General features: G+C 42.0%; 4 protein-coding genes and 1 non-coding gene across 8 annotated transcripts; 2 read left to right on the forward strand and 3 right to left on the reverse strand.

The window, feature by feature from the left end:
- Positions 1-14384: 14384 nt before the first annotated feature.
- On the reverse strand, positions 14385-22176 carry TMEM230 (transmembrane protein 230). 3 transcript variants are annotated; one of them, XM_043480462.1, is made up of 5 exons: positions 21749-22176; positions 20033-20146; positions 19602-19680; positions 18610-18732; positions 14385-15455 (listed from the first exon to the last, which is right to left on the reverse strand). In XM_043480462.1, the coding sequence occupies exons 2-5, from the start codon at positions 20053-20055 to the stop codon at positions 15315-15317; spliced, it is 366 nt and encodes a 121-aa protein (XP_043336397.1). In that variant the 5' UTR covers positions 20056-20146; positions 21749-22176; the 3' UTR covers positions 14385-15314. The 3 variants fall into 3 exon arrangements, with proteins under 3 accessions (XP_043336397.1, XP_043336399.1, XP_043336398.1); XM_043480464.1 differs by lacking the exon at positions 19602-19680 and having other exon boundaries at positions 21926-22171; XM_043480463.1 differs by lacking the exon at positions 19602-19680 and having other exon boundaries at positions 21749-22166.
- Positions 22177-23517: 1341 nt separating this feature from the next.
- Positions 23518-28503, reverse strand: PCNA (proliferating cell nuclear antigen). Its single transcript, XM_043480461.1, has 6 exons — positions 28086-28503; positions 26850-26947; positions 26644-26711; positions 25757-25951; positions 24003-24126; positions 23518-23912 (listed from the first exon to the last, which is right to left on the reverse strand). The coding sequence occupies exons 1-6, from the start codon at positions 28304-28306 to the stop codon at positions 23833-23835; spliced, it is 786 nt and encodes a 261-aa protein (XP_043336396.1). The 5' UTR covers positions 28307-28503; the 3' UTR covers positions 23518-23832.
- Positions 28504-34335: 5832 nt separating this feature from the next.
- Positions 34336-94413, forward strand: CDS2 (CDP-diacylglycerol synthase 2). Of its 2 annotated transcripts, XM_043480459.1 has the most exons (13): positions 34336-34638; positions 76740-76876; positions 78196-78292; positions 79049-79146; positions 81160-81299; positions 83102-83160; positions 83795-83877; positions 87778-87865; positions 88362-88430; positions 89320-89472; positions 90976-91095; positions 91529-91632; positions 91874-94413. In XM_043480459.1, the coding sequence occupies exons 1-13, from the start codon at positions 34582-34584 to the stop codon at positions 92004-92006; spliced, it is 1338 nt and encodes a 445-aa protein (XP_043336394.1). In that variant the 5' UTR covers positions 34336-34581; the 3' UTR covers positions 92007-94413. The 2 variants fall into 2 exon arrangements, with proteins under 2 accessions (XP_043336394.1, XP_043336395.1); XM_043480460.1 differs by lacking the exon at positions 76740-76876.
- LOC122449051 lies at positions 82681-82786 on the forward strand. Its single transcript, XR_006271868.1, has one exon. It is a non-coding gene; the product is annotated as a small nucleolar RNA U6-53/MBII-28 (small nucleolar RNA).
- A 31115-nt stretch (positions 94414-125528) lies between the features above and the next one.
- LOC122448443 (axin interactor, dorsalization-associated protein-like) lies at positions 125529-128346 on the reverse strand. Its single transcript, XM_043479744.1, is given in 1 exon segment — positions 125529-128346. A coding segment is annotated over 1 exon segment (921 nt). The 5' UTR covers positions 128193-128346; the 3' UTR covers positions 125529-127271.
- Positions 128347-142892: the final 14546 nt, after the last annotated feature.

Consider the following 142892-nt stretch of genomic DNA (forward strand, 5'->3'; position numbering starts at 1 on the left):
ATCAAATAGTGAGAACTCACACAAAGGAAACCACATGAATACATCACCCAACCATCAATAGCACCCTATGCAGGATGCCTCATCTAAAAATCAAACAAAACAAAATACAAATCACCAGCAGACAGGATAACCACCTCACTCAGCCTTTCCCATCAGAGGAAAAACAAACAAATAAACAAAAAATCACCACAAATCTCACCCTATATGAAGCTTACACAAACTACTGGATGAACCTTAGGAGGGCAGAAACCAAAAGGAAGAAAGAATTCAACCTTCTTCAAGGAAACAATTCAACTTTCCTTGAAGTCTGGGAAAAGGAGACCTCAAACAAAATAAGTTAAAAAAAAAAAAAAAAATGAAAAGGCAGAGAAATACTGCACAAATGAAGGAACAAACTAGAAACACAGAAGTCCAAATAAATGAAGAGGAAATAGGAAAATTACCTGAGAAAGAATTCATAATAATGATAGTAAAGATGATCAAAACCCTGAAAACAAAATGGAGAAAATGCCAGAATCAATAAACTAAGACTTAGAGGAATTAAAGAATAAACATACAGAGACAAACAACACGATTACTGAAATTAAAAATACCCTAGAAGGAATTAGTAGCAGAATATCTGAAACAGAAGAATGAATCAGTGAGCTGGAAGGTAAAATGGTGGAAATAAGTTGTGAAGAGCAGAATAAAGTAAGAAAAATGAAAAGAGCTGAGGACGGTCTCAGAGACCTCTGGGACCATATCAAATGTACCAACATTTGAATTATAGGGGTCCCAGAAGAAGAAGAGAAAAAGAAAGGGTATGAGAAAATTTTTGAAGAGATTATAGTTGAAAATTACCCCATCATGGAAAAGGAAATAGCCAATCAAGTCCAAGAGGCACAGAGTCCCATACAGAGTAAACCCAAGGAGAAACACACCAAGACACATACTAATTAAACTAACAAAGACTAAACACTAGGAAAGAATATTAAAATCAGCAAGGGAGAAGCAACAAGTAACATACAAGGGAAATGCCATGCTCTTAACAGCTGACCCTTCAGCAGAAAGTCTGCAGGCTAGAAGGGAATGGCAGGATATATTTAAAGTACTGAACGCAGCGACTTAGACCGCTCGGCCATCCTGACGGCGATATTTAAAGTACTGAAAGGGGAAAATCTACAGCCAAGATTACTGTATGCAGCAAGGATCTCATTCAAAATTGATGGAGAAATAAAAAGCGTTTCAGACAAGCAAAAGTTAAGAGAATGCGGTACCACCAAACCACCTTTACAACAAATGTTAAATGGACTTCTATAGTCAAGAAATACAACAGAAGAAAAAAGATCTAAAAAATCAACCCCAAACAATTAGAAAGGGCAATAGGAACATATAGATCAATAATTACTTTAAATGTAAATAGATTAAATGCTCGAGCCAAAAGACACAGATTGGCTCAGTTCAGTTCAGTCGCTCAGTCGTGTCCGACTCTTTGCGACCCCATGAATCGCAGCACACCAGGCCTCCCTGTCCATCACAAACTCCCGGAGTTTACTCAAACACATGTCCATCGAGTCAGTGATGCCATCCAACCACCTCATCCTCTGTCAACCCCTTCTCCTCCTGCCCCCAATCCCTCCCAGCATCAGGGTCTTTTCCAATGAGTCAATACTTCCCATGGCCAAGGTATTAGAGTTTCAGCTTCAGCATCAGTCCTTCCAGTGTACACCCAGGACTGATCTCCTTTAGGATGGACTGGTTGGATCTCCTTGCAGTCCAAGGGACTCTCAAGAGTCTTCTCCAACACCACAGTTCAAAAGCATCAATTTTTTGGCACTCAGCTTTCTTCACAGTCCAACTCTCACCTCCATACATGACCACTGGAAAAACCATAACCTTGACTAGACGGACCTTTGTTGGCAAAGTAATGTCTCTGCTATTTAATGTGCTATCTAGGTTGGTCATCACTTTCCTTCCAAGGAGTAGGAGTCTTTTAATTTCATGGCTGCAATCACCATCTGCAGTGATTTTGGAGCCCCCCAAAATAAAGTCTGACAGTGTTTCCACTGTTTCGCCATCTATTTGCCATGAAGTGATGGGAACAGATGCCATGATCTTAGTTTTCTGAATGTTGAGCTTTAAGCCAACTTTTTCACTCTCCTCTTTCACTTTCATCAAGAGGCCTTTTAGTTCTTCTTTGCTTTCTGCCATAAGTGTCATCTGCATATCTGAGGTTATTGATATTTCTCCCAGCAATCTTGATTCCAGCTTGTGCTTCTTCCAGCCCAGAGTTTCTCATGATATACTCTGCATATAAATTAAATAAACAGGGTGATAATATACAGCCTTAACGTATTCCTTTTCCTATTTGGAACCAGTCTGTTGTTCCATGTCCAGTTCTAACTGTTGCTTCCTGACCTACATATAGGTTTCTCAAGAGGCAGGTCAGGTGGTCTGGTATTCCCATCTCTTTCAGAATTTTCCACAGTTTATTGTGATCCACACAAAGGCTTTCGTATAGTCACAGATTGGCTGAATGGATACAAAAACAAGACCCATATATATGCTGTCTACAAGAAACCCACTTCAGACCTCAAGATATAGACTGAAAGTGAGAGGATGCAAAAATATATTCCATGCAAATGGGAGGCAAAAAAAAAAGCTGGAGTAGCAATCCTCATATCAGACAAAATAGACCTTAAAATAAAGAAGATTACAAGAGACAAGGAAGACACTACATAATTATCAAAGGATCAATCCAAGAGGAAGACATAACAATTATAAATATCTATGCACCCAACAAAGGAGCACCTCAATACATAAGACAAACACTAACAGACATAAAAGGAGAAACTCACAGTAACTCAATAATAGTAGGATACTCTAACACCCCACTCACACCGATGGACAGATCAAAACAGAAAATAAGGAAACACAAGTCTTAAATGATACATTGGATGAGATGGATCTCATTGAAATCTTCAGGACATTCCATCCAAATGCAGAAGAATATACCTTCTTCTCAGGTGCACAGGGAATATTCTCCAGGATAGACCAAATCTTGGGTCACAAATCAAACCTCAGTAAATTTAAGAAAATTGAAATCATATCAAGCATCTTCTCCAGCCACAATGCTATGAGACTTGATATCAATTACAAGAAAAAAAAAAAAAACTGTAAGAAACACAAACACATGGAGATTAAACAACACATTTCTAAATAACCAACAGGTTACTGAAGAAACCAAAAGGGAAATCAAACAATTTCTAAAAACAAATGACAATGAAAACATGACAACTCAAAACCTATGGGATACAGCAAAAGCAGTTCTAAGAGGGAAGTTTATAGCAATACAATCCTACCTCAAGAAACAAGAAAAACATCAAATAGACAACCTAACTTTACACCTAAAGCAACTGGAAGAAGAAGAAAAAAACCCCAAAATTAGTAGAAGGAAAGAAATCATAAAGATCTGAGCAGAAATAAATGAAAAAGAAATGAAAGAAACAATAGTAAAGATTAATAAAACTAAAAGCTGGTTCTTTGAGAAGATAAACAAAATTGACAAACCCTTAGCCAGACTCATCAAGAAAAAAAGAGAGAAGAATCAAATCAACAAAAGTAGAAATGTATATGGAGAAATACATTGGAGAATACATGTATTCTCCAATACATGGAGAATAGACAATGCAGAAATACAAAGGGTTATAAAAGGTTATTATGAACACTATATGGCAATAAAATAGATAACCTGGAATAAATGGACAGATTCTTAGAAAAGTTCAATCTTCCAAGTCTGAGCAGGAAGAAATAGAAATTATGAACAACCCAATTACAAGCACTGAAATTGAAGCTATGATCAAAATCTCCCAAAAAACAAAAGCCCAGGGCCAGATGGCTTCACAGGAGAATTCTATCAAACATTTAGAGAAGAGCTAATGCCTATCCTTCTAAAACTCTTTCAAACAATTGCAGAAGAAGGAACACTTACAAACTCATTCTATGAGGCCATCATCACCCTGATACAAAAACCAGACAAAGAAAACACAAAAGAAGAAAACTACAGGTCAATATCACTGATGAACATAGATGCAAAAATCCTCAACAAAATTTTAGCAAACAGAATTTAGCAACATATCAAAAAGTTTATACACCATGATCAAGTTGGGTTTATTTGAGGGATGGAAGGATTCTTCAATACACAGAAATCAGTCAATGTGATACACTATATTAACAAATTGAAAGATTAAAACCATATGATCATCTCAATAGATGCAAAAAAGCCTTTGACAAAATTCAGCACCTATTTATGATTAAAACTTTTCAAAAAATGGGCATAGAAGGTACCTACCTCAACATGGTAAAGGCCATATATGATAAGCCTACAGCAAATATTATTCTCAATGGTGAAAAACTGAAAGCATTCTCCCTAAGATCAGGAACAAGACAAGGGTGTTCACTTTCACCACTATTATTCAACATAGTTCTGGAAGTCCTAGAGACAGCAATCAGAGAAGAAAAAGAAATAAAAGGAAAGGAAGAAGTAAAGCTCTCACTGTTTGCAGATGACATGATACTGTACATAGAAAACCCTAAAGATAGTTATCAGAAAATTACTAGAGCTAATCAGTGAATTTAGCAAAGCTGCAGGATACAACATCAGTACACAGAAATCACTTGCATTTCTATATACTAACAATAAAAAATCAGAAAGAGCAATTAAGGAATCAATCCTATTCACCACTGCAACAAAAAGAATTAAATATCTAGGAAGAAACTTACCTAAGGAGACAAAAGAACTGTATACAGAAAATTATAAGACACTAATGAAAGAAATCAAGGATGATATAAACAGACCAAATGATATTCCATGTTCCTGGGTAGGAAGAATCAATATTGTGAAAATGACTATACTACCAAAAGCAATCTACAGATTTAATGCAATCTCTATCAAATTACCAATGGCATTTTTCACAGAACTAGAACAAAAAATTTCACAATTCATATGGAAACAAAAAAGACCCTGAATAGCCAAAGCAGTTTTGAGAAAGAAGAATGGAACTGGAGGAATCAAGCTTCCTGACTTCAGATTATACTACAAAGCTACAGTCATCAAGACAGCATGGTACTGGCACAAAAACAGAAACACAGACAGATGAAACAAGATAGAAAGCCCAGAAATAAACCCATGTACCTATGGGTACCTTATTTTTGACAAAGGAGGCAAGAATATACAACAGGGCAAAGACAGCCTCTTCAATAAATGGTGCTGGGAAACTGGACATCTACATGTAAAAGAATGAAATTAGAGCACTTCCTAACACCATACACAAAGATGGATTGTGTAAGGATTAATCCACAAAATGGATTAAAGATCTAAATGTAAGACCAGAAACTATAAAACTCTTAGAGGAAAACATAGGCAGAACACTCGATGATATAAATCAAAGCAAGATCCTCTATGACCCACCTCCTAGAGTAATGGAAATAAAAACAAAAATAAACAAGTGGGACCTGATTAAACTTAAAACCTTTTGCACACCAAAGGACAGTATAAGCAAGGTGAAAAGACAACCCTCAGAATGAGAGAAAATAATAGCAAATGAAACAACTGACAAAGGATTAATTTCCAAAATATAAAGGCAGCTCATACAACTCAATACCAGAAAAACAAACAACCCAATCAAAAAGTGGGAAAAAGACCTAAACAGACATTTCTCCAAAGAAGACATACAGAAGGCTAACAAACACATGAAAAGGTGCTCAACATCGCTCATTAATAGAGCAATGCAAATCAAAACTACAATGAGATATCACCTCATACCAGTCAGAATGGCCCTCATCAAAAAGTCTACAGACAATAAATGCTGGAAAGGGTATGGAGAAAAAGGAACACTCTTGCACCTTTGGTGGGAATGTAAATTGATACAGCCACTATGGAAGACGGTATGGAGATTCCTTAATAAACTAGGAATAAAACCACCAGATGACCCAGCAATCCCACTCCTAGACATATATCCTGAGGAAACCAAAATTGAAAGAGACACATGTATCCCATTGTCATTGCAGCACTATTTACAATATCTAGGACATGGAAGCAACCTAGATGTCCATCGATGGATGAATGGATAAAGAAGTGTGGTATATATACACAATGGAATATTACTCAGCCATTAAAAGGAACGCATTTGAGTCAGTTTTGATGAGGTGGATGAACTTAGAACCTATTATACAGAGTGAAGTGAGTCAGAAAGAGAAAGATAAATACCATATTCTAACACATATATATGGAATCTAGAAAAATGGTACTGAAGAATTTATTTAGAGGGCAGCATGGAGAAACAGACATAGAGAACAGACTTATGAACATGGGGAGGGGGAGGAGAGGGTGAAATATACGAAAGAGTAACATGGAAATTTATATTACCATATGTAAAATAGATAGCCAATGGGAATTTGCTATATGGCTCAAGAAACTCAAACAGGGGCTCTGTATCAACCTAGAGGGATGGGATGGGGAGGGAGATGGGAGGGACTTTCAAAAGGGAGGGGATATATGTATACCGGTGGCTGATTCATGCTGAGGTTTGACAGAAAACAGCAAAACTCTATAAAGCAATTATCCTCCAATAAAAAATAAATTAATTTAAAAAAGAGAAGCAACAGTTAGAACTGGACATGGAACAACAGACTGGTTCTAAATCGGGAGAGGAGTATGTCAAAGCTGTATATTGTCACCCTGCTTATTTAACATCTATGCAGAGTAAATCATGAGAAAAGCTGGGCTGGATGAAGCAGAAGCTGGAATCAAGATTGCTGGGAGAAATATCAATAACCTCAGATATGCAGATGACACCACTGTTATGGCAGAAAGCGAAGAAGAACTAAAGCGCCTCTTGATGAAAGTGAAAGAGGAGAGTGAAAAAGTTGGCTTAAAGCTCAACTTCAGAAGACTAAGATCATGGCATCTGGTCCCATCACTTCACAGCAAATAGATGGGGAAACAGTGGAAACAGTGTCAGACTTTATTTTTTTGGGCTCCAAAATCACTACAGATGGTGACTGCAGCCATGAAATTAAAAGATGCTTGCTCCTTGGAAGAAAAGTTATGACTAACCTAGAGTACATATTAAAAAGCAGAGACATTACTCTGTCAACAAAGGTCCATCTAGTCAGAGATATGGTTTTTCCAGTAGTCATATATATATGTGAGAGTTGGACTATAAAGAAAGCTGAGCACCGAAGAATTGTTGTTTTTGAGCTGTGGTGTTGGAGAAGACTCTTAAGAGTCCCTTGGACTGCAAGGAACTCCAATCAGTCAATCCTAAAGGAAATCAGTCCTGAATATTCATTGGAAGAATTTATTCTCAAGCTGAAACTCTGATACTTTGGCCACCTGATACAAAGAGCTGACTCACTGGAAAAGACCCTGATGCTGGGCAAGACTGAAGGCAGGAGGAGAAGGGGACGACACAGGATGAGATGGTTGGATGACATCACCATGGATATCATGATGGACATGAGTTTGAGTAAGCTCCGGGAGTTGGTGATGGACAGGGAGGCCTGGAGTACTGCAGTCCATGGGTTTGCAAAGAGTTGGATTTGCAAAGAGTTTGCAATCATGACTGAGTGACTGAACTGAACCTAACTGATATGGAAAATTATGCAAACAAACAAAACAAGATGGTTAATTCCATGAAAAGCTCAAAATTGTTTCCTTTTAAAGCCAAAGTCATAAATATCTGTCCTGGCTTATCTGTAAAATAGGGCGTATATATTCTTGGTAATGTCAACATTTAATATTGATCTGATCACAGTGACATAATTTTATGGAGAAAATGGAGGGCCTGGAAGTATGTATCCACTGGAGAAAATCAATTGACTCGGCCTAATACTGAAACACTGTTAAATGGTAATATAAATATTTCATGTGGCGATATTGAAGTCAATATAAAAAGTTAAAGCTAGAAGAACTGAAGGTGAGTGTTTCGGGGGGAGCAAGGGAAAAGGGCTCCTCTTCCCTTGCAGAAGACTACTGATTTTCATGACCAGCCTGACGGGACCACACAACTTTGTCAGATATATACACTGATAATTTTGAGAAAAAGAAAACAAAATTTAAAAAGAAAATTGTCATAGCTCCTCATTCCTTAGCTGGTCACAACCTAGTTCTGTGTCACTCTGGCAACCTTAATCCCCAGCTTTCCCAATGCTCAGCCTGGGTACCCAGACCACAGTACCCATCATCAGTTTGGGACCAGCCCAAATTTCCCTCCCACCCGCCCTTGAGCCTTGTCTCAGCCAGACGTTCTTCAGAGACTGTTGAGCCTCCTTTCTTCTCCGATCTACTTAGAAGAGCAAACATTTTCTAAATTACTCATTAGTAGTACTTATTGCATTTAGCCAGTTCAGGTATGGATCTCTTTCTCCCTCAGTAAGCTGAAAACTTCTGGAGGAAGTGGACATTCTTAGTTTGTCTAGGCAAATGTTAATAGTTCAATTCAGTTCAGTTCAGTCACTCAGTCGTGTCTGACTCTTTGCGACCCCACAAATCACAGCACGCCAGGCCTCCCTGTGTATCACCAACTCTCAGAGTTTACTCAAACCCATGTCCATCGAGTCGGTGATGCCATCCAACCATCTCATCCTCTGTCGTCCCCTTCTCCTCCTGCCCCCAATCCATCCCAGCATCAGTGTCTTTTCCAATGAGTCAGCTCTTTGCATCAGGTGGCCAAAGTACTGGAGTTTCAGCTCCAGCACCCAGAACACCCAGGACTAATCTCCTTTAGGATGGACTAGTTGGATCTCCTTGCAGTCCAAGGGACTCTCAAGAGTCTTCTCCAACACCATAGTTCAAAAGCATCGATTTTTCGGTGCTCAGCTTTCTTCACAGTCCAACTCTCACATCCATACACGACCACTGGAAAAACCATAACCTTGACCAGACGGCCCTTTGTTGGCAAAGTAATGTCTCTGCTTTTTAATATGCTATCTAGGTTGTTAATAGTAGATGTCCCCAAATATTTCATGGATAAACTTAAAATTAGAATTCATGGTGAATTAATAGGCAAATTTAAATCAAAGTCTGGAGATAAAATGAAGGTTAACCCTAACCAATAAGACTCATGGAAGACCTAATTGTATCAAGGTGGACTTGAGAGTTCCCTGGAGGTCCAGTGGTTAAGACTCAGTGCTTTCACTTCCGTGGCCCAGGTTCAATCTCTGGTTGGGGAACTAAGATCCTGTAAGTCACATGGTGCAGCCAAGAAAAAAAAAAAAAAATGACAGATTTGTTTTCAAAGCTTGTGGTCTAACGTTAGAGTTGTTTTAGTAATGACATATTTTGCCTCCAAAGTACTCTTAAGTTTCAAGTTTTGGTGACCTGAGACTTACTTAGTAAATGTGGTTTCACTCTGCTAACACTGTATGTGACTTTCACAGACGTTGTGCCTGCCTTGTTTTTCTAGATTGCAAAATCTATATCTCTGTATTTTGAGGAGTTAACTTCCTTTATTGCCAATTAATGAGATGAAACGAGGAGAAGACTCCCTGGCTCCTTTTTGGAGGCAGGATGCAAACACCCGGGAGAGCAACACAATGGAATACCACCTTGAGTCAGTATTCAGAATGAGCTTGACTTAGTGCCAGCATCATTCCATGGCTCTTTTGGTCTCACTGTGGTTTCACTCTCCATTAGATAGGGAAAATACTTGTCATTTTCTGACATCCCCAACAAGCAAAAACTTAGAGCTCTCAGCTAAAATGTTCAGATCATGGTCCAGGGGCAGGAGCAGGGAACTATGTCCAGAGAGATCTAACTAACCACCAGCTCCACAAGGTCATCCCTCCCACCCACGATGAGTTATTGTCTCAGCTTAGCCAGGCCATAAACCCTCCTAGGCTGTGATGGTGAGTTTGCTGCTGCCATCTTTTCAGTTGTTTGGGGATGGTGGTCCTGTGGGTGGTGATCTCAGAGCAAACTCAGTGGACATCAATCTAAGAGAAAACCCTCTTGAAGGATTAGCATCTTGGCCAAGAACTTTCATCTCCCAGACTGGAGCATTTTCTAGTTGGCTCTTTCCAAGTTAGTGACAGCAATGAAAAGACTGGAGGCATCAGAGACCCAGGGAGACAGGGAGGAAAGCCAGCAACTCAGTGTTCAGGGTAAATTTCTTATTTTGTTTATTTATTCTTTTTTTTCCCCAGGGTAAATTTCTTAACCACCAGGTCAGCCTCCCCCAGACATCAAGACAAAACATCCTGTCTCTAATTAGGTCATAAAGTATATGTTGTCCCGTTTCCTGGCCTTCAGAGCACCAAAGTGTGCTTCCACTCCTGCCATGGACCTTCCCCATCTGTGGGAATTTTTCTGTTTCGATTTCTCACTGCTCACAAAAATGAATCTTCACAAAGCTGTCCTGCATTTTTTCTGTACCACTTCTGTGAAGCTTTCCCAAGACCCTGGGGGTTACTGTTTGGCTAGAGAATAATGGTGGATGGAGGAGGGGCTACCCTCCTGGGTACCCTCTATCCCTAACTATTGGCACTACCAGAGGAGGTCCAGTCCTAAAGGGAGGGAATGGACTGGGGCACGGGACACCCCAGATCAGTGGTCCTCAGGCACTGACAAGGCAATGACTCCCCGGAGGTCTTGTTGGAATGCAGGTTCTGATTTAGAAGTCTGGGGCAGGCCCAAGATTCTTCATACTCAACAAGCTCTAGGACACTGCTGATGCTGCTGGTCCACAGAGCCCACTTGGAATAACAAGGGGGCAAGACTGAGAAGTGAAAGTGCAGGAAGAAACGAGGTCCAACAGGGACCATGGGAGGAAGAGGCCACAGGCTCTAGGGAGAGGTGGTTTGATGGTGCTCTCCAGCCGCATCACCTCAGCTGCACAGCCTTCCTTGCGGGGCCTCTGGCGGTCCGTGTGTTGGTTACAGTGGGATGCCATGGTCCTTCCCTTCCCCTTGTGTTCAACGAGAGCAGGACCAGAGCAGCTATATGTTGGAGAAGGGTGGGGGCTGGAGACCTCCTCACCCTCTCCCACAGGCAGCTGTCAGGGAAGGAGGCAGGACTGCCATACTGGCTTTGCCCCCTGGCTCTGGGTTCACTCCACCACGGAACGGCAGTTTTCCCAGGCTGGCCTCAGGGATAACAGATAGGCTCTCTCCTCTCTGCTTCATTCCCAGCACTACTCCCTGAAGCCAAAGGAGTGAACGTCTTCACTCTCAAACAGCAGCTTCCACTTAGTGGGTGCCAGGCTGTGTGAAACACCCTTCTACATTGTTTTATTTAACCCTCACAATTACCCTGGGCTTCCCTGGTGGTTTGGCGACAAAGAACCCACCTGTCAATGCAGGAGACACGGGTTTGATCCCTGGGTTGGGAAGATCCCATGGAGTAGGAAATGGCAACCCACTCCAGTATTGTCTGGGAAATCCCATGGACAGAAGAGCCTGGCAGGCTACAGTACACGGGGTCACAAAAGAGGTGGACAGGACTTAGCAACTAAACGGCAACACAATTACCCTATGGGGTAGGAACTGGTTTATCCCTACATTATAAGGAAACCCAGGGTCCAGAAGAAACTTGCGCAATACCTTGCGGCAAATGAGACACAGTCTATACCCATCCCACGCTGGCATTCAACCATAACTGAACTACACACCATGAGGCTAGGAGCCTGTGGGACTGAATCCAGGAAAGAAGCCTTAGGATAGGAATTTAGATGACAGAGAAACCAAATAAGCTGAACTGACTCGGTTCATGACCCTCTGAAGGTCAGCAGTCAAAGCCGCTCTTGTCCCTTACCTGCCTCCCTCACTGGACCAGTAATGGAGGCTCCTCTGTGCACAACCTGGAGGCGGCGACTTGGAGGTGGTTGTGAACTGGGCTCACTGGCCTGAGCAGAGGGTGTCAGGCAGACTTGACTCACCAGGTAGTATCAAATCTTGTCTACAGAGCAGCCGGCTTCCCCGGCAGCTGAAGAGGGTCATTTAGGAAATTGAATGAAACAACACCAGCCCATCTGTTTGTACCTCAAAACACTGCACCCTGGTGCAGAAATGCACTGGTTCTTCATTCAATAAACCTAAATGCCCACAAGCACTGTATTAGACTTTGTGAAACTGTGAGATACACTTTTTGCCCTTAATGAAGAAAACTAACAGGTCTGATACAAAAGGAACCAAGCAATGGTGGGGACTGCAGTGAATTGGACAATTCTGCTCAAAGCTGCTTCACTTACTATTTTGCTCCAATTGGTTGTCTCTGAGCAATAAAAATCTATTTTTTTTTTTTTTTTCAAGAAAAGCCCCAAATTAGGTTCAGCTGAACTTTTCCATTTTTAAAACAATTCTGGCCAACCTCTGCTTCTCACTGACTAAGCCTTATCTTTTCCTATAATACTCAGCACCTAAAAATTCTTGGCAGAAAGGAAGCAACCAACATGCTTCTGGCACACAGACCAGGTAAAGCTTATCCAGAGAGAATGGGCCTGAAACTGCCATCATATATATTAACAGAACAGCTGACACAACTGGGGAAGATTTTTAGCCTTGGAAATGACTAATGAGAGGCATAATTGCTGTTGCAAATAAGAAAATCCTTATAAATCTAGGGCACACTTTGCTTAAACATGAGTCCCAAATATTAACTTTTTATCTAAGAATCTTTCTCAATTCAGGGTTTTCCTAAATATTAAAATATAGTAGAAACATGTAATGAAATTGCCTGGCACAACATTTGGCAAAGCGTTCAAGAAACACTGACCATTATTATGGAGGTTTATACGTTTTCTAGAAAGCACAATATACCACTACTGTCATTGCATAGTTACATAAAGTCTGATTTTGGCTTAATGAAAAATACTTCTGTTAACAATTTCAACTACATTATGAGATTATGAACCTGACTGTTCAAATACAATAGCAAAGGCCACTCCTCAGGGGATTGAAGATATGACTACCATTCCAGGAATCTGATTTTTATGGTCTCTGTTCTTAGGACCCTATGACTACATGCACAACTTGGGAAACTATACATATGATGGGCATTAAAAAGAAATGTGGCTAATCTCTGGGATATAGAAAGATACACAAAACTGAGTATGTAGGGAAAAAAGTTATAGAACTATAGAATGTGAGTCAGTTTTTTTTTGAAAAACAGATACAGATAGTGCTTAGAACATTTCTAGAAAGGGATACAAGAAACTTACCTAGACAACCTTGGGAACTGGCTGTTTACTCCCCCCACCATTCCATTTTAATTTTTTCCCCCTTATTAGTAGTTATCATTACCCTTAAAAAATGGCCAAATAATTTAGTCTGGCCAAAGCCTTCTGGTTCTTAGCTTTGCAAACACTGCCAAGGATACTAAGCTTTATATATTTCCTCACCTTTTCACTGTCACAGCCCAGGAACTTTAGACTACTATACTCCCCAACCTATTCTCCCATTACCAAATGCACCTAACCTTGGTGGCTGCCTCAGGTCACCCTCTCCCTGTCCCTCATTTCCTGAGTCTTAGACTAGATATTTTTCCCCATTTGTGCCCACTGTGAGGGTGTAACAGCTTTTAGATACCACCCCAATACTGACTCCCAAATTTGTAACTATAGTTTTGACTTCCTTCCCAAACTCCAAACTACATATTGCAATTGCCTACTCAGTATTTCCACTTGGATGTCAAGTAGACATCTAAATTTAATACATCCGAAGCTGAACTCATCCTCCCCAATAACACCACTCTACCTATAGCCCTTCAAATCTCAGCCAATGGCACTTCCAGCCTTATAATCATCCAAATCCATTCATTCAGTTCAGTCGCTCAGTCGTGTCCCACTCTTTGCGACTCCATGGACTACAGCATGCCAGGCTTCCCTGTCCATCACCAACTCCTGGAGCCTACTCAAACTCATGTCTATCACATTAGTGATGCCATCCAACCAACTCATCCTCTGTCAACCCCTTCTCCTCCCACCTTCAATCTTTCCCAGCATCAGGGTCTTTTCCAATGAGTTGGTTCTTGGCATCAGGTGGCCAAAATACTGGAGTTTCAGCTTCAGCATCAGTCCTTCCAATGAACATTCAGGCTGATTTCCTGTAAGATTGACTGGTTGGATCTCCTTGCAGTCCAAGGGATTCTCAAGAGTCTTCTCCAACACCACAGTTCAAAAACATCAATTCTTCAGTGCTCAGCTTTCTTTACAGTTCAACTCTCACATCCATACATGACTACTGGAAAAACCATAGCTCTGACTTCAGAATAAAACAATGACTAGAAAGCAAAGTAACCACAATGCTAGTTAACCGAAACTGAAGGTTGCCCTGGGGATTGGGATCAAAGACATATAATCATTAAACTGTTTTCTAAAATAGGTTAAAATTAATTTTTAAGTCTAGGATTTAGATTTTGACATTTTAATTTCTTTTGAATACAAGTCATTTTTTGCAAGCTAGGAGGCAGATCAAGCTAAGGCAGTTCAGTCCTCTGAGATCCAGGCCAATTCTTAATATCTTCAGCAGAATGACATTAATACAAAGTGCTAACAGGGTTATAAACTCTAAATAATAACCATTCGTCTACATTTTTTCCTTAGGAAACAACCAAAAGGTATGATATAAGAACTTCTTGATCTACACAGGACAGAATGATCCAAATCATATGCTGGCCAACCTATCAGTGAGCCAGATCAGAGATGGCCAAGGATTGGTGTACAGAGAAAAGTGTTTACATTTTGAAGATTTGCTTTGAGGTTTAAAAAATTTCTGGTTGTTGTTAATAAGAAACCAAGTGAAAAATATAGATGCACCACAATGATATTTGATTGTACCAAGGTCTTCCACTAGAACACAAAGTTAAACAGTATGGGGAGAAGACACTTAAAATATTTTCAAAATAAATTTCTTAGTAATAAGAAATCTGACATATCACATTTTTCCATTTGCCATAAGAACATTCTGACCATGAGGACTATTTAAAAGAATCCTCAACTCTAAAAAGGGTGGTGGCAGAACACTTTCCACTACAGAACAACCTCCCACTTTCCCATACAATTAATACTGTTCTTCTCCCATGATGCATATTCATACAGAAAAACTTTTGTCAGGAGCTTTTTGCCAGGGCCAGAAAATGAAAAATAAGAGAATGCCCGAATGACAGTTACTTGTGAGCTTAGTTAACATCTTTCAGGATGGACCCATAAAATTTGGCCAGTTTTGTTAACATCTGCAAACTGCAGAACTCCTTAGCCCGTAGTCATAGTTTCTGCTCAATGTCTTAAAGCTGGGCTCAGTTCCATCTGTGACTCTTTTCTTCAGGACTGGGGTGGGTGCTAGTCATCAAAGTCTGGAATGTCATCGTAGGAGTATCCCCGGTAGCCTTTGGATGCATAGTAGGCGATGCGCAGGTGGTAAAATCCTGGCAGGAACACCAGGATGCCAATGATCAGGACAGGAACAGCCCGGTCTGCCCCCTGGTGGCAGAAGGAAGCAAACATTACTACATGCAAATTATTAAAATTTAAAATAAAGTCATGGGTCCAATTCATAAATCAGTTATAATATACTTTTCAGAGCTTTGGGAAGTACACTACCAAGAGAAAAGGTTTACATCTCTTTGTCTCTTTAACAATTGCAGAAAAATTGCAAAGTACTAAAATTATAAAGAAATTATTCATGTTCATTCACAGATATTTTGGCTAACTTTTACTCCTTTAAAGTTTTTAGTTGTGAATATACCAAACTCTGTGCCTTGTTTTTTGTCCCTTATTATGACACAATCTGGGTTTCCCTCATAGCTCAGTTGGTAAAGAATCTGCCTGCAATGCAGGAGACCCAGGTTTGATTCCTGGGTTGGGAAGATCCCCTGGAGAAGAAAATGGCAACCCACTCCAGTATTCTTGCCTGGAGAATCCCATGGATTCTGGCAGGCTACTGTCCACTGGGTCACAATAGTCGGACACAACTGAACGACTAAACCACCACAACACAATCTATGAAGATCTGCTTTTAACAGAGCTATACATGCAATGTATTGATATACTGACAGGCTGCTTCATTCAAAACTGAAATAGGATTATTTACCTCACATGGTTATAGTGGAAATTAAATGAGGTGATTGATACATGTAAAGCAAGTAGCCTCAGCTGGCACACAATGACAATAAAAGCAAGCTTAAAACCAAAGGAAGAGAACTTGAAGGGGATTATTTGAACATTAAAAATGATGGTCTACAACTTTCACAACTGACATACTTGGTGCTATTTCTATTATCTTATTTTACATTTTCTACTTTTCTGTTTATTTTTTTCTGGATTTCGACTGTACATCCCTAAGGAGATATATCCTAAGGATTAAAAGAGTTGCTAAGAAAACTTACAGTGCATTCAGCCTTCTTTTACTTAGCATTAAACTGCTGTTACTTTTAAACTGCTGCTGCTGCTGCTAAGTTGCATCCAACTCTGTGCAACCCCACAGACGGCAGCCCATCAGGCTCCTCTGTCCCTGGGATTCTCCAGGCAAGAATACTGGAGTGGGTTGCCATTTCCTTCTCCAATTACTTTTAAACTATTTAATGTCAAATAAGGCATGAAGAAATTATTTCAATATCATTGGGATAGACATACATACCTACAAGCAAAGAAATTAAGTTCAAACTGTAATCTTAAACTTGCATGGGAAATATCTAATACTACAGCTATTATGACATATTGGATTGGCCAAAAAGTTCATTTAGGTTTTTTGTAAGATGTTTTGGAAAAACCCAAAAGAACTTTTTGGTCAGGTCAATGTCTATACAATATTTCCTTGTTTTCTAAAGGGTACTTATTTCCTAATTCTGTCTCTGAAAAAGCCTGGAAAAAATGAAAACTAATAGTAACGGCATCATTAATGCCCAGTTTATGAGTTCTAAATCTACTTCCCATAAAGAAACCAGAGCTCCTTAGTGAAATGGCTGTTTAAAAGTTGTGGGACAGGGAATATACAGATGGGCCTGGGATAATGTACTGAGCCAGAAGGCAAGAAAACTATTAAAGGCTTTGAGAACCCATGTGTAATAGCAAACACACAGCATTCCTATGAAATATTCTTTCTAAAACAAAACTAAAGTAGATCTAAATCTAAGCAAGTTCCTAAATTTATCAGTGGGCAAGAAAAAGGGGACTAGAAAAACAAGGTAAATTGTATTAAGACAATACCCCTAGATTTAGGTAAAAACTGTTAGAGATGCATACTGACGATGCACACTTATAATAATTTACCAGCAAATGTAAATCTGGTATTTGCTTTAGTATACATAGGAAAAAAAGTTGGGGGTATAGATGAAACAAAAGGTCACTAACTGTTGATGTTCAGCTGTGGATATGTACTGTGGGTTCATTATGTTATTTCATCTGCTTCTGTTTTATTTGAAATGTCTGCAATAAGAAGTGAAAAAACCCCAAACCAAACCAAAAACCAAAACAATCTAATAACTGATTTTCTTAGTTAATACCTTTATCTTTACTTATAAAGTAGTCTTTTATAAATCACACAAGGTGTGATCTCACCTCCATTCTCAACTTTTACATCATTAATAAAGTTAACTGAAGGCAGTCCTGAAGTTCAATGTTCAAATTTAGACAGCACTAAGTAAGCCTCTGGTAGCCACATAATACTTTTAAAATAGCTAAAGACAAATTGCTACACAGCTAAAGCAAATTTATATACATCTCAAAAGCCACATGCAGCCATTTTATTGTGACAGTCTACTATTCCTAATTCCAAGATGCCCAGAGTTTTAGCTCTTTGCTGTGTTCCCTATACAAAGCAATATGACCATCATCCCCTGGTCTGGTGTGTGTTGAAGATCAGATGTGAACTATGGTCAATATTAGTTTACATGCTGTGTATAAGCATCTGTCTTGGGCTTCCCTGGTGGTTCAGATGGTAGAGAATCTGCCTACAATGAAGGAAACCCCGGTTCAATCTCTGGGTTGGGAAAATCCCCTGGAGAAATCGCCAGACAGAACAGCCTGGAGGGCTACAGTCCATGAGGTCACAAAGAGTTGGACACGACTGAGTGACTAACACTACCACTACTATACAATCCAAGAGAGAGAATCACCAAAATCCACTTTAGGTTTCTAAGGTATCATACTGAAGCTCAATAGGAACTTCAAATCCAATTTAAGAAAGATCTGGTCCATGAGCCAAAAGTCTTGGCTTGGTCAGTGGCCCCAGACCTATACAAGCCTCACTGCTTTTGCCCAAACACTAACTACAGTTGTATGTCTGTGGCATTGCAAAGTTACAATAATAGCATCCCACTCCAGTTATAAACTTTACCACTCAGGAATCCTCAGTGCTAGACTCAGCTGTACCGTTCCAAACTATGATGGTAGGAAAACTGCCCACATCTCAAAGGGAAAATTTGCCCACCTGCCATACCCACCTCATAGGAACTGTGGGAGAAGTTTGTTGAGGCTCAAAGGAAGAAACATCTTGTTATCTGAGAACAAAATCTTAAAAACAAAACAAAAACAACCTTTTCTTCTTTCTGGTGAAATATGCTGTACTACATACAAGACAACAGAGTGGCTCACATTTTAAACATCTTATGGAAATCCCACAAGCCCCTTAGCTTACCCCTTTGCTGATATAGCCTGCCAGCAGGAGGGAGCCTATGATAATGAGAAAGGCGCCAATCAAAAACAGCACTGTAGCAAGCGCAATGGCCTTATATGGGATCTTAGGAGGGCTTTTCTTAAACTGGAAGAGAAACAAACAAAAAGACAAGGAAGAGCGTTATGAATATACCAGGACTGATACTTTAAGGCAGGGAGGATATGAAGAATCAATCTAAGTGTGTCTTGAATAAGCCCTACCACCCAGTGCAGCTCTGGGAAAGAAAGGAAAAGGACTGCAGGAGATGAAGTTCCAGTTACTGCTCTAACAATAACTCGAGTAAGGAAATCCCAGCAGAATGTTATTTTTTCTAGTTCTAGGCTCATTCCACAGACCACTCATTGTACTGCTAAAAAAATCATTTTCTTACAAAAACAGGACACTTCATGTTACACGTTTTTAATAAACATGCCTTTGCACATGGAAGGCTGTACTAATCTACAGGGATTAAGAGTGAACATTAAGCTCTGGAAAAGTAAGAAAGAAAAAAATGATTTCTGGCATTCAAAGTTAAGTTGGCATCTGGTCAAAGGTTTTAAAAACAATTTTTTCTGAAGCATTAGTTGCTGCCCCACAGAGCAAGTAACCTGCCTTATTAACAAGTTCAACTCAAGGTTAACATTCAAAGACAAATTTCTAAGGTTTGGCTCCTGTTTGTGTATGACCAAACTGACTGGAAGCTTTTCCAACCTGTTTTATAAAAAAAAATCTCTCTCCTTCAAGTGTGGGTCCCAAAAGTACAAAGAATAATTGATTTCTTTATACTGTTACTTATTTAAAAGGATGGGTTCCTGCTACTTCTTTGATCCTAGTTCCACCTAAAATAGTCTAGTCTAAAGGGAAGTGGGCAAAAGGAGATGCTACACCCTTAAGTACTTTATAAACAATGATCAGGAAGGACACACATTTAAAAAATATTCTCTGTTTTACTTACTGTTTGCCACAAAGAATACCTTTAATAAATTGGATCTCATGACATCAGGAAAGAAGGAAGATTCCCACAATCTGCTGGCTTTAGCAGTGAGTTTCTCCCTTAAAAGATGAACTGGTTTTGACTGAAGTGTAAACAAACTGGTAACATAGTCTTTAAAAAATTCTACTTAACAAAAAATAATCTGATTATTTCCAGATAAACTAAATAAAATTTGCAACTATTGGACTCTGGCATCACAACTAAAATTTCTCAGAAATGGACAATATTTATATTGGTTTGAAACTAATCTGCCAAGGTCCCTTTTTCTGCAGGCTATGGCTGAAGAGTCAGCAGTTTCTTTCCTGCCTCTCCCTCTAATCCCTAGGAACAATCAGCAAAACCTGGAAGGTCTCCCTGCTAACTCAGCATCAACAGAGCCAGCTAACGTCATTAGGTTCTTTCTGCATTTACCTGAAGGTCAATGTAGCCATCATCTGTACTAGAGAGTCTTGAGTATTTCACTTTGCTACTGGGAATTCCAGTAGCCAGGTTGGTACGAGACGGCATCATAACACGCTGACACAGCTACAGTATGAAAACAAAGAAAAGTATTATTGTTTGCAGGCTACAACAATGTGTTTGTTATACACACTGGAGTTCTGGGCTGCCATGTTATACTAGCAATTGGCGACTGAAGCTCCATTGCTCTTACAGCCTGATATTCCTTTGACATGAAAACATTCTCATTATGCCTCTCCTCTAGTTTCTCCTGGTAGAATAAGAATCAAGACATTTGCCAAGAACCAGACTTCATATTTATTTTTCCATTAATGTTTCTCTGTTTCCTAGTTTTTTCAAAGTCATAAGAGAGTAGGTGAAACAGTGGTCACTTAGATCCATCTGACTTTTCAACCATTCTGCTACAGTACTGCCTGTCCCCCTGTCCCGGCTTCCAGAAAAAGCAAGAGAAGCATATACTCAAGTGATTCTCTTATTTCACTAGGGCAGAGGAGGGTGGGAAATGAAATACATTCACATCAGCATTTTGCCTATTTCCCTCTGATGGATATCATCCGTTTAACACTAAAGTTCTGTAAAAGTTCTTGTACATTTGGATAAGCTACTGGCTACCAGTATTATACCAGTGTCCTCTGATTTGCCTGTCTCTCTGCTCCACCCCAGAGGGCTTCCCAGTTGGCTCAGTGGTAGAGTCCAATGGAGGAGACCCAGGTTCAGTCCCTGGGTTGGTAAGATTCCCTTGGAAGAGGGCACGCAACCCACTCCAGTATTCTTGCCTGGAGACTCTCATGAACAGAGGAGCCTGGCAGGCTACAGTTCATGGGTTCGCAAAGAGTCCAACAGGACTGAAATGACTGAGCATGAATGCACTGCTTCACCCCAAGCACTGCAAGTAGCAATTTCACTTTCCAGGTTACTTCTTCAGCTACATCAAAAACAAAACAAAAAAACTCTGGTTTTTGTTCAAACTAGTCAAAGTTGACTCCCATAATGAAATCGTGGCTATTACCTCACCAGCTTAAAAGACAGTAGATAAGATTAAATTGAAAAACATTTGTAATTCGTGTACTTTTCCTCCTTAAAATCACAAAGTTATGCGAATGAAACAAGTAAACAAGTAAACCTATTTTGATCATGAAGTTACTTGATTTCTAGAAGTGAAACATATCTAAGCACTTTATATATACTTAATTCTGAATATTAATAAGCTGTTTTAAGTGGCCTGCAGTCAACCTAATTAGCATTATAAAGGAACTGGTGCTAAACGCTCCTGTTCCGTTTTAGTAATTTTGTAATGATGCAGAAATCAAGTACTGAAAAAATAATGAGTGTGCTTTCTTATAAGCTTTTCAAGAATGGTTAGATCAAATTATGTCAAAAATTATGTTTTTAAGTGTTGTGATCCTGATTACACGATAATCTAAATTTAATTCTATAAAACTTTAAGTCCAAACTACCAATAAGTGGGGAGTTTTGAGAGCATTTAATCACCTGTGATTTGTATCAGTCTTTAAAAAAGTTTGCATACTGTCATTAACTATTCATACACTGCATCAAAATATAAAAATGGGCATGGCGTGAGGAACACCAGACGACTGCTTATTGGTAGCTGAGTAAGAATTCTAAAACAGGGAAAAGGAAAAACGTAAAGCAATGTTTTCTGAGTACCTGCCCAACAGGCTTTTTTACAGCCTCACCGGAATCCCAAAATTTCTTCAGCACTTGAATGTTGCAAGAATTTTTAAAGCATCAGAAAAGCACTTAGCACACAGCTTCGCACTACGGGCCTCTCCACACTACCTCCCCGTCCGCTTACAGACCCAGCCAGGAGAAATAAGAACCGACGTGAATTTAGATGGAAAAAATCTGGTTTCAGGAAAGCGGCCAGCCGTGCCCCGGGGAGGGTGAATGCTCCACACCGAGGACTCCAGCCTTGACCGGCGGAGAACGCAGTCTGGGCCGCGCCGCAAGCCTGAGGCGAGCGCTTCCGCTTCCGCTCCCGCCCAGCGAGCACACACGCCTAATCCGAGGCCCGAGCGCCGACAGCTCGCTCACGGTTGGCAGCTGGAGCGCCCGAGGCCTCCCCCAACTGCCACCCCTCCTCGACCGGCTGGACGCCGGAAATGGCGTGTGTTTAGGAGGCTACGGGCCGGATGTGGCGTCAATGGGGCGACGCCTTCTCATTCTACTTGCTCCGGTTTCAAGCCCGCCTTCTTTCCAGCGGCCCGCAGAAGGCGTCGGGTCTTAGGGCTCCGCAAGCGGAGCGCGCCCCGTGCGGTTTTCTAAGGCTCTGCGGTCCGGGCTGGCTGTCCGCCACTTCCGCCGGGGCCGGTGGGTTCCTAGGCAGCGGCGCCGCCTGGGTCACAGTCAGGCCCAGGGCTGCCCGGCCACGTGTTTCTTTCCGGCCGCCCGGGCAGTGTAGAGAGCTCAGTGGCGCTGCGAAACGCGGAAGCCGAGCTGATGAAGCTCCAGAAAGCTGGAGTTGTCAGGTCTCCGTATGCCCAGGGAAGGCCGCCTTACCCGGGGTCTGCGCAGCAGTCTCTGCCGCCGTCTACCTCACCCACTGCTCTCCAGTAGCACCCTGCATTCTCGTGCTTGTTTCCTGCACATCTTCAGGCCATGCTCCATTAAGAGGCCTGCCCACAAGGGACATTTTGCAATACATAAAGCTTAAAATGTCAAGCTTTATTAAAGTATAATTTACATATAATAAAGTACAATTGGGTTAGTTTTTTTGACAAATGCAGTGGAGACATCACCACAGTGTAGATAAAATATTTTTTTCACTCCAAAAACTTCCACGAGGCCCTCTGCTGTCAGTCTCCTTCCCCAACACGCCCGGAAGATAATTTATCTACTGGATACAGTGAGTTCTACCACCGGATAACTAGAATGTAATATGTGACTTTGTAGCACAATTACTGCTGGGCCTTTTTCACTTTCTTGGTTGACTCCCGACACCCATGGAAACTATTTTCATCCTTCAGGGGAATAAGTCCCCCTTGCCCCTCCCAAAAGTCTACTTACACTAGAAAAACTATTTTTGCACAAACATACTTCTTGGGACCTATCACAGATCTGCTAACACTTCCAAGACTCCTGTAGAAGTCTCCCTAGGCTAAAAAAACACTTCCCTACCACAATGCTGTAAGTGGCCTTATAAAGGCCACTGAACTTTACAAACATTAAGCTTCTGTAAAGTGTTAGTTTCTGCTAATACTAAGTATTATATGTGTTCTACTCTCTTTTCATTTCTTGAGCTCAAGTCAGAATACCAAAGTTAGTTTGGCAAATGAATCACCCCAAAATACTCGCTGTATTCGGAATACTTTAGACTGAAAAAATAGAGCTGTTACATGAAAGAGTTGCTTGAATTGTAACTTGTTTAGGATACCTGCAATCATTGTAGTCCAAATGAAGGCACTGTCCTGTGATGCTTAAATTTAAATGACTTTTATTTAAATTGAAAATGATACTTAAAACACATTTAGGATCAAAACTCTTGTTTATAAAAACTATAAGGATTATTCCTAGGTAACGCAGAAGTATTACTCGGTTAACAAGACCAGATTTGACTTTGGACTTTTCTTTAAACAAGTTGTAGATGATGGAGAAAAAAAAATTATTTACAGAAAACAGTATCTACAATATGTATTCAGAGGTACAAAGACAAAAAAGACTTAAGTGTGTGCTGGCATCTTAGAAGCAGTTCTCAAAGAGCTTAGTTTTATTTCTTTGAATTTTAAGAATGTCTAAGATCCTTCTTCATCCTCGATCTTGGGAGCCAAATAGTACTTTAAATGTCCCATATCAGCAATTTTATACTCTACAACTGAAAGAAAACAGGAGAACATAGTTAATTATTGAGAAGTACCACATACACCACCTACAAAACCAAGATTCAACAAGTTTATTATCTTACCAAGGGGTACATCTGCAGACATACTGAGTGTTACTGTAGGAGAGAGTGGAGTGGCTTTTGTAAAGAAGTTCAGGTACCTCAGTGCAAAAGTTAGCTGAACTGGTTCATTCATCTCTATGGCAACCTTAGGGAGAAAACACAAGATTCATTATACTGAACGACATTAAGAAAACTGCAATCCATTCATTTATAGTATACATTAACAAATAATCAGCTAATAAATAAAGAAATAAAATATATTAATATATTACAATTCTGCAAACCCTAATGACTTAATGATTATAGACAAAATTTACTATGGCTGATAAATCACAAAGATATCCAAATACCTCATGTCTCCTATAGAGGGACACACCACTATCTATAAAATATTCTCCTTCTCCCACCTCCAAACACAACACCTTGAAAATCATCAAGCCCCTAGAGCTGTATCTATCAGAAAAAGGATCTGAAAAACATATTAACTGACATAAGGAACTCAGTGAGCAAAATCCAGACTTTGGGAAATTTGACAACAAATGACTTAGTTTCTTCAACAAATGAAATTATAATGGAGAAAGGGAAACAAACTGGATTAACAATGGATTAAAAAAAACCTGAAGAGCACATCCCAGTGAACTGTAATGTATGGACCGTATTAAAAATCTTGATTCAAATAAACTGAAATAACAAGGGAAGCAGGAACACTGAAAAATTCCTTAACATTAATTTTCTTAGATGTCATAAAATGTTTATACTATAGTAACAGTAAGATATTCATGTGTGAACTTTTTAAATTTCTGGCTGTGCCTCACAGCTTGCAAGATCTTAGTTCCCAGACCAGGGATTGAACACATACCCTCATCAGTGAAAACATGGAGTCCTAACTACTGAACTATTGAGAGAAAAAGAAAAATCAAGATTGGCAAGGAAATGAGATGTAATTTAGAATAAAAGAATTAGCTCCTGGAATTTTGTTACTAATACATATTTATTACATATATATATTTAAACTCTTTATTTAAAAGTTAATATATAAGGATTACTTAAGAGCTAGATTTTCCTTTTATTGATCCTTTTATTGAGTTGCTCAATTATTTGGTAAAAACATAGTAAATACCCGCAGAAAGTCAAAGGTAGCCTTCCAATCATATTCTTAAGAGTATGTGTGGGACTGATACACAAACACATTGTTCTGTAGTTTATAAAGGCTGCACTGAATTTGCATTCCCTTCTCACAAATTTAAGTAAGATGGCATTTATAGATCAGTTGCAGATTTCAAAAGTGTCTTTTAATTCTCACAAATCAGTTACTTGAAAATGCAAATTGTAAAAAAAAAAAAAAAGAAAATGAAATTGTTTTTCTTTAGAGCTTTCTTTAATCTTAGCAATTACCTTGCTATGGACTGAATGTTTGTGTCCACCCCACATCAAATTCACATTAAAACCAAATTTCCAGTACGATGGTATTGGAGAGGACTTTGGGAGATGCTTAGGTTAGGAAGGTAGAGCCCTCATGAATGGGATTAGTGCCATTTAGAGACCCCAGAGAACTTCCCTACCCCTTTCACCAGGTAAGGAGGCTGCTGATTTCTTAAACCAAGAAGCAGGCCCTAGTCAGACACCAAATCTGCCAGCTTCAGAACTGTGAATAATAAACTTTTGTTGTTTATAAGCCACTCAGTCTATGGTATTTTGTTATAGTAGCCTTAGCAGACCAGGACATAATCTAGTTTAATTCTTCAAAGTATTTTATTTACTTAAAAACTACTTACAGCTTCCTCCTCTTTATCAACATTACTTGTCTGTGACAACTTAATATTTCCATTTCCAAGTTCTCCACTTGCAGAAAATTTCACTCCATCTTTTGCACAGGAAATTACAACAGCATCTCCAATATGACTGAGATCTCGGCATATACGTGCAAATTCACCAGAAGGCATCTTTACTACACAGCTATACTCCTGTTCCTATAAAACAAAGAAATGTAAAGGTCATGGAAATGAAAGATTTGGCACCCTCACTTCCTGAAGATTCAACATCTAACCAAGAACTCAGAATTCAAGATTTTCTGATTACTCTGAAATATCACTCATTGTGCAATTTCTTAACATTCTACTAAAAAAAATGCAGATATAAAAAAGTATAAGAATAATCACACTAAGAAACCAATTAGAACTTAAAACTTTTAAAAGTAAATGCACTATCCAGGGAACAAGAGCCTCCACCTATCACTCTATAGGAGGTCTAAATCAAGAAGACATTAGGATATGGCATACAAATGCTAACAGCGCAAATAGGTTTGCTTTCCAAAACAAGAGCATGTTAGGCATTGTAAACATCTGAACACATCTTTTGATGTTGATAAATCTCCTCTCAATAAAAATCAAGCACTCTAGGAATAATTTTTTTTAAAAGATGCAGGGGTTAATGCAAATATGTCCTTGGCAGCAATGAATTCAAAGCAATGAGCCACTGTAGAATACCATAATTTAATAAAATGACAAATATGTCAGTCTAAATACCCTATTCTGGAATATTCATGAGCAGATATATAGAAAAGTTCTGTTAGGAAGTAGGCTTTAAGTTATTATATAGATATATGTTATATAACTATCATGACTGTGTACAGCATGCTCAATCAGAAACTTCTGATACTCACTGGAATTCCAAGTTGTTCAACATCTAAATCCATTAACTTCATTTCATAGTCTGAAACCTTTTCCTGATCTACCAAAAGAAAGCAAATTTGAAGAAAAACATGTAAGTTTAAAACTAAGAGGTATATTTTACAATCATCAGACTTGGGAAATACTGACACTGCATTTTAGTTTCCTCTACCATAACTCAGTAGAAGGGTAAACTTACTTGGAGCTTCAAATACTAGTGCCAAGGTGTCTGCATTATCTTCAGCCCGTAAGGTAATGATGTCTTCATTGCCAGCACATTTTAGTATTTTGGACATGCTAGAACAGAGAAGACAAAGGGTTTTAAATCAACACCAGCTTCTCAAGATCGTTAGTTTTCTAATGGAATTAAAATCAGGAGTTACCATTTTTAACCATTTAGCTGCTGTAGTTTAGACCTCAAGTGGTGTTCGACCCTTTTGCAACCTCCTGGATTGTATCCTATCAAGTTCCTCTGTCCATGAGATTTCCCAGGCAAGAATACTGGAGTGGGTTGCCATTTCTTTCTCCAGGGGATCTTCTCTACCCAGGGAACGAACCCTCATCTCCTGCATTGGCAAAGGGATGCTTTACCAGTAAGCCACCAGGGAAACCCTTAACCAGTACGCCATCTGTCAGACTGGGGAGTTAGGAAAACGTACTGCACGGGGGATATGCAAGCCGGTCCAGGCATTTTGGAATGCAATCTGGCAGTATTTATATCCCAAAGGCCCACAACATACCAAGAGCAATTTCACTTCTGGATATAAATAAAAGAACAATATTTTATGAATTTCAAATCCCTTACGGTGGGTGAAGTAAATTATCGGGCCAACTATCTTTAAAAATGACCTAATACACCTATTAAAGTACACTGCATGTACTATGGGTATTTATCATATGCTTTAAGCTGTCAACATGGTATTTATCATAAGCTTTAAGGTTTAAATATGTGTATTTCAAAAGTTGAACGCCACTGCCCTGGAAAAAGTTATCAAGTCCAGGATCTTAGGGTGCTCACCGCAACTTTGCAGTAAAAACAGAAATACTCTGGTCCCTAGATAGGGTGACAGAACTAGGATACACTATAAAGTCAACCAGGACCAAGGTTTCTCGTCCAAGTCGCCTGCACTTAATGACCAAAGCGTTCTGCAACAGTCTTTTCCTGGCACCGCAAAGTCCATCATTTTCCCGCCACCACCCGCTTTGTGACTTTGGCGCGGAAAACAGCCGGTTCGCTGTTCGCGCTGCAGCCAGCGCGGGCTTTGCAAACCGCGCGCTCTGCTGGGTCCCGCCACCACCCTCACTCCGCAGCAGGCCAATGAGAAGACGCAGATGGCCCACGCCAGCCAATGAGGGCCCGGCTCGTAGGAGCTCCCGCCAAGAGCCAGACGTAGGAGTGGACCAAGGCCCGGATGCCCGAAGCTTTGGAGCTCACCTGGTGAGGTTCACGCCCATGGCCAAGTTGCGGTCGCAGCGGTAAGTGTCGAAGCCCTCGGAGCGAAGGGTTAGCTGCACCAAGGAGACATGAGACGAGTCCATGCTCTGCAGGTTCACGCCACTTGAGCTGATGTCCCAGCAGGCCTCGTTGATGAGATCCTTAAGCGCTTCCAGCACCTTCTTCAAGATGGAGCCCTGGACCAGGCGCGCCTCGAACATGGTGGCGGAGTCGCAATGACACGGCTACAGGTAGAAGGAGTGAGGAAGGTGTAGCCGGCTTAGGCTTCACAGGATGAGAGCGAGAGGCGGAACACGACTACGAGTGCCTAAGACGAAGGAAGCCACTAACAACTCGCCGCGCCTGCAGCCGTTTAATACTGCCGCGTCTGCTAGCGCGCGCTACGCCCCCGCGCCCCTTGTTGATACGTCATCACGCTGCCCTCCCGCTGCCTGGGCGGAGAGACTGTAGAGCCAGTCCTGTCCCTGCACTGCACGAAACCCGCCCCACCCCGAACATCCATTGGAGGATGCGGGTGTGGGGGCGGGGCAGGGGCGGAGCGTTTCGGAGGCCCCGCAGATAGGCGTGCGCTGGAGTCCTGGCCTTTTTGTCTTGTTACGGCACCCGTTAGAGGAGTCCCTGTGAGTGTGAAAATCAGTCCTAGACTTGGCGGGAATGGTCGATGAGCGGCGACTCTGGTGCCTCCTCAGCCTCCCGCTTGAGGGGTAGAAAATTTACAGCCGTGAGTGAAACGTAAATCCAGCCTGTGTGCTCAGTCTTATCAGTTTGTCCGACTCTTTAGGAAGAAAAGCCACCTTGTAGCCTGAAGAGTGTAGGTGCTTTAAGGGAGGTACAGTTAATGATTAAAAAAACCGACAGTTAGCTCCTCACCACCAGCTCTTAAACCTCTTCCGCCACCTACACACAAATTGATATCATTTATTGTATGTAACTTTCTAAGTTTTTTTTCCTCTACAAGTTTATATATTTAAAAAAACAAAAATGAGTTCATGCCATAAAGAATAGAGCAAAGTGCTTACTAAAGTATGTTTAATTTTATGCTAGGTTCATGTTTTGTTTATCAGCACCTCTTAAAAAGATGGCATCATATCCTACAAATGTAACCTAACCTAACTGCCAATCTCTTGTAATTCGGGCAACTCCTTGAAGTAGTATTGCTGGATAGAGGAGCATACGCATTAAATTTTTGATAAATGTTCACTAAGTTGACTTCTAAAAGATTGTAAATTACATTCCAGCCAAGACTATGAGCATGCTCCTTGCCCCTAATTTTTCTAACTTTAGTTATTAGCAATCTAATTTTTAAATCTGGGCTCATTTGTGTGGAAATTTCAATTTGCATATTAAAAGACTGGCGCAAATTGGATATCTTTCATACAATTCTTGACCATTACATGTTTATATTTTTTCTATTAAACTTTTTTTATTGATTAAAAGCATTTCATATATTAATCATCTCCCTATTATAAATATTCCCTTTGTTTTTTCCTTTGTTTACAGCATTTCTTTTTAGTTGCTTCTTATGTTTTACCTTGGTCTGTAGAATTCTTTAGTCTTTCTACCATGTATGGTGTGGATTTGGTTTTATTTATCCTGTTCATGGAATTTTTGTATTCCTCAGCCAAAAGATTCACGCATTTCATCAAGTCTAGAATATTGTCAACCATTATGGTTTCAAAAATTGCCTTTCCCTACTCAATGCTCTCCCTCTAGTATTTCTATTAGATGTGTCTTTAATTGAATTTAAGATACCTTCAATTGTAAGCTGTAGCACAAGAAAATAAAATATGAGACTATCCTGATTTATCATTTAGATTTTCTGTTTTGTTATTATCATAGAACTTTGACTTTTCCAAACATTTGTATCATATATCACTCTTGTGCATGTGATGCACACATATATAAAAGCTCTCGTAATATATCTTAACATTCAGTTTCTCAGTCAGTTGCTGATAACTGCTGTTTTTCCATATATCACTGTTGTCAAGGCTGTGAATGATGCAGCATTCTTAAGAGTGATACTGGGCTTCTCTGGTGGCTCAGTGATGCAGTCACCTACTGGTGTAGGACCTCTGGGTTCGAGCCTAATCCTGGAAGATCCCACATGCCTTGGAACAATGATCTATGCACTACAACTATTGAGCCTGTGCTCTAGAGCCAGGGAGCCGCAACTACTGAAGCCTGACTGCCCTATATCCCATGCTCCAAAACAAGAGAAGCTATCACAGTGAGAAGCCAGCTGCACTGAGACTGAAGCCAAGAGTAGCCCCTACTAGCTGCACTGAGAGAAAGTAACAAAGTGCACAAAGTAACAAAGATCCAGCATGGCCACAAATAAATAAATAAAATGATGTTAAAAAGAGTGCTACTTGGTTGTTTCTGGAATTTATTCCAAGACTCAGTCACGCATTTGTACATTTTGATGCTAGCACTAACTTCCTTTATGTATGATCAACTATCCTTTTGCATATATCTTTATATCAAAACACAACAGTTTCATCTTTTGTGGGTATTTTTCTTTCTAGGTCATTTTGGTGTCTGAGTTCCTTTGCAAAGTGTGGAATGCATTTATTCTTCCAGTGAGAAATATTTGCTTCACTAATAACATGTATACTCTGTTACTGTTCCTGTGCTTTCTGCTTACATAATCGCATTTTGGTTTAATGCCAAATCAAAGTGTTATTAATTTGAAGGTATTTTAAATGGCAATTAAACTCCACTCATGATTTAAGAATGGCTATGAACTGTGGTCAGAGAAGGCAATGGCAACCCACTCCAGTACTCTTGCCGGGAAAATCCCATGGATGGAGGAGCCTGGTAGGCTGCAGTCCATGGGGTCGTGAAGAGTCGGACCCGACTGAGCAACTTCACTTTCACTTTTCACTTTCATGCATTGGAGAGGGAAATGGCAACCCACTCCAGTGTTCTTGCCTGGAGAATCCCAGGGATGGCGGAGCCTGGTGGGCTGCCGTCTATGCGGTCACACAGAGTCAGACACGACTGAAGTGACTTAGCAGCAGCAGCAGCAGCATGAACTGTGGTCAGATATGGCCTTTCTGAGTAGTTAGCATTTTACCAGAGAAACTAGCTGTTTGGAGAGTGGGAGAAAGAGTATTGTTGGCTAAAAAAATAACATGTTTAAAAGGTCAGCATGCTTAGAAGGTGTTCAGATAGTAGTTTGTTTTAAAATTCAAAGCTTTTTGGACTTCCCTAGTGGCACAGTGGATAAGAATTCACTGCCAATGCAGGGGATTCGGGTTTGATCTGTGGTTCAGGAAGGAAGATTCCACATGCCATGAGCAACTACGCCCATGTGCCACAACTACTGAGCCCATACTCTAGAGCCCACGAGCTGCAGCTACTGAGCCTGAGCACCTAAAGCCTGTGCTGGGCAATAAGGGAAGCCACCACATTGAGAAGCCTGTACACTGCAAGAGAGGCCACCACAATGAAAAGCCTATACCCTGCAATGGACAGTAGCCCCTGCTCACTGCAACTAGAGAAAGCCCAAGAAAAGCAATGAAGACCCAGTGCAGCCAAAAATAAGTAAATAAATTTGAAAAACTTCAAAGCCTTTTAATAAATATTTCCCCCCAGTTTTATTGAGATATAATTGACATATAGGCTTCCCTAGTGGTAAAGAATCAGCCTGCCAATGCAGGAGATACGGGTTTGATCCCTGGTCTGGGAAGATTCCCTGGAGAAGGAAATGGCACCCACTCCAGTATTCTCGCCAGGAAAAATCCCATCAAAAAATCTCTGTGTAAAAGCCTACAGAGGATCCTGCTGGACTGTGGTTCATGGGGTTGCAAAGGTTTGGACGAGACTTAGGGACTGAACAACAACAATTGACATGATAGAACTCAAAGATTGATATGTCTGGAGCACACTGAACAGAGGAGAGAGAAGTTGCAAAGAGAGGCAGGGCTGAGATCTTACAGCACTTTGCAAGCCTTCTATAAGTGAAAAAGTTATCAAAGAGAGCTTTGACATGAGACTTCTATTTTAAGAGGATTACTTTAACATCTAGTAAAGGTGCTATTCCAAACAGTGAGAAAAATGAATTAAATTATGATAAAAAATGCATTAAACTTTTAGGAAAGAATAAAGCTATAGACTCTTCCTAATTGTTTATTGAAATAAATTTGACGATTAATTAAAATTCAAATACGTGTAAACTCAAGAAATGGAAAAATATATTGGTAAATATTTAACAAAGCTTGCTGTGGACTTCTAAGCATAAAAGGAAAAAATACTCCATAAAACATAAGGAATGACTACATAAGTTTCAAAACTTCCATATGTCTAAAAACTTGTGTTGGTTAATATATTTGAAGTTTCCACAATAGAGAAACCCAATTCAATGTATCTGAACAAAAATCAAAGGTCTCTGGCTTTCAGTGTCTAAGGTCCAGTCTTCGTAAATGTATGAAAAATGGTTTGCATTCTGAAACTGTGTGCACTGGTTCTCCAGTTAGGCTGGGTTTCAAAGCAAACGGCTGAGCTTCCAGGAGGACTGATGTATTGCTTACTTGGATGTGACCTCTCACATGTTTCCCAAAGGTGAGAATCTAGTTACTAACACTTCCACTTGTCTTAAAGGATGAACTTGTGGCTCTCTGTTGACATCCTTTTACATCCTATAGCTAATAAACCTTGTATAATTTGTCCAAGAAGTGTCTAGTCTTCAGTTGAAGAGGTGATCACTAACAGTCAAAATAGTGGTCACACAGCCCCCAACAGATTAAAAGAGTTTAAAAATTACAATCAGTGTGTTATTTACTTTTATAAATAAGATTAAGACAAAATAAAACACAAAAGCAAGGCTTTCTCTAAATACATAATGGCCTGAATGGAGTGGTCTGTTTCTCTCAAAAAACAAAACCAAGTATTTGTGCAATGTTGTTAATAGGGAGCAAAGCATACCCTGAATTCAGTGTTCCTCCACACCTATTTTGGGCTTCCCTGGTGGCTCATCAGTAAAGAATCCGCCTGCAATGCAGGGGGGAGACGTGGGTTCTATCCCTGGGTCAGGAAGATCCCCTGGAAGAGGGCATGGCAACCCACTCCAGTATTCTTACTTGGAGAATCCGGTGGACAGAGGAGCCTGGCGGGCTACAGTCCACTGGGTCGCAAAGAGTTGGATACCACTGAGGCGACCTAGCACGGATGTCATGTCTACTTTACTGTAGACTGTAAGCAGTGTTACAGGCATTTGGGGATCTAGTTTCACAGAAATCAAGAAAATAAAACATCCTTTTCAGAATTCTCACTATTTTCCCCAAACCTCACAGTTCAGGTCAAAATTGCTAACACAAAATTGCATCTCCTATGTGTGCAAATTTCTCTCGTTAAATTACAAGATGCTAAGGGAAGGGGCCCCATTTTATACTTGTTTTACATCACTTACAAGGCAGCGAACAGGAACTGCTGAAGGCAATGCTGAGTAACACAGATATTAACAATGAATTTAAGAAGGCCGGGAGTATGTTAGAGCAGGCACTGGTGGCAAACAGATTTATGTTCTAATTCTTAGTGGGCACTTTTTAGCCTTGAGACCTTGGCTAAATCATTTTCTTTTAGGAGAAACTTCATTCATTAGGGACTTGGGATGTGTCAGGTACAGAGGGGATACAGCTGCGAACAAAGTAGGCAGCATTCCTCCCCACCTAAAAGGTCTTCCAGTAGTTCAGAAGGCAGAAAAGAAATCTGAATAATCGTGGAAAACCCTACGTGTAAAATGAAAGTCATATCCACTTCCAAGTGTTGTGCAGTTTAAATGAGAGAAATTAGATTACATAGTTCAGTGACCAGCACAAAAAGCAGACGATACAGACTGAAGTTTGACTTTCACTTCCTTATCAGTAATCTCCTTTACACAGGTGGGCCCCCCAGGCCTTTCCGCTCAGGGCCTACTAAGCGAATACTTATCCGTGTGAGGGAAAGTACTGACTAGGTAGGCTGGAGACTGGGGAAGTAGTCTATTATCTCCAGCAAATTGTTAAACCTCTAAGACCCTGGGCGCCAGTGCTCGAGTTCCCATTGGCTAGTCTCCTTCCGAAACGCACGCCGTTTCCCGACCCCCTCACGCTACTAGCTAATAATACACGCCTCCCCTTTAGGTTTCACTTGCCCCGCCTCCGCCCCGCCTCCCTAACGGGTTCGCGCCATTGGTGGATCTCCCGGGCCGTGATGGCGGTGGTGCGCCTGCGCCCTCCCTCCTGGCCTTTACCAGAAAAGGAGCTAGCAGGCAGAGGCTGGAGAAGGCTGGTCAAGCTCCGCCCGGGTGAAAGGGCGGCGGCTGCGCCGGGCGGGGCTGAGTTCCAGGGTTGGCGGCTAGGCTGCGGTGGGGCTAGCGAGGCGCTGCGTAGTTGCGCCCTGCTTTGGCGACTCGGGGCTGGCCAAGCAGAGTCCGCGCGCCGGCCCCGGCGTCTGCGCTACGCGGCAGCGGCGACTAAGCGCTGGTGTCTCCAGCATGACGGAGCTGAGGCAGAGGGTGGCCCGCGAGCCGGAAGCTCCGCCTGAGGACAAGGTAGCGGCGGCACCGGGTGGGCGCGGCTGCGGAAGCGGCGTTCTCCAGAAGTCCATGGGGGGCGCGCACAGAGGGGTCGTCTCGCCATTGGACTCTGGCGCAGTCGCCGGCAGCATCGGGCCTGACTAGGGCAGAGGGTCCTTGGGTGCGGGGTCCCGCCGAGCTCGCGGCAGGGTTCAGCAGGTCGAGGTCCCGAGGACACGGCTCTGGGGTCCGGTTGAGGTTGGTGTCTCCGCGGCGCAGGAAGGAAAGCGCGGGAGGTTGCCCACGTCCGCCAGCCTCGCAGGGCTGATTGGGGCGGGGGGCGAGGGGCTGTCCTACTTCAGTCCACCTCCCCAGTCGTTCCCGGGTGTGAAGACGTCGAGACCCAGCAAAGATTCCTCAGAGCGTGACTTAGCCTTTCCGATCTCCCGTTATTTGTTGAGGGGTGAAGGTGTATCAAGACAAGGCCATGAGATTTGCCTGTTAGGAGATTTAAACCCCTTCTCGAAAGATAAATCTGTTGGCTTTAAGCAGAGAAGTCATGCAATCATTAGGTGTTGAAAGGTATAGTCCCCAAAGATGGACTTGTTTCCTGCTTCAGATGTGGGCTTTGTTGGGGTAGAGAGGAGGGTAGAACAGAGGCCATCTTGAGGGGGTGAGGGATGAGGTGAGTAGACTTATTTGGTTGAAGTGAAAGGTCTGTGTAGGAAAGTTGAGGAAGGTGATGAGTGGCCTTGTTACTGTGGACGCTAAATGACAGCGCAAACTTCGTGGTAGTATTTCAAGCCTGGAGTTAGTCGTGGTCAGGAGCAGTGTTATTTGGTGGATTGATGACAGTGATGTGTAAACTGGACTGAGGGAGCCTGGACCAGAATGAAAGAGTGTCTGACTCGCGGGTTGCCAACTGGTGACCTGCAGTTGTTTTCTTTGGTCCCTGTGTTGCTTTAAGAAACCAGAATGTTTCTCCCAGCCATTTGAATTTATTACCTATTTTGGATCATTGGAAGATCTGCCATCATATTCCCAGCTGATTAATGTTTGGCTGGAACTGAGGAACAGCTGCTCTCACCGATCCCTGTTGCCCCTACACCAGGCCCTCAATACCCATTTATGTAGCTTTCCATTTTAGAAAACTGGAGGAAAGGAACGTTAGGGAGATATCAGGAAGGAAGGAAGCCAAGATTTGGTGTCAACAGCAGTTACACTAGAAGGGTGAAAGATAATGAAATTTGATTTCTAGAATATGTTTTGGAGAAAAATTTGGTTGCAAGTTGAGGAGTCGCTTACAGAGACAAGGTACTTTGAAGTTTCTAATCTTCACATTAAATACCCTAGTTTGGCCTGGAAGAGCTCTGTTGCCACCATGCATTTGCCTGTTGGGAAGTTACCAGATGTTTTGAGGCTGTATAGCCCTGTATAGGGTGAGAGATCAGTCTTGATGTTAATGGGACTTTGTGGTTTTAGGTGCGAAAAGAGCAGTCAAAAAAGAAAGCATGATGCCTAGTGGTCTGTATGTTAAAAAGCTACTTGTAAGAATTAGACTTAATGGTAAAAACAAGCAAACCCCCATACCCCAAAACCATAAGGTTATGAGGTAAAACAAAATTTCTACCCTTCCCATCCAACTGCTTGGATCCATTTCCCAGACAAAAGTACCAGCTGATTATTAAGTACTTTCCCATCCCCTGTTTTAGGTAGGGAGGGTATGAAGAACTAGTCAGCTAAAGGTACTTACATTTTTTTACAACTTGGCTTAAACTGCTCCTATGATGAGAGAATGCCTGGGGCTTTGAGGTTCACTGAACGCTTGTTGCTCCACAAACACTTAGTCCATTAGCTCAGAACAAGGCAGTTGTTCCGTTGCCAATATTTCTGGATTACCATGCATGGGGTTTTTAATAATAAAGATTCCTTTAAAAAACTGTGAAATTCTTTATTTGTCTTTGATGAATGTATGCTGTGCTTAGTCACTTAGTCATATCTGACTCTTTGCAACCCCATGGACTGTAGCCTGCCAGACTCTACTATCCATGGGGATTCTGCAGGCAAGAATACTGGAGTGGGTTGCCATGCCCTCCTCCAAGGGATCTTCCCAACCAAGGGATCAAACCGGGGTCTCCCGCCTTGCAGGTGGATTCACCGCCATCTGAGCTATCACATGAATGTATATAAAGTATTAAAATTAGGTTTATTTTATTTCATGGTTCATAAAACTTACTCCCATGATTCTGACTTTGCTGATATTCTTGGGTTAAAATTTAAGAAAATAAATAGTAAAACAAGGGTATCTTTTAAGGGAAATAAATGGCTAAATTCCAGCTTTCTTATTTTGTAGTAGAATTCAGAAAACAGTGTCAGGTCAATTCATCAAAAGAACTGAAACAAATTAGAAAGATTTAGGAAAAGGTGCTACAGTTGCCTAACTGGTGTGACAAAATTTAAATAGTCATTTCAAAATAATCTGGGGAATGTGTTTATTATTATAAAAGTCAGAATGTATTATATTTAGCATCCTAGAATGGAATTGTCAAACCAGTTGCTAATAAAGGAAATTTTTCCTCTGGGAACCGTGCTCAAAATTTTAAAGTCCCAAAGCACAGTATTGTTGCCAAAGCAAGAAACTTGGAGTTTAAGGTTTGGAAATGATCTTCCTCCCATAGTTGCATGTTTTTCCATTGGAGCTTAGGAAAGGAGAGAATGGAACTTGGGCCAAAACATTGGCATCTTAAAATTTATGATTGGGTTGGCATTTCAGGAGACTTTGTTTTGGAGGTTAGAAGGAAGGATGTGGAGTTGTCTACTGTCCTTAGGTGCTAGAGTGCTGTTTAAACTAGAGTTTTACTCATTCAAGGCTTTCTTTCTACATCAATGAAACCAGCATAACGATGAAATAAAGGCATCATTTAGAAAGAGGAGTTTAGATTTTAACTGAAGATGGTGGTTTTAAGAGCAGGGGCATAACAGTCAGCTAGAGCTATCATCACCCTGGACAGTACACTTACTAGCGCTGTGTGTGTGTGTGTGTGTGTGTGTGTGTGTGTGTGTGTGTGTGTGATGTCACTCAGTCCATGGTGTGTGTGTGTGTGTGTGTGTGATGTCACTCAGTCCATGGTGTGTGTATGTGTGTGTGTGTGATGTCACTCAGTCCATGGTGTGTGTGTGTGTGTGTGTGTGTGATGTCACTCAGTCCATGGTGTGTGTGTGTGTGTGGGGCATAACAGTCAGCTAGAGCTATCATCACCCTGGACAGTACACTTACTAGCGCTGTGTGTGTGTGTGTGTGTGTGTGTGTGTGTGTGATGTCACTCAGTCCATGGTGTGTGTGTGTGTGTGTGTGTGATGTCACTCAGTCCATGGTGTGTGTGTGTGTGTGGGGCATAACAGTCAGCTAGAGCTATCATCACCCTGGACAGTACACTTACTAGCGCTCTGTGTGTGTGTGTGTGTGTGTGTGTGTGTGTGTGTGATGTCACTCAGTCCATGGTGTGTGTGTGTGTGTGTGTGTGATGTCACTCAGTCCATGTTGCTCGGTCATGTCCAACTCTTTGCCACCCACTTACTAGCTGTGTGTGTGTGTGTGTGATGTCACTCAGTCCATGTTGCTCGGTCATGTCCAACTCTTTGCCACCCCATGGACTGTAGCCTGCAAGGCTCCTCTGTCCGTGGAATTTTCCAGGCAAGAATACTGGAGTGGGTTGCCATTTTCCTACTCCATACCAGCTGTGTAACTTTGAGCAAATCACTTGCATAAAAGCCTCAGCTTGTCCATCTCTGTAAGAGGGGTGATAAAAAGTAGCATGTGCTTCAGAGGATATTCATGTGGATTAAATGAGTATGCATGTTACATATGTAGAGCAGAAGTTGTCACATTGTACTGTGTTAAGCAATTGTTTCTGGTTGAAATGTAGTTTTACAGGAAAAAACTAACATTCACCTTCTATTCTTGGAAGATGATTCAATCTTCAAGTTATAAGTGTTCAGAGTAGTCTTTTCCTATTTATCACCTTTTAAAGAAAATTTTACAGACAGAGCTTGGCCTTCTATGACCCACCTTTTCAGTTCATTTTCTTACTGAATTTTTCATTGCTCAGAATCACAGTCAAACTTCAGCTGTAGAAGGAATATTGCTTCATGCAATTGTCTTTCCCTAATAGCTTTTTCAGACCTCCCTCGTGGCTCAGCTGGTAAAGAATATGCCTGCAATTTGGGAGACCTGGGTTCGATCCCTGGGTTGGGAATATCTCCTGGAGAAGGGAAAGGCTACCCACTCCAGTATTCTGGCCTGGAGAATTTCATGGACTGTATAATCCATGGGGTCGCAAAGAGCTGGACATGACTGAAAGACTTTCACTTTCATAGCATAGTTTAGAATAGTGGTAAATAATTAAACAGTTTTCTGCTAGACTTCAAAAGTGAACTACTGAAATAATAAAATCTTATTTTCGGATCTCTGACTACTTCAGATGCAGGAGAAATGCTTTATTCTTTCAGTCTATTTTTTTTTTTTTTACATTGAGAAATAATTTAGGTTTTGAATAATCAGTAAACCTTAACTATGGCTCCCAGACTTAAATAGAAAGAGAAGATGAAAGATTAGTTTTTCATATAACCCAGTATTTTAAGTTGCTGATCAAACAGTATAATTTTATTTTAAAAACTCAGTTATGTTCCAACTTACGGCTACTTAAAATTAGTTTTTTCCAAAAAACATTTTGTTTAAAATGTTTTGTGTACATTTATGTGATATTTCATTAGCCTTTAACATTTTAAAAAATATTAAATTGCTCTTATCAGATGTTAGAACTAGAAGGGATTTTAGGGTTAGTTATTTTATAGCAGAGTAGCCCAGAGAGCTTGTTACTTGCTCAGTGTCTCACAGCTGGTTAGATGCAATAATAGTGTGAAGGTTTTCTGATTCCTTTTTACTCATTATGTTGCATAATGTTGCCTTTTAGGATACAGACTTAATTTATAGACTTTAAAAGTTTCTGCATTGATTGACTTTGATTAAAAAAAAGCCCCAGTATCTCCTGTTGTTTCACGAAAATAGCAAAATCTTTCAAAATGCCAAATATATATATATGTATATAAACGTATGTATGTGTTCCTGAGTGAACGTTGAAACTCTGAGAAAACTTTTTTTTTTTTTGGTAGAAAAAGTTGATTAGGTCCTGTTTTCCTGGTTATTAGAAAAATGGTGATTTATATATTTTAAGTTCACCCCTGGGAGCACCCACTCCGGTATCCTTGAAAGGAACTCCTAGCAGGTTGTCAGCTCCTCACTCTGAGCTTCATGGGAACCTACTCAGAATAAATGCTTTCTGGTTGGTGGCTCTTAGTATTAGAACTATTTGTCCTAGCAACAATGTCATTCAGTATTTACACATTTTCTTTTAGAATGTTCACTGAACCCAAGGTCTGCTATTATACAGTCTCACTAGCTCTGAGAGAGGGCTGGTGTCTGTGCTCCTGGGGAAAACATCCAGGATTTTATATCACTTTTGGCTCCAAATAATCCATTCTTTCTCTACTGATTTCAAGAAGTTATAATTTTGAATGTATCTGGGAAGCTTTTGAAATGACTCTCCTAATTTCACAGTGCACATAATCACCCTTTAAGCTGTTTGAAAAAAATAGCGCGTCATTATTTCTGATTTGTGCACTCTGCTATCTTTTCTAAGGTCCACACAGATGGAGTGTGTTGAACTTGTTAGTGTGGCGGAGGGCTTGTCAAGCATCTCTCCTGCACACAGGATTTTAGCGTGCTGTCTGTGCTTTGCCTTCCTGCCTGGTGCTGGAGGCTGTGGGGGTAACAAAACACAGCTTTCCACTTAACAGACTGTGTCTGGTTTGGAAAAGAGACTCTTGACTGTTAATTTTGCCAGCCTCTCCTTGGAAGAATGCTGATTTGTTCCTAGGGTTGGGTTGAGTTCCTGCCTTCCAAGCCTTGCTGCGCAGTAGTGGCCTGGTTGGGGCGGTGGTGCGGCGCCAGCCAGGGCAGACCTGGCCCCCTTTAGACAGTTCACCCTTCCACTGCCTAGTCTTTGTTCTTCTGCTCAAGTTTGCCCCAGCAGTGGGGATGGCATAGGGCCCATTCAGTTAAGTGACCTTTTATTTATTTATTTAGAGTGACCTTTTAAGGAAGGTTAAACTTTGTTATTTTGACTAGACAGTGTGTGCATGTCTCAGAATTTGAAAGGTGATGGTGTACACTGGGAGTGCCTCCCTCCTACCTCCCTGATTCTCTTCCCCAGCAGCAGCCTACCCCTGCCAGGAAGTAGTGCTTATGAGCCCCTGCTGCTGGCCTGGAAGGACCCGAACTGTCCTTTGAATTTGTTGCTCTTTGGCAGCAGCTCTTTTGTATTAGAGTAACCCCAGGACCAGCCTGGGACTTCTCTGTGAAGACCTTGCTGCATTTTTGAAAGAGCCCTTGAGATTTGAGATTTACTGGCGGCATTCTCTGCTCTTGGGTCTCTGACATTGAGAGGATATGTGTCACTGACCTGAATCCCTCAGTGGGTGACTCTCAAAGCCTTGTACCCACAGTCTGTGTCCTGCTAGTCCTGTGATTATAGTGATCTGCATGAAATTCCTAGGTATATGTATACCTCAGTCAGCACAAACTTACTTTGTCTCAAATCTGATTTTTTCCTTTTAGACATAGAACTTCCTTCTCCTGTCTGCTCTGCTCCAGCTGGGAGTCCATTAGTCCCCATGTCTCTGCTCCCTCATCTAGTCCAGGCCAGATGTTCACATCAGATGATACCTGGGTTCCTTATCTATTGCTTTTGCATATTCAAGGTAGTTCAGGACTTGATACCTGAACTAGTCGTAAATCTTTCTAATTGAGTTTCCTTCCTTCAGGATTTACTGTCAGCCCCTTCTAGTCCTCCTGACCTTTCTTTGCACAGCTCTGAAACTACTCTGTGAGTTACAGAAGGGAAGAAAAAAATTCTGACCCTCTTTTCAGATCTCTTAAATTTGGTCCTTTATGACCCTGTCTCTTAACCAACCTCCTTCCTGCTTGGGGCCTCTCTGACATGGATCTTGCCTCTTGATATTTCTAACCCTAGGAAATAAGCTTGTTTTCTGTCACCCCTCTTTCCACCTCTACCTGGTGAAGTCCTGTTTTCTCAAAATCCATTTAAGATCTTCCCTCATCTCAGTATGCTCCTTGCTAGTCTCTGGAACTGCATTCAGATGGGTTTGTCTTTCCTTTTCTCCTTTGCCTTTTGCTTCTCTTCTTTCTCAAACTAGGCTTCAACAGTATGTGAACCAAGAACTTTTGGATGTACTAGATGGATTTAGAAGAGGCATAGGAAACATTGAATTGCCAGCATGGGTTGGATCATAGAAAACGCTAAAGAATTCCAGAAAAACCTCTACTTCTGCCTCATTGACTGTGCTAAAGCCTTTGACTATGTAGATCACAACAAACTGTGGAAAATTCTTGAAGAGATGGGAATATCAGACCACCTTACCTGCATCCTGTGAAACCTGTATGCAGGTCCAGAAGCAACAGTTAGAACTGAACATGGAACAACTGACGTTCAAAATTGGGAAAGGAGTACGTCAAGGCTGTATATTATCACCCTGCTTATTTAACTTCTATGCAGAGTACATCATGCGAAATGTCGGGCTGGATGAACCACGAGTTGGAATCAAGATGGCTGGGAGAAATATCAATAACCTCATATGTACAGATAACACCACCCTTATGGCAGAAAGCGAAGGGAAATTAAAGAGCCTCTTGATGAAAGTGAAAAAGCTGGCTTAAAACTCAACTTCCAAAAAACTAAGATCATGGCATCTGATCCCATCACTTCATGACAAGTGGATGGGGAAACAATGGAAACAGTGACAGATTTTATTTCCTTGGGCTCCAAAATCACTATGGATTGTGACTGCAGCCATGAAATTAAAAGACACTCCGTGGAAGAAAATTGGTGACAAACCTAGACAGCATATTAAAAAGCAGGGACATTAGTTTGCCGACATGGAGAAGGAAATAGCAACCCATTCCCGTATTCTTGCCTGGAGAGTCCCATGGACAGAGGAGCCTGGAGGGCTACAGTCCATGGGGTCGCAAAGAGTCAGACATGACTGAAGTGACTTAACATGCATGCATGCATAGTTTGCCAACAAACGTTCAAATAGTCAAAGCTATAGTTTTTCCCATAGTCATGTATGGATGTGAGAGCTGGACAGTAAAAAAGGCTGAGTTCTGAAGAATTGATGCCTTCAAATTGTGGTGTTGGAGAAGACTCCTTAGAGTCCCTTGGACAGCAAACCAAACCAGTCAATCCTAAAGGATATCAAACAAGTCAATACTAAAGGAAATCAACCTTGAGTGTTTATTGGAAGGACTGATGCTGAAGATGAAGCTCTAACACTTTGGCCAACTGTTGCAAAGTGCTAACTCATTGGAAGAGACCCTGCTGCTGGGAAAGATTGAAGGCAGGAGGCGAAGGGGATGACAGAGAATGAAATGGTTGGATGGCATCACTGACTCAATGGACATGAGTTTGAGCAAACTCGAGGAGATGGTGAAGGACAGGGAAGCCTGGCATGCTGCAGTCCATGGGGTCACAGAATTGAACATGACTAAGTGACTGAACAACATCTCAATACTTCATCAGGCATGTATGTATTATAGAAATCACAGGAATGTATGCAAATGAGGATGAAATCCACCTATAATCTCATCGTGCAGGAAAGCAACCATTGTTCAAATGCCTTTTCCTCCTGTGCATATTGCTACACGTGACTGTAATGCTGCCACTCATGGTCTGGTCGCTTGTCCTTTTTTTTTTTTTCTTTTAATACAAATGTAGTTGAGTTGGGAAGATCCCCTGAAGGAGGTTGTGGCAACCCACTCCAGTATTCTTGCCTGGAGAATTCTATGGACAGAGGAACTTGGCAGTCTCTTGCAGTCCATAGGGTCGCTCAGAGTTGGACACAACTGAAGCGACTTAGCATGCATGTAGTTCATTTATAATGTGTCCGTTTTAGGTGTACAGGAGTGATTCAGTTTTATATATATATATATACACATATATAATATGCTTTTTAAGATTCTTTTCCATTATAGGTTATTACAAGATATGTCATAGAGTTCCCTGTGCTGTATCAGTCCAGTTCAGCTGCTCAGTCGTGTCCCACTCTTTGCGACCCTGTGAACTGCAGCACGCCAGGCCTCCCTGTCCATCACCAACTCCCGGAGTTTACCCAAACTCATGTCCATTGAGTCAGTGTTGCCATCCGACCATCTCATTCTCTATCATCCCCTTCTCCTCCTGCCCTCAATCTTTCCCGGCATCAGGGTCTTTTCAAATGAGTCAGTTTTTCGCATCAGGTGGCCAAAGTGTTGGAGTTTCAGTTTCAACATCAGTCCTTCCAATGAATATTCAGGACTGATTTCCTTTAGGATGGACTGGTTGGATCTCCTTGCAGTCCAAAAAGCTCTCAAGAGTCTTCTCCATCACCACAGTTCAAAAGTATCAATTCTTCTGCACTCTGCTTTCTTTATAGTCCAACTCTCACATCCATACATGACTACTGGAAAAACTATAGCCTTGACTAGACAGACCTGTGTTGACAAAGTAATGTCTCTGTTTTTTAATTTGCTGTCTAGGAATTGATGGGACCGGATGCCATGATCTTAGTTTTCTGAATGTTTAGCTTTAAGCCAACTTTTTCACTCTCCTCTTTCACTTTCATCAAAAGGTTCTTTAGTTCTTCTTTGCTTTCTGCCATAACAGTGGTGTCATCTGCACATCTGAGCTTATTGATACTTCTCCCAGCAGTCTTGATTCCAGCTTGTGCTTCATCCAGCCTGGCATTTTGCATTATGTACTCTGCATAGAAGTTAAATAAGCAGGGTGACAATATACAGCCTTGATGTACTCCTTTCCCGATTTGGAACCAGTCTGTTGTTCCATGTCTAGTTCTAACTGTTGCTTCTTGAAACCCGCATACAGGTTTCTCAAGCAGCAGGTCAGGTGGTCTGGTATTCCCATCTCTTTAAGAATTTTCCACAGTTTGTGGTGATCCACACAGTCAAAGGCTTGAGATTGTCAACAAAGCAGAAAGACATATTTTTCTGGAACTCTCGCTTTTTTTATGATCCAATGGATGTTGGCAATTTGATCTCTAGCTCCTCTGTGTTTTCTAAATCCAGCTTGAACATCTGGGAGTTCATGGTTCATGTACTGTTGAAGCCTGGTTTGGAGGATTTTGAGCATTACTTTGCTAGAGTGTGAGATGCGTGCAATTGTGTGGTAGTTTGAGCATTCTTTGGCATTGCTCTTCTTTGGGATTGGGATGAAAACTGACCTTTTCCAGTCCTGTGGCCACTGCTGAGTTTTCCATATTTGCTGGTATATTGAGTGCAGCACTTTCTTTTAGGATTTTAGGATTTCTTTTAGGATTAGCACATCTTTTAGGATTTGAAATAGCTCAACTGGAATTCCATCACTTCCACTAGCTCTGTTCATAGAGATGCTTCCTAAGGCCCACTTGCCTTCACATTCCAGGATGTCTGGCTCTAGGTGAGTGTGAGTGATCACACCATCCTGCTTATCTGGGTTGTGAAGATCTTTTTTGTATAGTTCTTCTGTGTATTCTTGCCATCTCTTCTTAATACCTTCTGCTTCTGTTAGGTCCATACCATTTCTGTCCTTTATTGAGCCCATCTTTGCATGAAATGTTCCCTTGGTGTCTAATTTTCTTGAAGAGATTTCTAGTCTTTCCCATTCTATTGTTCTCCTCTATTTCTTTGCATTGATCACTGAGGAAGGCTTTCTTATCTCTCCTTGCTATTCTTTGGAACTCTGCATTCAGATGGGTATATCTTTCCTTTTCTCCTTTGCCTTTAGCTTCTCTTCTTTTCTCAGCTATTTGTAAGGCCTCCTCAGACAACCCTTTTGCCTTTTTGCATTTCTTTTTCTTGGGGATGGTCATGATCACTGCTTCCTGCAGTGTCACGAACCTCCATCCATAGTTCTTCAGGCACTCTATCAAATCTAATCCCTTGAATCTATTTATCACTTCCATTGTATAATCATAAGGGATTTGATATCTGTTATAACAGTGTATATCTGTTAATCCTCAGTTCCTAATTTATCCCTCTTCCCTCCTCCTCCCCTTTGGTAACCATAAGTTTATTTTCTATATCTGTGAGTCTGTTCTGTTTTAAATAGAATAGTTTTTGCTTTAAATAGCCTGTTTCTGCTATAAATAAATTCGTTTATATCATTTTTTTTGGATATAAAAAAATGAGCCACTGATTGGTTTATTTATTTGGCTGCGTCAGGTCTTAGTTGCGGCACTCAGGATCTCTGTGTCATGTGGGATCTTTCACTGTGGTGCAAGGACTCTCTGGTTGTGGCACATGGGCCTAGTTGCTCCAAGGCATGTGAGATCTTAGCTCCCTGACAAGGGATTGAACCCCTGCATTGCATGACAGAGTTTCAACAACTGCACTATTTTTAGACTTTTTGATGATGGCCATTCTGACTGGTGTGAGGTAATACCTTATTGTAGTTTGATTTCCTTTTCTTTTATAATTAGCAGTGTTAAGCATTTTTTTTCATGTGCCTGTTGGTCATCTGTTTGTGTTCTTTGGAAAAATGTCTATTTAGGTCTTCTGTTCATTTTTTGACTGAGCTGTTTGTGTTTTGATATCGAGCTGATATTTTTGATATTGCCATTTTTTGAGATTGAGTATTTTGGAAATTAAGCCCTTGTCAGTTGTATTGTTTGCAAATATTTTCTCTCATTCTGTAGGTTGTCTTTTTGTTTATGGTTTTCTTTGTTGTGCAAAAACTTTTAAGTTTGATTTGTTTATTTTTGCTTTTATTTCTTTTACCTTGGGAGACTGATTTAAGAAAGTATTTCTGTGATTTGTGTCAGAGAATTTTTGCCTATGTTCTCCATCAAATTACCCATGACATTTTTCACAGAAGTAGGCCCAAATAATCATAAAATTTGTGTGGAAACATAAAAGACCTGGAATTGCTGAAGCAATCCTGGAGAAAAAGAACAAAGTTGGAGGCATAACCATCCCAGACTTTAGACTACAAAGCCACTGTAATGCAACAGCACGAATTAGCACAAAAACAGACACATAAATCAGTGGAACAGAATCAAGAGCTCAGAAATAAACCCACACACCTGTAGTCAGTTAACCTTCAAGGAAAGAGGCAAGGATTTACAATGGAGAAAAGACAGTCTCTTCAGCAAGTGGTATAAAATTAGAACACTCTCTCACACCATAGGGCTTCCCTCATAGCTCAGTCAGTAGAGAGTCTGCCTGCAATGCAAGAGACCTGGGTTTAATTGCTGCATGGGGAAGATCCCCTGGAGAAGGAAATGGCAATCTACTCCAGTATTCTTGCATGGAGAATCCCATGGACGGAGGAGCCTGGCAGTCTATGGTCTATGGGATCGCAAGAGTCGGACACAATTGAGCGACAAAGCAAACACACACACACATACTCACACCATAAACAAAAATAAACTCAAAATGGCTTAAAGACTTAAATATAAGACATGACACCTAAAATGATACTCCTAGATGGTAACCTTATGCTGTCAGGAGCATTTTCCCACATTGTTAAGGTTTATAAAAGTTTTTTGTAAGTAGTATTTCAAACTTTTAAAAAAAATTATGACATAGATGAAAATAAAATATATTCATTTTAAAAGCACGAAAAAGAAATCACCTTAATCCTGCTACTTAGAGATAACCGTTTTTAATATTTCTTTTTATACACATTGCACATTCCTGCATTATGTGTACTATTGTAACTTAACAGTGTACAATTATAACTTACAACGTAACTTACAATGTATTATTGTAACTTATAAGAATATGCTCTAGGAACTTTCCTGGTGGTCCAGTGGTTAAGAATCCTCCTGCCATGCAGGGGACACAGGTTCCATCCCTTGTCCAGGAAAATCTTATATGATTCCATCTGTGGTCCTGGAAGATCTTATATGTGGCGGGGCAACTAAGCCTGTACAACACAACTGCTGAGCCCATGCTCTAGAGTCCGTGAGTTGCAACGAGAGAAGCCATCGCAATGAGAAGCTGTGTACTGCAAGAAGAGTAGCTCCTGTGTGCATTAAAAATAAATATAAGTAAATAAGTGAAGAATATGCCCTAAACATTGTTCGGGTCTAAACTTTTTAACCCATTATCATTTTTAGTGGCTGTGTGTGATTTTATTGAGGCCATGGTGTTGTTCTGAGGCATTATCATGCCTTTCTTACATGCACTGTACCTTAGAGTAACCAAATAGTTGACTGGAAGTTTCTCTGTATAGAATAATTGAGAAAGGAGTGATAGAATATTAATATTTTTACAACCATTGGGTTAACTAGAACGAAGCAATGACCATCAGGGCTACTACCATCACACAACCAGATATTGTGTATTTCTTGATAAAAGTATATTGTACAGTACTACTGATGGAGAAATCTTCTCAAAAAAAAATCATACCTGAGACTATTCAAGACTCTAGGCTAACTTCTAGTTTACAGGAAATCCAAGGAATAGTGAGAAACAGCGCTGGACAAGTGCCCTGGTTGCTTTAGAAAATAAGTGGCAAGGAGAGCCACCTCCCCCACTTAAAAAAAAAATCAAGAGGAAAGCAATGGAGATAGATATATGGAGGATTAAACCTATGAATTAAAAGACTTAAGACATATTAATGATTTCTGGACCTTATTTGGATCCTGATTCAATCAAACTGCTATTAAGAAAAAAATGAAATTATTGGGTAAGTTTGAATATTGGATATTTAAAGGATTTGTTAATTTTTCAGATGTGATATAATGTTAGTAATGTCTAAACGTCCCTGTGAAAAACCACTCACTATGAAGGAAACAGTTGACAAATTGAGCTACATTAAAATTAAGAAATTCTGATAATTGAGCTGTTAAGAGAATAGAAAGGAAGCCCACAATGAGAAGATACTTATAAAAAACACTTCTGATATAGGACTTATTAAGAATCTATAAGTAATTCCTACAAAACAAATATAAAAAAGATAACTTAGTAGGAAAATGGGTACTTCAGATGGTCAGCGAGGGTTGAAGCAGTCGTTGTTGATAGGTGTGGATGAGTTGGGTGATGAAAAGGGTGAGACACTCTTTTTGCTCTCAAGTGTCTCAGTTTGGAGGATACATTAGGTCATCCTAATGATGGGGTTCACATCAAGTGAATTATCAGGTTCAGGAATCAAGTATCTTGTTTTTGTGCTGCTGTAAATCTTGCTGAACTGCTTTCATCTTCCTGTGGACTATGTTGGACCATGCTTTACGATGGAAAAACTGCAGAATGAAATTGTGTTATATTCTTGGTAGTTAGATTAAATTTTTCTTTGTGTGGTGCTATATGATATGTGTCAGGCCATTTTTTAAAAGAAGCTTCTTGGGAATTCCCTAGAATTGCCATGGTTAGGACTCCACATTCTCACTGCTGAGGGCCTGGGGAACTAAGATCCTGCAAACTCTGCTTGGGGAACTCAATCCCTGCCTGGGGAACTAAGATCCTGCAAACTCTGCTTGGGGAACTCAATCCCTGCTTGGGGAACTAAGATCCTGCAAACTCTGTGGCATGGTCACAAAAAATAAAAGGAAACTTCTCATTATAATATCTTCACAAGGCATGTGTTGACAATATGACTCTCAAAAGTATCTTTGGAGACCACACATCTTTAGAAATTTAATATACTATTTAAAAATTCTAATGTTCTCCCAGTACTATTTGAAATGTAACTCAAAAATTCCTCCCCTTGGATTTCCCTGGTGATCCTGTGGTTAAGAACCCACCTACTAGTGCAGGGGACACAGGGTCGATCCCTGGTGCTGGAAGATGCCACATGCCATGGGGCAGCTAAGCTGTGCAGTGCAGCTACTGAGTCCTCACACCCTGGAGCCTGTGCTCCACAAGAAGAGAAGCCCCCACAGGGAGAAGCCCATGCACTGCAACTGGAGAGTAGCCCCTGCTTGCTGCAACTAGAGAAAAGTCCATGCCCAACAACGCAGAGTCAGCGCATCTCCCTCCTCCCCACACCTCCCCCCCCCCGCCCCCGCAAAAAAAATGTTCTCCAATTCATTGTCCTGTTAAAAATGCTGAATGGATCTTTGGGACATAAGATATTTGGGGACATTTTTTCCTTCTATAAACATTGGAAACATCATGTTGAGGATCATGTGCATTCTATGAAGTGTGTATTACTCCTCATATGTCTTTAGAAGAAAGCATTAGCTGGGGAGGGATGGCAGTGTGTGTTGCTTGATCTGGGCGTCTCTTCTGGCTTGCAGAACTCATCGCCTCCTCCCAAGGCAGACAACACAAAGCTCCGTCTAGTCACCAGTCATGTGTGACTGATAGTCCGCATCACACTTTGATGTCCAGTGGTGGTCTCACTGGGTCTGACAACTTACATATGAAAGAGTTATTATCTGTCATCTCTTGCCCCTTCAAGTACAGTTGTGAAAAAGGGACAGGATGAAGGTGGGCAGGACAGACCCCATTCTGACATGGAAAGAATGGGGTAGACACATAGCAGTGTCTTGGTTCATCTCTGTTGTGAGTTGGAATTGGCCTGACTTCTATGTGGTTAGATGGAGTCTTTTGCCTGAAAGGCTTCATTTTAGGTTGAGTGGTTAGGGAGCACAGCCTCCTAAATCTCATCTGCTATCTCATATATCAGATCTCAGTCCAGAGCTCTTCCAGGGTTTCAGAGGGCAGAGGGCTCCTACTTTTCCTGGAACCTTTCTTCTATATATATTCTTGGTTGTGTATGTGTTTTTTTTTTTTTCTTTCCCTGTTTTATTCCATCCATCTTAGCTCTTCAGTCTACTTTGTCATCCAGAAATTTGTTGAAATCTCATCCACTGATGATTTCTGTCCCCTCGTTTTTCTGTCTGAGGTCATGGTTTTATTACTTATTGTACCCATTGGCATTTCAGAGGGATACTGAGGTTAAAGGGAATGGGCCCTGTCTGCACTTTTCAGTAGTTTTGAGTTTTGAGAGACCGAGCTCATCTTACAACATGAGAAGCAGGTAGTTGCAACACTGTTCTTGTTCCTGTTTGATGTGTGTAGTGAAAATAAAAATGGTTCCTCTTGACTGGTGAAAACTGAATTTTGGGCTTCTGCTTTTGACACGCAAGAAGGACAGAGAGCTAATGACTGACCCTGGGAAGTTTGGTCGGAGTTTTCTGATGGAGGAGAGGAGACAGGGTAGAGGCCAGTGAAGGAGAATGTGATGTGCTGCCAGCATCTGAGAGAACAAGTTTTTGAGAAGAAAGAAAAGGTCAGTGTCAGGTGCCTTGGAGATGTCAAGTAGAATAAGAAGTGAAACATGGTTTATCTTCTGCCCCTATATTTTCCCGGAATGACCCCCAAATCAACTTACGGAAGATGCTATCTCAGAAGGTAATGGGACCTAAGTTTTTTTGAACAGTAACTCTTTATACACACATTTGCCATTTTATGGATTTTGCTAAGCTCTTTTGGTGATATTTTTTTAGCCCTTATATAGCTTTTCAAAACAACTAGCAATGTATATTTATAACCTATTTCTTTAAACATAGCAAAATCTCAGGCTTCTTTGCCAAAAAGTAGCCCTTGCCCTGTTTAACTCCAAGTGACTGAAAACCAAAAATGATAGAGGATTAAACACAATGGAAATGTATTTCCCTTACATAAAGGAAGGTTAGAGGTCAGTGGACCAGCTGCTTCATAATGTCAAGGATTCAGTTTCCTACTCTTGCTCTTCAGCCATCCTGAGTATGTGACTTCTGCCTCTAGTAAAGGATGGCTGCTGCAGTTCCAACCATTGCATCCATATTTCAGAAGGAAGAAGGGCAGAAGAGGGCTGCTGCTTTCCTGTAAGGCCATTTCCTTGAAAATGCTCACTGTTTCTTTGTTTCCTTGAAAAACTCATTGTTTCTTTGAAAATGGTTACTGTTTCTAAAACTTACTGTTTCTGCTTACAGCTTATTGGCCAGACTTTGTCACATGTCTTCCTTTGGTTGTAAGAGAAGCTGGGAAATGGCCATGCACTTGGCTAAGCATTGGGGTTCTATTACAATGGGGAAAAAATGAGAATAGATGTTGGGGCAACTAGTGATCTCTAAGCACTTCCAGAGGCCTGAAAATGCCTGTTAAAAATGGGCAGAAGATCTGCTAAGCAAAGAAAAAGAAAAGGTGGGGGAAGATGAGGGCAGAGCATAGAAGAGATTCCTGATGGCTGAGGGTCTTCTCCAGTGGTGGCAGGCAGCTGATTTCATGGACAGTGAGGCAGCAAAGAAAGGGGGACTGTTTTGCAGGTTTGGGGATGGGAAGGAAGGGGCTGAAAGAAGGCAGCTGAGAGCTGCCTGCTCCTCAGTGGGAGAGCTATTGAGGCACAGGCCTTTGAGCATCTCTTGGATGGTGCAGTAGATAAATGTTTGGCAAACAAAGGAATAACATGTAGAAAAGTTCCTGCATCCTTGAATCTCCCAAGATGGATGTCTAGTACCGCTTTGTTAAAAATAGAGGAAAATCCAGGCCCTCAGTTCCTGTCCATCATCATCTAATTTATATCTTTTGATCTCTCCATAGGATGGAGCAGTAATTGTTGTTTTAAATGATGTGCTTAAATTCTCACAAATTGGTGTGGTGGAAATAACCAGAAATGGTGCGGCTTTAATAAGATGACTTTGGATAGAGGTTATTGCCCATGTACCCCCTTCCCACTATTGCAGCAGAAATGTGTATTTCCTAGATGTTGGAATAGTAACTTGCTAGACAGGGCTACTGGCAGGGCTGCCATTGAAACCCAGCTGTCCTGTTGCCTGAAGAGCCTAACAACGATGTGCAATGTGGCAGTTATCTTTGAGGAAACAAATCAGTTTTTAATAAGTACAGTCTTCAAAATAATATTAGAATGTGTTCAAAGTGAGAAGTCCTTGGTGGAAAAATAACTAAAGGATGAGATTAAGAAATAGTCTTATATTGCATATGAAGACTGGCTGGCTCAAGTTCTCATTGCCTCTGGCCTTTTTTTTTTTTTTTTTGCCATGGGCTTAACACTTTCTCTTTTCCCTTCAGTTGCAGGTTTATAGTGTCTCATCCTGCTTTGAGGTGAAGGTGTTTTTAGAAGCTCCTTCCTTCATTGCCGATCTTTGGCTACTTTGAATAGAATCTCCCACCATGGTCCTGTCTGTGCTGTTTGGGCCCAGGTCTGTGCCTTCCTGTAGTTTTGGGAGAGCAAATCCCACATGAGTTTTATCTTCTCATGAGGTTGTCAGTCAAACAACCTGTTCAGTTTCTCTTGAACAGTTGCTATTACTAACTCTTGTTTGTTCCGCAGATTTCTTTGTCCAGAGACTTTTCAGTTTGCACATAGTGGTCTAGGGAAAAGGAGCCCCCGGGGGGATAGCAGTTTTGAGAACTTCTGACAAAAGAACCATTTCTTCCTCAGGTATAGGCTCTTCTAGGAACTTTTCATCAGACAAGTGACACCTGATATTTTTGTAGGGTCCTGCTTGAGCCCTAGGAGCTTTGGTTAGACATCTTGTTTCCTAGATCTCAGGGAAGAATTATCCTGATTATTTAGTTTGGTGTTCTAACATAGCTGTTACATTTCTTATTGGTCTTAGGATATCCAAAACACTAGAATGAACCACCACTTGAAATTGAAAAAACAGATTTTAATTGTCCCAGCAATCAAACAGGGCATAGAAAGCCAGGATGGTTTGAGATTTTTCAGGGAAATTGGCCTAGCATTTCCAGTGTTTGTTGTCCACTAATATCTCTTGACTTTGACGAGTTGGGCACAAGTAATGTGGTTGTGGAAGCTGATCTTAGGACTGATTCTTCTGATTGCTTCAAAGATTCTCTTATTGCCTCATGTGTTCATCTGTGTGTGATTCCGGGGATCATTCAACATTCTGAGGTGTTTAGCACCGTCTGGTCAGGGGCAGAGGAAAGACCTTGTTACAGGGTTACATTTGCTCTGCAGGAGCAGGAATGAGTCAGGGGTCCCAAAGTACAACGGGGAGGCCTTGAGTGCCCTGCCATAGAGCCTAGGGAAAGGCAGTAAAGGTGTCAGCACAGAGGAGTGAGAGGCTCAGATATATTCATTTTGTACTTTTAATTTTTATTTATTTTGTTTTTTTGGCTGTGGTGACTCTTTGTTGCTATACATGGGCTTTTCTCTAGTTGTGGTGAGCAGGGGCTACTCTGTTGCGATGTGTGTGGGCTCCTCTTTGCGGTGGCTTCTCTTGTTGCCCAGCATGGGCTCTAAGGCATGTCGGCTTCAGTAGCTGCAGCGATGGGCTCAGAAGTTGCGGTGCACAGGCTTAGTTGCTCCACAGCACGTGGGATCTTCATGGACCAGGGATTGAGCCAGTGTCTCTTGCATTGCAAGGCAGATTTTTAACCACTGGCCCACTAGGGAAGCCCTATAATTTTTAAATTATGGAAGCAATACTTGTGGCAAATGTGGAGGTGACAGGAAACTATAACTGTGTGTAAACTACCCAGAATATAACTGCTGTTAACATTCTCATCTTGTCCTGTTAATCTTTTCCCCGTGGTTTTAAAATGGCTGTTTGGCATTCTTTCCTATCTTTGTTAAACAGGTAACGGCAGAATCTTCTATTGTTGGACATATAGCTTATTTCTTTCTATAATTAATGCTATGATGAACATCCTCATAAATTGGATCTCTCTGGATATTCACTTAGGATAGTGTCTTAATATGGAATGACTAGATCAGAGATGTGAACCTTTAAAAGGCTGTTTGTACATATTTCCAAATTGCCTTTCAGAAAGGTGGTACTGATATACATTTCCAGGAGTACTGAATGAGTGTACTGTTTTTTGCCAACCTTGGTCTATAGTGAATATTCTTTTTATCTATTCGTTCAGTCTGATGTGAGAAAAATGTTTTTTTGTGGCCATTTTATTTATGTCATTTATAAATACAGGTTATTTGTATTTAACAAATTGTCTTTCTCTTTTGCTGATTTTTCCATTGGTATATTCACATTTTTCTTACTGATTATAAGGTTTTTTTTGTTTGTTTTTTTTAAGTAAGGAAGTTGAAAGATCTAAACTGTGGTATTGTTCTTAAAGGATTTTTGGAAATGATTATCCATTTTTCACAGACATGCCACTAGGATAGTCTAGAGGAGATTTGGGGCAGTGGGGTGTTCAGTAGGGCTGTGATATTATTACATGGCCTGTCATGCCATGACCAGCTGGTGACTTGTATATTAGAGGTGTGCTTACTGGATTATCAGAAGCTTTGGCTCCTATTTTATAGGGATGAGCAAAAAGGCCTAAAATTCAAGTTATAGCCTGAACTGTGCAGGGCTAAATGTTAGTTTCTCTGTCTTTGCCTTAGCCTTCTGTCCCCTGGGCCTCTTGGTTTCCCCAGTCATTTTTCTTCCATCGTGTGTCCAGAGAATCCCTAACACAGGAGGACCTATGAGGATCTCAGGGTTTGCCAGCGGGCCCAGGGGAAGGCAGTGGGGGAGCCTGGGCCTCACTCTGCACCAGTCTGTGAGAGAGGAGCTGGTGACAGTGGCCGTTGAGTTCCTTGGGGCCTGCAGACTGGAAGCAGGGACACCTCAGCCAGCACAGGCCCTGCAGACTGCAAGCAGACTGGAGGCTACACTGGTATGAGGCCTGTGAGGCATGGAGCCCTCGTCCCCTGAGGCCCAGCTCTGCCCCAGTCTCCTCTGTGGAACGCTTTTGACTACTACACCCTATTTCTTCATTCTCCTCCCTTCTCCAGTCTTCTGTGGAAATTGTCCAAATCCTGGTTAGGTCCTATCTCCTCAGCAGATGAAATCTTTGGAGTTGGGCTCCTTGTCTTGGATTTCTGCAGTTCCTATGAGCTCGGTCAAGGCAGGTTGATCCACCATGGGTGTTCCTGGTGAGTCTGAAGGCACAGCTTTCCTTTATGTCTTGGTCGTAAACTCCCAGTTGCTATTGGACTTGGCTGTTCGTGGACCTAAAGTGATTGGGAGGTGGAGTGGTGCTGAGTCAGCTGTGAAGTTTAGCAACTGGCTGAGCAGTCTGAACCAGGCCTCTGGTTTCAGGAGGAATTTGTTGAGCTTAGTGATTAGGGTTGTGGAACAAAAAGAAAACATTGGCAGATGAGTGTTTATTTTTAGTATTGAAGTACCATGCTGCATTAACATACGATATGCTTAGTATCAATCCCAATGTTTGTTGAAAAGTGTTTGGAATTTTTAAAGTTAAAAAATAGTAAAACTAAACGGTTCACATGCACAAAATTTGGACTTGCCACAGAATATAAAGTACAATTTAAATGCATAAAAAGGCTAAACTAAAAATTATTGTTGGGGAGGAGGAAATTTTCCCCTCTACTCCTCTTAAATTCTGATGGCTGCACTAATAATAAAATTGATGGAGGACAGATTAACAGGAGAAAAAGAAGCATTTTAACTCAAGCGCATGGAGCCCCCATAGGAATGGGACCTAAAAAGTAGCCACAGCAGGTAGCTTTATGCTTTTCAGACTATTTATGAAGAATTGACAGGATGAAGAAACTTAGGTTTTGGATGCCCAGTTAGTGAAGAATCTAAATGGAGCTTGGCCGTGGCGTAGTAAATTAAAGAAGTGATAAGGTTAGTTTATGTAGGCTTCTTGGATAAATTCCCTGTCTCTTGGATATAAGGGTGTTCTCTTAAAGCTCCGGATGCAGGGAGTACATCTTTCACATGAGAGATTTATTTCTTACTTTCAGGGAGACAGAAAAAAGGGTTGGAGTGTCCCTTTTCCATTGGCCGTTTCTTAAATAACTAATTCAAAATAATTAGTATATTGTTGTGGCATATTTTAGGGTGGCCTGCCTGAGTCTCAGTAATGGCATGCAGGTGTGACAAATGGCTTAGACTGAACACAGCTTCATTCTCACTATGCAGCAGAACTCTGTGGTGATTTTCCTCCCTGCCTAAGGAAGCCTGTGGATGGATTTCTTCCCTTCCCATGTCTTTCTCAGGCTCTGAAATACCTACCTGTAAGGCCTGAATACTGAGCTGTCTTATCATTGGCCAAGCCTTTCTGGTTAAGAGATTGTTGCTCCCAGCCAGGACCTCTCAGAATAAATGCTCTGGAATAGCTGGAACTGATGTCCAAGTCTATGCCCAGAAGTTCTTGATTGGGCACCGAGCCTGAGGGCTCTCTCAGGCTGTAAAAGTTTACTGGCTCTGTCCATTCTTAGCTCAGGCCCAGTTCTAAGAGCCTTGGATAGAGGCTCCACCCATGATTGAGTTCTCCGGAAGAGATGCAGCTTGAAAATGATCTCAAGGCAAGAACTGATTGGTAGGGAGGATGAACTCTAGGATTCAAGTTCAGTTCAGTTCAGTCGCTCAGTCGTGTCTGACTCTTTGCGACCCCATGGACTGCAGGGGTCCAGGCCTCACTGTCCATTACCAACTCCCAGAGTTTATTCAAACTCATGTCCATTGAGTCGGTGATGCCATCTAATCATCTCATCCTCTGTCATCCCCTTCTCCTCCAGCCTTCAATACTTCCCAGCATCAGGGTCTTTTCAAACGAGTCAGTACTTCGCATCAGATGGCCAAAGTATTGGAGTTTTCAGCTTCAACATCAGTCCTTCCAATGAATACTCAGGACTGATTTCCTTTAGGATGGACTGAGTCTTCTCCAACATCATAGTTCAAAAGCATCAATTCTACTGCGCTTAGCTTTCTTTATAGTCCAATTCTCACATCCATACATGACTACTGGAAAAACAATAGCCTTGACTAGATGGACCTTTGTTGGCAAAGTAATGTCTCTACTTTTTAATATGATTTCTAGGGTGGTCATAACTTTTATTCCAAGGAGTAAGCATCTTTTAATTTCATGGCTGCAATCACCATCTGCAGTGATTTTGTAGTCCCCCAAAATAAAGTCTGTCACTGTTCCCATTGTTTCCCCATCTATGTGCCATGAAGTGATGGGACCAGATGCTATGATCTTAGTTTTCTGAATGTTGAGCTTTGAGCCAACTTTTTCACTCTCCCCTTTCACTTTCATCAAGAGGCTCTTTAGTTCTTCACTTTCTGCCATAAGGGTGGTGTCATCTGCGTATCTGAGGTTATTGATTCTCCTGACAATCCTGATTCCAACTTGTGCTTCCTCCAGCCCAGTGTTTCTCATGATGTACTCTGCATGTAAGTTAAATAGGCAGAGTGACAATTTACAGCCTTGACGTATTCTTTTTCCTATTTGGAACCAGTCTGTTGTTTCATGTCCAGTTCTAACTGTTGCTTCCTGACCTACACAGGATTCTTAAGAGGCGGGTCAGGTGGTCTGGTATTCCCATCTCTTTAAGAATTTTCCACAGTTTGTGGTGATCCATACAGTTTAACCTTGGCTTTGGCATAGTCAATAAAGCAGAAATAGATGTTTTTCTGGAACTCTCTTGCTTTTTCTATGACCCAATGGATTTTGGCAATTTTATCTCTGGTCCTGTGCCTTTTCTAAAAGCAGCTTGAACATCTGGAAGTTCACGGTTCACGTACTGTTGAAGCCTGGCTTGGAGAATTTTGAGCATTACTTTACTAGCGTGTGAGATGAATGCAATTGTGTGGTAGTTTGAGCATTCTTTGGCATTGCCTTTCTTTGGGATTGGAATGAAAACTGACCTTTTCCAGTTCCGTGGCCACTGCTGAGTTTTCCAAATTTGCTGACTTATTGAGTGCAGCAGTTTCATAGCATCATCTTTTAGGATTTGAAATAGCTCAACTGGAATTTCATCACCTGTATTAGCTTTGTAGTAATGCTTCCTAAGGCCCACTTGACTTCACATTCCATCATGTCTGGCTCCCGGTGAGTGATCATGCCATCTTGATTATCTGGGTTATAAAAATCTTTTTTGTATAGTTCTTCTGTGTATTCTTGCCACCTCTTCTTTTAATACCTTCTGTTTCTGTTAGGTCCATACCATTTCTGTCCTTTATTGAACCCATCTTTGCATGAAATGTTTCCTTGGTATCTCTACTTTTCTTGAAGAGATCTCTAGTCTTTCCCATTCTGTTGTTTTCCTCTATTTGCACTAATCACTGAGAAAGCCTTTCTTATCTCTCCTTGCTATTCTTTGGAATGCTGCATTCAAATGGGTATATCTTTCCTTTTCTCCTTTGCTTTTTGCTTCTCTTCTTTTCTCAGCTATTTGTAAGGCCTCTTCAGACAGCCATTTTGCTTTTTTGCATTTATTTTTCTTGGGGATGGTCTTGATCCCTGTCTCCTCTACAATGTCATGAATCTCTGTCCATAGTTCATCAGGCACTCTGTCAGATCTAGTCCCTTGAATCTATTTCTTACTTCCACTGTATAATCATAAGGGATTTGATTTAGGTCGTAGCTGAGTGGTCTAGTGGTTTTCCCTACTTCCTTCAATTTAAGTCAGAATTTGGCAATAAGGAGTTCATGATCTGAGCCACAGTCTGCTCCCAGTCTTGTTTTTGCTGACCGTATAGAGCTTTTCCATCTTTGGCTGCAAAGAATATAATCAGTCTCATTTCACTGTTGACCATCTGGTGATGTCCACGTGTAGAGTCATCTCTTGTGTTGTTGGAAGAGGGTGTTTGCTATGACCAATGTGTTCTCTTGGCAAAACTCTATTAGCCTTTGCCCTGCTTCATTCTGTACTCCAAGGCCAAATTTGCCTGTTAATCCAGGTGTTTCTTGAATTCCTACTTTTGCATTCCAGTCCCCTATAATGAAAAGACATCTTTTTTGGGCGTTAGTTCTAGAAGGTCTTGTAGGTCTTCATTAGAACCGTTCAACTTCAGCTTCTTCAGCATTACTGATCAGGGCATAGACTTGGATTACCGTGATATTGAATGGTTTGCCTTGGAAACGAACAGAGATCATTCTGTCGTTTTTGAGATTGCATCCAAGTACTGCAGTTTGGACTCTTTTGTTGACTATGAGGGCTACTCCATTTCTTCTAATGGATTCCTGCCCACAGTAGTAGATATGATGGTCATCTGAGTTAAATTCATCCATTCCAGTCCATTTTAGTTCGCTGATTCCTAGAATGTCGACATTCACTCTTGCCATCTCCTGTTTGACCACTTCCAATTTGCCTTGATTTATGGACCTGACATTCCAGGTTCCTATGCAATATTGCTCTTTACAGTAGTGGACTTTACTTCTGTCACCAGTCACATCCACACCTGGGTGTTGTTTTTGCTTTGGCTCCCTCTCTTCATTCTTTCTGGAGTTATTTCTCCATTGATCTCCAGTAGCATATTGGGTACCTACCAACCTGGGGAGTTCATCTTTCAGTGTCCTATCTTTTTGCCTTTTCATACTGTTCATGGGGTTCTCAAGGCAAGAATACTGAAGTGGTTTGCCATTCCCTTCTCTAGTGGACCACATTAACCTGAGCATAAAAGCACAGGGTCTGTATTATTGGGGAAGATAGCCTCTCTTCATTCATTAGCTCCTGAGGTCTGCACAGGTGGAAAAGCAGTGGAGATTCAAGGTGTTAAAAACAAGACAACAGGCCCCAAATGGAGTCACTTATTCTAAGTTCCACATCACCAAACCAAGACTTAGTTACTCTTCCAGAAACTGAATCTTAGAGCACTCACTCAGGAGTCACCTAATCAGCACTACTTAGGGTAATCTGCCTGATGGACTCCTGCCATTCCCTGAAGGAAAGTAACATTTCAATCACCAATCTACTTGTTTCTTTTTTTTTTTGCCATACCGTGTGTAGCATGCAGGGTCTTCGTTCTGGAACAGGGATTGAACCCATGCCCCCTACAGTAGAAGCGCAGAGTCCTAACCACTGGACTACCAGGGCATTCTCCCAGTCTACTTTTTTGCTAGTATAATTTCCTTGTTCCTACTCCTTTCTGTGTATCAAAGTCTTTCATTTTGTGCAACTCCTGGAACTCATTTCTTTCTGCTAGGTTAGATGTTGCCTGATCATGATTGAAACCCCCAAAAATCTTTAAAGTATACTTTAGTTGAGTTTTTTTTTTTAATAAGGGAAATGTAGAATAATTATCAGGTTAAGCATCTGTGTTGTGAAGTGCGTAATCATTTTTGGGTAGATGTGCTTTTAAATGGCTTTAAAAGAAGGCTATTTTTTTAATTGATCAAACAGGTATATTTTTTTATCTAGAAATTTCACTGTGGACTAGCAGATCTTTCCTTAATACCAGGTAACAGAAATGTTAGTTTATTCTGTTCATCAACCTCAGTCCTCAGTTGAGTTGGAGTTGGGTAGAGGTGATAGCCAGACTGTTCAGTGTGGAGATGGAGTGGCCAACACTATTGCCTATGTTGTTACAGTGGTGAGTAATTTCTTTTTTGGTTGATGCATCTGTCTGTCTGTGCTTAGAGCAGAAACTAGCTTGGAGAGTTCAACTTCTGGAAGCCCAAGCTGCAGGAGGCAGGTATTTTCTTTTTGCAAGAATACGTGGAGGGGAAAACAGTAAGCAGCTGTTTAAAATTGTCTTCTCGGTTTTTCCACACGCCTCTGTTCTCTTGTTTGATAGCTCATCCTTATGACATTCTCAAGAATTTCACATTCCTTCCACATAGAATCTGCAAATCTATGTAAATACACTGAGATGGGGATATTTTGTGCAAAGTGGTTGACTGTTGCAGGGTGATGTTTATGCCTGCCATTTTAACCTACAGACTCAGAAGTGGATAATTTCTTAGTCATTCCTTAAACTGTCTTCTTTCTTCCCTTCCTCCCTTTGTACAGAGACATTTATGGAGGACCTTCTGCCAGGCAGTATTGTAGACCAAGGGGATATAGCAGTAAATAAACAAAGTCCCTTCCACATGGAGTTCATGTTCTAGTGGAGGAGACAGACAAATGTGTAATAATTTCAGGTGGTAATGATTTTACAAAGAAGAATAAAGCAGGTGTTTCTTAATATGAAGTAGCATTTCAGAGTTTGAGCATTCAAAGGGACCTTCCAGTATGCAGTCTAGTTGGCTTAAAGGATAGATGTGTTCTGATTCTGCCTGGAATATTTCCTGTCATTCAAGGGAAATGAGTGGAAATGTACACAGACCTATACATTCTTTGGGGCAGCATTGAAACATTTTGAGTCTAAAAGGTTTCACTTTGCCAACTTATTCTTTATTCCTTGGCAACACATTAGTTGCTGTCCAGAATACAGCTCATTATCACTTGAGTTTTATCAGTGTCCCTCCCCAAATAGTTTTAATCTTTGGGAAGGGCTGAAAATGTAGTCCTTTTTGTCATTAGTTACAATTGTGTAACTATAGTTCTAGAGTTATCTTTCCTACCCAAATGGTGGTAGCCATTATTCTCGATTTTGTAGATAAAGGTTGATGAATTTGATTAAAATTTAGTAATTTTAAAAACACTCATTGAGCTTTTACCAGATTCTAGGCAAGGAGCACTCAAGGTAAAGAAAGATGAATAGGGCAGTCCTTGCTTTTGATGAGCTTGAAATCTAAATTAGATTATGGAAAGTGCCTCTTAACATAACTACAAAGTGCAGTGAAGAGTAGGAGGAGGGATGCATAATGTGCTGTGGGAACTTTATTGGAAAAGAAAACTGGTGAGAAGCGTGGGGTGTTAGTTTCCTGGAACTGTTCTAACAAATTGCCATAAACCCAGAGGCTTAAAACAATGGGAAATTTTTCTCTCACAATTTTTGGAGACTGGAAGGCTGAAGTCAAGGTATTGGCAGGACCATACCATTCAGAGGACCATTCCTTTCAGAGGCTCTAGGGGAGAATCCATTCTAGGCCCCTTTCCAGCTTCTGGGTGACTCTTGGCATCTCTTGGCTTGTGGCCACATTTCTCTCTCTAGCCTGTCTTCATGTTGTCTTCTCTTTTGTTTCTGCATCATATCTCCCTCTGTTTCTCTCTTGTTTTTAAAAAAATATTTATTTTATTTATTTGGCTGTGCTGGATCTTATCTGCGGCATGTGGGATCTAAGGAGCTGAACCCAGGCCCCCTGCATTGGGAACTTGAGTCTTAGCCACTGGACCACCAGGGAAGTCCCTGCCGCTCTCTTATAGGTACATGTGATTACACTTAGGGCCCAACTGGATAATCAGGATAAACACCCCCTTTCAAGATCCTTAACACATTTTTGCCATGTCAGGTAATATTTACTCTTTTGCCATGTAATATTCACAGATTTCTAGGAAGTCAATTTATTTTGGAGAGGCGTGTTTGTTTGTTTTTTTTTTTCCTGTTTACTGTAGATGGAAATCAGAGACGACATTCCTTAAGGAGTCTTAGTGCTCCTAAGATGGGACTTGATGAACGAGCAGGAAGGAAAAATGGCTGGGAACAAAGTGGGAGAAGAGAGCAAGGGGGGAGGTCATCAGGGTCAATGAGCAGCTATGCTTAGTTGGAGCATGAGGTTTGTGCAGGGTGTAGAGGACAAATATTGGAGGACCTGAAGTGGGAGGCTATTTGTCATTAATACACTGGGTGAACAGAGAAGGCAACGGCACCCCACTCCAGTACTCTTGCCTGGAAAAGCCCATGGACGGAGGAGCCTGGTAGGCTGCAGTCCATGGGGTCGCTAAGAGTCGGACACGACTGAGCGACTTCACTTTCACTTTTCACTTTCATGCATTGGAGAAGGAAATGGCAACCCACTCCAGTGTTCTTGCCTTGGAGAATCCCAGGGACGGGGGAGCCTGGTGGGCTGCTGTCTATGGGGTCACACAGAGTTGGGCTCAACTGAAGTGACTTAGCAGCAGCAGCAGCAGACTAGGTGAAAATGAGTGGAAGAGGGGTGTCATCAGAGCTGTGCTTTATGAAGATTAATCTGGGGAATATGTTTGAAAAGGGAGAGATTAGTGGAGAAATCAGTTGGGAGGCCAGTATAGTAGAGAAGTGTTGACATGCAGACACTACCAAGTATACCGGGGGTGAGAATGGAATAAGGAGAGACCCTGGAATGTTAGTATCATACAGTTTGAGTACTGATGAGGGGGATTTGGAGATGGTGATGAGGTCAGTGTTCCCTGTGGAGCACATCTCAGGTAGCTTGGGTTCTTGTTGGAAAACAGAAGAGCTAGTGTGGGTGGTAAAGGGGTTGATTCATTTTGGACATACTGAGTTTTGAAATGCTAGTTAGACATGGAGGTATCTTGTTGGCAGGTTGAAATGTAGAGCTGTAGCTAGGGAGAGAGGGTATAACTAGTGTGATGGAAGGGAGGTCCACAGAAGAAAGACTAGTGGTTAAACTCTTGTGTTAACTGCTAATTTTATATTTGTCTACTTAGCTCATCTTTCTAGCGCTTTGATTTTTTTGTTTTTAATAGTTACTTTTAGTTTATTTTTGTTTGCACTGAGTCTTCATTGCAGTTCATGGGCACTTCGGTGCTACATGCAGTTTTTTTTGTAGTTGGGCAAGCAGGAGCTACTCTCTAGTTGTGGTGCCCGGGCTTCTCGTTGCAGTGGTGTCTCTTGTTGCAAAGCACAGGCTCTAGAGCACTCGGCCTCAGTAGTTGTGGCGCATGGGCTTTAGTTGCCCCACAGCACGTGGGATCTTTCCGGACCGGGGATCAACTGATACTTGTGTCCCCTGCATTGGCAAGTGGATTCTTAACCACTGGACTACCAGGGAAGTCCCACATTGATATTTTTAAGTGTTTATCTGTCTTTCTGAGCTTTGTGTCACTTGCATGTTTTATCAGTCTACCATCAGTGGTTTTATTTAAGTCATTAATGACAGAGGTGACTAGGAAGCAAAACAGAAATTGGGTGTTCAGGATGATTACAGCTATTATCCTCCCCACAATACATGTATTTATAGAAAAAGACTAGTGTGAAATATATCACTGCATTTTGGTAATCTGGGCATTCTAAAGGTGTGTATCCCAGTTATCTTTAAGGAATATATATTATTTCAGGAAAAATGTTTTATTAAGGGTTGAAGTGGTACATATCCCTAGTGCCTACAAAGTTGATATTGATAATAAATATCAGGCATTGGTAAGTGCTATAAAGAAAAGAAAGCATTCTGGGTCTTCTTGGCGGTCCAGTGGTTAAAACTCTGTGCTTCCATTGCAGGGGGTACAGGTTTGACCCCTGGTCCAGAAGCTAGGATCCTGCATGCCATATGACCAAAATAAAAATAAAAATAATTTTTTTTTTTTTTAAAGAAAGCATTCTAAGGAGATAGAGAATGATGGAGATGGAGATGGAGGTGGGCCATTTTTTTAAGTAGGGTGGTCAGGAAAGCCCTCTTTGAGGACATTAAATGAAAATTGAGTAAGGGATGATTGAGCAATGAGAACATTACAGAGTTAATGTGAAGGCTCTGAATCAGGAATTAGTTCAGTGTACAGAGGGACAGCAGAAAGGCTGTGAGTTTGTCCTCCCTGGAAATCACTGGTATAGGAAAGAAATATGAGAGGTACGCTGGGAAGTTATGCTAAGGTAGTGAGAGGTCATTAAAGGATTTTAAATGGGGGAATTGAATGCACTGATACATATTTTAGGAAGATCACTGGTTATTTGTGAGGAGAATGGATGGTGAAAGGAGCAATTAGGAGACCATTGCAGGCGAGAAATGATGGGGGCTGGGATGAGCCTGTGTGCGTGCATGTGTGTGTGCTCAGTTGTGTCCAACTCTTTGTGACCCTATGGATTGTAGTCCGCCAGGCTCCTCTGTCCGTGGGATTTCCCAGGCAAGAATACTGGAGTTGGTTACCATTTCATCCTCCAGGGGATCTTCCCAAGGCAGGAATCGAACCCACGTCTCCTGCTTTGGCAGGCAGCTTCTTTACCACTGCACCACCTGGGAAGCCTGGTATGAGCCTAGTGACTGTGAAGATAGAAAGGATAGATTTGAGATATATTTTTGGTAATAGAACCAACAAAACTTGAATTGTTTTTCAACTATGGATCATTTGCAGTTTGATTTACTGCAAATCAAAGTAAATTTACTGCAAATTCATTTTGTATGAATGAATGAATTCATGCAATTCATTGGCTTTAAAACCATCCTCTGTCCTCACGCTGCTGCGCCTTTCAGGTGTTGGCATCATCCGAAGACTCCCATGAAGATGCAGGCCAGTGCCTTAGCAGCTGGGGCTCTGCCTCTCCACCTGTTCCCTTTTTCCTCAGGCTGTTGGGGGAAAGAGAGCTCAAGTGTCTTGTCCCACAATCATATAATTGGATTCTAGAGTTCTAATTTGCCATCTTGGGCCAAGTACTTACTCCAGAAGAGTTATGCGGCCCCCCACCCACCCCGCCACATTGAGTTATACTGGGGTTAAAATGCCTGTTCATGAACTTGTCATTGTGGGAAAGGGCATGGGAGTAGATTTTAGAGGGGAGTCAGCTGCATGTCCAGTACTTGGGGAAAGATGAGAGAGGAATTAAGCAAATTAAGCATGACTCCTGGGTTTCCTGGGTGGTGCTCGTGGTAAAGAACCTGCCTGCCAATGCAGGAGACGTAAGAGATGCAAGTTCGATCCCTGGGTCAGGGAGATCCCCTGGAGGAGGGATGACAATCCACTCCAGTATTCTTGCCTGGAGAATCCCATGGGCAGAGGAGCCTGGCGGGCTATGGTCCATAGGGTTGGACAAAGAGTTGGACAGGACTGAAGCGGCTGAGTGCACACAGCACCCAGGTTTCTGATTTATGCTGGATACAGATTGTGGTGCCATCAACTGGCTAGCTAGGCACTTGAGGATCAAGAGTTTTGTGGGCAATGTCAGTAGTTCTGTTTAGATATGTTTGAGATGTCTGCGAGAACTTTCTGGTGGAGATGTCAGTAAGCAGTTAGAAATATAGTGTTTAGGTCTGGAACTGGAGGAGAGGTTGGGGTTGGTGATATAATCATCAGAGTCATTGGCATGGAATTGGTAATTAAAGCCAAGGTGCTGGATGGTAATACTTAAGGGAGTGAGTGTAGTGGGTCCAGAATTGAGCCTAAAGCCAGTCCAACATTTAGAGGACAGGTAGAGGGAAGATAGCACAGGAACTAAAAGCAGCTAGTCAGGTAGAATGAGAACCTGGAAAGTATATATCATGCAAGCCAAGAGAACAGTGTTTCAGGAAAGACGTGTTCAACTAGATCTGATATTGCCACGAGGTACCATAAGATGAAGACTGGAACATGCATTTGGTTTTGTGTCTTCGAGGCTGTTTTGTTTACTTCGTGTTAAGAAATTTTAAGTTCATTTTTGTGCTCAGAGCCTGGGACATCAGACTGAGGCCCCAGTGGTTTTTCTCTGCTGAGGTTCGGGGTATCTGAAAGTCACATGCATTTCAGCTGACCAGGCACTCTTTTTTTTTTTTTTAAACCTTTGTATTAAAGGAACTTTTCAAACACAAAAGAGAATAGGTTAGTCAGTTTGTTTGTACCCATTGTACAGAAAGTGAAAGTTGCTCAGTTGTGTCCGACTCTTTGCAACCCCATGGACTATACAGTCCATGGAATTCTCCAGGCCAGAGTACTGGAGTGGGTAGCCTTTCCCTTCTCCAGGGGATCTTCCCAACCCAGGGATTGAACCCAGGTCTCCCACATTATAGACGGATTCTTTACTCAGCTGAGCCACAAGGGGTGTGAAAAACACATTTTTCCTTTTTTTAAAAAAATACTTTTTTGGCTGTTGGGTCTTACTTGTGTCACGTAGAACCTTTGATTGTGGTACACAGACTCCCTAGTTGTGGCACACTGGCTTAGTTGCCCCAAGACATGTGGGATCTTAGTTCCCTAACCAGGGATGGAATCCGTGGTCCCTGCATTGCAAAAGCAGATTCTTAACCACTTACTTTGTCTAGTAATCTTTGTAGTAGGAGCTGTTGGAGATGTGTGACACTGAGGCAAGTACTGGATATTGATTTATGATTTAGGGGCTCATCGGATGAATCTAGTAGCTCGTCCTGGTTCCATTTTCTTCCTAAGGTCCAGGGAGTACATTTGAGCCCAGTTTTGAGATTGCAAATATATTTCTTATCTTATTAACTCTTTTTATTTCTTACTTATTATTTTTTTATTTTTTATTAACTTATTTCCCATCTTATTAACTCTTGGTAATATTTGATAAACTTTCTTCTTTGCATGAGCCTTGTTCTAATAATGAAGAAACTTAAAATTACTTTGTCCCCCAGTGAGGATGGACTCATTTTTTTTCTTAAATACTAATAGAGATGCCTGACAATCTGATGATAAGAGTACCTATTGGATTCTAGCAGGGCTTCTGATTTTTGGTGTTTGACTCTGAAGGACAGTAGAAAACAAGTGGTATCATTAGAACAGAACTGTGGGCAGAGCCTCCCAAGAAACAGGTGATTTTTTGAGCTCTGGGAGTCTCTGTCCTGAATTAAATAATGTCTTCTGATGATGACTGGTACTAGATTAGACTTGTATGCTTGTTCTTTTAGTAAACAGATGTGTTTACTCCAGAGGGAGGCTTTAACAGGGAAGGTGAAGAAAGGATAATACCTGTTTGCTCTGTGTCATCCAAACTCTTGGTTTAATGTATGGGAGTAGCAGTTTTGAGGAGGTTGGGACCTAAACCAACAGTGTCCGTCTGGATTAGAAAGCCTTGTATTCAGGTAGGCTGCTGCTTACTTTTCTGACCTCTTTCTCAGACATACCTGTGGTTTTTTTTTTTTAATCCCCTGTATCACTTATTATTTATTTGGCCACAAATGACAGAAAACCCAGAATAACAGTAGTTTTCCAAGATAGAATTGCCCATATTTCTCATGTAATAAGCAGTCCAGGATCCATACAACTTTGTTCTTGCTACATAGTTGTCCTCTGTAGGTAGTTTTTCCTGATGGTCTCCTCTTCTTATCTGGTTGCTTAGACATTGGTAATAGATGGTTTTCACCTCATAGGCCAAGATGGTTGCTGGAGCTCCAACTAGCCTTTCTACAATTCAGTCGACATGGAGGGAAAAAGGTGCTCACAACACTTCTGCTAATATCTCATTGACCAGATTTGGAAAATGTACTCTTGGTTCTAAGCCCAGCTAAAAATCAGGGCTTCTGTTCTAAGAAAGAAGGGAAGCTCAACAGTGGGGCAATGGACTGCAACCCTATAATGCCTCATATGGTGCTTTTAAGAGTGTGGAAGATGTTGAAATGCTACATGTTGCCCAGCTCTGCAAATCTAGTAAACCCAGGATCCTCTCTGAATGATTGACTGTGGCTACTTAGGCATATGTGATGAAACTTAGTGTCCTTTCTGTACGCACCGTGCCAGATGTTGGGAGGAAGTCGGCATATCTCCCTTTCCCCCACTGAGATTGTGTCTGCAGGAGGAGACCATACAGTGTGGAGTGCATTCTTGAGGGAGGGCGGGGGCCACTGGGACACAGGGCAGCTGGGAAAGGTTTGGAGATCTGTTAGCTGAGATCTGAAGTAAATTATAATTGGCCAGAGGAGAGATGAATTTCTAAAGAGGGCAATCTGCATAGACTGTTCTAGGAAGGAACAGAATGAGCAAAAAGCCTAAAGTAAGAAAGTACAGTCTGTTCTAGGAACTGACTGTAGGTCAGAATGGCGGAGAGACAGGAGGCTGGAAGGGTAGACAGGACTCTGATCCCAAAGGGACTTGTAGATCATTTTAAAAGTCGAGATCTAGCCTTTAGATGGCAAGAGGAGGAAGAATCACCTCTGTTTAGTCTAGGGAGCTCCAGGAGGAGTACTGGACAAGGAGTGATACGGTCAGGTTTTCTTTCCAGAAAGACCTTCCTGGTGCAATGTAAAGAGTAGAGTGGAGGTAGGAACAGACTCAGGGCTGGAGATAAGGTGGCCAGTTGGGCGTTGCAGTTACCTGGAGGGAACAGTGTTGGCTTAGGAGTTCCAGAGGCAGTGGGAACGGGTTCAGTTCAGTTCAGTTGCTCAGTGGTGTCCAAATCTTTGCGACCCCATGGACTGCAGCACGCCAGGTCTCCCTGTCCATCACCAACGCCCAGAGCTTACTCAAATTCATGTCCACTGAGTCAGTGATGCCATCCAACCATCTCATCCTCTGTCATCCCCTTCTCCTCCTGCCTTCAGTCTTCCCAGCAGGGTCTTTTCAAGTGAATCAGTTCTTTGCATCAGGTGGCCAGAGTTTTGGAGTTTCAGCTTCAGCATCAGTCCTTGCAGTGAGTATTCAGGACTGATTTCCTTTAGGATGGACTGGTTGGATCTCCTTGCAGTCCATGGGACTCTCAGGAGTCTGTTTCAGAGGTAGTGATCAGAGACCAGGTGATAGGAGCCGAGGGAGGAAGCACGAAGGCTGATTGACCACCTTTTCACTTGAGTATTCAGGGGAAAGGGAATGAATTTGTTTTTTTTTTTTAGTACCTAGAGAATTTTAGGTATCTGTGGGACATCCAAGGGGGGGACATCAAGTATGATTGGGTATGTGGGTCTGAAGCTCAAGAAGAGGCTGTTGGAGGCATCAGAATGAATGAGATTACTCAGGAGAGTGTGTAGCAGAACAGAAGGAGCACCCAGCACGGAACCTCTCGGAGCCCCTCAATTTAAAGGGCAAGCTGAAGAAGAGGAAGCTGCCAAGGAGAAACTGGCTAAAGAAGGCCTGGCTAGATAGGCAGGTGGGAAACCAGGAGGATGTGCTGCTTGGAAACCAAGAGAGGAGTATTTCTCGCTAATAACATTAAAAGTTGCTGCAAGGCTGTGCTGGCAGCAGAGAACTGGGAATGCCCAGGGATGAAGGTGGCTTGGTGTGGCCTGAGGAATGAAGGTCAGTCAAGGGTGAAGGTCAGTCAAGGGAAAGGGGTGGGGTGTTCAAAACTCTTCCCAAAGGTTCACCTGTGAAGTGGAGAAAAAAGTGCTTTCTTTGGATGAGCCTGCTTAAGTGGTGTAATATGAGGGCCTGGGGTGAGGGGGAGGCTGGAGGACAGAGGGGAGGGAGGGGAGATCAATGGAGCAAGATGCTGAGGAGGGGGCAGGATGGGGGTTGGCTGCATGTGAGCTGTTCCCACTATGGCTCTTCTGGAAACAGTTGTCTTCCCATAGGAACCCTCTCTAGGCCCAAGACTGGCAGTGGTAGATTCTCTGCAAAGAACCCTGTGGCTCCTTGGAAATAGTATTGTCTGGAGGTAAAATGGTTCAGAGGCAGAGCTGGGTTTTAAAACCCGAACCTTTTGCACGGGCATCTTTCCACGTCCTCTCTCTGGAGCTCTTTGGTGTGGAGAGCAGTTACCCATGGAGGTACTTTAAGGAAGCAGTCCATCTGGAGTAATTGAATGCATATTCTGTGGACCACATTATTGATATGAGGCTTTTGAAGGCAGGGTGTGGACATTTGGGGAATGATTCTAAACTTTCAGAGCCAGGCTCCTCCCCTTTGATCCTTTGTTCAGACAACTGAATTTGTCAGATGAGGTGAGCATTAGAAAAAGCTAGAAATATTTTCTTTGCTGTTTCAATCACCATGCACATGCACACGTACACTTTTTTCTCCCTCCAATAGGAACTCAGATGAAAGCTTACTTGGCTTTTTTCAGTGACAGGGACACAGAGGTCTCCTACACTCGTTAGGGATAAACCTGTCTCTGGTAATTTCTTTCATGGAGGTGTGTGTGTAAGTGGGGGAGTTGATTGCCCTGGTATCTGGCCACACGGCTTGGTTAAGAGGATGGCAGGTGGGACTTCCCTGGTGGTCCAGTAGTTAAGAATCTGCCTTCCAGTGCAAGGGACGCAGGTTTGACCGCTGGTTGCGGAACTGAGATCCCACATGCTGTGGAGCAACTAAGCTGGTGTGCTGCAACCAGAGAAGCCCTGTGCTGTACAGTGGAGACCCAGCACATCCAAAAAAAGCAGAAAAGATGGCTGGCATGATACTTAATAGAAAGATTAGGCTCAGCCTGCTGATTTTCCTCCAACACAAGGTTTATAATTTCCATCTAAAGCAGTGGGAAAAATAATTTATGTAAGGTGTGAAGACACTCAGTAAATGAAACTTACAAATTTTAATACAGCTTAGTATGCCCTAAACTGCTAGGGTTCTCTCCTGGGTTTCCTACCTAGATTATAGCAGAGAAAATGAGTCCTACATATGCTATACTGGGCCAAGCCAGGTCACTTCTCAGGCCAGAAAGCCTGTCCTTGAGCACAGGGACCTCCCTCCTCCCCTTATTACTGCTCCCTGGCCCTCCCTCACTGGCATCTCTTGCTTCTGTTGAAGGAAGGCTTCTGTGCTATCTGAGCCCTGGCTCATTGGTGTCTGGGCAGTTGTGGGAGGTAGAAGGGACCTGGAAGGCTGGTAGGGGAAGCTTTTTATGCACGAGTTCCTCTAAAAATGTTAGCAGGTCTTATCTGAACCCTTGGTACACAAGACTCTCCATGTGTCTATCATATCACCTAAGTGTTTCTCCCTTAGAGTCTTAAGTGAACCAGAAGGAAGGAGGCCTCAGAGGTAACTTTTTTTTTCTTCTCCTTTTAAAGCAATGCTCTTATTTCCTGTTTACACCAGCACCACAGCCCACTTGGGAAATGGCTGCAGGACTGTGGGAGGATGGGCGGTGATTGAGATAGAATCTGAGAGATAGGGTCTGCTCTATTCAACCTCTGATCTGGCTCCTTGGTTGAAAAGAAAGGGAGGAGGAGGGGATGCCTGGGAGCTGAGCTGAGCTTGCAGCAGCAAGGCAGCCTTTCCCCGCTACCGTGTGCTGGTCCCAGAGCTCCTGAGCTGGATCCTTAGACCCTCAGCTAGCAGAGAGAGGGGATGAGAGTGGGCACTAGTCTGTCTCTGTTACAAGGGTTGCTGCCGAGGCAGGGGCCTATCAGACCTGGCACACGAACAGATCTGAGCTGATTTTGTCATATGCTCAGTGCAGTCCAGACACTGTGGTCCATGGTAGGTTAAGAAGAATTAATTAGCTTATTAGTCCAGTAAATCTTTGGGTTCGTACTGTGTCCCAGGCTCTGCTTAATGTGGTGGGAATCAAGAATTCCAGGGTCACTGACCCACCACTATGTCTGACATGTATGTGATGTTTTTACCACGTTCCCCAGCTGGCACAGCCTCAGTTATATACATATTTTGATAGGTTCCTCATAAAGCAGGCACAGGAAAGAAAAGATGAACGAGGTAAATAGAAGTAAGTTCTAATGTTTCCTTCCACAGCTCAGTGAACTGTGCTGTACACATCCCATGTCAGGGAGTGTTGGTAGGTCTGCTGCCTGTGTTTCAGACTTCCACCTTTATGGGAACTTTGAGAAGTGGATCATTTCTGAGTTGGGGCCACCTGTTGGAATGGAAGACAGGAAAGAGGAAGCAAGGCAGGCAGATGCTGAGTTCACAGAATTGATTAGCACACGGGCCGCAGCAAGACTTGATAAGCACTGTTCTTTCTCACTCCACCGTCCTTGGGAAGGATGCCCAGGTTGCCTGGGATGGGTGTTTAAGGTTCTTGGGCTCCTGTGCTGTGTGCCGTGATCAGCGTACTGGAGAATGGGGATAGGATGGAATTCAGCAGGTCCCTGTTGCTCTTCAGTCCCTTTATAGTTTTAATAGACTTTCACTGTTGTTGCATTTGATCATTCCAGCAACCAAGTGAGGTAGGGGGCACTTTCCTCAGGGGGAAGACCAGGGATGGGAGGCCTGTGCTGAGTGTAATGAACACCAGGGCTGGGAATTGACTGGCTGCCTCTGCCTCCTGCAGAAGGTCTTTCTTGGCATCTGCCTGTCTTTCCATCCCCTGGAGGAGCAAACCAGTGAAACGCTTGACATCTCTGATTCTTGGTCCTCACATGTGCCACTTTCTCCTGGGCAAAGCCTTGGGCTCCAGGTTTTTGACTCCTCCTGGGTTCACAACAGAAGCTGCTGCCAGCATTCACCTCCTCACTGAGGCATAAGCAGCCCAAGTGGAAGGCCCTGCCCCCACAGAGGGAGTAGCCAGAAGAGCGCAGGGTTTCCAGGTTCTCTGAGGCTTCTGTTCCTTCGTCTGCTCTCTTGGCAGCCACACCTGGAGTCCTGAGAGCTGGCTGACTTACCTCACCCTGATCCATGACTTCCCAGGTTGTGCCCTTTCCTCCTGCACAGGGGTTTGCCCTTCTGCCTTTTTCGACTCTGTTTCAGCTTATGGGAGAGAGGTTATCTGTGTAGGTGTTTGTCTCCTTCTCCAAGGACACCTCCAGTGAAGGGCTCTGAGGATCTTATTCAGTGGCCTGGGCTGAGGCCCAGGACCCTGGCGTTACTTACTTGCTTTTAAAAGTGAAGTCGCTCAGTCGTGTCTGACTCTTTGCGACCCCGTGGACTGTAGCCTACCAGGCTCCTCTTTCCATGGGATTTTCCAGGCAAGGGTGCTGGAGTGGGTTGCCATTTCCTTCTCCAGGGGATCTTCCCAACTAAGGGATTGAACCTGGGTCTCCCACGTTGCAGACAGACGCTTTACCATCTGAGCCACCAGGGAAGCCCTTGCTTAAAGGCAAGTGACAACTGGAAAGTTAATCTCCTTCAGGCTTATTTCTTTAGTTTACTTCATTTCTTAGTTGTTCATCCCAGGCCTTATGTCTTGACAATAACAACAGTCACTGTGTCTTTGTGACATTTCTCTATGTCCTTTTACTGCTTTCTGCTTCAGGATAACTCTCTTCACTGCACCTCTTCCTAGTAAGGAAGGAGAGGAGTCAGATACAGTGTTCTTTGGGCTGACATTTGTAAAAGGGTCTGCAAGGTCCAGAGACTTAGTCCCAAGCCAGAGCTCCCTGCCCCTCCCCTGCATGGGCTCTGCCAGGGCTCCTTCCTGCCCTTCCTAGCTTGGGGAACGCGCAGCCTTTGTGAGTTTCCTTGACAACAAGATGGATAAGTTAAAAATAGCTAGTGCTAGAGCTTCTGTGTATGTGTGTGTGTGTGTGCGCGTGCACACATGGGCACGCATTCGCAAGCATTTGTGCCTACATACATACCGTTTCGCCTGCTGTTGTTAACTCAGTCTCTGTGGCTTCTACATACTCGTGGAGAACATCTGTGGGAGGCCTTGGTGGGGCCCTGTTACTTGCTCTTTGCAATTCTTTGGTTTAGAGGTCAGATCTAGATAATCCCATAGCATCATTACCTCATATCCCTGATGGTCGCTGATGGGAAAAGGATGATAATGTTAGCCTGCAGCATGGAAATCTGTTCTGAATGCCTCCGTCTTCACTAAGTGTGACTGGAGAGAGAGAATCTCAGTTACACTTCGGGGCATTGCTGCATTTCAGAACCTTGAGGGGCAGTGGAATAGGACACAGCTCTGGGTGTGTGTCTGGTTATGTCTTTCCGGAGAACCCTTACACAGATGAGGAGGGTCCTTTCTGGTCTCCTTTTATTAGGTAAGGAAGTGGAATACAGCACTTGGGTGACTTGTCCACTGGCTCAGCCTGGTGGAGGAAGGAGCATTGACCTCATCAGCAGCAGCTGTGGCTCTTTTCCTCAGGTGCTACTGATGCGGACACCTCCATAATGTCGTTTTTTTTGTTTTGTTTTTTTAAATTGAAGTATAGTTGATTTACAGTGTTATGTTAATTTCTACTGTACAGCAGAGTGACTCCCTAAGTTCTTTACCAAAGCCCCCCATTTCTGTATCAGCAATCCTGTAGTAGTTAAGCCTTCTGTTTTGTGGTGTTATCTCAGTTGTAAGTTAATTTAGAAACAGCTGTTTCTTTGAGAGCAGGGCTGCTTTACCATAGCTGGAAAAAATTCCTCTCTTTCTCCACCATCTTCCATGTATTTGTCAGCATCTGTGTGCCAGGCATGAGGATATCTTGTCTTTAGGGGCCTTATGGTCAGTTGGGGCAGCAGACAATTACAAAATCTCCCACCAACTCCCCATTGTGGCCAGTGCTGAGCGAGAGGGAAGAGGTCTGATTGTGGGTGAGAGGAGGACTGAGGTGGGTTGTTAGGGTTTAGAGGAAACTGGGAGGACATGTTAGTGATACAAAGTACTTAAATTTGGGACATATTAAAAAAACTCCTACACATAAAAAAAAGCAAGGAAACCCAGTAGAAAACTGACCAGTGACTTGACAGGCACTTCACAAAAGAAGATGTCAAAATGGCCAAGAAATGTGTGAAATGGTGCTCAATTTCATATATTTATTAGTCACTAAAGAAATTCACATTGTTCAATTTGAAAAAAAAGATACAACGTTTTGTTTTTTCGTGTATGTAATGAAATCTTGGATGATTTGGTGAAACATCCTGCTGCCATTACCAGTTTACTTTGTTCTGAATCACTTAACTGAAGAATAAAATGGATTCTGAGATGCTTAAATATTTTAAAAGGAAATGTAGTGGAATGAACACATTACCGTCAGAGACCTGTTATAGGAGATTTGGGGCCAACTATTGAATTTCTCAGAGCTCCTGTTTCTTCATTTATAAATAGTGATCTTTCTATCTGCCTTTCCTTCCTTCCATAACTGCTCAAATGTTCACAGGTACGGGAAATACTCTCAAAATTCTGAAGGGCTACTCAAATACTATGTAGTATCATGACTTTGATTTCAAGTGATTTGATTTCTCCTGCACCTCTTCTCACGGCATCTATTCTAAATTCCCCTAAGAAATAAAAGCTTGGTACTTTGGATGGAGGACCTGTTGCTGGCATGCTCTGGTCCATTCATACAGGCTGGGGAGCAGGGTGAGTTCCTCCAGGCATTTCCTTATATGACTGTGACCTGGTGGCAACTCTGTGAGTGACATTGAAGTGTCTGCTGACACCCAGGCCTGGTGGCAGGGGGAGGGCAGTGGCACACACCAGTCCTGGTGAAGTGTTGACTAGAGTTAGTGGTCCCATAGGGCTTCCATACCTGACTGGGGCTGGCCTCCTCACGTGGTGGTCTTGTGAAGCCTGGAAGTAACACCATGGGTTTTCGGGAGCTCTGTTGCAGGAGACAGTAGCCTGCACACCCAGCTTCCCCCGAGAGAGCCTGTCCAGAGCTACTAGTTGTCCTGTGGCTCCAAGAGTCCCCAGCTTATTGTGGTTTGTGGCAGAGCAGGAGCTGTTCCCTGTGTGACTTAGGTGTTGGTGGAGAGGCTTTTTCAAAGGCAGATGGGTCCTTTTGGATGTTTACACCCAGTATCCTACTCAGCGCTTTTGATCTTTCCCTCTTCTGTTTCTCTGCTGTGCAGGAGTCAGAGTCAGAAGTGAAGGTAGATGGAGAGACTGCATCGGACAGTGAAAGCAGAGTGGAAGCTGTCTCCCTACCACCCTCTGCAGATGATACCCCAGAGGTTCTCAACAGGGCGCTTTCCAGCTTGTCTTCAAGGTAGCTTGGCTTACTCATGCAAGTGCTTGCTGAGGGCTCTGGGTCTCCAAGTGTCATGGAAGACCTGAAGCCCTTAGAGAGCCCACAGTCTTGTAGCAGGAGCCCACATCTGTTAAAGTGTGAGGCCCAGACCTGCCACTTTCATTGGTTATAGTCTCCCCTGCCTCTGCTTAAGGCTCCACTGAGTGTCATTGAGTACTTAGCAGTGACTACAAGCACAACCTGAGTGGATCTGGCCCTTGAAGGGTACCCTAGGCTAGCTGGGAGGTACTGTCCAAAGAGCAGGAATACATGGACATAGGAGTAGTCACTGATAGAGCACATGAAGATAAATGGTCCTTGGGGTCTGTGACTAATGGGCAGGCTGCTTTCCACTGTGGAGCCTAAATCTCTAGTTCAGAATTCAGTTTTCCTTCTCCCTACACGTCTGTTTTGGACAGTCCTTTGATTCTCCTATAGGAATTAAGAAACATCTCAACTTCGGTGAATTCAGAGTTAAAATTTTGGTCCCTTGAGATTCTGGTCCTTCTGATTCCAGCCAAGTGGGCAAACTCTAAGACCCCAAAACATTATATAAAAGTGTGCCTGGGCATGCCTCCCACACATTTGTCCTTTTGAAAGGCTGTATTGTGCAGTGATTAGGATTACGGGTTCTGGAGCCAGATTGGCTCCCAGGATTCAATTCCCAGCTTAAGCACTTCACAGGGTATCATCTGTACATCCACTTCCTCATCTGTAAAAGCTAGTAGTATTGAGGGTTGAATCAGTTAATACACATGAAAGTCCTTGTAGAAGTGCCAGGTGCATATGTGCCAGGTGTGATAGCTGTTATTACCACTGTGTTTGATACTTCTATTACCATAGTGATGCAGGAGCAGAGAAATGTAGGATTCTGCTGCAGCAAAAATGTTAATAATTTTTTCTCAGAGACACCCATAGAAGCCATCTAAATAGAAACATAAGCGGGGTGCAGGCAGACATTACATTTCCCTTGGGATTTTTGCCTGATTCCTTCATTAAAAAACAAGTTGGGTGTATTTTTATTGCAAGCCTTGAGCACTTGCTGAGTTTAGTGTAGATAAGGTGATGGCTCTGATGAGGTGAGGTGACCTGCTTCTTCCAGCATATAGCTACTGCCTCTGTCAAGATGAAAGACATACTCCTGGAAAGCATTGACCTCAGAGCCCTCTTATCCCAGAAAGATAAGAGTGAAAAAAAAGATAAGAGTGAAAGAGCCCTCTTATCACCCACCTTGAGTTTGTGCTTCAGTTCTTTCGGGCTCCTAACATGTTTTCTCCTTCCCTTCCTCTCTAACTTAGATGGAAGAACTGGTGGGTGAGAGGCATCCTGACCTTGGCGATGATTGCATTTTTCTTCATTATCATTTACTTGGGACCAATGGTTTTAATGATGATTGTAAGTGCCATTTACTTGCTATTTTAGTTTTACCTTCAGTTTTCCCTGCACGTCTAGTCATTTTAAGTGCCAGGTGTTGGGTTGATTCTGGGAATCACTTGGGGTCCTGGCTGCTCAGACCACATCCGCCCTAGAATAGCTATGATTTCTCACCTTCCAGCAGCCAACTGGAGGGTCATTGGCACAGGCCAGTTGTAGGTGATTAAAGATCACTTTAAAATTTGATTTTATTACTTCAGCTCTTTGGTCAAACTGGGAACCTGGCTATGATTTGGTGTGACTCTTGATTTTGTTTCTTGTTTTCCTGGGGCCTCCCTCATAAGTTTGGGACTTTTGATACAAAATTCCAGTCCACAGTACTTTGTTCTGAGTCTTCCCATTGTCATAGACAGCATCAAATGACTATACAACTGACGACTGAGCAGAGCAGTTTGGGACTTTTCAAGTATGTATTTTTATTCAGAGTCAAAAATGGAAGAGATTGAGTCCTGGGGGATTCTACAATAAAAAGTTAATCAGAGTTTCAGAAGCATGTATTTATTGTGAGAAATTGGATCTGCTCTGTGTGACATAAAGGGCCTCCCAACCCTGTTGAGTGATGTGAGAGAAAGGAGGGGAGCAGAAATCACTGGAGGACTGACATTGTTCTTAAATATAATGGTTTTTCTTGAAGGCCTTTGACCTGTTGGTTTCTGTTTCCACAGATGATAAGAACTGAGGAGATAGCAAGTGTTTTAATTCTTTTGTGTCCTGCAGGTGATGTGTGTTCAGATTAAGTGTTTCCATGAGATTATCACTATTGGCTACAATGTGTACCACTCCTATGACCTGCCCTGGTTCAGAACCCTCAGCTGGTAAGCTCTCTAGCCCCACAGAGACCTTTAACTGGTTTGGACAAAGGTTTTGTGGTAGGTAGTTACAGTTGTGGTTGGAGGGAGGGGTTGATGGCCACGGACCTTCATAGCACCTTTGAGACCAAAGTATTGCCTAGGCCAGACTGAGTGGCTGACTTGGAAGGAGTGGTTCTTCCTTAGAAGAATCCAGACCAGCTGCATCTGTGACCATATTTGCATCAATATTTGGATTCCTTAGACTGCACAATGGCCCCTGTTTTCTAAATCAGTACATTTTTTGTGCTCTGGTATCCCAGCATCCCACAATAGTCATCTGGGAGTTGTCAACGCTGGTGTTGCTGTTTCTAGAATTTGGCTTGCTCATCCTTAAAACAGATAGTAGTGACCTAGTCAGTGCTTTTCAACCTGTGGTTTTGGAGTCCTAGTTCCTTGGAGGTTCCTTGGGTGCCAGTGGGCAGGCGTGAGACTGAATGCAAGGGATCTGGGCTCCTCAGAGGAGCTCAGCTTTCTCCTCCTAAGAAAGGGCTTGGATGTCCTTAGGTTTTTTTTTTTTTTTTTGGCTGTGTTATGTGGCATGTAGGATCTTAGTTCCCTGCCTAGGGATTGAACCTGGGCCTGGCCAGTGAGAGCAAGTCCTAACCATTGGGCTGCCAAAGAATTCTGGGCTTGTCTATCTTGAAGCCAAAGCAAAACCTGTAGTGCAGATGATGTCCAAGACACCTTCCTGATCTGAAACCTTTGCTGTATTGACCACACTCTTCCGAGGTGGTGACGTGTGAACAGAGCATTGTGTAGTCCTGAGAAGACTTAGGGCAGATACAGACTCCTCTCACTCTGCTGTGCTGGGTCTTGGGCATTGATTTCATAACTTACCAGGCCAGAGAGTAGTGTTTTGGGCCCCAGCAACTTGGTTATGGCCAAGGGAGCTGACATGCTCATATTTGGGCTGGACACATCCTTCTCAGAGATGCTTCCTTGTCACCCAGCAGCATAAGCTGCCTTGCAGTCACCACAGGGCCTGTGCCTGCCCCCCTGGGTTAAGATGTAGGTTTCTCTTGTGGGTCTCCTATAGCTGGAAAGCAATCTTAGGAATTTTATTAACACATTCAGGATGTTTGACCCCTGACTGTGGTCACTGTTCAAAGGAAGTGTTTTTCATGTAAACAAAGCTTGTTTGGGAGTTCTTGAACTTCCACAATTTAAAAAAAAAAATGGAAGAGATAAGAGAAGCTCTCCCCTTTCTTTGATGTCTGGATATTTATTGAGTGTTTAGAGTTGGGTTGCTCATTCTCATACTCAGAAACACTAGTGAGGCTGCACATGTATATGGACCATGGCTTCTCCCTCCTTGGAGCTCCCTCTAGTTGAGGAGAGGGGTTGTAAACAAGTGATGAGTTAATGCTAGTGAAAGATTTGTGTGTCAGAGCCAGGCATCAGAGAGGAAGACAGTCTGAGATGAAGCATAATTAATTGCTTAGTGAAAAGAGCAAGTATTTCGCACTATAGAAATAAAGGCAGGGGAGGCAGATACCACATTCCATCATGCAGGGTTTTATGAAGACAATGGTATTTGAGCAATGAGTGATAAAGTGGGTAAATGAAGAGGATGTTCCAGGCAGGGAGAAGAAAGGAACCAAGCAGACAGACAGAAAGCCAGAGAAATTTCATTTTGATAAGCATGCAGAGTTCCTATCAGGAAGAGTGGAATGAGGTACTTTTCTGGGGGTTGTCTTACAGATTGAGTGTTGTTAGACCTGGCAGTGCTATAGAAGGGGCATAAACTGGGTCCCAAGTTTGTGATAAATGGAGAGTGAATGAAAGCCACAAATTTCTAGATAAATACCTCACCTACAGGGTCACTAGAGGACAGGGATCTGTGGTCTGCTTGTCCTGCTGTGGGCTGCCTGGGGGGTTCCTAGGGGTTGGGTGGACTGCTGCTCTGGTCCTAACAGCCTTGCTGTAAGGGAGGGGCCACGTGTGCTCCCTTCGGCAGTGATCTGTCTTCTTTAACAGGTACTTTCTGCTGTGTGTAAATTATTTCTTCTATGGCGAAACAGTGACAGATTACTTCTTCACTCTGGTCCAGAGAGAGGAGCCTCTGCGGATTCTCAGTAAATACCACCGGTTCATTTCCTTCACTCTCTATCTAACAGGTATGTGTTAAGCGGCTTGCCAGTTGTTGCATATGTCTTGTTTTTGCATATCTGCTGAGTTGGAGTTGGGACGTTTCTTGGTTCATATAAAGTTTTGATGACTTAACTCTGACCACACAGGGAAGCAGAACTAAGGACTCTGCCTTCCATGAGCTGTAGGAGCTCTTTACTAAAAGAAATGAGGCTGAGGGGCTTGTGTGGTTGCGGGAGCTGTAGTCTGTGCCACCTGTCCATGTGTTTCAGCCTCTGTTGAAGGACCCCATAGCATTGTTGTGTCCTGACTCTCTTGTTGGCAGAGATTCTGCAGGGTGGCCAGAACAAAACCATCCAGAAACTTGTATTTAAAAAAAGACTTTTCATTGACATATACATACTATTGTATATAAAACAGATAACTAATAAGAACTTACTGTCTAGCATAGGGAACTCTGTAATGACCTATAAGGGAAAAGGATCTAAAAGGTGGATGTATGTATATGTATAACTGATTCACTTTGCTGGACACCTGAAACTGACACAGCGTTGTAAATCAAGTATATTCCAATAAAAATTAATTTTAAAAAAGGGACACTATAGTGCATTAGAAATTTTATTGATTTGGATTTAAAAAGACCTGTGACTTCAGAAGAGCCAGGAACTTACTTTGAGTCTCAGTTAGCTCTCCTGTAACCTAGAGCTAAAATGGCAGAGTTACTATGAGGATTTGATAAGCTATATTGAAATTTGGCAAACGGTAAACTGCTCCGTCAATCTAAACTCAGTTGAGACAATACAGGAATTAAAATAATGCTAATGTTCTTCATGGTTACCCTGAAAACCAGTTTGAGGCATATGGGAAATTTGTTCTGACTCTGACCTAAATTTCAATTTGACCTATTTTTTCATCAACTTGATAGTGATACTTGGCTCTCTGAATGATACCTGGCTACTGAATATTAAGTCTGCTGCTGAGAGGTCTGATGTGTTGAGGATAGTCAGAAAGCATGCCTCAGAGCCTGGAAGCAGCCCCACAAAGGGAGGCCAGAGGTCTAGAACAGTGATATGCTCTCTTCTGGGCAGGGCTTTTGAGGGACCCAGCACACTTGTGGGTAAAATCCATTCTCTTGCTAGAGGTTTTAGTCATGTGGGTCAGTAGGAAAGCAATGCAAGATGACCTTAGCCTTATACCATGTGGATCCCCATTCTGCCAGACCTGTTCTTTAGGATAGAGATTGGTTTCTTAAGGTCCAGATAATAATATTACAGGTTTCGGTGGCTATGGAGTCTCTCCTGCAGCTCCTTAGTTCTGCTATTGTAGCACAAAAGAAACCCTGGATAACATGTAAACAAATAGTTATGGCTGTGTTCTCATACGAGTTTGTTTATAAAAACAGGCAGCTAACCTCGATGATGAGTTGCCATGCTAATAACTGAGCTACCAGCTAGGGCAGTGTTGCCGTGCTTTGGGTGCCAGTGAGTTTAACAACAACAACAAAACACTGGCAGCCGGCCTGACCATTATCAGCCCCTGTTCTAGAATCAAAACATTTCTGTCTGGTGAACAGTATCCTAAGTTGAGTGTAATCTGTAAAATTTTAAAATATTGTCTTCCTTTGATTGTCTTGAAGTAGTCATTTTTCCCTTCTGACTGCCTATCTGAATAACTGATTTTATTCCCTAGGACAATGGATTTGTGCCCTGGCTAGCTGTTGCCAGGAAATTAGCAAAGGACCATATGACACAGCTAAAGGAAATGACTAGGACAAAGATAAATGCAGAATGTGATTCATTTTGCCCTTTCTCTTCCTTCCTTCTCAAACTAGGATTCTGCATGTTTGTGCTGAGTCTGGTCAAGAAGCATTATCGATTGCAGTTCTACATGGTAAGGGTAGTGTCAAAATGTGTCAGTGTCAAAACTCTTGATATAAGTGAAATTCTGCGGAAACCCCACAGGCCTATCATCCTTTCGGTGATAAATCAGAACTTTGGAATGTAGTCTGTTCTTGTGCGTCTGAAACCTGGAGGGTGAAAGAGGCATCCCTTGTGAAGTTTGGTGGCTTCTTATCCACCTAGACCTAATCACTGTTATATACCGTAAGCAGTCTCTCCCATCTGGATCTGACTGTGGCCTCTAGGTAAGGCTCTAGGTGACACTTTAGACATAGACCATAGATAGCCTACCTGCTGTATTGCTCCCTCAACTTAAAAACACCCCCTCTCTGAGTGTCCTAATCTCTCAGTAAATGCTAAGAAAACAAGAAGTACCCAGGCTTTTGGAGCATAAAAGGACTAACTAGTGGGCCACGTGCACCCTCCTTTTGTTGGGACCTGTAGCTGGGAAACATAGTTCTTCTCGAGGCCTGTTCTGTAGCTTTTCATTTCCAATAAGACAGATACAGAAGCAGATATCTTTCCTACCTGTTTCTCAACAATTTTCTGTTTGGTATTAGCTATTATTTGAAGTTTCTTTCAAGGTAAACTGATAGGTAACATTTGTCCTTTCTCTTCTTTTGCAGTTTGGCTGGACCCATGTAACATTACTGATTGTTGTAACACAGTCACATCTTGTTATCCACAACCTATTTGAAGGAATGATCTGGTGAGTGATGTTAGTGAGGGGCATTTTTCCTTTTATTTTGTGGGTGTTCTTATGTATAGGAGGACTGACAAACCCCATTTGCTAAGTTGGCAGTTCTCACCTGAGCATATCAGCAGCACCTGCAGGCGTAGTTACAACACAGATTGCTGGGCCCCACTTTTGATTTTCTGCCTCAGTAGCTATGGGGTGAAGCCTGAGAACTCCATTTCTAGTACATTCTCAGGTGATGCTGATGCTGCTGGTCAGGACCTACACTTTGAGAACCTCTGTTCTAAACCAACAGCTATAGGGATATTTAAAGAGTCCAGGACAGTGCAACTGTATGGCAACAAATATGGAAATCAAGAAGGAAAAAATCATTTCCTGGCAAGAGGACACCGAGTAAAAGTCACAAAGAAGAAAACTTGAACAGATCAATAATTATAAAAGAGCTTTGAAAATTCCGTAAGAATCCACACCTGGAAAAAATGAGCAGTGATAGCAACTGAGTATTTATTTATTTACTTTTGACTGTACACAGGCTTTCTCTAGTTTTGGCGAGTCTTATGACCTGCCTCTTGAGAAACTTGTATGCAGGTCAGGAAGCAACAGGTAGAACTGAACATGGAACAACAGACTGGTTCTAAATAGGAAAAGGAGTATGTCAAGGCTATATATTGTCACCCTGCTTATTTAACTTATATGCAGAGTACATCATGAGAAATGCTGGGCTGGAAGAAGGACAAGCTGGAATCAAGATTGCCGGGAGAAATATCAATAACCTCAGATATGCAGATGACACCACCCTTATGGCAGAAAGTTAAGAGGAACTAAAAAGCCTCTTGATGAAAGTGAAAGAGGAGAGTGAAAAAGTTGGCTTAAAGCTTAACATTCAGAAAACTAGGATCATGGCATCTGGTCCCATCACCTCATGGGAAATAGATGGGAAGACAGTGGAAACAGTGTCAGACTTTATTTTTTTGGGCTGCAAAATCACTGCAGATGGTGGACTGCAGCCATGAAATTAAAAGATGCTTGCTCCTTGGAAGGAAAGTTATGACCACCCTAGATAGCATATTAAAAAGTAGAGACATTACTTTGCCAACAAAGGTCTGTCTAGTCAAGGTTCTGGTTTTTCCAGTGGTCATGTATGGATGTGAGAGTTGGACTACAAAGAAAGCTGAGTGCAGATGAATTGATGCTTTTGAACTGTGGTGCTGGAGAAGACTCTTGAGAGTCCCTTGGACTGCAAGGAGATCCAACCAGTCCATCCTAAAGGAGATCAGTCCTGGGTGTTCATTGGAAGGACTGATGCTGAAGCTGAAATTCCAATACTTTGGCCACCTGATGCGAAGAGCTGACTCATTTGAAAAGACCCTGATGCTTGGATGGATTGGGGGCAGGAGGAGAAGGGGACGACAGAGGATGAGATGGTTGGATGGCATCACCAACTCGATGGGCATGAGTTTGAGTAAACTCCGGGAGTTGGTGATGGACAGGGAGGCCTGGCATGCTGCGATTCATGGGGTCGCACACGACTGAGTCGTGTGCACGACTGAGTCGGACATGACTGAGTGACTGAACTGAACTGAACTGAACTGATCTAACCCTTAGTATTAAAGCTGATAAAAACACAGGGAGAAACAAGAATGATAAACTGATTTTTTTTTCATGATTATAGTCTTACCATTCTAAATAAACTATAGCAAATAGAATCTGGCAATGTGTCAAAAGAATAATATACTTAGTAGATTTTATTCCACAAATGCAATGATTTCAGCAAGAAATCTATCACCATTGATAGAAATCAGTAGGTTGACTGAAGAAGCTATGCTTTTAATGAAAATGTGAAGACATATTGTAGTGTGTAGAGCTTCTTGATGAGGGTGAATGAGGAGGGTGAAAAAGCGGGCTTAAAACTCAGTATTCAAAAAACTAAGATCATGGCATCCGGTCTCATCATTTCATGGCAAATAGATGGAGAAAAAATGGGAACAATGACAGACTTTAGTTTTTTGGGCTCCAAAATCACTGCAGACCGTGACTGCAGCCATGAAATTAAAAGACACTTATTTCTTGGAAGAAAAGCTATGACAAACCTAGACAGCATATTAAAAAGCAGAGACATCACTTTGCCAACAAAGGTCTGTCTGATCAAAGCTATAGTTTTTCCAGTAGTCATGTATGGATGTGAGAGTTGGACCATAAAGGCTGAGCACTGAAGAATTGATAACTTTTGAACTGTGGTGCTGGAGAAGACTCTTTTGAGAGTCCCTTGGACAGCAAAGAGATCAAACCAGATTTTCTAAAGGAAATTAACTCTGAGTATTCATTGGAAGGATGATGCTGAAGCTGAAGCTTGATGCTGAAGCTACTTGATGCGAAGAGCCAACTCCTTAAAAAAGACCCTGAGTCTGGGAAAGATTGAGAACAGGAGGAGAAGAAGGTGACAGAGAATGAAATGGTTGGATGGCATCACCGACTCAATGGACAGGAGTTTGAGCAAACTCCAGGAGATAGTGAAGAACAGGGAAGCCTAGCATGTTGCAGTCGCAAAGAGTTGGTCATGACTTAGCCACTGAACAACAACAACAGAGATACTAAAGTACTGTGATTAAGATCCTGGACCATGCCTTTGTTTCCTAATGAAGATGCTGTCATACCTACTGCCTGAGGAATAAATTAGTGAAAATATATAAAGAGCTTAGAATATGTAAAGACTAGCTCATCTAAATGTTAATATTGAGTTTTAAGCCGGTTTTTTCACTCTCCTCCTTCACCCTCATCAAGAGGTTCTTTAGAGCCTTAGGGCATTATCATGTTTAAAACAATGATAATGGCATACTGTGAGGGCATTATTATGTTTAAAACAGTGGGAAGGCATATTCTTCCTCTCTTTCAGAGTGTTTGTTAAATAATTCCAAAGAGAGGCTCATGCTAAGTTCTTATCTTTAGGGCTAGACATAGATTTTGTTCTAGAGTGAATCATATTAAAATCTCTTAATTATTGGTTTTTAGATGGAACCTTCAAGACTTGATTACAGTTGTAGAGCAGAGAATATGTGGAAGCCTCAACAAAGTAAATAATATGGGTGATTGGGTGGATACAGGTGCTTTAAATCTCTCCCTTAACAAACAGGGAGTCAGAAAAATAAAGCCTGTAGTTGAGGGGCTAGGATTTATGTATATTATGTTCAACTATAGAGGAAATTTTAAAAATTTTAAGAAGTGACTGTCAGAGAATAGAGAGTGAGGAGAAGAGAGAGATGGTACAAGTGTGGAAATTGTCCCCCCTCTTTTTTTGTGGTAGAGATGGTCAGACCACTAGCAGAAGGAGGCAGAGGAGAAATCTGGCTATATGCACTTATGTATCAAATCTTGGTCTTGCTGTCTGTGTAGTCCTGGGGGAAAATTGGGCTCATTAGAGCTAGTAATAAACAGTAAAAAAAAAAAAAAAACAAATCAATTATGAAATAGATAATAAATGTAACAGAATAATGGAGGTAACTACTAGAAGAAGAAGAGTCAGAAATGATTAAAAGTAGTTATTTTGGAGAATGGAGATAGGAATAGGGGAAACAAGGACAATTTTTAATTTTTTCTTTTCTGTATACTTAAAAATTTTATATTACTTTGTAGTGAAAAAGAACATGGCATTTTATATAGAATACCACCTCCATTTATTCAGTAGTCATTCAGTAAACATTCGCATGCTGCTGTGTGCAAGGTGAAAGTGAAGTGAAGTCGCTCAGTCTGCTGCCAGGTACTCGGTAGCATTTTTGTTCTTTTAAACTTATTCCTTAATGGGTAATAAGTACTGTTTGGTTATTTTGGTACGGAAATTTATGAATAGCATTGTTTTGTGGACTTTGGAGGTATCATCTTGGTAGAGTTGATTCTTACTTTGGTTTAATTTCCTAGGTTCATTGTCCCCATTTCTTGTGTGATCTGTAATGACATCATGGCCTATATGTTTGGCTTCTTCTTTGGTCGGACCCCACTCATCAAGGTAAAAGGGTCACCCTAACATGGACCATTACCGTGAGGCCGGGGTAGTGCTTTCAAGTAGATCAGCTTGGGAGACAGAAGAGATCTGCATGGTGTGTACATCTTCATGTCGTCCTGGAGAAAGGCTAGTAATAAATTAGATTCAAGAGAAAAGCCAAAGGAAGACTGAACAGTTACTCATGTGTTAAAAAATAAAGAGCTGATAGAGAAAATATTTTATAGACCGTGTAGGTACACTTTTAGAGCCTTGATCTGAATTTGAATGTTGTCATTTAATTAGTTTACTGTTTTATAATTAAATTATTTGACCAATTGAAATAGAAAGGAAACTGAGGGCTGTCAGGCTATACAAGGAAACCAAGAATGGGGTATTTTAGAAAGTGAAGTGGTTAATTGAATGAGATTTTTTTAATAGTAGAAAGACTTTAAATAATCATTATTCCCAAAGCCAGAGTTATCAAAATGCATTTTGTTAAGAACTTGCTCTCTGTCCACAGCTGTCCCCGAAGAAGACTTGGGAAGGCTTCATTGGAGGCTTCTTTGCTACTGTGGTCTTTGGCCTTCTGGTAGGTAGCTGGGTGAGGGTTGGGTAGAGGCCTCCCACCCACCTTCAGAGCCCATCCCGGGTTAATGAGCTTGTCTCCCAAGGCCAAGGACTCCGTTCTGCTGAATGGTAACCTTGCCCTGTAGCAGGGTGTGAACATGGCATGGGCAGCATCAGCTGTCCTCTATCTGCCGGTCTTCAAGCAGGGTCTTGGCGGTAGAGGAGCAGAGGCCATGTACAACTTGCACTCCTCTCATGCTGAGGTCTGGTGACACTCAGGAGATGGCGTTCGTGTCCAGGCTTTTGTTACTTGGCCTGAGATTAAGGGGTGAGGTGGGACATGCCATCCTAACCCAGATTTTCTCCTGCGTGTGCCTTGCCTGGAGGGGAGTGACTTACCACCCCTTTCTAGAGCACCATTCCCTGCCTCTGACCTTCAAGCCAGTCTCTCCCCTTTTCAGAGCTGTCTGGCTATCCTTTAAGACTCACTCCCCTCTTTAGTGGTCTTCTGCTTCTTTCCTCCTGGTTGTCGCCCTCTCACTATACCGCTCCCCTCACTACTTGTCATTTCGAATTAAGAGATCCTGAGAAAAATGAACCATAGGTCCTCCAAATAGGACAAAACTTCTTATAGTTCTTGCCCAGATACCTCTAGGTCTTTCCTGGATTTATTCAGGACCTGGATGTTGGAGCAAGTACATGTGAGGCCTCAGTAGACCATAAGTCTCTTTTTCATTTTTTTCCAGAATTCAGGTAAAATAACACATATGGTGACACATGAACCTCTGATTTATTGCATATTTTGCAGTTAGGGTGCTAGGTACTATGAGGAGCATGGCCTAACCAGGTGCCTACTGCCCAGGCAAGATGGCTGGAACTTGTCTCCTTTGTCTGTCTGTTCTCATCCTCAGCTGTCCTATGTGATGTCCGGGTACAGATGTTTCGTCTGCCCTGTGGAGTACAACAATGATACCAACAGCTTCACTGTGGACTGTGAGCCCTCGGGCCTGTTTCGGCTGCAGGAGTACAACATTCCTGGGGTGATCCAATCGATCATTGGATGGGTATGTGCCGCTCACATGGGGCGAATGACCCTCGGTTGGTTAGTGACTACAAAGAGAGCCCCCTCTCTACCACTGCCTTCCCCCCAAAACCTAGCTTCTTCCCTCCCCAAAGCTGTAAACCCCAGGATGGAAGAGAATTGCTTAAGTGAGTTCAGGGTGAGGACAGGAGGAGATGTTTCCTCCTACCTCAAATTATTAAGACCAGAGTTCTGATAATGTGCTTTTGGTTCCTGGGGCACCCTGAGATGCTTTGAGGGTATCTGTGAGATCACAGTTGTTTTCTTCATAACATAATGAAATCATTTGCTTTTTCATTTTGTCATCATTTGCCATGGTGGTGCAAAAGCAGTGGTGGGCAAGCCTGCTGACACCTTAGCATGAGTGAAGGCAGTGGCACCAAACTGGACTCTCATTGGATTCATTATGCCGCACACTCACAAGAAGACCTGCCCAGCTTATCTTAACAGTGTCTTTGATGAAATAGTAAAATTATTAATTTTATTAAATCTTGACCCTTGACTATACATCTCCTAATACTCTGGTGCCAAAATGGAAAGTATACATGAAATACTTCTGCTGGATGCTGCAGGACAGTGCTTACCTAAAGGAAGAGTTTGTGTGCGCCTGTTTGAGTTCTGAGCTGTACTGGTGGCTTTTTTATGGGGACATAAATTTTAATTGAAAAGAACTGAGAAACTATAGTTTTTCATATATGGGTTTTTGGCAGACATTTTTCTTAAAAAGAAATGAAGTGAGATTTGTCACTTCCAGAAAACAACTGACAGTAATTGTTACCAATGATAAAATTTGGTTTTCAAGTAAAAATTAGAATTTTGGAAAGTATATACCTGCCACGTAAGTTTGATAACTTTGTAATACTTGAAGGCTTTTCTCATGGGATCTGTGGTGATTTTAACATATGACATTTTGACATTGTATGGCAAAATGTGTCTACATATGGCAGATTTATGTAACTCATTGAGCCAGTATTTTTGAAATGGCCAATGCATGGTGTTACACAGTCATACATGGATAAAATGATCTATTCAAAGTGCGATATAGACCAATGGATTTTAATGTGAGAGTACAAAAAAATTATTGATAGGATTTCAGATTTCACATTGCACCAATTTTTTAGAAACCTATCACTTGTCAAGTTTAGGTGTAGTATCAGAAAAGAATCCCTGTAATTATCTGAAAAGACTGCTAAAATAATCTTCCTTTTTTCAACGATGTATCCTTATAGGACTGGATTTTCTTCATATACTTCAAACAAAACATATTGCTATAGTCTGAATGCATAATATATTAATGTTCTCTGTTAAGCAGTGTATTAGAGATTTAGCAGAAACAGAACTCCTAAATCAGTCTTTTTTCTAATTTTGGGGGGGAGATATAATTCATAAAGAGGTGGTTTTTTGTCTTTTTTTTTTTTTTTTAATGGTAACAAGTAATAAGCCTGGGCTTGCAGACGTCTGAACTGATTTCATTTATTCTTTTTAGAAAACAGTCCGGATGTACCCCTTCCAGATTCACAGCATTGCCCTCTCTACTTTTGCCTCGCTCATCGGCCCCTTCGGAGGGTTCTTCGCTAGTGGATTCAAACGAGCCTTTAAAATCAAAGTAGGAAAACGCTTTTTGTTCTCTCGTTGTCTCCCAGCCAGGCCCCTTCTCACCATCTTCTGCCTTCCTCCTCCTGTCTCACCTCATCAACTACCACCCCCTTCAAAATACCAGGCTGTGAACCCTGACTGTTAATGTGTGCTCTTCACCCATGCATGGAATTTAAGTAGGATAAAGGAAGATACATTGTTTCTAAGAAAATTCCGTGGTTGGGTTTCAGTTTTATGATAATCTTTTATGTTAATCTTTCTTCAAAAGAGATATTTATAATTTAATAAGATTGTATACTATAGCTTCAGCACCTGAATCAATACTTTTCACTTTCTGTTGCCCTCAGCCATTGAGTACAGTAGGTGGACACCGAGGTGTGACCATAGACAAGGCTTTGACTTGGATGAAGCCAGGCTTACCAATCCTTTCCTTCCTCTAACAGGACTTTGCCAATACCATTCCTGGCCATGGAGGCATCATGGATCGCTTTGACTGCCAGTATCTGATGGCCACCTTTGTCAATGTGTATATTGCTAGTTTTATCAGGTATAGTACCTTTCCTCTGAACCAAGTTGGGGGATTTTAGAAGTTCATCTACTTCTCAGTTTGAGTGAAAAAAATCCCAAATATGAATGCAGTTTTCAGTTGCTATTAGTTACGGATTCTCTGAGGTCCCCTACCCTCCATTAGTAGAGAATCCAGGAAGGGAACAACCACTAAAATAATCAGGCCCTTGAAGTTGCTTGCCCCCTGCTTTGCTCACTGTTGTTTCTTCATCCTCTTGCAGGGGCCCAAACCCAAGTAAGCTGGTTCAGCAGTTCCTGACCTTGAGGCCAGATCAGCAGCTCCACATCTTCAACACGCTCAAGTCTCACCTGACCGACAAGGGGATGCTGACGGCTGCCACGGAGGACAAGTAGGGGCCACGCAGGGCCAGGAGAGCAGAAACAGGGCTGAGTGAGGGGCAGGGCTCCCAGGCAAGCCTAGCTGGACAAAGACAAGCTTCAGCTCACTTTTTTTTTTAACCAGTATTTCTATTTGTGGATTAAAAAAAAAAATCTGTGTATACAGTCCATATGCTTATGATCCGGGTTGTGAGTAACCTATAGCCTTGAGTTGGAAAGAAGTCAATTTCTGTTTTTAAAACCAAAGCTTTTAACATCCTGGAAGACAGTGTTGCCCAGCTCTGGAGTGCCTGCTTGGGGCTTCTAGCTCCTAAGCTGGAGCTTCCATTTCTGGGCCTGATCAGAGCGGACACTCATCTGTGTTTGTCTAGTTTAGGCCCCCCACCACCAACTGTCTTCGTAGCTGACCCCCAGCAGGGAAGAGGTGCACAGCTTGGATGTCTTTACTACTGGAGTGCTTTTCCTGGACTTCTCAATGATCCCTGCCTTGGAGCTACAGGAGGGTTGCCTTCTGAGGGAAGAAGGATGAAGGCTTATTAATCAGATAAGCATTCTGTTCACGAAATCCTGTGGACTATGAGCTCTGCTTTTTGATATGGATTCACCTCACTTCATCACAGACTGAAGCAGTTTTCAGTTTTAATTTTTTTCAAAAAGCATGAAAAATTATAATAGTCTGGAAAAAAGCCACACTGTTCTATTTCAAGTGTATGCAGTAGGATGTACTGTAACTAGGTCTTTTCCCACAGGGTTTAGGCTCAAGTGGCTCCTACAGGGCAGTCGGCTAACTGGGTCTTTTCAGGGATGATGCTGTTCACATTTGTGCTATAGACTTGTTGCTGCTGAATCCTTTCTGGGGGCTTCCTCATGAGGCAGGGAGCAGAGGGCTTCTCGTTCACACACCCATGCCCTTGACCTGGCTGACCACCCATGTAGCTGCTGTGTTGTATATATTAATATATATATATATATATATATATATAACTCTTATGGCAAGTGTATATCTGTGTGTGTGCTTTAAAAATCACTTATTTCTTACAGTGATTTCAATTGTACCATGACTTCTTCACTGAAACCACAAAGTCCTGCTTACAACTCTGCATAACCCAATCCAGAGGTTTGAAGCTTCTGAAGGTTAAATGCGCACTTGTATAATGTGACCAGTTTAAATGTAGTTTGTATTTTACAGGGGGACCTTTTTCTTTTTAAATTGTGATTTATTTATTTTTTCCTTTTAATTAGAAGAGTGAGGTTGACTTTTGGAATATACATTCTTTGTCAGGATAATAAGCAAGGGGGTAGAGGAGAGACAGCTTGGTGCCCGAATGTGTGTCATTATTCTGTGCCATGGTGGTTCTCATTGCCAAACGGGGGTGTAACAGCTTGTTTCAGCACCTTGGGCTGGAGCTGCTTTTCTTTGTTTGTGTTTATCTCAACCTCACTGTATCTGTGGACGCTCGCAGCCCAGCCCAAATCACTGAAGTGTCCAGCACAGGCCAGACCCCTCTTGATGTCTCTGTTCACAATCACTGTGTGACCTTCTACATATAGCAGCTTCTTTCTTCTGAACTTTTATTTCCATTTCAGTAAATGGCTTTTCTTTTTTAAGTCTAAGGCCCCCTTAAAAACAGAATGTGTTTTCAGTGCTGGCCATGTGACACTGGGCAGAATACACCATTCTGTGGGTTCTCATTTTCTGAGCTGTCTTCTAATTCCCATATTTCATGATTCTGGCTGAGCAAGTATACGTATCAGAGGCTGCTTACAGGTATTGAGTCATGTCCTGGGCATGCAAAAATTAAGTGCTTACAGGCCTTTTCTAAATACTTTTCCTTAAAATGCTTGTCCTCAGCAGTAAATCTTAGAGTGGAGTACAGTAATGAATCTAGTTTTCTGAATGAAGAATGAACTTGGTTCCCCAAACCAAAGATAGAATAGCACTTCATTTGTCTCATAGTGCCCCACTGTGGGCAGATAGGTGGGTCCTTAGGGACAGGAAATCTCAGCTGGGACCTAGCAGCAGAGAGCCACCTTTGAATAGGGCCACCTTGGGGATCAGGGAGCCTGGCACGTACCTGTGGACATGGCTGCTGATGAGGGTCCCAGGAAATGGCAGCTGGAAGCTCAACAGAGCTGCCATCCAGAGAGCCCAAGGGTCAGCTAGGATTTTGTTTTCTTCTGATTTCCCACATGCTTTCTGGTGAAATAGGGGAATTTCGTGGGAAGTAGCCAGGAGACAGACACCACCTTGTGTCTTTATAGCACATTGGTTTTCTTTCTCCCATTTATTGAAAATCTTTCACCAAACAGACAAATTTCCAGAGACTGTTGTAACACACAGCTGTGCACATCTTAATGAGTGGCATAACTTGCTCTAGATCCATTTTTGTGTGTGTGTGAGAAATAAAAGTGACAAATTGTATGCCCTCTCTTGTCATGAATTCAGTTTCTTCCCGGTATGGTTTTATGTTTCCCACTTGATTTTGTGCAGCCCTTATTTAGAGATTTTTGTTTTGTTTTGTTTTCCAGTTTGAATTCAATGCATTCTCACAATAGCCTTCTGAGTTATCTCAGGTGAAAGGCATGAGCACTTTGCTGATGAGGAAGCTGAAGGCTTGGGGGGAATTTGAAATTGGGGGGAGCTTGAAATTAGTAGGTTTGAAATCTAATGTCTCTTTCAGATGGGGCAAAATGTAATTTTTAACCGTATACAGGTAGACTTTGAAACAATTTATAGTATTTTATTTTTTCCCCACTGGGCTTTTTATCCTGTAACTTATATTGTATAAGGAGATTCCAAAAATATATTTGAATAGAGACTAAACAGACCCTTTGATTTGAGTGAACTAGTTACTGAGTTAGCTGGAGACTGGATCCATAAGTTCAGATCCTCAGACTGTCAGCGAGACCCTACCAGGCTCAGGAGCATCCCTGACATTGCCGGGGGTCAGGGTGTGTGACTGACTCAGGGCAAAGAGCGTCATTGCTTAGAAAACTGGAAAGCAGTGGCTTTGCTCCATAAGAAACCTGCCCAAGGTTGGTTTCCAAGGAAGTAGATTTGCATTATTCTAATAGATGTGGCACACCTGAAACTTCTTCTTGGGTCACTGATATCTTAGGCACCATTGCCTTTTGTTTTGGGAGTTACTCAAGTTGTGCCTACCTTTCTTGTGCATTGTGATTATGTGCTGAGGAAAGGGGGGAGTGTGGAGGGGATAGTTTCCCTTAGGCCTAGGGTTCCTATTCTTCCACAGTCAAGGTAGGAAGAAAAGGCTACGAGGAGGATGTCTAGGTGACGTGTATACACATAACAAGACAGCAAACCATGGGCCAACCTACTGTGCTTCTCTGTAGCAGAGGCTCTGAAAGAGTGTCTGGAAAAAACCATCAGCTCTGAAGAGAGAGTCTGACTCTTGGGCACTATTCTGCCCTTGTCTTGGTCAAAACAAACTTCCTTTTCCCTTGATCACTCTCCATGCAGTTACCCAGCTTTTGCTTATGAAAGAGATTACCCACTCCCACCTCCTGGCTTGTTTCCCCTTGTTGGATGGGGGCCTTGTGGCACAACCTACACAGGGTGCTGGACTTGGACCAAGTGGGGATAATGAGCCTAATTTAAGGGCTCATCCAGGCCTGCCTCCTCTTGGTCCTGGACCCTGCTTACCCGTATTCCCTGCAGAAGATGGGCCCATTCTCAGCAAGGAGTGTAGTCCCAGCTGCTGATGGCCTATTTCTATTTGAAGGTGGTTCCATCTTTCTGTTCCTCCCAGCATTATCCCTTAACCCTTTCAGGTTGACCAGCAATGACCTTATTCACCTGCATTCTCAGGTGGGCTAGAGGCTGCTCTTCTTACCTGTGACTGCCTCTTGACAGAGTAAGGCTTTCACCTGTCCACATGTGTCACCATGTTTTCAAAGGCAAAGAGATTTCAGCTGTGAGGGTGGCTTGGGAGGTATACTTTGGGTGCTGAAGTGTTGGTGTTTTAGGACATGTAGATAATTTATGAGAATAGAATGCCAGAATAGGTGAAGTGAATTTCATGGCCAGTGGCTTTCACATCCATTGGCTCTTGAAAAGAAGCCTCTGCTTCCCCTCTTACCAAATGCCTATCTGTTGAGGCTCCTTTTCACTTGAGTCATTAAGTTACTGGCAGTGTGTTTATTAATAATTGCAATAATAGTGCTTAAAAGTGCGAGGCACAGTGCTAACGATACATTATCTCTTTTAATCCAGAAAACACCTTTGATCGGGTATTATCTCCATTTTATACACGAGGAAAATGAGGCATCATGACAGGCTAAGTGCAGTGGTTATGAAGATAGACTTTGGGCTCAAATAGCCCTGGGTTTGGGCAGGTTACTAGGTACAATTCCAGCTCACTTGGCTCTGATCATAGCACCTCCCTTTCTGGATTGTTGTGAGGATTTTGAGATAATGCATGTAAGCATTTAGCACAGTGCCTGGCACATAGTTTTTATTGAATCCTGCTGGTAACTTGAACCCAGAATTGTGTAATTCTGGAGACTGGTTCTCAGGCACTACACTGCCCCTACCCTGTACACAGCCTGAGTGTTCAAAGTCTAGACAGTGATCACATTCTCCTTCAGAGAGAAACAGTCTGACCTTAACACCTGCCAACAGCATCTGAGTGCTTCCCACTTCATTTAGAAAGCCAGCCTGATGAAACGAGGATGTAGACAGGTTCCTGAATTCTCCCTTCCTAGTAGGAATGGTTTGCCTGAGGTCTTGCTCACCTCCTGCTGCCCCTGGTCTGATTTCCATGGGGAAGGAGGCCCTTTCCTCTCGCCCACTGGTGCCGCCCTCGCTGTGACTTGACTCGGTGTTCCCCTCTGCCCTGTGCACACAGCTCAGGAACCTGCAGCACTCCTCTGGGCAAGTAGACGTGGTGGGGGCCAAGAGGAGTGGGAGAAAGACCTTCTCTGTAGCAGATGACAGTAGAGAGGGAAGGCCTAAAAGTTTTCACTTATGTCCTTACATATAACAAGTCAGGGGCTTTGTGTTTCTTGCTTTCTTTAGAGTGATAATAGGGTTAGATGGCAGGTGGCCACTTGGGGATAGATGATGGCGGTTGTTTCTCTTGGATTCTAGGTTAGCAAAGGATCACAGGAGTGATTCATGAATGGAGACTAGGCACTACATTGAATGAAAACTATTTCTTTTAGTTTTCTGAATGCAGACAGAGGAGTGGGGGAGGATATGTGTGAAGTAGACCATTCTTCATTGAAGAAATGGCATTGACAGGAGGGATCCGTGAAGTTCTTGAGCGGATAGAATGATAATGACCTAGAACCACTGGCTTGACTGCCCTGTTTCCTGAGTGTTAGTGTGGAATGAAGACCAGGCCCAAGGGCCCATTGTGTTTAAGTGATAGTCTCTCCCTTTCAGTTAATTGATGAAGTAATGATTATGACAGGAAGCAGGAACATGGTTGTGGAGGGATGGTAAGCAGCTGCTGTGATGGACTTATCCTGGGCCTGCCCTCCCAGTCTTCTGGATGCGTGCTTGCAAGGCCTGGCACTGGCACTTCCTCACTCATTGTTAAGTCTAATGGACCCAGCCAGCTTTTTATCTGTAGAGAAAAAAATGGCTCCAAACTGGGGGCAGTGACCCTCTGGACCTTGGGCTAAAGTTGCTTCTGCTGTGGTCTCCCAGGTATCGGGCAGGGCCGAGCTCTTTGAAACCTCCTGAGCACTTTCTTTATGTAGTGCTCAGAGGCTGTAGTTGGTTTAGCAGCTGCTGAAATCCTTTGCTGACATCACCCATAGTGCAGCCCCTGTCCTCGGCTGCTGGAGTACCCATTTCTTACCTCCATTAAGTTCATGTGCTGGTTTTGCTGGCTTTGTGCCAGGGAGTGCCAGAACAGGAAGGGGGTTGAGAAGGTACATACGTCTTCTTATAAGGATGTCCTTTGTGTGCTATTGCATTTAGATCCACAGACACAGCTCTGTGTGACTGCCTTGTGTCACAATGGCTGGGTATCTGGGATATGATTACAAAGGGAAAGAGCTGAGCAGGCATCAGGGCCAGTATAATCAAAGGACTTGGAGCCAAGAGAAAAAAAGGCAGGGGCAGGGTACAGTGGTTTGTTGTTGTCCAGCCAGAGCACTGTTGAGAAGCCCCAAGGGGTGGGGGCAAGAAAAGCACGGGTAGAGGAGACCAGCCTGGTGTGTCTTGCGGGTGTGGGGACCAGGAACTGTGCTCAGAAGGCCGTCCATGGGGACTCAGTGCTCATGGATTGTGGATTCTCTTCTGGAGTTGATGATGATACCAAGTTTTAATTTTTACTGATGTTGAAAACTTTCTAAAAACAGGAAGGGAAGACAAAAGTGTTAGAAGAGGCCCCTCTACTGAAGATTGTTGGGAAGCCTAGTGGTGTGGGGTGAGTCAGGCACTTTCTCAGTTCTGTTCACTCTGAAGGTCTGTTTAATCAGAAGGTTTCCCCAAACATAGAAATGATCTCCCTGGCCCCACTAGGAAGTGCCTTGTAGTCAAATGAAGCCCACTGCAGTGTCTCAGACAGTAAAGAATCCACCTGCAGTCCATGAGACCTGGATTCAATCCCTGAGTCAAGAAGATCCCCTGGAGAAGGGAATGGTTACCCACTCCAGTATTCTTGCCTGGAGAATTCTATGGACAGAGGAGCCTGTGGGCTACAGTCCGTGGGGTCGCATAAAGTTGGATCTGACTGAGCGACAAACACTTTCACTTTTTTTGGTCCTGGCTCTGCCTCTGGCATTTCACTAAATCTGTGTGTTTTTGCCACAGCTGACCTTTCTTTGTGCACTGTCTGATAGTATTGAACTCATTCTCTTTCAGTGCAGTGTCAGATCATGATAAACTGTACCTTGGAAAGTAATCGTATTTATATATCTGTATCTTCCCACTACACAAATAAACACCTGTTAAATTCTAGATCGTTTGTGGTATCTGTTGGGGGGAGTGCTGAGATATGGGGGTTGTTTGTATGGAACCAGTGTCACTTTCCAGGATGCTGCCAACCAATCCCTGCTTCTAGAGACATCCTCTGCCCTTGACCTTCACCACTTGCTCTCCAGCTTTCTGCCTTTCCTCCTCCTGCCTTGGCTGCTCCTCCTCAGTTGCTTTTCTGGGCATCTCTCCTTCCACCAGTCCTGCCCTGAGATGGTAGATTCTGCCAGAGACTCTCTCCCCAACCCCGCCCCCCACCCCCCACTGAATGCTCTCCTAGGTGTTCTTGCCCACTCTCAGGGCTCTAGTCATCACAGTCGTGCAATTCCCAAGTCTACATCCCTAACCTCATGGGCCTGTGAGATCTCTTCATGTGGACTTTGCATGGCCAAACCTAGGACCTGCCCCAGTCCAGTATTACTTGACCACCATCAGTTCTGTTCTAGGAGTGATCTCGTCAGTGACCAAGGCCTGCCCGTTCTGCCTTCTAAGTATTCTTCGGATTCATCCTGACTGCCAGCTGGCTCCCTGCTGCCTAGTTGCCTTTGCTCATTACATCCTTACACAATAGTGGGGTGAGATTTATCTGTTTGGTGCCTTTCTGTGACCTTAGCTGAGGCTTGCTGCTGAGTCTGCCCCCTCGCCATCTGAACCCATCAGGTCTCGCCTCTCACAGCCACACTCCTGCTGTCCCCTCTTTGTCCCAGTTGCTCTGTCTTCTAGCCTTTGCACATGATGTTTCCCCCGCCTGATTCCTTGTCCCTCCCTCCCTGGCTCCCCTCGGCTGCCTGACTCCTGCTCATCTTACTGTCCCATCAGCAGCAGCGCCTGACCTGGGAGGTCTATGCGCTCCCCACCCCAGGACTGCTTTCCTGGTGGGAGGGTAAGGGCTGTCCTGGGTCTGAAGTCCTGGGGCTAATGCCTTGGGCCAGTAGGACAGGGTTGCTTGCCCTTTGGACAGGGACCTCTGTTTCCTCACCTATATGTACCCTAAATGGTGGGATTTCTGCAATGAATTGATTCCCAGCACACAAGGTTTAAAAGATACAGTGTTTACTTTCCTAAATCCAACTAAAGCTGATTCCAAGCCCCCAGTTTCCATGATTGATGAGAACCCCAGCGTTAGCAGTCTTCCTTTACTATCTTGCTCTCGTGGGCTCTTGTGGTGCTGGAGCCAAGCAGGTCCCTGGTCTTCAGTCCATTGACTGAAGGTTCTCCTCGTCCAGGCCTGTGAGGTCCGTCTACTCACTCCTGAGCCAGTGCTGTCAGCATCCACCTCCCAGGGCACCCTTGTAACTGTCTGCATCTGGTATCCTGCCACCTGAGGGCCCCCACAACCAGATCTTGATGCCCTCCATCATCAACAAACATTGGTGGGGTGCCTTCCCTGTGCTAGACCCTGGCTGGATCTTGGGGAAGCAGCAAAAAATAAAGCCGACACAATCACTGCTCTCATGGGGCTCATTTTAGAGAAGGTGGCGAGCATGTGAAAAAGGCGTGTAGATGGAGAAACTGTAGCTGGGAGAAGGGAACAGGAGATGCTGCTGAGAAGAGGCTGCAGTTGCAAACAGGGCCTTCAGGAAGGGCCTTGCTGTACCATGGTGGTGTTTGGGCAGGTGGACACACGCCTGGGGAGGTGGGGGAGGGTGTCCCAGGCAGGTGCAGGACAAATGCAGACAGTTTCGCCCTCAGGAGCAGCAGTGGTGGATGAAACAGGGTGAGTAGGGAGGGGGTGGTGGCAAGGAATGAGGTCCCAAAGAGTGAGTGAGTATGCAGGGCCAAGGCCACTGGCTTGTACTGTAAGCAACATGAAAAGCTGTTGGAGAGTTAAGAGCCAAAGAATGACTTGATCCGATGTTTGTTTTCAAAGGGTCACTTGACTGCTGTTCTCAGACTAGATTTCAGATGGGCAGGGAGCAGCAGCAATCCGGGCAAGAGAGGATGGTGGCTGAGCTCCGGTGATGCTGTGAGAAATTGTCAGATCCTCAGAATGTGCTGAAGGATTCTACGTGGCTGGAGAGAGTAGAGGGGGAGTCAAGGATGGCTGTGACATTGTTGACCTTGGTAACTTAAAGAATAGAATTACTGTTTTTCTGGGCTGAAGAAGGCTGTGGTGGGAAGACAGAACTGGGGTGTGAGGTGGACCAGAGGGAAGATCAAGATTTTGGTTTTGGATGCAGTAGGTCTGACGTGCCTGTGAAATATCCATTTGGGGATGTCCAGGCCAGGGGCGTGGTCACAGTGTGGATATTATTCTGTAAGAGCTGGGATACTGGATGAAATTGTTGAAGAGTTGAGGTCCACAGCTGAGCCCCCAACCCCCTGCCACCTTTTCTTGACTTGAGGATCCAGTTCTTTGCAGCTTGGGCCACTCCCTCCATCCCCTTAAAGAGATTTTCTTTTCTCAGGAACTCAGACAATCCAGCTCTTAAGCCAGGACATGGACCTGGGTGGAGCTTGTCTTCTGGTGGTTCCAATCCCATCTGACAGCAGACCTGCTACCTCCTGGGGAAGGAGGCTGCAGTTGTAGAGGAGGAAGTATATCATCTTTTTGATTTCTTGCGGGGGAAATTGGGGGTGGGAAAGCAAGAGTGACTTCCGTATTTGGTTATTCAGGGGATAGGCAGTTGGGCTGAAAGCCCCAGAGAATGGACCGATGCGTGGGCTTCTGTCTCTAGTTGCCCCTACCTACCAATGTCATGACTGTCATCCTGAAGAGGAACCAGGGAGGGAGCCCTGTGGATAATAAATTGCAATCTCCTATGAACGATAGGGCTTCCCTTGTGGCGCAGCTGGTAAAGAATCCACCTGCAGTGTGGGAGACCTGGGTTTGATCCCTGGGTTGTGAAGATCCCCTGGAGAAGGGAAAGGCTACCCACTCCACTGGCCTGGAGAATTCCATGGACTGTATAGTCCATGGGGTCACAAAGAGACACGACTGAGCGACTTTCACTTTCATGGACTATATCAGTTATAAGAGAAAGTTCTAGGAACCTAGGGTGCTATGGTGGGTGGCTTCCTGAAGGTACAATTATTTATCTTTTTATTTGAAGTAATTTCATACACAGAAATGTTATAAGACAGTGTAAAGAAATCCCTACATATTTCCCCCAAATTTGCCAAATGTTAACATTTTACTGTGTCTGCTTAATTAGTCTCCTTTCTCTCTCAATGCACACACATGCAGACACTTTTAAAAATCGAAAGTTGTAGACATCATGTGCCTTTACTGTTATGTAACCTTATTCAAGGGCTTTCTGGTGGCTCAAACAGTGAAAAATCCTCCTGCAATGCAGGAGACTGGGTTTGCTTCCTGGGTTGGGAAGATCCCTTGGAGAAGGGAATGGCTACTCACTCCAGTATTCTTGCCTAGAGAATCCCATGAACAAAGGAGTCTGGCAGATTACAGTCCATGGGGTCACAAAGAGTCAGACACAACTGAACCACTAAGAACACATACCTTATTCAAATGTTACCAATTATCCCAATAGTGTTCTTCGTATCAAAATAATACATACAGTTTTGGCTGATGCAATTTGAGGGGCTCTGTAGTGGCTTTGAGAACCAGAACTACCCTTCCTGCTTCCCCCCTCCCCACCCCCAACCTGTCCTTCATTAGATGGAACCTGCTCAGCACACTGTGTGCTGTAGTTAAAACTTGATACCCAGCCCAGCAGGGTACCCAGGCCAAGTGGAGGGCAGCAGTGGGTCACAAGAGGCTCAAGCCTTTGGAGTAAGACACATTTGGGTGGAATCCTGGCTCAGGTGTCACAGACTGTGACCTTGAACAAAGCACTCAGCCTGCCCCTCTCTATCAGTTCAGTTCAGTCGCTCAGTCATGTCTGACTCTTTGCAACCTCATGGACTGCAGCATGCCAGACTTTCCTGTCCATCACCAACTCCCGGAGCTTGCTCAAACTCATGTCCATTGAATCAGTGATGCTATCCAACCATCTCATTCTCTGTCATCCCCTTCACCTCCTGCCCTCAATCTTTCCCAGCATCAGGGGCTCTTCCAATGAGTCAGTTCTTCACATCAGGGGGCCAGAGTATTGGAGTTTCAGCTTCAGCATCAGTCCTTCCAATGAATATTCAGGACTGATTTCCTTTAGGATTCACTGGTTTGACCTTCTTGCAGTACAACAGGAGAGATTCTGCAACATCACAGTTCCAAAGGATCAATTCTTTGGTGCTCAGCTTTCTTTATAGTCCAACTCTCACATCCATACATGACTACTGGAAGAACCATAGCTTTGACTAGACGGACCTTTGTCGGTAAAGTAATGTCTCTGCTTTTTAATATGCTGTCTAGTTTTATATAATGAAGATAATTGAGGAAATATAGAAAGCACTTGACCAGCACCCAGCACATACTAATCACTCATCAGAAATTTTATTTGTAAATTGCTACCTTGGTAAGTGAATTTCTGGGGGATGCAGGGGAAGGAGCTGGCACAAACACTCCAGTGAAGGCAGGGCCGCAGGGAAAGGAAACCTGTTGGGGAGGAAGGGGAGGGAACTGAGTCTAATGACCTCAGCACACCAAGGCCAGTTGGAATGAAAATTAACTCTGTCTAAACATTTCATGGCATTGTCCAGGCTCTCCTGTTGCTGGAACCCCCCTCCACAGCCATTCTCACCAAATCTTAGGAAGGAGGAATGGTTTTTCTTGTTTGCTATCTTGGTTGGGAGAGCACCCAAGTTCAACTCGTGACTATCATTTACTTGTTTGATGTTGTGGCTTTGGGAAAATTATTTTCTGTGCTTTAGTTTCCTCATCTGCAACGTGGGGCTAATAATACTTAACACCCCATGGATTGTGAGGATAAAATGTGTTAGCACTTCTAGAGAGTTAAGATTAGCTTCTGGTACATAGTACATTTTCGTAAGTGTTGGTTATTATTTCAGTGTTCCCTCCCTCTTCCTGATCACTCCTGAGATGGTCCCATTGTGGGTGGGACATTACTCTACGCCTGGAGCTACCTGCCCTGAGCACTTCTGTTATACACAAGCAGCTGCTCAAACTGAACTCTCCAAGGCTACCAGTCTACCTCATAGAATTTTCACCCACCCAAAGGGTCACTACCTGTCCATTATCTATTGCCACAAACATACCAGAGAGCAAGGGAGTTATTGAAAAAGAACAGGTCTGGGAGTTCCCTGGTGGTCTAGTGGTTACTATTCTGGGCTTTCAGTACTGTGACCCAGGTTCAATCCCTGGTCCCCATAAGACCCCGCTGCATGGTCAAAATAATAAATCCCCCACAACAGGGTCATATCAAAATGCCTCAGAGCCAACAAAAAGATATTCCCAAAGATGGGACATTTTGAACATCAATGAGGATAACCACAGTTGATTGAAACACTAATTATGTTTTAAATATGTAAATTCATAACAATACTTTAAAAATGCAGTTGATCACACTGAATGATGCTAATAACCCCAATCTATTTCTAAGAATAGTAAACAAAGAGGAAAAACCAAGCATTTACCCTGCCTTTTAAAACTAAACCATACCACTGGTATCAGGGACCTGCAGCATAAAGATGAAACAACTAGCAACATAGGTAGCAATTTTTAAATTGGTAAATTAAAGACTTAAAATCTGGGAAATAGACTCACACATATATGGTCACTTTATTTATGACAAAGTTACAGTGGGAAAAGGGTGGTTTTTCAATAAATAGGCTACATCAATTGGATATCCATGTGAAAAAATTACCTCACATTACACTGTTCTAGTTGGGTTGTAGATCAGTTACAGATGGTTGTAAGTCTAAATGTGAAGGTAAAATAATAAAACTGTTGAGTAAAACATAGGAGACAGCCTCATGACTTGGAGAGGAAAAGATTTCTTGAACAGAATATGAAAGGGCTAACTATAAAAGAAAAAAAAGAAAAGAAAAGAAAGACTAAAAGACTACTGTGTTAGGTACCTAGAGGGAGGCAATGACAGCAAGACCTAGTTCTAGTCCTACTAAAGTTTATGATTAAGCCCGTCCATAGTTTTTTCTTTCTTCCTTTCTTTCTCCATTCCTTCCCTCTCTCTCTACTTTCTTTCTCCCTTTTTCCTTCCTTTCTCCCTCCCTCTCCCCTTTCTCTTCCTTTCTGTTTCTCCTCCCTCCCTCCTTTCTTTCCTCCTTCCTCCTTTCCTTCTTGCCTTCTTTCCTTCTTTTCTTCCTCTCTCTCTCTCTCTCTCTGTGTCAAGCTCTTCCTGTGTGATGGGCTACCGCCCTCATTTGCCCTGCTAAGTGTTCCCAGAAAACCTGTCTCCTCACTGAGCGATATTTTTCCTTTGTCTTGCCTACGTCACCTGGATTTGGAGAGGTGGTGTGGTGGTTGAGGGATGGGGTTGGAGAGGAAAACAGGTCTCCTCTGCATCACTGACGGCTGATTTCTGTTGTCAAAGTGTTAAGGTTGTGAAATTGGCAATTGGTGATGATTAAGATTCTGATAAGACACTGTGAGGGCAGGTGTGGTAGCTTTCAGAATATAACCAGAGGCATTTAGGGAAATAGAAAATTTGCTGTACAGAGCCTCCATCTGATCATTCACTGGACTCAGAGATATTTCCTTTTCTTTATCCCCCTCCTCTCCCTTCCCTTTTTTTATCCTGTGGGCTCTGGACCTCTAGTACTTAAAGGAGTCAGAGAAAATTCAGTTGCTTGGAATTATCCTTCTATTTATCCACCAAAAAAAATGTGAAAGCAAGTAAATAATTCTCTGCCTTTGTTATTATAAGAGATAGACATTTAAAATGGACCATTACAACACTGGGGGGAGGATTATTAGTAGTTAATCATCAGTGACATTTATGAAAGTTTTCCATGGACCAAACATTGTACCTGGCACTTTCTTTGTACTATTTCATTTAATCCTCATGGTATCCCTGTGAGCTAAATAATATTTTACTTATTTAATAGTTTGTGAGGTTGAGACTCATAAAGCTATAGTAACTTGGTCAAGGGTATTATCAAGGATCCCAGGACAATCCTCTTTACAAGTCCTGGCCCCTCAATCAGATGCTGCTTGGCAACAACTCTTACTTTGTTATCAAACTATCTCCCCAATTATTTGAAAGCTGAGGGAATCACAGATAGATGTGACATTTTTGTTTGTTGATGTGACAGGAGAGATTGCATTTCATGGGCTTCCCTGATGACTCAGTGGTAGAGAATCCACCTGCAATGCAGGAGACCCAGGTTTGATCCCTGGGTCAGGAAGATCCCCTGGAGGAGGGCATGAGAAACCCATGAACAGAGGAGCCTGGCAGGTTACAGTCCATAGCATCAAACACGACGGAAGCGACTAAGCAGCAGCAGTATTCCATTTCTCACCACCTATGAAATGACTGTAAAGACATGAAACTAACACATCCCCCTACCTGAGGCTTGCCATTCTAGCAGATATTTGCAGGAATTAAATGGTCTTTTTACTTTGTTTCCTCACCTCCCCCTATCTCTGATCTGTAAGGGAATCTGACATCCAGGCCCCAACAAGATGGTTATTTTGAGGCACTAGCCTGCCATCTTCTTGGTCAGCTGGCTCCCGAATAAAGTCCCTTCCGCATCCCAACACCTCATCTTGAATTCACTGACTTATCTTCTGGTGAGCAGAGTGAGCTTGGACAGGATGGCATCACCAATTCAATGGACATGAACTTAGGCAGACTTCGGGAAATGGTGAGGGACAGGGAAGCCTGGCATGCTGCAGTCCATGGGGTTGCAAAGAATTGGATATGACTTGCCAATTAGAACAACAACAACAAAGAGGAAAATTTATAATTGTAAATGCCTACATTTAAAAAGGATTCCACCTTAAGATATTAGAAAAACAAGAGCAAACTAAAGCTAAAACAGATAGAAGGAAGGAAATAATAAAGATTAGAGAGGAAATGAGTGAAATAGAGAATAAAAGAACAATGGAGAAAATCAACAAACTCAAGTCAACAAAATTGACAAAACTTTGTCTTGACTGACCAAGAAAAAGAAGAGCCAGATTACTAAAATCAGGAATGAAGAGAAAATATCACTACCAACTTTATAGAAATAAAAAAGACTATAAAGAGAAAATTGTGAATAACTTTATGCTAGCAAATTAAGTAAATAAAATGGACAAATTCCTAGAAAGACAAAAAATACCAAAACTGACTCCTGAGGCAGACGTGGCCAGGTAAGAGGCTAATGCAGTAATTCAAGTGGGAGTGCTGATGGCAACTTGGACTTGGGTGGTAGGACTGGATTGTGGGAGGCATGGGACCCTTGGTATAGATTTTAAAGGTAGGACTACTGGGGTTTGCTGACAAGTTGGATGCAAGGTGGTGAGGGAAAGAGGAATAAGGAATGAGTCTTAGCTGTGAGACCCAATAACAGGTGGTTAGGGTGTTATCGTTGCTCTGTAAGATCTCACTATTTAGTTTAGAACAGAGGTTGTTACGGAGATGGAGAGAAATTTGAGGGAGTGGGACCATAACTGGGTGAAGGTGGTGGAGGATGTTTCAGAGTGCAGACATCTGAAATAGCTCTCACTTTCCCTTTCCCACTTTGGAAATCAGAACTCCTCTTATTCATCTGGGAGTTGCTTACACTAGCGACTTACACTAGCAAATTGCTTTGCAGCATTTGTTTCTGTTACCTTTGTTTTGACGGCATCTCTTTTTCTGGCATTAGGTGGGTGTCAGCATAATTAGTTTTGCCAAAATAACTACTTATTCTGCCCATCGAGTGGAATTGATGTGAATGTCATTTGTGGATGTAAAGTTCTTCTGTGAAAATTACTCCCTAAAAAAAAAAAAAGAAAAATAAAATTACTTCCTATCTGTCTTGGAGTCTGAAGAACTAGACTTGAAGACTTAAAGGAAGAATCAGCTAAACTAATCCATTAAGCTGCTGCTTTAGGTTGGGTTTTCTCCATAAGCAGACCCTGAGACGAGTCTGTCCTGGAAGTGAGCTCAGGACAAACCTCTAGTGGCACAGTGAAGTAAGACAGAAAAGTGTGTATTAATGAGCAGGTTGCTGCTGGGGGCTACTAGTGTTTAATCCAGCTGCAGAAATTTAGGAGATTATGGAAAGCATATTGGTCAGAGTTGTCACTACTAACAGGTGAGGAAGTTCCTCCAACCTGCTTTGTCACTGGCTGAGGAGAGCTTCTGGGAGCACAAATCTTCCATCACATCCTACCGGCTGTGCCAGTGGGCTGTGAACATTCCTAAAGCCAGAGGTAGCTCTCAGGCAAGGAGTCACAATTGCTTACTCTGGGAAGCCATTGTATGCATAGGAATGGTGAAGGCCCGGGAGAGATGGGTGGTGAAATGACATCACCTGCTACAATAGCTTTTAGGGAATATATGGGTTGCTGGATCCAAGGCTTGGGAGGGCATGCAGATGAGTTTTCCAAGCATGACATGAAGGATGCCACTATCACTTGTGGTGATTTCATGGTTTGAGATCTTCACAACAACTTATAAACAGTAGCAAAATAATTTCCATGAGAATTCCATCTCCAAAATATTCCATTAATTCCTGATATTTCATCCAACTATTCTGTCCTTTTAAATGGTCAGTTTGTACCTAGCCCATGCAAGATCTGCAGAAGATATGGGCTGGGGGTGGCAGGTCTTTTCCAGGAGTTCATTGTATAAGTTATTAGGATAATGGACTGGCTTTAATTTATTGATACTGTTGCTGAACCAGCTTGTTTTTCATGATGCACAGCAAGGCAAATCCTTAGATCCTGAGATCTGCAGCAGACTAAGGCAGCCAAGCCTGGAGAAGTCTCAGTTTCACCTCTCTGATAGTGAGAGAGTTGGAGCATTTATGGGATAAACAGGGTGGTCTTAGGGTGGGAAAAGGTGGTTGAAGGTAGCGAAGAGGTGAGGTAATCTGTGCTCTACACAGGCTTATCTGGGCTACATCCTTCTTCATGGGATGCGTATTCAATAATTGAGGCACGTAGCATGATCTAAGGTTAGAGTTTTTGGCCCTCTGATTTCAAAAGGTCATTCATTGGATGCCTGGGCAGGCCCAGTTTTAGGGTCAGTGGTCCCAACCAGTCTTAGCTGGCTTGAGCTGATTTGGAACTGACTCCAAGTTCTAGGGAAAAAACTTATGCCCTTTGTTACTAAAGTAATGTCACGCGAGTGTATGCTCCTCGGTTCTTTGTCTCGTCACAACAAAAATTTGGAGTGACGGACATTGAAGCCCCCTCGGCGGGTCACAGCTCTTGGAGGATAGACTGTGTCATAGGTCTTAAATAAATCAGTGTTACAGCTCTGTTTATTTAGATAATAGCAGGAAAATCCATCTTTGAAGCGTGAGGGCATGTCGATCCAAAGACGCGAAGAGAAGCGCGCCCCATCGCGTGGGAGAGAGAGGGCTTTGGCTCCTCTTTTTATATGTTTCTCTGTCCCTGGGCCTGTCTTATGTAAATTGGGCCTAGGCAGGAGCATTGTTTGTTTTACCTGAGGTTCTCACTCTGGTCCTCGGACCTTCCTTTGTTCTATTTTCACAGGCTTTCCCCTTCCAGGTCTTTTAGCTACCGCCATTTTGGACTCTTTTTCCCTATTCTAACTACCTAACAGTAATCTATACATCAAAGGTATTATCTTTATGGGTGGTTGAGGAGTTTTGTGATATATTACCTAAACTATGTGAAGCTTGGTGTGTATGCAGTTATTTAGTTAAAGGAAAAAAAAAACCAAAACCAAAAACACCCCCTAACCCATCCGCCCCTAGAAAAACTAAAGTGAGCTTAATCAGTAAAGACAGGTTACAAGCAGAGGCTTTTGTTTTTTTAAAAACAAACTGTTCCCGTATCTGCTTTTCTGTGAGATAAACTCAAGGATTTCTGTTAGTCACCAGCTTTTGTTAATCCTGTGGGACACTGTTCCAATACCGGCTCATTTGGGCTCAGTTTGCTAGGTATGGAGCAGATTGCAAACTACTGTGAAATGAAAAACGTTGCCTGCCCTATCAGTGAACAAAGGGTATTGTAACTCTCAAGTCACTGTAGCCATCCCAGACAGTGAGCCCTGGAGGAAACTCAGGATGGAGACAAGGGCTGCCCACTGCCAAGCTCTCAGCCACTGCAGTCACCCCCAACTGTGCACCCCAAGGGAATTCAGGATGGAGAGAAGTAGTATCCTGGCCCCATATAGTCAAGATGCTTATCAAAGGGATGATTTCCATGAGCCCAGACTCTGGCATCTTCCCATACATAGAAAAGAGCTAAGTTCCTTAACTTGAGATGTCTGATTTTCTTTAACAGTGAAGTGAAGTGAAGTCATTCAGTCATGTCTGACTTTTTGCGACCCCATGGACTGTAGCCTATCAGGATCCTCAGTCCATGGGATTTTCCAGGCAAGAATACTGGAGGGGGTTGCCATTTCCTTCTCTTTAACAGTAATCTTTTCAAATTCCGACTGCCTGGCTTTTGTTGCAAAAACTCCTGTATATCCATTATAGGATATATAAAGGCTCCTCCTTTACCTCTTTGAAGCAGTCTTTCAGAGCTAAGAGGCTGTGACAGGCTTAAATCCTCAGTTTTGTCTGCTAAATAAAACATAATTCTCAACTTTTAGGTTGTATGTGTGTTTCTGTCTCCAGCCAACATCACAGGGACTGCAGGGTGATGGGGCCCAACAGGCAGAACAACTTAAAGCTCCTAGTCCTACATTCAGCCAGGAGATGTATCCAATCTGGGTGCATCTGGTTGCGAGGAGTCTACAGCCAGTCTGAAGGATGTATCTTTTTCTAATTTGCACCAAGTTTCCATATCAGTTAATGGAAGCACCAAATAGGAAAAATGAGTTTAGAAAGCAATCATTTATAACCATGGTATGTCTTTAGGGCAACTGTTGCATATATTGAATAATAAAGACATAGCATTAGTGTTCAGTGTGGACATGAAGATGAATCATAATTAGTTCTGGGAGCTGCCATATTTTTTCCCCTATCAGTCCAAATACCCCCTGACCCTTTTGAGAATATTTATCTGTTAACTTGGGAAGGGACTAAGTGGAAAGTCATGTCAGTTGCCTTAAAGAATACCTTCTACTTCAACACATAATATCAGGTACTAAATAACCAGTCACTCCATTCTGCAAATAAAAGCAAAAGGAAACACAGGAGGCTTCTAGAAAGTCTGTCCAGCTTCTGAAGGTGCGTGGAAGCATTAAGATCATACTAACACCAAGCCCCGTGCAATTCAATATCCTGTGACATGAATGATTTGGTGGCCTGAAATAATGCAATAGGAAAGTTACAATCTGAACTCCAACTTTGGGCACTTTAAGGGAATGGACCCTTACATGGATAAAACAGTGAAAATGCATTAGGGTCTTTACAGTGAGAAAAGGAACTAGTAGGAAAGAATTGACACTACTCCTCGACTCTCCAAGCCCACACTTCACATGTAGCCACACGTTCTGGGAAACAAATTCACTCAGAAGGACAATGCAGATAGTGGAGTGCAGTTTATTACACCAGTGGGCCCAAGGCAGAGTTTCCTCTTAGCCAAGGACCCCAACTGACTTTTGTGAAAACCTTATATACCTTAAGTGTATTGCTCAAGCCCACATCCCCAAATTCCTTAAACCTAACCTGGAAAGTGTTAAAGGGAGATACAATCAGGTTACAGCCATGATTCATAATCAGAAGGGTCAGCTGGTTATACTTTGTAGTCTACACCAGTGGTTGCCATAAAGATACAAAGGTGATTGACTACATTGGGGATTACTACAGTCTTGGTGATGGGAAATCTTGGTATGGAATCTGGTGTTTATCAGTCCAGGAGGCCAGTTCGGCTGCAGGTATGTTATGCCCATTGCTACCAGGCACATAGTCAACAGTCACTGAAAGTGCAAGATGGAGTTTCCTTCTTTTTCAAGATGGAGTCAGCTCGGCCTGTTCCCTTCCTCCTTCACACACAGGCAGTGTCCATGGCTGGCTCTCTTTTTGCCAATTATGGTTTTACGGTATGAATAAGAATACCTAGCTTCCCTGGTGGCTCAGACAGTAAAGAACCTGCCTGCAATGTGGGAGACATAGGTTGGATCCCTGGGTTGTGAAGATCCCCTGGAGAAGGGAACGGCTACCCACTCCAGTATTCTGGCCTGGAGAATCCATGGGCAGAGGAGCCTGGCAGGCTACAGTCCATGGGGTCGCAAAGAGTCAGACACGACTGAGACACTTTCACACATCTAAAATATCACTTCTGACACAAATGCACACTTTACTTACACTTTCTCTTAAAAATGATGCATTTTTCATCTGATCTCTTCTTATCTCTTGGTATTACTTTGGAACATGCTCCTCTCATCTCATATCTAGATTAGCCACCCTCCTAACTGGTATCTCTTCTCTGTCCCTATCTTCACTCTATTATTGAGGTAGCTGCCAGTGACCCAGTTCCTTCAGATCCTGTCTCTCTTCTTCTCAGAGCTCTACAGGGACTCTCCATTCACTCCGTAAATGCCAGAGTCCTTATAATGCTTCTGTGACCTGGCTCCATTTCCTTTTCACATTCCCTTCATTCACCATGTGCCCACCAAGCTGGCCCCCAGAATAGCATGCTACTCTGGGCACATCCCACCTCAAGGTCTGCATCTGCTGTTCCCTCTGCTTGGATTCCCCTTACCCCATATATCCACATGACTCACTCTCTCACCTACTTTTGGTCTTCATTCAAATGTCTGCTTACAGTGTTTCATCAAGCTGCCTATCCAACAGTATGCGCTCCTGATTAAATTCTTCCTTAATTCTTGTCACTATCTAACACACTACAAATTTTACTTAATTCTTTGTTTATTGCCCATCTCTCCCTGTGGAAGCTAAGATTGCTGAGAGCAAGGATTTTGCCTGCTTTGCTCACTGTTGTGTCCTCATCACTTAGAGCAGTGCCTGGGCCATAATAAGAGCCCTGAAAATATAGATTAAATATGAAGAATGGGAACCCAGTGGGGCTCATTCTATGAATTTGTCAGCAACCATCCCAAATGGTCACTGAAATCACTTCCCTCATGGATTTCCTGGTGCATGAAAGTTTAACTATTTTGGTTTTCCCTCGCAATCTCTTGCTGTACGTATAATTATCTGGCTATATGGACAAAAGATGTCATGAAAGCCTCTGGGTTGTGGTTTCCTGTAAAATAGTGGTTTTTGAACTGGATGATCTGGGGCTCTTAAATCCTAATCTTCTAAATCTTAATTTTTTTTTCTCTTTCCATTTTTGTTTTCATGTGACCAGTCTTCAATGAGACTGTATTATCAGGGTAAGTAATAACTGAATTCCTTTGGTGAGTCCCAGGCTCAGCTGCTTATAGCAGACACCATCAGTGACCAGCCCAACTTGGCACTCACCATCCCAAGACATGCTGACTGCATTCTACTGCAAGTTGTTGTGCCTTTATGCCCAAAGATCCTCTTTTATTTAAAAAAAATTGAATTATAATTGACATATTAGTTTTAGGAGTACAACATAGAATAACTATTTGTATATATTGCAGAATTATCACAGTGGTAAGTCTAGTTTATTTGCTTGCACTCAGATTCTTGTTTCAGAATCAGCTTCTGAAGGACCCACCTAAGATGCTGCTCTCTGATTTCTGGTCAGTCATTCATTATGCCTGTGACCTCCTGGGAACTGAGTATCTTATGAATTTCCTGCACAGGTCCCTCTTTCTCTGGGATTAATTGCAGTACTGACCCCACCCTCTCACAATCTCCATTCTTTTTTTCCCTCAGACCCCAGTATGCAACTCTTAAAATTATTATGTAGAGTGATTTAGCGTTCCTTATCTTCACCTCTCTCACTTAAGTTGTGCCCTCAGGGATCTTTACCCTCTCTACCAACCTCACCTATCAAGACACCTGGTTAAACAAACTAGATCTCACCCTGCACAGTTTGCTTAGTTTTCTGAATTTGAGTTGTTGTTCAAACTGCAAGCAGTTTAAAAATGTATTTTCCTCATTAAATCTGACACAATGAGCAAAAGTGAGCTCCAGGTGTACTAAGAAGTCTTAAAGTCATAGCTAGAAAGTGCTATTCATTCTTCAGAGCATCTGGGGTAAGACACACTGTATATTTTGGCAATATGAATGATGCCAAGCAGAGATACAGGCAAATTGTACAAGAAACTGATGTTCCTTCTTCCTGGAATTTTTCTAAAAGAGAAAGAATGAGGACTCTCACTCTTATTGTTTTAAAAATTGTCATATAGCCTCTAATTGCCAATCAGCCTCAAGCATAAGCTTGCATTTATAATTTTCCTTGAATATCTAGCATACGAATATTAGTCTCCATGTTCTAATTAATCCCACAGCACAGACAGACTGTGGAAATGCTGAATTGTGTGCTTAGAGACAAAGGCACAATCCCATGCAACCTCATGTTCTATGGACCCGTGAGAGATAATCTTCCACAGTCCCTCTATGCTCCCTTAGCATTTCTAATTAGCTCAAAGACCTTGGGCCCCTGTGAGGGCTCCAGGGAAAAGAAGGTTTGAGGAGGAAGGCACAAGCCACAGAGGTTTTTGCCTTCCTCTCAGTCCTCATCTTCTTTCAGCCACCCCAGACCAACTCTTTGCCTCAAAGATAAGGGAGAGAAATCTCCAAACTCAGCTAACTGCAAGTCTGTGCACCTAAACATCCAACCCTAGGATCAAGCTACATGATCAAGGTGTGACAATATGATTGATGAAGAGTATTGACTTACAGGGTAAATATTCACAATAGATTGCAGACTGCAAAGCAGAATGTTCAGGTGGTCCTGATTTTGTTAGATTTTAAAGGCAGATATAAATTATAAATGCACTTATAAATTATTCCACACACATGACACATGCTTGCAATATACAATTTATACTGTGTGATGTATTTATGGGCTTCCCTTATAGCTCAGTTGGGAAACAATCTGCCTGCAATGCAGGAGACCCGGGTTCAATTCCTGGGTCAGGAAGATCCCCTGGAGAAGGAAATGGCAACCCATTCCAGTATTCTTGGGTTCCCTGGTAGCTCAGACAGTAAAGTGTCTGCCTACAACGTGGGAGACCCAGGTTTGATCCCTGAGTCGGGAAGATCTCCTGGAAAAGGAAATGGCAACCCACTCCAGTATTCTTGCCTGGAAAATCCCATGGACTGAGGATCCTGGTAGGCTACAGTCCATGGGGTTGCAAAGAGTCAGACACGACTGAGTGACTTCACTTCAATGTATTTATAAATCATACATTTATTTAAATATATACATATATTTTTTAAAAACTCACTTTATTTATTTTATTTTTTTACTATACCGTGTGGGATGTAGAATCTTAGTTCCCTGACCAGAGATGGAACCTGTGCCCTGTGCAGTGGAAGAGGGGAGTCTTGACCACTGAATGGCAAAAAAAATCCCTATTTTGGGGGAAATATGCTATTTGTGTGTTTTTACAGTATTTTACATATACTTTTTGTAAGTAGAAAAATATATCAAGAAAAACAATATTGTCTTTCCTCCTATTCCCATGAATATTGACACTAATGTTCTTGTCGTTCAGTTGCCAATCATGTCTGACTCTTCAGGACTCCATAGACTACAGTATGCCAGGTCTCCCTGTTCCTCCCCATCTCCTGGAGTTTGCCCAAGTTCATGTCCATTGCATCAGTGATGCCATCCAACCATCTTCATCCTCTGTCACCCTCTTCTCCTTTTGCCTTCAATCTTTCCCAGCATCAGGGTCTTTTCAAATGAGTCAGCTGTTCACATCAGGTGGCCAAAGTATTGGAGTTTCAGCTTCAGCATCAGTCCTTCTAATGAGTATTCAGGACTGATTTCCTTTAATATTGACTGGCTTGATCTTGCTGTCCAAGGGACTCTCAAAAGTCTTCTCCAGCACCACAGTTTGAAAGTATCAATTTTTCGGCCCTCTGCCGCCTTTATGGTCCAGCTCTCACAATCATATGTGACTACTGAAAAGACCATAGCCAGTGACTTTGGACCCCAAGAAAACAAAGTCTCTCACTGTTTCCATTGTTTCCACATCTATCATTTGCCATAAAGTGATGGGACTATGACTAAGATGCCATGATCATAACTATGACTAAGTTATGAATAACTATGACTAACTATGACATCAAGACTATGATCTAAGACCCAGGCTATGACTAAGATACCATGATTTTAGTTTTTTGAATGTTGAGTTTTAAGCCAGCTTTTTCACTCTCCTCTTTCATCAAGAGGGTCTTTAGTTTCTCTTCACCTTCTGCCATTAGGGTGGTGTAATCTGCATATATGAGGTTATTGATACTTCTCTCAGGAAATTTGATTCCATCTTGTGCTTCATCCAGCCCAGCATTTTGCATGATGTACTCTGCATAGAAATTAAATAAGTAGGGTGACAATATACAGCCTTGATGTACTCTTTTACCAGTTTGGGACCATTCTGTTGTTCCATGTCCACTTTGTTAGACCTGCATATAGGTTTTTCAGGATGGAGGTAAGGTGGTCTGACATTCCCATCTCTTTAAGAATTTTCCACAGTTTGTTGTGATCCCCACAATCAAAAGCTTTAGCATAGTCAATGAAGCAGAAGTAGATTTTTTTTTCTGGAATTCTCTTGCTTTTTCTATGATCCAGTGGATGTTGACAGTTTGATCTCTGTTTCCTCTGCCTTTTCTAAATCCAGTTTGTACCTCTGGAAGTTCTCGGTTCACATACTACTGAAGCCTAGCTTGGTGCATTGAGCATTACCTTGTTAAGCTAATAGATAGCCTAATACCCTGAAATCACAATCTAAAATGGAGTCTAAATGAATATTGCCCTGCAAGATGGCAGAGTAGAAGAATGTGACCTTACCCCTTCTTACAAAAATGTCAAAATAACAACTAACTGTTGGATAACTATTGGCAGAAAAAAAGTTGGACCTACCGAAAAAGGTACCCTACATCCAAAGACAAAGAAGCCACAATGAGATGGTAGGAGGGGTGCAATCATAATAAAATCCATACCTACTAGGTGGGTGACCCACAAACTGGAAAATAATTATACCACAGAAGTTCTCCCACAGGAGTCAAAGTCCTGAGCCCCACATCAGGTTCCCAGCTTGGGGGTCTGGCAATGGGAGAAGCCCCCAGAGAATCTGGCTTTGAAGGCCAGCATGGTTTGATAGCAGGAATTCCACAGGCTAGGGGAAGTAGAAACTCCACTCTTGGGAGGCACACACAAGGTCCTGTGCACACCAGGATCCAGTGGGAAAAGTATTGACCTTCTAGGAGACTGAGCCAGATCTACCTGCCAGCGTTGGAAGGTCTCCTGTGGAGGCAGGGGTGACTGTGTCACACTGTGGTGACAGATTCACCAGCAGTGGAAGCTCTTGTGAGTACTCGTTTTTGTGGGCTCCACCCTGAGAGGCTGCCACTCCTCCCAAGAACTATCCCCACTCAGCAGCCTGTAGACTCCAACGCTGGGATGCCTCAGGTCAAACAACACCAACAGAGTGGGAGCACAGGCCCACCCATCAGCAGACAGGGTGCCTGAAGTCTTCAAGCAAGGCCCTGATCACCAAAGGGCCAAAGCCCAGCTCCACCCACCAGGAAACAGGATTCAGACTTTTCCACCAGGAAACCTGCAAATCTCTTAGATAGCCTCATCCACCAGAGAGGGCAGATAGTAGAAGCAAGAAAAGCTACAATCCTGTGGCCTGTGAAATGGAAACCACAATTGCAGAAAGTCAGACAAAATGAGGTGGCAGATGAAGGAACAAGATAAAACCCCAGAACAAGTAAATGCAGTAGAGATAGTCAATCTACCAGAAAAAGAATTCAGAGAAATGATGGTGAAGATGACTCAATATATCAGAAAAAGAGAAGAATGGAGGCAGAGATTGAGAACATGCAAGAAATGTTTAACAAAGATCTAGAAAAAAACAAAAAAAAAGAAGAGATGAATTACACAATAACTGAAATGAAAAACACATGAGAAGAAATCAATAGCAGAGTAACTGAGAGAGAAGAACGCATAAGCGAGCTGGAAAACAAGATGATGTTAATCATTGCCACGGAAAAGAATAAATAAAAAAACATGAAAAGAAGACAGTCTAAGAGACCTCTGGGACAACATTAAATACATGAAACTTTTGCATTATAGGGGTCCCAGAAAGAGAAGAGAAAGAGAATGGACCTGAGAAAATATTTGAAGACATAATAAATGAAAACTTCCCTAACATGGGAAAGGAAACAGTCACCCAAACCCAGGTAGTGCAGAGTCCCAGCAGGATAAACCCAAGGAAGAACATTCTGAGATCCATAGTAAACAAAATGATAAAAATTAAAGACAAAGAAAAAATATTAAAGGCTGCTGCTGCTGCTAAGTTGCTTCAGTCCTGTCTGACTCTGTGCAACCGCATAGACAGCAGCCCACCAGGCTCCACCGTCCCTGGGATTCTCCAGGCAAGAACACTGGTGTGGGTTGCCATTTCCTTCTCCAATGCATGAAAGTGATAAGTGAAAGTGAAGTCGGTCAGTCGTGCCGACTCTTAGCGACCCCATGGACTGCAGCCTACCAGGCTCCTCCTTCCATGGGATTTTCCAGGCAAGAGTACTGGAGTGGGTTGCCTTCTCTGATATTAAAGGCAACAAGGAAAAAAGCAACAAATAGCATACAAAGAAACTCCCCTAAGATTATCACCTGATTTTTCAGCAAAAATTCTGTGGGCCAGGAGGGAATGGCACAATGTATTTAAAATGATGGAATAAAAGAACCTACAACCAAGAATCTTCTACCCAGAAAAGCTCTCATTCAGATTCAACAGAGAAAATCAAAAGCTTTGCAAACAAGCAAAAGTTAAGATAACTCAGCAACACTAGACCAGCCTTGCAACAAATGCTAACAGAACTTCTTTAAGTGGAAAAGAAAAGACCACTACTAGAAACAAGAAAATTGCAAATGGAGAAGCTCACTGGTAAAGTCAAGCACAGCTTTCTCAGGTGGGACGGTGGTAAAGAATCTACCTGCCAATTCAGAAGACACAGGAGACATGGTTTGATCCCTGGTTGGGAAGATCTTGTGGGAGAGGAAATGGCAACCCACTCAGTATTCTTGCCTGGGAAATCCCATGGACAGAAAAGTCTGGTGGGCTATAGCCCATGGGGTTGCAAAGAGTTGAACACAACTGAGTCCACAGCAAGCACAAAAGGCAAACACAAAGTAAAGGTAGGAAATTATCTGCACACAAATAAGATATCAAAATCAGCAATTGTGAGAAGAGGAGAGCACAAATGCATGATATTATAAGTGGATTTGAAATGAAAAGACCAGCAACTTAAAACAATTGTTTTTGCTATATCAAAACTTCATGGTAATCATAAACTGAAAATCTACAATGGATACACATACATAAGGAAAAAAGAATCCAAACACAACACTAAAGTTAGTCATCAAATCACAAAAGAAGAGAAACAAGTAGGAAGGGAAGAAAAAAGACCTACAAAAACAAATCTAAAACAAATAAGAAAATGGCAACAGGAACATGCATATTGATAATTACCATAAATGTTAATCGATTAAATGCTCCAGTCAAAAGACATAGACTGGTTGCATGGGTACAAAAACAAAAAACATATATATGCTGTCTACAAGAGACCCATTTCAGATTAGGGACACATACAGACTGAAAGTGAGAGGATGGTAAAAGGTCTTCCATGAAAATAGAAATCGAAAGAAAGCTGGAGTAGCAAAACTCATATTAGACAAAATAAGTTCGGTTGCTCAGTCATGTCCAACTCTTTGTGACCCCATGGATTGCAGCACTCCAGGCTTCCCTGACTATCACCAACTCCTGGAGCTTGCTCAAACTTAATCAAGTCGGTGATGCCATCCAAACATCTCATCCTCTGTCATCCCCTTCTCTTCCTGCCCTCAATCTTTCCCAGTATCAGGGTCTTTTCCAGTGAGTCAGTTCTTCACATCAGGTGGCCAAAGTATTGAAGTTTCAGCTTCAGCACCAGTCCTTCCAATGAATATTCAGGACTGATTTCCTTTAGGATGGACTGGTTGGATCTCCTTTCAGTCCCAGGGACTCTCAAGAGTCTTCTCCAACACCAGAGTTCAAAAGCATCAATTTTTCAGTGCTCAGCTTTCTTCACAGTCCAACTCTCACATCCATACATGACCACTGGAAAAACCATAGCGTTGACTAGATGGACTTTAGTTGGCAAAGTAATGTCTCTGTTTTTTAATATGCTATCTAGGTTGGTCATAACTTTCCTTCCAAGGAGTAAGCATCTTTTAATTGCATGGCTGCAATCACCTTCTGCAGTGATTTTGCAGCCCCCAAAAAGAAAGTCTGACACGGTTTTCACTGTTTCCCCATCTATTTGCCATGAAGTGATGGGACCAGATGCCATGATCTTAGTTTTCTGAATGTTGAGCTTTAAGCCAACTTTTTCACTCTCCTCTTTCACTTTCATCAAGAGGCTCTTTAGTTCTTCACTTTCTGCCATAAGGGTGGTGTCATCTGCATATCTGAGGTTATTGATATTTCTCCCGGCAATCTTGATTCCAGCTTGTGCTTCCTCCAGCCCAGTGTTTCTCGTGATGTACTCTGCATATAAGTTAAATAAGCAGGGTGACAATATACAGCCTTGATGTACTCCTTTTCCTATTTGGAACCAGTCTGTTGTTTCAGGTCCAGTTCTAACTGTTGCTTCCTGACCTGCATACAGGATTCTTAAGAGGCAGGTCAGGTGGTCTGGTATTCCCATCTCTTTCAGAATTTTCCACAGTTTATTGTGATCCACACAGTCAAAGGCTTTTGCATAGTCAATAAGGCAGAAATAGATGTTTTTCTGGAACTCTCTTGCTTTTTTGATGATCCAGTGGATGTTGGCAAGTTGATCTCTGGTTCCTCTGCCTTTTCTAAAACCAGCTTGAACATCTGGAAGTTCATGGTTCACATATTGCTGAAGCCTGGCTTGGAGAATTTTGGGCATTACTTTAGTTAACTTCAAGCAGGTTGTTAAGGAGTCCTTAGGGAGGAGGTATACATTCTTTGCCTTAGTCACATAGGCTCCATGATAATTACTAAATAACAAAAATACGTCTATTACTAAATAGCAGTAATATATCTTTCGCACAGACATGTTTTTCCTTAGGCCTTAGGTCATGTAGGCATTGTGAACAAATAGCAACAATATATTTTGCTCAAAAGCATGTTTTGCTGCTCTTGTGCTGATGATTAAATGGCAACAATATATCTTGACCAAAGGCATGTTCTCTCCTCCCTCACAGGAACTTGTACCTTTTGGTCAATCTTGTGCTGATGTTATCTCAAGATGTATACCCTGGGAAAGAGCTTTGGTAAAACTTTTACAGCCTTGAAATGCTTCTTAAACTTATTGTAGTAGCCCACTAGAAGGTATATAAAGCTCTGCTCAAGTTAAGGAAGGGGTATTCTCCTTTACCCTCTTCTGATGTCTATGTCAGAAGCCTTTTCTGTTTCCATTCAATAAACTCTATTTCCTCACTGCAAGACTCAGTGGTTTCTTTTATTTTCCTGGCTCAGTGAATTTTTCTCCTCACAAGACCTGTGAGCTTGGGTACAGCCTACATTGCATGGCTACACCACATCAGAACCAGTTTCATATTGATACTGCACAAAGAAAATCCTAAAGATGCTACCAAAAAACTATTAGACTTCATCAATGAATTTGGTAAATTTGTAGGATACAAAATCAATACACAGAAATCTGTTAGATTTCTATACACTAACAGTAAAAGATCTGTTAGTGTATAGAAAGAAAAAGAATCTCATTTATCATCATATCAAAAAGAACAAAATACCTGGGAAAAATTCTGCCTAAGGAGGCAAAAGACTTGTACTGCAAAAACTATAAGACACTGATGAGCGAAATCAATGATGATACCAACAGAAGAAAAGATATACCATGTTCTTGGATTGGAAGAATCAACATTGTCAAAATACTACACTGCACAAGGCAATCTATAGATTCACTGCAATCCCTTTCAAATTATCAATGGCATTTTTCACAGAAATAGAAAAAAAATCTTACAATTTATATTGAGAAACAAAAAGACCCTTAATAGTCAAAATAATATTGAGAAAAAAAAAATGGAGCTGAAGAAATCAGGCTTCCTGATCTCACACTATACTACAAAGCTACAGTTATCAAAACAGTATGGTACTGACACTAAAACAGATATATAGATCAAAGGAACAGGAACAAATTTATTTCTAGAAAACCAGAAATAAGCCCATGCACCAACGGCCAATTGATCTGTAACAACAAAGTGATCTGACATCAGTTTTCTGACAAAGGTCCGTATAGTCAACACTATGATTTTTCCAGTAGTCATGTATGGATGTGAGAGTTGGACCATAAAGAAGGCTAAGCACAGAAGAATTGATGCTTTTGAACTGTGGTGCTGGAGAAGACTCTTGAGAGTCTCTCGGACAGCAAGGAGATCAAACCAATCAATCCCAAAGGAAATCTAAATACCTTGAATATTCATTGGGAGGACTGAATATTCATTGCTGAAGCTGAAGCTCCAATACTTTGGCCACCTGATGCAAAGCGACAACTCACTGGAAAAGATCTTGATGCTGGGAAAGATTGAGGGCAGGAGGAGACGGCAGTAACAGAGAATAAGATTGTTGGATGGCATTATGACTCAGTGGACATGAGTCTGAGCAAACTTTAAAAGGTAGTGAAGGTCAGGGGAGCCTGGCGTGCTGCAGTCCATGGGGTCCTAAAGAGTTGGACATGACTTAGTGACTGAACAACAACAATCTGTAACAAAGAAGGCAAGACAATCTCTTCAATAAATGTTAGTGAGAAAACTGGATGGCTACATGTAAAAAGGGCTTCTCAGGTGGTGCTAGTGGTCTCTCACATAGAGCCAGACATCCTGGAATGTAAAGTGGGCTTTAGGAAGTATTATTATGAACAAAGCTAGTGGAGGTGATGGAATTCTACATGAGCTATTTCAAACCCTAAAAGAGGATGCTCTTAAAGTGCTGCACTCAATATACCAGCAAATTTGGAAAATTCAGCAATGGCCACATGACTGGAAGAGGTCAATTTTCATTCCAATCCCAGAGAAGTGAAAGTGAAAGTCACTCAGTCGTGTCCGACTCTTTGCGACCCCATAGGCTATACAGTCCATGGAATTCTCCAGGCCAGAATACTGAAGTGGGTAGCCTTTCCCTTCTCCAGGGGATCTTCCCGACCCAGGAATTGAACTGGGGTCTCCTGCATTGCAGGTGGATTCTTTGCCAAATGAGCTATCAGGGAAGCCCAATCCTAGAGAAGGGCAATGCCAAAAAAGGGTCATCAAAATTGGGCTCATTTCACATGGTAGCAAGGTAATGCTCAAAATCCTTCAAGCTAGACTTCAACAGTACATGAACTGAGAAATTCCAGATGTACAAGCTGGACTTCAAAAAAGCAGAGGAACCAGAGATCAAATTGTCAACATCCACTAGATTATAGATAAAGCAAGGGAATCCAGAAAAACATCTACTTCTGCTTTATTGACTACACTAAAGCCTTTGACTGTGTGGATCACAACAAACTGTGAAAAATTCTCAAAGAGATGGGAGTACCAGACTATCTTACCTCCCTCCTAGGAAACAGGTCAAGAAGTAACAGAACTGTACATAGAACAAGGGATTGGTTCAAAATTGGGGAAGGAGTATGTCAAAGCTATATATTGTCACCCTGCTTATTTAACTTCTATGCGTAGTGTATCATGCAAAATGCCAGGCTGGATGAATCACAAGTTGGAATCAAGATTGCTGGGAGAAATATTAGTAACCTCAGATATGCAGATGACACCACCATCATGGCAGAAAGCAAAGAGAAACGAAAGAGCTTCTTGATGAAGGTGAAAGAGTAGACTGAAAAAGTTGGCTTAAAATTTAGCATTCAAAAAAACCAAGATCATGGCATCTGGTCCCATCACTTCATGGCAAATAAATGGGGAAACAATGAAAATAGTGGCAGATTTTATTTTCTTGGACTCCAAAATCACTGTGGACTGTGATTGTGGCCATGAAATTAAAAAAGACTCTTGCTCCTTGGAAGAAAAGCTATGACAAACCTGCTGCTGCTGCTGCTAAGTGGCTTCAGTCATGTCCAACTCTGTGCGACCCCACAGACAGCAGCCCATCAGTCTCCCCTGTCCCTGGGATTCTCCAGGCAAGAGTACTGGAGTGGGTTGCCATTTCCTTCTCCAATGCATGAAAGTGAAAAATGAAAGTGAAGTCGCTCAGTCATGTCTGACTCGTAGCGACCCTATGGACTGCAGCCTACTAGGCTCCTCCATCCATGGGGTTTAGGCAAGAGTACTGGAGTGGGGTGCCATTGCCTTCTCCGATGACAAACCTAGACAGCGTATTAAAAAGCAGAAGCTTTACTTTGCTGACAAAGGTCCATATAGTCAAAACTATGATTTTTTCAGTAGTCATGTATGGATGTGAGAGTTGGACCATAAAGAAGGCTGTTCAGTTCAGTTCAGTGGCTCAGTCATGTCTGACTCTTTGCAGCCCCATGGACTGCAGCACACCAGGCTTCCCTGTCCATCATCTGAGTGCTGAAGAATTAATGCTTTTGAGCTGTGGTGCTGGAGTCCCTAGGACTGCAAGAAGATTGAACCTGTCAATTCTGAAAGAAATCAACACTGAATATTCATTGGAAGGACTGATGCTGAAGCTGAAACTCCAATATTTTGGCTATTTGATGTGAAGAGCAGACTCATCCAAAAAGATCCTGCTGCTGGGAAAGATTGAGGGCAGGAGGAGAAGGGGGCAACAGAGAATGAGATGATTGGATGGCATCACTGACTCAGTGGAGTGAGTTTGAGCAAACTTCAGGAGATAGTGAAGGACATGGAAGACTGGCATGCTGCAGTCCATGGGATTGCAGGGAGTCAGACACAACAACTGAAAAACAATACGTAAAAAAATGAACTTAGAACATTATTTAACACTATAAACAAAAATAAACTCTAAATGGGTTAAAGACCTAGATGTAAGACCAGATACTATAAAACTCTAAGAGGAAAACATAGGTGAGCACTCTTTGACATAAATCACAGCAATATCTTTTCCAACCCATCTCCTAGAGGAATGGAAATAAAAACAAAAATAAATGGGACCTCATTAAACTAAACTTTTTCATGGCAAAGGAAACCATAAACAAAATAAAAAGGACAACTCACAGAATGGGAGAAAATATTTTAAAATGATGTGACCAACAGGGACTAGTCTCCAAAGTTTATGAACAGCTCATGAGACTCCATAGAAAAGAAAAAATCAACCCAACCAGAAAATAAGCAGAAGACCTGAACAAACAATTCTCCAAAGATATACAGATGACTAAGAGGCTCATTAAAAGATGCTCAAAATCTCTAGTTATTAGAGAAATGCAAATAAAAACTACAAAGGGATATCACCTCACACCAGTCATAATTTCCATCATCAAAAAAGCTACAAACAATAAATGCTGGAGAGGGTGTGGAGAAAATAGAGCCCTCCTACACTGTTAGTAGGAATGTAAATTGGTACAGTCAATATGAAGAAAAGTATGGAGGTTTCTTTTTTTTTTTTTTTCAGTTTTGCTACACTTTAATGGTAGATTTTTTTAAGGGATTATTTTTAGGTCTTGTCAGCAACATCAAACAAAAGGTACTGAGTACTCCACAGGGTACAGAGTGCTGCCAAGCACCTTAGGAAACGTACATGACATGGAGAAAACGTGGTTCTTGCCCCCTGAGGAGCTTACACTCTGGTAGGGGTGGGGGTGGGCTGACAACGCACAGTTTATATAAGAGCTGCATGAACAACAAAGTAATTTATTAAGGCAAATTCTTCATCCCCTCAAGATAACTGTCACTGAAATGATTTTGAATTTAATGAAGATGAGAGGCAAGACAATTTTGTTGAGAATTCTTAAATCTATGATAGTAAAGAGAACTGACTCGACAGACAACTGAAAGTGGAGACTAGGTCTTCTGAAGTGTAACAGCCGGAACTGAATTATGGTTACTTATTTTAAAAAGCAAACATACTGAATGGTATGACTAGGCTTGTTACACTAGTTTAAAAATAGGCCAAGTACTGGCACTGCATTTTGCTCATTCTAGTGTTGGTCATTTAAAATAGTGAATTTTAAATATGTGGGCTCCACATCTAACCCACAGAACGCCCACCCCAAATCTTCATGTTCTGTGTATCAAATATCCACTGTGTATGTACTATGAAAGTTTTATTTAGGCCCCATTATTAAGTCAAAAGAATGTAAATAGTCAAATTATAATAAGCTAATGACCTGCATATTTCCATATGGATGAATGTCAATATATCTAAATAGGAAATAAATGGCAATCCTATCTACCTATATAAAAAAAAATAGAGTATCTCCAGATTTGCATACTCATCACTACAGAAGAGGTATGCAGGTTTTAAGGTTTCACAATCAGTTGTCAGAAAAACAGCAGTTATTCCTGCAGTATCTCATTAGCATCTGACTCATTATTTTTAGATTACATGATTTAGAAGACACTATAAACCCACCAAGAATTTGTAATTATTCTGAGATGGTTTCATTAACCCTAGAATCACTATCAGAAAGAGTAACAATGTGATGTAGGAAAAAAGCTAATCAACGTGACTAAAAATATGCTCACTTTCAGAAGAACAATCTGCTCATCTGGAAAAATCCCAGCTACAACCTGCAAACACTCCCATGTGGGAGACTGGCCAAGGCACACGATTTCTAGGGAGGAAAACCATGAGATCGGGATGAACTGAGGCTATCTCTTAAGAAGCAGCCTATAAACTTCCAGACTGACCTTGGGCAGCAAAATTGGTCCCATTTCCTCTAAAGCAGTCTCATGCTCTTCTCCACATCAACCCAAAGTTTGACATTAACTCGGAAAGCTAAAGAGCATATTGGAGCAGAAGTGGACAGGTGTGTAAACTCTAGCACATTCTTATTGCTGTATTACATCTGAAGACGAGCACATCCCACCCACAACAGTGTTGTTCCAGGAAGTAGGGCGGGAGTAGTGGTAAATTAGAAGAGACTATTAATTGCACAATTAATAGGAAAGTGAAAACATTTCAAGATCTACAATAAGCCTGTATCCAAAGAGTCTGTTATGTCAGTGGTGCTGGACTTTGAATTCTGTGCTACAGCTTGTAATGGACTCACTCTGGCCTGCCGGCCTGGGTCCAGGTTGCTTCCTGCCTGTCGATGGCTGCGTGTGCTACACGGAGCAATGACGGGTTCTACGGAGTGGTGAGATTCACAGAAGTTCCAGGATACTCATGTCAGGGTCATTCCTTGTGCAAAGTTTGATGCAGATGAAGATAAAGTGGTTTCTTGGTCAATAACTGCAATTTCTTTCTTTTAAAGTCAGTGGGTTTCTTGTATAATTCTATTACAATGGGCCCAGGTTTAATTTCGTCCATCTCCATGAAAGCAAAACACTTGGTGCTGGTAAACCTTTTTTTAGGCTTGTAGTGTTTGAATTAAAAAAAAATAGCTGCACCTTTGGTTAACTTTTCAACATGCTTCTGGAGCTCAATGTCCACATTGAAATGAACATACGTGTCTTCTTTTCTTGAAGCCACAGGAGTATCTTGCACAGGAGTTAAATCTATGCCATTCAGATCTTTCACACTAACTGTGATATAGGGATCAATGCACTGCCCGGCATCTTTGAGGCCAATTTTCTCAATCCTGATAGTGAGTAACGTCATTCCTGGTTCTGATGGCAACCTTGGTAATAAAGTACCGGGAACTCTGGCAGGAAAGGAATCAGGAGACCCTGCTCCAGCACCACCCTTTTCTTCATCTTCCTCAAATTCCAAATTCTCTTCTTCACCAGGTGCTAAAATTCTTCTTAAAGGGACAGGCTGAACATCAAATGGGAATTCTTTATTATATGTAAGAATATTCTTTAGGATTGGTTCTAGCTTCTTCAGATCTTCCAGTTTAAATTCTTCCTGGGACTGTGTGGACTGTAAAGCTGCACTTCGTAATTCCAAGCATGTTGCAATTTTGCCTATGGTTTTCTTTTGTTCTTCTGTGAATTCAGAATTATTGTGTTGAGCTTGGGCCTCTTTTTGTAGGTGTCTCGCTAATATCTGATACTCGTCTATCGCCTCCACCAGCTGGCCCCAAGAGTCGAAGTCGGCGCCTCTCCTAAAACTGGCGCCCCAGCGCTGCAGCAGACTTCGGGTCACCTCCGACATGGCCGGTCCCCACCCCGTCCCCTCCCGCCCCTACCCCCAGGAAAGGCCGGGCTCTAGGGCGCCATCCTCCCCGGGCCTGGCCCCGACATTAACAGGGCCAGGAGGAACCGCTACGGCCACCGCCGCCACCCGCCAAGGAGCCGCCCAAGCCCATTTGCCCTGGAGGTTTCTTAAGAAACTAAAAATAGAGCTACCATATGATCCTATAATCCCACTCCTAGGCATATATCTAGAGAAAAACATAGTTTGAAAAGATACATGCATTCCAATATTCATTACAGTGTGATTTACGATAGGTAAGACATGGGATCAACCTAAATGTCCATCCGCAGATGAATGGATAAAGAAGATGTAGTACATATACTCTACCATTAAGAAAATGAAATAATGGCATTTGCAGCAAAATGGATGCACCTGGAGGTTATCATACTAAGCAAAGTAAGTCAGAGAGAAAGACAAATATCATATGATATTTCTATATGTGGAATCTAAAAAATGATACAAATTAACTTATTTACAAAACATAAATAGGCTTCAAGAATGAATTTATGGTTATCAGAGGGGACGGGTTATTGGGAGGTATAGATTGGGAGTTTGGGATTGACACGTGCACTGTATTTAAAATATATAACCAACAAGGACCTACTGTATAGTACAGGAAACAATGCTCAATATTATTTTTTTCTTTTGCTGCATTACACAGCATGTGGGATCTTCTCAAATTTCATTTTCTTTTATTGTTTTTTGATTTTTAAGTTTTGCAATGTTGTGTTGGCTTCTGCCATATAACAACATGAATCAGCCACAATTATACATATATCCCCTCCCTCTTGAGCCTCCCACTCTACCTCCAAGCCCCCCTCCAAGGCCATCACAGAGCGCCAAACTGGGCTCCTTGTGTTATATAGCAGCTTCTCACCACCTATCCATTTTACACATGATAGTGTATTATGTGTGTTGATGCTGCTTTCTCCATTCATCTCCCTCCCTTGCTCCCCACTGTATCCATTCTCTACATTGTGTCTCCACTCCTTCCCTGCAAATAGGTTCATCAATACCAATTTCCTAGATTCTCTCTCTCTCTATGTGTGTGTATATATATACACTATATTTGCTTTTCTCTTTCTGACTTACTTCACTTTGTATAACAGACTCTGGGTTTATCCACCTCACTAGAACTTGCTTAAATTCGTTCTCTTTTATGGCACAGTAATATTCCATTGTGTATATGTACCACATCTTTTTTACCCATTCATCTATCAATGGACATCTATGTTGCTTCCATGTCCTGGCTATAATAAATAGTACTGAAATGAAATTGTGTGGCATGTGGGATCTTAATTTCCCAACCAGGAATCAAAACTACACCCCCTGCATTGGAAGTGCAGAATTTTAACCATTGGATTGCCAAGGAAGTCCTTCAATATTCTTCGGTAACATAAATGGGAAAAGAATTTGAAAAAGAATAGGTACATGTATATGCATAACTAAATCTCTTTCTGTACACCTAAGTACACTTAAAACTAACACAACATTATTAATCAAATATGCTCCAATACAAAATAAAAATTTAAAAAAGAAGGGATTAACAGTAAGCTCCTACTGTATAGGACTGGGAATTATATTCAATATCATGTGATAAACCATAGTGGAAAAGAATATCAAAAAGAATGTATATATATGTATAACTGAATCACTTTGTCATGTAGCAGAAATTAACACAACATTGACATGACATCAATCATTGTTCAACAAAAAAATTAAAAAACATATTACAAAGCTACAGTAATCAAAAAAGTGTGGTGCTGGCATAAAGACAGACAAGCAGAATAATGGCATAGAACAGAGAGACCAGAAATAAACCCTTGTGTTCATAGTCATAGGATGTTTACAAAAGCGTCAATACCTCAGGGAAAGAAAAGCTTTTTCAACAAATGATGTTGGAAAAATTGAATATTCATATGCAAAATAGTGAAGTTAGGCCCTTATCTTATACCATATACAAAAATTAACTCAAAATCCTTGAAGATTTAAACTTAACACCTAAAACTATTAAACTCCTAGAAGGAAACATAGAGGAAAACTCATGACATTAGACTTGGCATAGATTTCTTGGATATGATACCAAAATAGAGGCAACAAAAGCAAAAACAGACAAAGGAAACTACATCAAACTTAAGAAAAGAACTTTGTCAATCAAAGGGCACAATCAACAAACTGAAAAAGTAATCTATGGATTGGGAGAAAATATCTGTAAATCATGTAGCTGATAAAGGGTTAATATCCAGCATAGATCAACAATGCTCACAACTCAACAACAAAAATTCAAATGAATTAAAAATGAACAAAGGACTTGAATAGATATTTTTCTAAAGATAGTATAGTAATGGCTGAAAAGCATATTGGAAGATGCTCACTGACCATCAGAGAAATGTAAATCAAAACCACAATGTGATATTACCTCATGCTCATTAGGATGCCAACTATTAAAAACAAGCAAACAAAAACAACAGAAAATAATGATTGTTGATAAGGATGTGGAAAAATTAGAACTCAAATATGCTGTTGGGTGCAACTGGTTCAATTGCTATGGAAAAATGAAATGAAAAAAATTAAAAATAGAATTATCTTATGATTCAGCAATTCCACTTCTGCGTATATATATTCAAAAGAATTGAAATCAGAATCTCAAAGAGATATTTGCACATTCTTGTTCACAGCAGCACTATTCACAGTAACTAAAGACAGAGATAACCCAAATGTCCATCAACAGTTGAATGCGTAAACAAAATGTGGGGTGTATAGACAGTAGAATATCGTTTAGCTTTAGAAAGGAAGAAAATTCCATCATATGTTACAATATGGATAAACCCTGAGGATCTTACATGAGGTATCTAAAGCAGTTAAAATCATAGAAATAGAAAGTAGAACGGTGATTACGAGGGGCAAGATAGAGGGGGAAAGAGGAGTTGTTTAATGGATATAGTTTCAAATGTATAAGATGAAAAGTTCTGAATATACACTCACAAAACATGAATATACATAACAGTAGTAGTTTGTGTATACATACATACACAAACTGTATGTACATTTAAAAATGGTTAAGATGATGTTTTACTTGTGTTTTTTTTTTACCACAATAAAAATGGGGTGGGGAAACAGAAACAGAACCATTGAGCCATTTAAAAGCTTCAAAATGAAGTGTTTTGGTAGGTTTTGTACTGAACCATTTTGCTAAATACGTAAGAATACAGCACCCTTTGGCTAGTCTGCAAGAGCATCAAGGAATATGGTGATTTAATTGCCAAGTGTCAACAAGAATTTTTATCTAATTAGTGGAAATTACACTAATGGAAAAATAAGTATTGCAATTTGGGAGAGTCCATCCAATGATGTCATTACTATATTTACTATTCATGAGAAGTTTTTTCAGCTATGACAAAAATCAAAAGCAAGTGTTGAAAGAAATAGACCTGTATTATCACAAAATGTTAAATCAACATTTTAAAAAGTAGATTAAATTAGTTTTAATTCAAAATACTAACAATAGGCATATTTTAGTGCTATCTTAATCAGAACTATTTATTATAATAAACTATTAATGAATGAATTTATAGAACTATTTATTATATGTTTATTTCATATGCAGTTCTGTTGGGGTCCTTTAATGTACTAGAACCTGGTGGTCCGGAGTCGATGATAAGAAAGTGAAAGAGACAAAGAAGCTAATATTCCCTGGGTTCGGCAGAGAACCAATAAAGCCCTAGGACAGGGCTTGTACCGCTCACAGAGGCACAGGGCGCCCTCTTGAGGAGGACTTGAAAGCCCGGGCAGGTTTCCACGCTCCAGAGAATTAGCCGGAGGGAGAGAGAGAGATAAAGAAAGAGAGAGAAAGAAAGACACGGGGACCCAAGTCTGGTGGAGCAAGGGTGTTTTAATGATCCTTTTGTGAGTATACATAGGCTGTTGTACAAGGAATTTCTTTTGACAGTGATAAAGATCAGAAAACCAAACGTACAGCAACCATTATCAAGGGAACAAGGAATTAACAATGGTCATAATGTCAGAAGACGATCTATATCTCAAGAAAGAGGGTCATGACTAAGCAGTTTTGTCGTAAGGAGAATGTTTCCTGAAGGAAATCCATGTATGTGTCTCATCCTATGACCTCAGTCCTGGGAGCAGCATGCCGTTCCACTCATTCCTGTTACCAGGAACTGATAAGGAACAGAGAATTTATGAGAGACAGAAAACAACACACAGGAATCCTCCTGTTAAACGTTCTCTGACACAGTTCATCCTTTTAAATTTTCCTTTGATTGCAATTCAAGTATTTTTATCGCTGGGGCGCTTTATAAGAAGTTTGGGGTCATTGTTGTAGAATTCAGGGATTTATTTTTAATTTCTTACTTTTTAATTGGAGGATAATTGCTTAGAATGTTGTGTTGGTTTCTGCCATACAACAATGTGAATCAGTCACAACTATCTATATATATCCTCTCCCTCCTCAGCCCTCCCACTCCCATCTCACCCCTCTAGGTCGTCACCCACAAACCTCAGAGAATCTTATCAGAATTCTCCTGTAGGAATTCTGAATCAGATATAAGAAGAGGCTGTTGTAGAAAGGGAGGAGAGAGGGGAGGTGTCAGGGAGGAAAGAGAAAGACTTTTGTTCTAATATGGCTTTCAAGTTTTTCTAATTCTCAAGAACAGCACTGTACAGTAGAAAAGAAAATGTTCTGTAGCTGTGCTGTCTGACATAGTAGCCACTGTGTGTGCACTTAAAATGTGGCTTGTGTAATTAAGGAATGGAATTTTAAATTTTGCTTAATTTAATTATTTAAATAGCCATATGTGACTAGTGGCTACTGTACTAGACAGTGTTAGAAAGAAATCATAGCCAAACATACCTAAAATGTCTAGTGACTGAGGAAAATATGAAATGTGTGAACTAGGCAACATGAACTGCACCTGAAGTGAAGAGAACTGCACATGAAGAAGTAAGTTGGTGCATGGATATAGAGATAGCATGATCTGAACAAGGTAGTTGGCTGAGTTATATCAAAGTGATCTTATATTTTCTTATCTACCTTGATGGAAGATTTATAATTTCTGTTTTGTTGTAGAAGAGAAATGTAACTTATGTTTCACAATTTACATGCCTACAAAAGGTATATGCAATACACTTTGGTAAGTTTGTTATTATATTTCATAGTTTCAAGTTACTTTTCCTTTCAGAAGTTACAGGCAGGAAGATGTGCATACCTCTTTTTGAGTCTTCCTATGAGTATGTGCATCCCATACTCTAGGCTTATTTTTCATCAATACAAGTGGGACAGCCTCAGACTTTTTCTCCTCTGGACTGTACGTGGCCGCTAGATTTCAACTTCTCTCTTCTACCTTGTTAAGTCTTCTCCTCCAAAAAGTATCCTCAAATGCTGACATAAAATTCTTCTAACAGCAAGTGAAGTTGTTTGCTCTCCAGTTAGAGACAAAAGGCTTATAATAGAGATACTACCTCACATAATATAAGAAACTTACACATGCCAAGGAAAGGTCAATCAGTATATTGAGGAGACCCTCATCTCCTTCTTTATGAGGGATAGAATGATAGAAGAAAAGACGACATTGGTTCCATAAAAAGCAGATGCTGGTGGCAAAAGTTCTTTGGAAGTATGTACTGAAGATGAAGAAGAACCATATTTTCAGGTGTTATCATCACTGTGTCTAGTGCTAGATAGGAGGAACAAACTGAAATCAGTGGTTGGAGTGCATGAAGCTCTGAGCTATGGAATTTATGGGAGAAGAAGAGGGTGGAATGATTTGAGAGCATAGCATCAAAACACATACATTACCATATGTAAAATAGATAGCCAGTGGGAGCTTGATGCATGAAGCAGGGCACCAAAAGTCGGTGCTCTGTAACAACCTAGAGGGATGGGTTGGAGAGGGAGGTAGGAGAGGGGTTCAGGAGAGAAGAGACACATGTATGCCTATGGCCAATTCATGCTGATGTATGACAAAAACCATCACAATATTGTAATTATCCTCCAATTTAAATAAAAAACTAAATGACTAGGGTAATTAGTCTCTCTTAGGGGTATTGCTTGGTTATTATTGGGCTTCCCTCATGGCTCAGTTGGTAAAGAATATGCCTTCAATGCAGGAGATCCTGGTTCGATTCCTGGGTCAGGAAGATCTGCTGGAGAAGGGATAGGCTACCCACTCTGGTATTCTTGGGCTTCCCTTATGGCTCAAACAGTAAAGAACCTGCCTGCAATGCCAGAGACCCCCAGGTTCAGTCTCTGGGTTGGGAAGATCCCCTGGATAAGGAAATAGCAACCCACTCCAGTATTCTTGCCTGGGAAATCCCATGGACAGAGGAGCCTGGTGGGCTACAGTCAGTGGGATTGTGAAGAGTTGGCATGACTGAGTGACTAACACACACACATGAAATATTGTTCAGTAATTAAAAGGAGTACATCAGCGTTACAGATGACTTGGATTAATATTTACATATTAAATATATAAATTGTATATTTTAATAAATTTACATATTGGTATATAATATATATCAGATATATATGTGTGTATTTGTTCCCTCTAAGTTACTTCCTTCTAGTTATTATTTTCGTCTCTATAATTGGATTCCCTCAGATGTCTGCTTCTCTGCTCACATTGAATTGCAGGTCACTAATATTGATGGGGATTTCTGTACTCATGAGTGACCTTTGTTGACCTGTGGGTCTTGTAGAGTGCCTGGCTGGGCCATTTTGTTAGAAAAATTCTGTGTCATTATCTTTAGGTCTTTCCCCTTTGGACTGGGCCAGACTTTAGAGGAGAAAACTTCTCTGCCCAGTTCTAGCAGTATTACCTTGGCTGCCAGAATTCAGGTAACTAGAGGAGAAATAGGGTTGGAGTGTCAACACTCAGTATATAGGCAGATTTTTGCCTATTTTCCAGTTTCCAATGTAACACTTCCTGCCCTCACCTGTGCCTGGTGTCTGTACTGTTTTCTCTCCAGGAAAAACAGTCCTCCTGTCTTTGGATGGTACCAAGAAGGAGAATCTGTTTTCTCATGACTACTCTCAACTTCATTCTGTTTTCAGCGTCATCCTCAATCCTGAAATTTTTAGGGCTTCTGTTGAGCAAAGCAGACGGCATTTTGGGTTTTCCCACTGTTGATTTTGGACTCCACTTTCTCACGTCTACCAACTCAATTACCACACATCCTACTGTGACCCAGCTTTCAAAATATGGTGGCTGTCATTTCCTCTCCTGCTGTCTTCATTTTGTTTTGGGTTTATATTATACCTTTAAAAAATCTTCTCGAGATCTATGGATGAATGAAAGATTTACATATAAAATAACATGTGCTGAGAAGGAGCCAAGATGGCGGAGGAGTAGGACGGGGAGACCACTTTCTCTCCTACAAATTCATCAAAAGAATAACTGAACGCAGAGCAAACTTCGCAAAACAACTTCGGATCGCTAGCTGAGGTCACCAGGCGCCCAGAAAAGCAGCCCATTGTCTTCGAAAGGAGGTAGGACAAAATATAAAAGATAAAAAGTGAGACAAAAGAGCTAAGGACGGAGATCCATCCCGGGAGCTCTTAGGCGGCATTGCTTGGGGTAGGGTCCGGCCCGAGTGCCCTGAGGACAATCGGAGGGAACTTCTGTGAGTTTCCAACTTGAACTGTGGGAGACCAAAAGAGAGAGAGTAAATTAACCGGCCCGAACACACTGCCGGCCTTTCGCAGAACAAAGAGACCGAGAGGGTCCAGAGAGGAGCTCGCAGGCTGCGGACCGGCCCAGCCCCGCCGGAGGCAGGAGGCAGGGGGGAGGGGAAGGTCGCGGCGAGACACAGGGCGCAGGCAGCCGACCGGCGCGGGCGGGGACTGGGGCTGGGGACGCGGAGGGCGGAAGGCGCGCGCGCCCGACTGGTGCCAGCGGAAACTGAGACTGGGTCCGCGGAAGGGAGGGGGCGAGCCACACCTGGGGATAGCGCGCCCATCAAGCCCCTGGCTGCCTGGACCGCTCTGACGGGGAAGGCACAGAGAGCAGGCGCAGCTTTTCCTTCCGCGCTTTTGTGGAACACCCGAGGGCTGGAACCTCGCGCAACGCGGGGCGCGCTCCATATAGAACAGCCGGGAGCCTGAGCAGCACAGACGGAGAAAGCAGCGTCAGCCCCTCCCGGCAGTGCCAGCCCATCCCCGCGGCGCAAGCCCGTCCCCATAGCGCCAGCCACTCCCGGCAGCGCAAGCCCCTCCCTGCCCCGCAGAGCGACGGAACTAGCTACCTGAATAAGAGTCCACCTCCGCCCGCCTGTATCAGGGCGGAAATGAGGCTCTGAAGAGACCGACAAACAGAAGCCAAATAAACAAAGGGAACCGCTTCAGAAGGGACTGGTGCAACAGATTAAAATCCCTCTAGGAAACACTGACTACACCGGAGGGGCCTGTAGATATCGAGAAGCGTAAGCTGGAAAGAGGAGCTATCTGAAACTGAGCCGAACCCACACTGACTGCAACAGCTCCAGAGAAACTCCTAGATATAATTTTACTTTTTTCTCTTTTTTTTTTCTTTTTTTCTTTTTTCTTTCTTCTCTTTTATTTTCCTTTAAAATCCCCTATTACTCCCCCATTACTCCTTAACTTTCATTTCCACAGACTTTTACGATTTTTTTAAGTAGGGGGAAAAAAAAATTTTTTTTTTCTTTTTTTTCTTTCCTTTTTCTCTTCTATTTTCTATTTTTCTTTTTCTCTTATTTCTTTTAAAGTCCTCTAGTACTCCTCTACTACTCCTTAATTTTCATTTTCAATACACTATAACCTTACAAAAAAAAAAAAAGAAGAAGAGAAGCCCTATTTTTAAACCCGAAATTCAGTTCCCATTTTTATTCAGGAGTGTGTTGATTATTCTCTCCCAATCTTGACTCTCTGTTTTCTACCTCAGAACACCTCTATTTCCTCCTTTCCCCTTCTCTTCCCAATCCAATTCTGTGAATCCTTGTAGGTGACTGGGCTACGGAGAACACTCTGGGAACAGACAGCTCTCTCCTCTTGAGTCCCCCTTTTTCTCCTCCTGTTCATTTCTATCTCCCTCCTCCCTCTCCTCTTCTTCATGTAACTCTGTGAACCTCTCTGGGTGTCCCTAACAGGGGAGAATCTTTTAGCCATTAACCTAGAAGTTTTCTTATCAGGGCTGTATAGTTGGAGAAGTCCTGAGACTACAGGAGGAAGAAAACTGAAATCCAGAGGCAGGAGACTTAAGCCCAAAACCTGAGAACACCAGAAAACTCCTGACTACATGGAACTTTAAGTAATAAGTGACCGTCCAAAAGCCTCCATACCTACACTGAAACCAACCACCACCCAAGAGCCAATTAGTTTTAGAGCAAGACATACCAAGCAAATTCTCCAGCAACGCAGGAACATAGCCCTGAACATCAACATACAGGCTGCCCAAGGACACACCTAACACATAGACCCATCTCAAAACTCATTACTGGGCACTCCATTGCTCTCCAAAGAGAAGAAATCAAGTTCCACGCACCAGAACACTGACGCAAGCTCCCCTAACCAGGAAATCTTGACAAGCCAATCGTCTAACCCCACCCACTGGGTTAATCCTCCACAATAAAAGGAACCACAGACCTCCAGAATACAGAAAGCCCACTCCAGATACAGCAATCTAAACAAGATGAAAAGGCAAAGAAATACCCAACAGGTAAAGGAACATGAAAAATGCCCACCAAGTCAAACAAAAGAGGAGGAGATAGGGAATCTACCTGAAAAAGAATTTAGAATAATGATAATAAAAATGATCCAAAATCTTGAAAACAAAATGGAGTTACAGATAAATAGCCTGGAAACAAAGATTGAAAAGATTCAAGAACTGTTTAATAAAGACCTAGAAGAAATAAAAAAGAGTCAATTAAAAATGAATAATGCAATGAATGAGATCAAAAACACTTTGGAGGGAACCAAGAGTAGAATAACGGAGGCAGAAGATAGGATAAGTGAGGTAGAAGATAAAATGGTGGAAATAAATGAAGCAGAGAGGAAAAAAGAAAAAAGGATCAAAAGAAATGAGGACAACCTCAGGGACCTCTGGGACAATGTGAAACGCCCCAACATTCGAATCATAGGAGTCCCAGAAGAAGAAGACAAAAAGAAAGGCCATGAGAAAATACTCGAGGAGATAATAGCTGAAAACTTCCCTAAAATGGGGAAGGAAATAGCCACCCAAATCCAAGAAACCCAGAGAGTCCCAAACAGGATAAACCCAAGGCGAAACACCCCAAGACACATATTAATCAAATTAACAAAGATCAAACACAAAGAACAAATATTAAAAGCAGCAAGGGAAAAACAACAAATAACACACAAAGAGATTCCCATAAGGATAACAGCTGATCTATCAATAGAAACCCTCCAGGCCAGAAGGGAATGGCAGGACGTACTGAAAGTAATGAAAGAGAATAACCTACAACCTAGATTACTGTATCCAGCAAGGATCTCATTCAGATATGAAGGAGGATTCAAAAGCTTTACAGATAAGCAAAAGCTGAGAGAATTCAGCACCACCAAACCAGCTCTTCAACAAATGCTAAAGGATCTTCTCTAGACAGGAAATGCAGAAAGGTTGTATAAACGTGAACCCAAAACAACAAAGTAAATGGCAACGGGACCACACCTATCAATAATTACCCTAAATGTAAATGGGTTGAATGCCCCAACCAAAAGACAAAGATTGGCTGAATGGATACAAAAACAAGACCCCTATATATGCTGTCTACAAGAGACCCACCTCAAAGCAAGAGACACATACAGACTAAAAGTGAAGGGCTGGAAAAAAATATTTCACGCAAACGGAGACCAAAAGAAAGCAGGAGTCGCAATACTCATATCAGATAAAATAGACTTTCAAATAAAGGATGTGAAAAGAGACAAAGAAGGACACTACATAATGATCAAAGGATCAATCCAAGAAGAAGATATAACAATTATAAATATATATGCACCCAACATAGGAGCACCGCAATATGTACGGCAAACGCTAACGAGTATGAAAGAGGAAATTAATACTAACACAATAATAGTGGGAGACTTTAATACCCCACTCACAACTATGGATAGATCAACTAAACAGAAAATTAACAAGGAAACACAAACTTTAAATGACACAATGGACCAGCTAGACCTAATTGATATCTATAGGACATTTCACCCAAAACAATCAATTTCACCTTTTTCTCAAGTGCACACGGAACATTCTTCCAGAATTAGATCACATCCTGGGCCATAAATCTGTCTTGGAAAATTTCAAAAATTGAAATCTTCCAGTCATCTTTTCTGACCACAGTGCCAGTAAGATTAGATCTCAATTACAGGAAAAAAATAGTTTAAAACTTCAAAACATATGGAGGCTTAAATAACACGCTTTGAAAATAACAACAAATCATAGGAAGAAATCAAAAAAGAAATCAAATATGATAGAAATGAATGAAAATGAAAACACAACTCAAAACCTTTGGGACACTGTAAAAGCAGTGCTAACGGGAAGGTTCATAGCATTACAGGCTTACATCAAGAAACAAGGAAAAAGCCAAATAAATAACCTAACTCTACACCTGAAGCAACTAGAGAGGAAGAAAATGAAGAACCCCAGAGTTAGCAGAAGGAAAGAAATCTTAAAAATCAGGGCAGAAATAAATGCAAAAGAAACTAAAGAGACCATAGCAAAAATCAACAAAGCTAAAAGCTGGTTTTTTGAAAAAATAAACAAAAATGACAAACCATTAGCAAGACTCATTAAGAAACAAAGAGAGAAAAACCAAATTAACAAAATTAGAAATGAAAATGGAGAGATCACAACAGACAACACTGAAATACAAAGGATCATAAGAGACTACTACCAGCAGCTCTACGCCAATAAAATGGACAACTTGGATGAAATGGACAAATTCTTAGAAAAGTATAACTTTCCAAAACTGAACCAGGAGGAAATAGAAGATCTTAACAGACCCATCACAAGCAAGGAAATCGAAACTGTCATCAAAAATCTTCCAGCAAACAAAAGCCCAGGACCAGATGGCTTCACAGCTGAATTCTACCAAAAATTTAGAGAAGAGCTAACACCTATCTTACTCAAACTCTTCCAGAAAATTGCAGATGAAGGTAAGCTTCCAAACTCATTCTATGAGGCCACCATCACCCTAATTCCAAAACCAGACAAAAATGCCACAAAAAAAGAAAACTACAGGCCAATATCACTGATGAACATAGATGCAAAAATCCTTAACAAAATTCTAGCAAACAGAATCCAACAACATATTAAAAAAATCATACACCACGACCAAGTGGGCTTTATCCCAGGAATGCAAGGATTCTTTAATATCCGCAAATCAATCAATGTAATACACCACATTAACAAATTGAAAGATAAAAACCATATGATTATCTCAATAGATGCAGAGAAAGCCTTTGACAAAATTCAACACTCATTTATGATTAAAACTCCCCAAAAAGCAGGAATAGAAGGAACATACCTCAACATAATAAAAGCTATATATGACAAACCCACAGCAAGCATCACCCTCAATGGTGAAAAATTGAAAGCATTTCCCCTGAAATCAGGAACAAGACAAGGGTGCCCACTCTCACCACTACTATTCAACATAGTGTTGGAAGTTTTGGCCACAGCAATCAGAGCAGAAAAAGAAGTAAAGGGAATCCAGATAGGAAAAGAAGAAGTGAAACTCTCACTGTTTGCAGATGACATGATCCTCTACATAGAAAACCCTAAAGACTCTACCAGAAAATTACTAGAGCTAATCAATGAATATAGTAAAGTTGCAGGATATAAAATTAACACACAGAAATCCCTTGCATTCCTATATACTAACAATGAGAAAACAGAAAGAGAATTTAAAGAAACAATACCATTCATCATTGCAATAAAAAGAATAAAATACTTAGGAGCATATCTACCTAAAAAAAAAAAAAAAACCTATACATGAACTATAAAACACTGATGAAAGAAATCAAAGAGGACAAAACAGATGGGAAACATACCGTGTACATGGATTGGAAGAATCAATATTGTCAAAATGGCTATTCTACCCAAAGCAATCTATAGATTCAAATGCAATCCCTATCAAGCTACCAACGGTATTTTTCACAGAACTAGACCAAAGAATTTCACAATTTGTATGGAAATACAAAAAAACCTCGAATAGCCAAAATAATCTTGAGAAAGAAGAATGGAACTGGAGGAATCAACCTGCCTGACTTCAGACTCTACTACAAAGCCACAGTCATCAGGACAGTATGGTACTGGCACAAAGACAGAAATATAGATCAATGGAACAGAATAGAAAGCCCAGAGATAAATCAATGGACCTATGGACACCTTATCTTTGACAAAGGAGGCAAGGATATAACAATGAAAAAAGACACCTCTTTTAACAAAGTGGTTGCTGGGGATAACTTGGTAACCACTGTGTAAAAAATGAAACTAGAAACCACTTTCTAACACCTACACAAAAATAAACTCAAAATGGATTCAGAAGAATCTAAATGTAAGGACCAGGAAACTATTAAAACTCCTAGGAGGGAAACATAGCAAAACCACTCTCCGACGTAGATCGACAGCAAGATCCCTATGACCCACCTCCCGATATTGGAAATAAAAGCAAAACTAAACAATGGGACCTAATGAAACTTAAAAGCTTTTGCACTACAAAGGAAACTATAAGTAAGGTGAAAAGACAGCCCTCAGATTGGGAGAAAATAATAGCAAATGAAGAAACAGACAAAGGATTAATCTCAAAAATATACAAGCAACTCCTGCAGCTCAATTCCAGAAAATAAATGACCCAATCAAAAAATGGGCCAAAGAACTAAACAGACATTTCTCCAAAGAAGACATACAGGTGGCTAACAAACACATGAAAAGATGCTCAACATCACTCATTATCAGAGAAATGCAAATCAAAACCACAATAGACCGATTACACGCCAGTCAGGATGTCTGCTATCCAAAAGTCTACAAGCAAAATGCTGGGAGGGCGGGAGAAAAGGAACCCTCTTACATGTTGGTGGAATGCAAAACTAGTACAGCCACTATGGAAAACAGTGTGGAGATTCCTTAAAAAACTGGAAATAGAACTGCCATATGACCCAGCAATCCCACTTTTGGGCATACACACTGAGGAAACCAGATCTGAAAGAGACACGTGCACCCCAATGTTCATTGCAGCACTGTTTATAATAGCAGGACATGGAAGCAACCTAGATGCCCATCAGCAGATGAATGGATAAGGAAGCTATGGTACATATACACAATGGAATATTACTCAGCCATTAAAAAGAATTCATTTGAATCAGTTCTAATGAGATGGATGAAACTGGAGCCCATTATACAGAGTGAGTAAGCCAGAAAGATAAAGACCAATACAGTATACTAACACATATATATGGAATTTAGAAAGATGGTAACGATAATCCTATATGCAAAACAGAAAAAGAGACACAGATGTACAGAACAGACTTTTGGACTCTGTGGGAGAAGGCGAGGGTGGGATGTTCAGAGAGAACAGCATTGAAACATATATATTATCAAGGGTAAAACAGATCACCAGCCCAGGTTGGATGCATGAGACAAGTGCTCGGGGCTGGTGCTCTGGGAAGACCCA

This window comes from Cervus canadensis, chromosome 10 (genome assembly GCF_019320065.1).
Source record: "Cervus canadensis isolate Bull #8, Minnesota chromosome 10, ASM1932006v1, whole genome shotgun sequence".
In the NCBI taxonomy this organism is placed as follows: Eukaryota; Metazoa; Chordata; class Mammalia; order Artiodactyla; family Cervidae; genus Cervus; species Cervus canadensis.

Bases quoted from the DNA above. Each gene is read 5' to 3' on its own strand.
- TMEM230 (XM_043480462.1), bottom strand. From the start codon at position 20,055: ATGATGGCTACATTGACCTTCAG. The intron at 19,681-20,032 runs GTAAATGCAGAA...TCATCTTTTAAG, and splicing joins ATGGCTACATTGACCTTCAG to GGAGAAACTCACTGCTAAAG. The intron at 15,456-18,609 runs GTAAGCTAAGGG...TTCTGCCACCAG, and splicing joins CAGGCTATATCAGCAAAGGG to GGGGCAGACCGGGCTGTTCC.
- PCNA (XM_043480461.1), bottom strand. From the start codon at position 28,306: ATGTTCGAGGCGCGCCTGGTCCAGGGCTCCATCTTGAAGAAGGTGCTG. The intron at 26,948-28,085 runs GTGAGCTCCAAA...TCTCTGTTCTAG, and splicing joins ATGGGCGTGAACCTCACCAG to CATGTCCAAAATACTAAAAT. The intron at 24,127-25,756 runs GTAAGTAGTTTT...TTTCTCCCTAAG, and splicing joins TTGATAAAGAGGAGGAAGCT to GTTGCCATAGAGATGAATGA.
- CDS2 (XM_043480459.1), top strand. From the start codon at position 34,582: ATGACGGAGCTGAGGCAGAGGGTGGCCCGCGAGCCGGAAGCTCCGCCT. The intron at 83,161-83,794 runs GTAAGGGTAGTG...CTTCTTTTGCAG, and splicing joins ATCGATTGCAGTTCTACATG to TTTGGCTGGACCCATGTAAC. The intron at 87,866-88,361 runs GTAAAAGGGTCA...CTCTGTCCACAG, and splicing joins GTCGGACCCCACTCATCAAG to CTGTCCCCGAAGAAGACTTG.